The sequence below is a fragment of the Elephas maximus genome, chromosome 10 (assembly GCF_024166365.1).
Source record: "Elephas maximus indicus isolate mEleMax1 chromosome 10, mEleMax1 primary haplotype, whole genome shotgun sequence".
Classification (NCBI taxonomy): Eukaryota; Metazoa; Chordata; class Mammalia; order Proboscidea; family Elephantidae; genus Elephas; species Elephas maximus.
Window position 1 is genome coordinate 18,268,972 of NC_064828.1, and position 144,179 is coordinate 18,413,150.

At 41.2% G+C, this 144,179-nt stretch overlaps 1 protein-coding gene, 1 long non-coding RNA gene and 1 pseudogene across 3 annotated transcripts; 2 read left to right on the forward strand and 1 right to left on the reverse strand.

Annotated features, from left to right (window-relative positions):
* Nucleotides 1-21,325: 21,325 nt before the first annotated feature.
* LOC126084271 (uncharacterized) lies at nucleotides 21,326-83,705 on the forward strand. Of its 2 annotated transcripts, XR_007519010.1 has the most exons (5): nucleotides 30,786-31,038; nucleotides 32,738-32,882; nucleotides 60,678-61,286; nucleotides 62,406-62,591; nucleotides 82,873-83,705. It is a non-coding gene; the product is annotated as an uncharacterized LOC126084271 (long non-coding RNA). The 2 variants fall into 2 exon arrangements; XR_007519011.1 differs by lacking the exons at nucleotides 30,786-31,038; nucleotides 32,738-32,882 and adding an exon at nucleotides 21,326-21,420.
* Nucleotides 83,706-86,146: 2,441 nt separating this feature from the next.
* Nucleotides 86,147-99,773, reverse strand: TMCO5A (transmembrane and coiled-coil domains 5A). The gene is made up of 9 exons (XM_049898995.1): nucleotides 99,624-99,773; nucleotides 99,073-99,196; nucleotides 98,638-98,688; nucleotides 97,899-97,970; nucleotides 93,750-93,806; nucleotides 93,262-93,321; nucleotides 92,104-92,168; nucleotides 90,672-90,785; nucleotides 86,147-86,345 (listed from the first exon to the last, which is right to left on the reverse strand). Exons 1-9 carry the CDS (start codon nucleotides 99,761-99,763, stop codon nucleotides 86,147-86,149), a joined length of 882 nt encoding a protein of 293 aa, XP_049754952.1. The 5' UTR covers nucleotides 99,764-99,773.
* LOC126084270 (mitochondrial pyruvate carrier 1-like) lies at nucleotides 96,232-96,650 on the forward strand (annotated as a pseudogene).
* Nucleotides 99,774-144,179: the final 44,406 nt, after the last annotated feature.

Consider the following 144,179-nt stretch of genomic DNA (forward strand, 5'->3'; position numbering starts at 1 on the left):
TTGAGAAATCAAAAGACGCATTGCATTGGGTAAATCTGCTGCAAAGGACCTCTTTAAAGTGTTGAAGAGCAAAGATGTCATCTTGAAGACTAAGGTGCACCTGACCCAAGCCATGGTATTTTCAATCAGATCAGATGCATGTGAAAGCTGGGCAATGAATAAGGAAGACCGAAGGAGAATTGATGCCTTTGAATTGTGGTGTTGGTGAAGAATATACTGTGGACTGCCAGAAGAATGAATAAATCTGTCTTGGAAGAAGTACAACCAGAATGCTCCTTAGAAGCAAGGATGGCGAGACTGTGTCTTACATACTTTGGACATGTTGTCAGGAGGGATCAATCCCTGAAGAAGGACATCATGCTTGGCAGAGTACAGGGTCACCAGAAAAGAGGAAGACCCTCAATGAGGTGGATTGACACAGTGGCTGTAACAATGAGCTCAAGCATAACAAAGATTGTAAGGATGGCTCAGGACCCAGCAGTGTTTCGTTCTGTTGTGCATAGAGTCGCTATGAGTCAGAACCGACTTGACGGCACCTAAAAACAACAACAACAACAAAGCTTTAGCGTCTAGAGCTCTTGGTTTATGCTTTTATTTTCTTAGGTCTAAATGTAAGTTACGGATCCCTGGCGGTGCAATGGTTAATTGCTCAGCTGCTAACTGAAAGGTCAGCGGTTCAAACCCACAAGCAGCTTCACGGGAGGAAAGACCTGATGATCTGCTTCCATAAAGATTTCAGCCTAGGAAACCCAATGGAGGCAGTTCCATGTCCTGTGGAGTCACTACGAGTTGGAATCAACTCAACAGCACACAGCAACAAATATAAGTGGAGATGGCACAGGCCAGGCAGTGTTTTGTTCTGTTATACATAAGGTTGCCTTGAGTCTGAGACAAGTGCCTACTCAACAGCTACTAACAACAACAAGTGTAAGTTGTCTTCTAAGTTGCTGAAGTCTTAAGGTAAATTGCCCTTTATGCTGAGCAACTAATAAAGCAAGCTGCCTTCCTTTCTATCCAGTGCCCTCCTGTCAGGGAAGGCAGAATAGCAGATTCTTGATCCTGAGATTGCTTGTCCATCAGATATTTTTGGAGTAGAAGTGCTGTGTGTTTCATATCCGGCTATCGAGTGAGTCGGAGGCTAATTATTACCTAAGCCTTTCTTATCCTTGGAGTTTTAATTCCAATGCAAAGGGGCACTGCAACCTGTGTCAAATTGCACTAAATCCCCTGCTGAACCCAGTGACTTCTTTTGACTTCCTGATACTATTCAAAATAGAAGGATAATAGTCGGATAAAATGCCAGACTTTACGGGAAACCTCTAGAGCCTTTACCTGGCATTTGGTGTTTCTACAAAGAGAGAAGGACAAAGAACTCAGAGAGCCTCCCATGTTGGTTTCCTTGTTGCTCAAGAGAAAAAGCAGGCTGTTTTGTTTCCTTTTAAGGCTTGATTGTGAGTTTTCACTGACTTTCCATGTAGTGTCACTGTGTGATTTTAAGAAAAGTACTCAATTGCACACGCAATTGCAACAAGCATCCTTTGGAACACAAAGATTTTTGACTTTGGAAAAATTTTATGTTGCTAATACATGATCACCTTATTCCCTTCTCTGCCTGACAAAGTGCCACTCATTTTCTGAAGTCCACTTAGATACCACCTTCTCTATGAAGTTGTCCCTGACTCAACTCTTCTAGAAATTATTTCATTTCATTGTTCAAATCTGGTATCTTTGTGTGCCCAGGACCTGGCATGGGATTTCTAGCACAAAGCTAGTGTTTAATAAATAGTTAATAAATGAGCTGTTGAATTTTCCCTGAGTCTTTTTACATAAGGAGACCTGGTTGCTCAGTGGTTAAGCACTTGGCTGCAAACTGAAGAGTTGGTGGTTCAAATTCACTGGCTACTCCACAAAAGAAAAGACCTGGCAATCTGCTCCCACAAAGATTACAGCCTAGAACACCCTATGGAGCAGTTCTACTCTGCCACATTGGTTCACCATGGCTGGGAATCAACTCCGCGGCACCTAGCAGCAACCCCACCACCACCACCAACATCCTTTTTGACCCCTGGATCTTTAGCTGTTCTACCACGTTTAGCTTTTCTTTTCCCATTTACTATTACACAGTCCTCTCCTTCCTCCTTGCTTTGCCTCCATTTCTCACCCCTTTTCAAAACCAATTTGATGTGGTCGGCAAACATATACATAAGCACAAATATACATGTATTATTCAGTAGTCTAAAGAATAAATGAGACAATCAGGGAACGTTCACGCATTTTATTTTTCCTTCTCAGATTTAACTTCACTTGCTCTTATACAGAAAAATCACTCAATTTTTAAAAATTTTAACGTGAAATATCTTGATTAGTTTTTCTAAAGTGCTGGCCACTTGCTCTATCCCCTTGTGTTGATATGCTGGCATCCACATCACCTGGGCAAATGATAAAGTATTTTGGACCTGAGATAGCCTTGGTGAACCATTTCTAGCCATCCCAATCCTACCCAGTTGCCAGTTCAGAATTAAGTAGTTTACATGGGGTCAAATTTTTAGGTAATTTACCCATCGGTTGTGTTGTTTCAATCTGTGGTTTTTAAACTATGCTTCTGGAATCTCAGAAGTTCCCATGGAGGTGTGTCAGGACCAACTTGAAGAATAAATTGTGTTCAGACATTTTATGGGGCCTAAGTCTGTGTCTGTTCTGGTGTATTTTTTTTTTTTTTTTAACTCAGAAAGTGATTAGGTTTAGGATCTACCCTACTCTGGTATGATTTCATTAACATAACAATGAAACGCCCTATTTCCAAACAGGGTCATAATTACAGGTACAAGGGTTAGAATTTCAACACATATTTTTGGGGGAGACACAATTCAATCCTTAATAGTAACTTTTCAAATATTTTGCTTAGACCCCAAATACCAGTTTCTCTCCCCTGTGTCTTTTTACTTGACTCTGATGCCTTGCAACCAATATAGCTCCCTAACCTCATGCTAACTTACAATAGACTATAAATAAGCTGTACTATCAGTGGGTGGGTGGCGCAATGGTTAAAAGCTCAGCTGCTAACCAAAATGTCGGCATTTTCGAATCCACCAGCTGCTCCTTGGAAACCCCATGGGGCAGTTCTACTCTGTCCTTTAGGGTCAGTATGAGTCAGACTCAACTCAATGGTAACAGGTTTATCTGTGGGTAGTATACGGTCCCCCATGAGGTTTGAGACAACAGACTTCTGGGCACCCCCGAGAATTTCACAGCAAGATAACATGGAAGCTGTAAGGGAACAATACAGCAATTCCGAAAAACTAGATAGAGGTATGGATTTGTAGCCTGTTTAGATAGCAGGTTTCTGGTTACTTACATAGCTGCAAAATCAGCTGTCGAGGCTTTCTCAAACTTAGGAGTAGGGTGGTGGAAGAATATGTACTTGTGTGTGTGCACGCGTGTGTGGTGGTGGTGGATTTAGAGAGGAGGGAGGCAGAAAATGGCTATAAATTTTAAGAGAGCTATTTTAAAATGGCCTGCAAGTTGATCGGTCCTTAGAGAAGTTTTGATTCAGGGAAAATCTCAGAGAGTGAAATCTGCCCGCTTCACTTTCTTTTTATCTCTTCTAAGACAAAAGCTGGTGCAGGCCATACCTTAGGGAAACTCCCTTTACATTGGCTCAGAGATGTGACATTAGTAAGGGTGTTACAATCCCACCCTAATCCTCTTTAACATACTCTAATCTTGCCTCATTAACCACAGGCAGAGATTAGAATTTACCACACAGAGGAAAATTACAATCACAAAATGGCGGACAACCACCCAATACTGGGAAACATGGCCTGACCAAGTTGACACATATTTTGGGGGGACCTCATACCACCAAGAAAGCAGTGCCGGGAGCACAGCGCTTTCTTTGGCCCCAGGGTTCCTGCATGGAGAAACTCTTAGTCCCGGGGAAGATTGATGACAAGGACCTTCCTCCAGAGCTGGCACCCTGAATTTGGACTTCTAGTCTACTAGGCTGTGAAAGAATAAACTTCTGTTTGTTAAAGCCACCCACTTGTGGTATTTCTGTTACAGCAGCCCTAGATGACTAAGACAGTTATGATTCCCAGTATTGTGTGATTGTCCACCATTTTGTCATCTGATGTGATTTTCCTATGAGTTGTAAATCCTACCTGTATAATGTTAATGAGGCAGGATTAGAGGCAATTATGTTAATGAGGCATGACTCAAATCTATAAGATCAGTTTGTATCTTGAGTCAACCTCTTTTGAGATATAGAAGAGAGAAGGAGCAGAGAGACAGGGGGACCTCATTACCACCAAGCAAGAAGAGACAAGAGCATGCATTCTTTAGACCTTTAGACCTGCGCTCAGATTCTCCTAAGCCCAAGGAAGATTGATGACAAGGACCTTTAACCAGAGCCTACAGAGGGAGAAAGCCTTCCCCTGCAGCTGGTACCCTGAATTTGGACTTCCAGCCTCCTACACTATGAGACAATAAAATTTTGTTTGTTAAAGCCATCCGCTTGTGGTATTTCTGTTATAGCAGCACTAGATGACTGTGTTACAGCAGCACTAAATGACTAAGACAGTTGCTATGAGTTGGAATAGACTTGAGGGCAACGAGTTTGGTTTTCAGACTGAGAATCTTTAAGTATTTGTTTATACTTACTTCACTGGGGTCAGGAAGACACCTAATTTTTTATTTATAATATTGTACATCTCTTTCCATTCAATATAAGGGGCTTATACGTGTTTCAAAAAAAGAAAAAAAGCCATAACATTTAAATGTATTGAGGATTACTTTCATTTCATAGTTTTGTGCTCCTCATAACTGGATTGTGTTTATTATTCATTATGTGAAAAGATTCAATTTATGTGGAAGTAGTTACCAAGTGTGTTTTAATTTCAAATTTTCTCAATGTCAAAAATTTCCCATTTTACAGAAACATTTATTCTCTCTTCAGCTTTCTTTTGTAATTTTCCAAAATAGACATTTTCTTTGGAGACACATTTAATAATTTTCAAATTAGGTAATTAAATAATTTAATTTATCCCTAGTAGATGGCACTAATCATAAATGATTTGTTTTCAGAATTTCAGCTTACTGTGATGGCCCCCATGAGTTTTGTCCTCTGGGTTTATTCTGTGGTTATGTTATATTACAGGGCAAAAGAGATTTTGTTAATGTAGTTAAGGTTATTAGTCAGTTGATATTAAGATAAAGAGATTATCAGATTGGGTTAACCCTATCACATTAACATTTAAAAGCAGAGTTTTGTCCAGCTGGTGACAGAAGAGAAAGTCAGAGATTTGAAGCAAAAGTAGGATGCAATATGTCATTGCTGGCTTTGAAGATGGAGGGGCCACAAGCAAGGACCAGAGACCAGCCTTTAGGAGCTGAAAGCAACCCTTAGCTGACAGCCAACAAGGAAACAGGAACCTCAGTCCTACAACTATAAGGAACTGAATTCCACCAACAATCTGAATGAGCCTGGAAGTGCATTCTTCCCTACAGCCTTCTGATAAGAGCCCAGTCAGCTGGTACCTTGATTCCAGCCTTGGGACCTGAGCAGAAAAACCAGTCAAGATTGCCAGTCTTTGAGTTACAGAACTGTGAGATAATAAATAGGTATTGTTTTAAGCTGCTAAATTTATGGTAATTTGTTATGCAGCAAATGAAAAATAACATAGCTTTTTTCAGGAGTTTTTGTGCAGCCTATAGCTACACTATATAATTTGCAGAGGCACAAGAAAAGCTATAAAAACAGATTAAAAAAAAATTTCCACTTGAGGTTTCTGCCAACCTTGTTGGGAACAGTACTGTGCAGACACTTTTAGTTGAATATCCAAAGATAACACCTGTCCTTCTTCTTTGCTAAAAGAATCCTGATTTTTTTCAGGCAGAGATCCTTTGATTTCATGGAAGGTAAGCCTTTTTTAAGCCTAGCCATGGGTTTAGGGATGAGCAGATCTATAATCCGATGGCAGCCAATGAGATTTAATTAGAAGTTGGCTGGGGACTTTAGGAAGGATTTTATTATTTTTAATTTTACTGTGTTTTAGGTGAAAGTTTACAGTGCAAATTAGTTTTTCATTCATAAATTTATGCACAAATTGTTCTGTGACATTGGTTGTAATCCCCACAACACGTCAGTCCTCTCCCCTTTCCCTTGCCAACCTGATTCTCTATGTCCGTTCTCCCAGTTTTCCTGACCCTTCCTGTCATTTCGTCTTTTCTTTGGGGCAGGAGTTGCCCATTTGGTCTCATATACTTGATTGATCTAAGAAGCATGTGTTATTGTTTGTTTTCTAGGCCTGTCTAATCTTTGACCGAAAGGTTGACTTTGGGAGTGGCTTCAGTTCTGAGTTAGCAGGGTGACCTGGGACCATAGTTTCAGGGTTCCTGTGGTCTCTATCAGATCAGTAAGTCTGGTCTTTTTTTGTGAATTTTAATTTTGTTCTACATTTTTCTCCTTCTTTGACTGGAACCCTCTATTGTTATCTCTGTCAGAGTGGCCAGTGGTGGTAGCCGGGCACCATCTAGTTCTTCTGGGCTCAGGCTAGTGCAGGCTGTTGTTCATGTGGTCCATTAGTCCTTTGGACTAGTGTTTTCCTTGTGTCTTTGTTTTTTTTCCTTCTCCTTTGCTCTGAATGTAATGGGACTAATAGATGTATCCTAGATAGCTGCTCACAAGCTCTTAAGACCCCAGATGCTACTCACCAAAGTAGGAGGTAGAACATTTTCTTTATGAACTATGTTCTGCCAATTGACCTAGATGTACCCAAGATCACGGTCCCCAGCCCTCAGTCCCGGAAACTCAATCCCTCAAGGTGTTTGGATGTGTCTAGGAAGCTTCTATGACTTTGCCTTATTCAGGTTGGGCTGACTTCCCATATATTGTGTGTTGTCTTTCCCTTTACCAAAGTTAACACTTGTGGTGCAGTGGTTAAGAACTCAGCTGCTAACCAAAGTGTCAATAGTTCGAATCCACCAGCTGCTCCTTGGAAATCGTATGGGATAGTTCTACCTCTGTTCTTTAGGGTCACTTTGAGTTGGAATCAACTCAATAACAACGGGTTTGTTTTTTTTTTTGGTTTACTATTTAGTTAATGATTTCTCCCCCTCATCCTTCCCCTCCTTCATAACCATCAAAGATTGTTTTTTTCTGTGTGTAAACCTTTTCTTGGGTTAAGTGCCATAGCACTTAACCATTACACTACCAGGTTTTCCACCTTATGTACAACAGACCTCAATTCCTTTACAAGTTTTGGGTAAAATGCCTTTGATTTCAGGGATGGTAAACTTTTTTTTTTTTAAACTTAGTCATAGGACCTGGTATTGGCATATGATCCAAATTTTGCCAATGAGATTTAAGGAGATATATTCTAGAAGTTTCTGGAGTTAGATGCCAAGGAGAAATACTCTTCCTAACTTACCATATTATTAAGCTGCTAACACTTGAGTCTAAATTTGTTATGTGAGAAAAGAATAAGCCCTCATTTGTCTAAGTCACTATTAGTTATTGTTTGTTTTTACTTCTTGCAGGCAAAGCACTTTCTAAATGATATAATTACGAATTTACATTTTGGTGGTTATCTAAATTAGAAGCCACCAATCTGCAGCACGAGGTTGAAATCCAGGAACACCCCTGTTTTTGCAAATGGTTTTAGTGGATTACAGTCACTTCCATTTATTTATATATTGTCTGTGGCTGCTTTCACACTACAATGGCAAGCCGAATAGTTAAAACAGAGACCATGTGATCTGCAAAGCCTGAACTGTTTCTATCTGACCCATTATAGAAAAAGTTTGCTGACCCCTGATCTAAAGAGTCACGGGTGGAAATCAGAATTAAGTGGGATAAAATATCATGTATTCCAATAATATTTTAGTACTTTTATAACAATTTTTCCAGACTGGCAAAGCATATGAATCGACTGCAACATGATAAACTTACATATTGCAAGGTCTGCCAGGGATGTACTCAATCAGAATCTCTAGTAGAGCTATCTGAGAATCTGCTTTGTTAACAATTTCCTCCATAATTGTTTTGACCCGGCGATTTTGGGCAACACCATATAGACTGATGTCCTGGTCAGCTGCTTGGCTGGTTTGCCACTTACCAACTCCTGAGCTAGTATCTGCCTGTGGAAGTGGTACTACCATGAGATTGAACGACAGTCAGGTCACTGGAAGCCTGTTACAGAATGAAGTACAATGGATTGGAAGATTTCGATGCTGTAAAATGGCACCGGCTCTGAAATGAGAGATCTGGATTCAGGTTCTAAGTCAACCTCTAATTATTTGACCTTGAGTGTATTCCTCTCTAGAACTCAAGATTCTCAACTATATAAACCAGAGTAGGACAGGATTAGCTCGAAAATGCTCGTAATCAATACAACCTTAAAAAAAAAAAAAAGGACTCAACAAATAGGAATAGACCTAACTCATGTTCTATTTGGTAAAAATACTGCTCACCTGGTTTAACCTCTCAGAAAGAGCAGTAACTATGTGTTTACCCAGCTGAATTACTTACCTTCAGTAATGCTTGAATACTCCTTCGTTCTGACCCTTTTATATGCAACTGTAAGTTCTATTTGAAAAGAACTAAAACCCTGCTCTCCAATGAGTCAAATACAGTTGATCAGACTGTAATATCTACATATTTATATCCCATTGCTGTTTAGTCAACTTCGACTCACAGCGACCCTATAACATACCTACACTTACATCCATCTGTATCTATATGAATTGCAAATAAGATAAGGCATGGTCAAAAGTTGGTCTTGTATTTACTAATACCTTTTTATTAGGATTTAATCATCTCATCCACTCATTTGTTCTTTTGTTCATTTATTCAGTTATTGTTCAAATAATTTTAAAGTACCAACTGTGTGCAAGGAACTGCTCTAGACCTTGGGGATACAGCAGTGAACAAGAATCTCTCACCTGTTGAAGCTTACATTCTACTTGGGGCAATTAATACTAAACAAATAACTATTTAAATTAAATTATTAATCTGGCTGAATGGACACAGGAATACAGGGTGGAGAGAAGGAGTGTGCTGTCTCATTAGGGGGAGAGCAACTAGGTGTATATAGCAAGGTGTATGTAAATTTTTGTATGAAAGACTGACTTGATTTGTAAACTTTCACTTAAAGCACAATAAAAATAAACAAATAAAATAAAATAAATGATTGCTGTTTGCTGTCAAGTTGATTCCGAGTCACAGCAACCCCATGTGTGTAGAGTAGAACTGCTCCACAGGGTTTTCAAAGCTTTGAACTTTCGGAAACAGATCACCAGGACTTCTTTAAAAAAAAAAAAAAAAAAAAAATTTTTTTTTTTATTGTGTTTTAAGTGAAAATTTACAGGCTAAGTTAGTTTCTCATACAAAAATTTATATACACATTGTTATGTGAGCCTAGTTGCTCTCCCTATAATGTGACAGCACACCCCTCCTTTCCACCTTGTATTTCCCGTGTCCATTCAACCAGCTCCTGTCCCTTTCTGCCTTCTCATCTCACCTCCAGACAGGAGCTACCCATTTAGTCTCAAGGATCTACTTGAGCTAAGAAGCACACTCTTCACAAGTATCATTTTATGTCTTGTAGTCCATTCTAATCTTTGCCTGAAGAGTTGGCTGTGGGAATGGTTTTAGTTTTGGTCTAATAGAGAGTCCTGGGGCTATGTCTTCTGGGGTCTCTCGAGTCACAGTCAGATCATTAAGTCTGGCCTTTTTACTAGAATTTGAGTTCTGCACCCCACTTTTCTCCTGCTCCTTTGGGGACTCTCTGTTGTATTCCCTGTCAGAAAGGTCACTGATGGTAGCCAGGCAACATCTAGTTCTTCTGGTCTCAGGCTAATGGTTTATGTGGCCCTTTCTGTCGCTTGGGCTCATATTTTCCTTGTGTCTTTGGTGGTCTTCATTCTCTTTTGCTCCAGGTGGGTCGAGACCAATTGATGCATCTCAGATGGTCACTTGATAGGTTTTAAGGCCCCAGACGTGACTCACCAAGATGGAATGCAGAACATTTTCTTAATAAACTTTGTTATGCCAATTGACCTAGATGTCCCCTGAAACATGGTCCCCAGACCCCTGCCCCTGCTACTCTGTCCCCCAAAGTGTTTGGTTGTATTCAGGAAATTTCTTAGTTTTTGGCTTAGTCCAGTTGTGCTGACTTCCCCTGTGTTGTGTGTTGTCCTTCCCTTCACCTAAGATGATTCTTGTCTTTTATCTAGTTAGTGAATACCCATCTCCCTCCCTCCCCACCCTGGTAACCACCAAAAAATGCTTTCTTCTTGAGTTCTTATAATAGTGGTCTCATACAATATTTGTCCTTTTGCGACTGGCTAATTTCACTCAGCATAATGCCTTCCAGATTCATCCATGTTATGAGATGTTCCACAGGTTCATCGTTCTTCTTTATTGTTGTGTAGTATTCTGTTGTGTGAATATACTATAATTTTCTTATCCATTTATCCATTGATGGGCATCTAGGCTGTTTCTGTCTTTTTGCTATTGTGAACAGTGCTGTAGTGAACATGGGTGTGCATATATCTATTCATGTGACGGCTCTTATTTCTCTAGGATATATTCCAAGGAGTGGAATTGCTGGATCGTATGGTACTTCCATGTCCAGTTTTTTAAGGAAGCATCAAATCAATTACAAAAGTGGTTGTACCATTTTATATTCCCACCAGCAGTGCATAAGTGTTACAGTCTCTCCACAATGTCTCCAACATTTATTATTTTGTGTTTTTTGAGCTAATGCTAGCCTTGTTGGGGTGGGATGCTATCTCATTGTGGTTTTGATTGGTATTTTTCTAATGGCTAATGATCGTGAGCCACCTGAATGTCTTCTTTGGTGAAGTGTCTGTTCATACCATTTGCCCATTTTTTAATTGGGTTGTTGGTCTTTTTATTGTTGAAATTTTGCAGTATCTTGTAGATTTTAGAGATTAGATGCTTATCGGATTCGTTGTAGCAAAAAATTTTTTCCCAGTCTGTAGGTTGTCTTTCTACTCTTTTGCTGAAGTCTTTCGATGAGCATAAATGTTTGATTTTTAGGAGATCACAGTTATTTAGTTTCTCTTCTGGGGTTTGTGCATTGTTAGTAATGTTTCGTATTTAGTTTATACTATGTATTTTTTTTTTTTTATGTATTAGGGCTCCTAGCATTGTCCCTATTTTTTCTTCCATGATCTTTATCATTTTAGGCTTTATACTTAGGTCTTTGATCAATTTTGTGTTAGTTTTTGTGCATGGTGTGAGGTATGGGTCTTGTTTCATTTTTTTGCAGACCAATATCCAGTTATGTCAGCACCATTTGTTAAAGAGGCTGTCTTTTCCCCATTTAATGGATTTTGGGCCTTTGTCAAATATCAGCTGCTCATAGATAAATGAATTTATGTCTGGATTCTCAATTCTGTTCCAGTGGTCTATGTACCTGTTCTTATACCAGTAGCAGAGGACTTATTTCTGATGCACCTCTGGGTGGGTTCAAACCACCGACCTTTTGGTCAGCAGCTGAGCACTTAACCACTTCACCACTAGGGCTCCTATTTAAACTATAACCTGTTAAAAAAAAAAAACTGTTGCTTTCAAGTCGATTCTGACTCATAGTGACCGTATAGGACAGAGAAGTGCTCCATAGAGTTTCCAGGGAGCGCCTACTAGGTTTGAACTGCTGACCTTTTTGTTAGCAGCTGTAGCACTTAACCACTATGCTACTAGGGTTTCCTTTATTGAGTGGTGCTAATTGTTAAGAAAGAAAATAAGGCAAGGAAAAGTGTTAAAGGGTGAAAGAAGTTGGAGGGGAGGATTGTTTTATATAAGTAATCAGGGAAGGCTTTTCTCTAAGGTAATATTTTAGCAGAGACCTGAAGAAAGTGAGATAAAAGTCAGGGTGATAACAGAGGAAAGAGCAGTTTAGACAGGAACAGCCAGTACAAAAGTCCTGTTGCAGGAAGGTGCTGGTGTGACCTAAGATTAGCAAGTAGTTACAGTGGCTTGAGTGGATTGACTGAAGGTGGGAGTGTGGGAGATGAAGTCAGGGTGTAGCAGGGCTCTACCATGCAGGGCTTTACACAATTGACAATTGTGTTTAACTGAGATTCAAAGGTGGATTCAGGACTTACGGAGTTTGAAGTTTCACCGTCCTGGAGACCTAAGTAAAGAAATACAGAAGTAGGTGCCAAACCTAAACACTTATTTAGAATGGAAAAAAATTATAATAAATCGTCCATTTTAAAACACTGACAAATACCGTACAACACACACGTACGCACGCACACACACAAACCATACAAATTTTATTAATTAGCTCTCTGAAGTCCGTCTATATTAACTTTTTCCCTCCCATTATTTTTGGCCAAAAACTTTTTGGTTGCCTCTTAAGATCGTTTTCTATTGGAAGAATAGAAAGATGATCCATTCTTGTCCTCTAACTTGTTTGATCAAAATTTGTCTCTCTTTTATTTATTTTTTTTAATATGCTAGCTTTGTTTATTTTCCTTTACATTGTATGTATATATGTGGCTTTTCCCTTACAATAAAGGGATACTCAAGACTCCTCCTTTTGGACCTAATGGAAGTTACTAAGCCTTCTGAAAATAGGTTGCCCTTGTTGATACATGATAAGGTAACTCTAATGCCTTTTGGGCGGATTTGGTTTTGCCCCAGAATTGAGAATGTTTTCCATTCTCTGAAGACAGCTGCCCAACTGCTTGCATATTTTTCTGATTAGCTGAATTGCAAAGGCTGCTGAGATAAGCAGCTGGATTTCAGGTTGTTGACAGGCACAGTGTGGGAACATTATCTGTACCTCTACTGTCCTTTGGAAAAAAATTCCTTCCCATTTGCTGCCTCCTTGTTCTTCTAGGAAAGCTATTAAATTTTACGCTTTTCATATTCATACCCTGGACCTAGTTTTCAGCAACTTCCTTATTTTTCTCCCCAATTTTGTATATATTTAATCAACTTCATTTTAGGTGTGTGTTGATGTGCGTTGGAGATTATCAATCTATCAAAAATGGTGGAAAAGGGCCAATCCCTTGTCATCTGTCATACAAGCCTGTGAGGTGGAAGAGGAATTAGATGGATGCACTCATTTTCATTAGCAGGGACAGTCAGCATCATGCATAGCTACAAACCTAAACCCATTGCTGTGGAGTTGATTTGACTCATAGTGACCCTGTAGGACACAGTAGAACTGCCCCATAGGGTTTCCAAGGCTGTAAATCTTTACTGAAGCAGGCTGCCTCATCTTTCTCCCGTGGAGCAGCTGGTGAATTCAAACTGCCGACCTTTCGGTTAGCAGCCAAGCTCTTTAACCACTTTGCCACCAGGGTTCCCATGTACAGGCAACAGTAGGTAAAAGTTGACTTAGTCTCGTTCCAGTTGGTGGAAATGATTTTGTTGCTTCAAACCATTCCCCCTGTAGTGCCTGGATTTGTCTTAACTATGACATGAGCACTGAGTGAATCCTTCGGGTTAACTGAAGGTCTGTCTTCAAAATGCAACCATCCCTGAGAGGAATTACTGCACCTTAGAGAGCCCTCAGTTTGATTAACTCCTTTGTTTACTTAACTGAGGAGCCCTGGTGGTGCAGTGGTTAAGTGCTCAGCTGCTAACCAAAAGGTCGACAGTTCCAATCCACCAGCTGCTCCTTGGAAACCCTATGGAGCAGTTCTACTCTGTCCTATAGTTTCTCTATGAGTCGGAATCAACTTGAAGGCAACAGGTTTGGTTTAGTTTAGTTTTTTTTTTTTTAATACTTAACTGAAATCAGCTGCAGTGAAGTGAGAAAATCCTGATGAACTCGATGTGGTCAGGCCTAGGGTGGGCTATCACAGGCCTTCAGGAATGTGAAGAGAAGCAGAAGATCAAAGGGGAGAGTTAGGGGGATGGAGGTGATTTGAGGAAATTCTGAGTGGACAGCTTAATGGCATTAAGGTGGAGAATTTACAAAGGGGTGCACATTTGTCCTTTTAACTTCTGAAAGGGGAAAAATTGTAAATGTTAGTAAGGTGATAGAAAGGGCTAGGGTGAGACAAATAGGCTATGTACAATATGAAGTACAAGTTATGGTTTATTTGTCCTCCAAATGCATATAAATGAAAGAAATACAGAGAATACAAAGAAATTTCAGTGGTGCCATCTCATGGAGTGATCTCCCACCAAAAACCAAACCTGTTGCTCTTGAGTTAATTCTGACTCGTGATGACCCCAGGAGTAGAACTGCTCCATAGGATTTTCTTGGTGTATTCTTCAGGGAAGCAGATCGCCAGGCCTTTCTTCCATGGAGCTATTGGGTGGGTTCCAACCACCAACCCCTAGGTTAGTAGTCAGTGCAAACCATTTGGATCATCCAGGGACCTGATTTACCACCACTCTGTCCTAAATCTGTCCTTTCTCCTTTTCTGCTTTCCCAACACAATCAAATACTCTGTGTCTTTGCCTTCATGTTCTAGCCAGAGCTGTCCAATAGAAACAAAATATGTGTCAGCCATACACATATACTTATCTTTTCTAGTGGTCACTCTAAAAAGTGAAAGACAACAGGTGAAATTCATTTTAATATATTTTATTCAACCCAAAATGTCCACAGTATTATTTCAATATTATTTTATTAATAACAAATAAAATATTTTACGTTTCTTTATGCTGTACTAAGTTTTGAAATCAGGGGTATACATTATACTCACAGAACATCTCCATTTGGACTAACCACATTCCAAGTGCTCAATACCCACATTTACCTATGCCAGCTCCGCTGCATAGTGCAGCTCTGGATGGAAAATAGAAATGCAGGCCGTTGTTTCCTAAAATTATTACAGTTGGTTATCAGCTGTAAATACCAAATAACTGATTAACAACGAGGAATCTAGAGACAGGGGAGGTTGCCATGTTTGTTCAGAGGATTCACAAAGTCATCAGGATCGAGGCACTTTACAGCCTTTCACCTCAGGGGTTTTGCTCAGTACATTGGTTTTCCTTTTTTGTGCTTATCACCTCATGGTGATAAGATGCCTATAGCAGCTGCAGATATCGTACCTGGAATGACAAGGGGTAAAAGTCTTTTCCCTTCAAGTCTCTTTTTACCTAAAACCAAAATACCACAAACCCACTGCTTTTAAGTGGATTCCGACTCATATCAACCTCATGGGACAGAGTAGAACTGCCCCATAGAGTTCCTAAGGCTGTAAATATTTACAGAAGCAGACTGCCATATCTTTCTCTTGAGGAGCAGAGCAGCTGGTAGATTCGAATCGCTGACCTTTTGTTTAGCAGCCGAGCGCTTCACCACTGTACCACCAGGGCTCCCATCTTTTCATTCAGGAAGAAAAGTATTTCCTCCAGCAGACATGCCCTGACATCTCCCAGTTGCAGTGGATCTTGGGAAACTAAGAAAAGAATGGTTATGATGGCTTTAGAAAACCAATCCTGATGCAGTAACATGTGGGAAAGCCAGAACCTGTGTAAGGTGGAAACGGTCGGAAGGAAAGCTCAAATATTTTCCACTAATAGAGAGCAATGGAAAAGTGGTTAAGACTGCACCGTGTCAAAGCTTGCAAGACCCGGAAAAACAAGGCAGTCCAGTCTAGTTTCAGCTCTCACAGGTTTCACTGTAACTACTCCCAGTTACAGGGTACTTGGAGCCCTGGTGGCGCAGTGGTTAAGTGTTTGGCTGCTAACCTAAAGGTCGGCAGTTCAAATTCACCAGCCGCTCCTTGGAAACCCTATGGGGCAGTTCTGCTCTGATGTATAGGGTTGCTATGACTTGGAATTGACGACAATGGGTTTTTTTTTTTTCTTTTTCTGTTTTTGGTACAGAGTACTTAGGTGCCATGTGCAAGTGCTCTAATGGATTACCTAATTCGCACACACCAGCTACCTATTGCCGCAGTGGTTGTTGATTGTAAAATCAGGAGCAAGAGTCGTATCTTTTTGTTTTGTGTTTTTTTAAAAGAATTAATTCTTTTTTTATTGTGCTTTAGGTGAAAGTTTACAGAGAAATTAGTTTCTCATTAAACAACTAGTACACATATTGCTTTGTGACATTGGTTGCCAACCATGCAATGTATCAACACTCTCCCCTTGTCGACCTTGGCTTCCCAAGTTCCATTCATCCAGCTTTCCTGTCCCTTCCTGCCTTTTTGTCTTTGCTTTTGGGCTGCTGTGCCCATTTAGTCTCGTATGCATGGTTGGACTAGTGTGCTGTTTGTTTTATAGGTCTGTCTAATCTTTGGCTGAAGGGCAAACCTCATGAGTGGCTTCAGTACTGAGTTAAAAGGGTGTCTGTACTCTCAGGGTTTCTCCAGTCGCTGTCAGACCAGTAAGTCTGGTTTTTTTGGTGAGTTTGAATTTTGTTCTACATTTTTCTCCTGCTCTGTGCAGGACCCTCTATTGTGATCCCTGTCAGAGCAGTTGGTAGTGGTAACCGTGTACCATCTAGTTGTGCTGGACTCAGTCTGTGAAGGCTGTGGTAGTTGTGGTCCATCAGTCCTTTTTGTTTGTTTTGTATCCCACAACACAGTACTCATCAATGTTCATTGAATGAGTAACTCCTTATATTCACTCAGGGCATTTTACATCCCCCATTCAGACATTCTTCTGAACTGTGCCACTTTTTCTCTTCAAAGTCTAGTGTGATTTCCTCTTTAACAATCATTGGTATCACTGTCCACACTCTGTAGCCTTGCCCAAGTCCTGGCCGTCACTGTGAATACCCCTCAGCCTCCTCCATAGGCCTCCGATGTTCCTGTTTGGGAGGGGGTCATGGTCAGAAACCACCATCAATGAATCACTCAGCAACCTTTTCACTGGAGTTTCCTCCCCACCCAGACTTATTTGAAGACATTAAGGAAATAAAGCTAGTTTTCTCCCATACAAAGTTGATGACCTCTGGGCGTATGCCTCATGACCTCCCTTAATCTTCCTTGATGTTTGCTAGGCTGTTTCGGTTGGTATGGAACAGAGATAAACTCAAATTTTCTCAATTATTGGTAGTTTATTTTATGGGAAAAAATGAAAACAAACTTATCTTAACCCCCACCCATCCAGACCATGAGAATGGTCCACATCCCAGAGAATGGGAGTACAGATTAGGACGACAAAATAGTAGCAGCAGTGCTAATAATCCAGTAGTAGCTGGGATGACTCGGGAGCAATTTCATCCCCTCAGAAATGAGCATTCGGTGCTTGACCATTGTGGCAACTCAGCCCTTCTCTACCTTTGTTCCTCTACCACACAGTCTCTCACTCTATTGCCTAACGTATGGCTTCTCTTTCAATTAGCATAGCTTCTACTGCCTCAAGACCTCTGTGCTCTTCTGGCATCTAATGAATTGTTCTGAAGTCCCTCTTTAAATTTCCCCATGAAAGCGGATCTATTTGAGTTGACCAGTTATCTTCTTCGATTGGGAGTCTTTTTGGTTTAGAGCACTATGCCAGGCAGTTTATAAAACCACTAATCAGCATAGGTGCCTGCCTTGTATCAGGGACCTTCCTCTAGTCAATCATTTCTTTTTGGAATGACAGAGTGGTAATCAATGGCATGGCTATGTTTCATTCAAGTGTCTTAAAATTATCTGGCCCTCGGGTTTACCCTAACTCATATGCCCAACTAAAAATATGCCTGAGTCTTCCATCCCAGATGCTTGTGAGTAGTCCAGTCACTTATAACCTTTCCCTCTCCAGTTTTCCTGGTATTATCTAAAGAATACTTTTTAATTCTATGAATCTTTTCTAGTGGTTTCCTGTCAACTTTAGTCAGACCAACTCGTTATTGGCCTCCCTCTTTCTATTTCGTGAAAAGTGGTTGTATTCAGTGGTTTGCCTCTTAGGGACTGGGGAATGTGGCACTGAAAGGAACATGAGGGAACTTTTGGAGTGATGGAAGTTTCGTATATCTTCACTGGGGTACTGGTTACATGGGTGTGTGCATTGTCAATAGTCACAAACTGGACCCTTAAGATTTGTTTTTCTCTGCAGAAATTATTCCTCTCAATACAACTAGTTAACAACAACAATGACCAACTGGTCGTTTCAATCGGGGTCCTAGCAGGAAACAGATAAACTCTCAGTTGGGTAATTTGAAAAGAATTTAATAAAACACCAGTTTCTAAAAAGGTCAGTAGGGTATAGTGTCCCGGGTTGGAAATCTGAGTTACCATTACCACTCCTAGACACAAAGGGCCAAAGGAAGGTAGCAGTTACCAGAATGTGAGACTGAGAATGCTGTATGGAGAAACCATTTGGCCAGGGCTGGAATCTTTGGTCAAGGGATACAGCCAGTCCATAGTAACCCTATGGTGATGGAACTGAGGAAATAAATACCCTAATCTCATAATCTTCTCTTCTTCCCATCTCCCCTTTGGGCAAATTCAACCAAAAGCCTGAGAGCAAGGGGACCTATAGATGTAGTCCATAGATCTCAGCCTCCCAGGGCACAGAGCAAGGTAGAGAAGGCTGGCGAACAGACCTCCAGGGGCAATCAGAAGACATCCAGCAACATGTTTACCATTTTCCCTGAATCCTTCACTCCATGGGTGGACAGGTGCCCCTCCTGTGATTCCATAAAATGTAAGTACGGGAAGACTGTGGCATTTAAAACATTTTAATAAAATCTTGAGGATAAGAGAGAGATTTACAATGAAGATAAAGCATATTTTAAACCTCACAATAGCTATCACAGCTCCTGGAACCCTTTGACCATGCTTTGTGCAGGGTGTTTCTCACTGACTTTCTTTCTCCTCAGCCCCTGGCCCATGCATGTCCAAGGAGCCAGTCTACCTTGTTCTAGCGGGGGTTTTCTTGACCTCTTCTCACCAGTTGAAATCTGCTTCAGTTCTTCCAGTTTTCCAGAGAGAGAGGGGTTCTTCCTCTTCCCTTTATCCTACTTCCTTTCTTACCTAGTATGATCAATAGTGCGATCATCCACTTCCTTTGGGTAAACCGCTATCCTCACCACAGGCAGTGTTCTAGCCAGTACATATTCTTCTAATCAGCTGTGGCCAGAGTGGTAGTGTCATGAGGTCCAAAGTAAGACCTGTCATCAACAGTTTTGAATGCTGAGGAGTCATGTCAGGATTGGGAAGAATGACAGTATGGCAAGGCCAGGCCACGTTTTGGCAGAAGGGAGCATGGGCCAGAACTGTGATGCTACGAGTCTGAAGAAGAGCACTCAGTAGTCCTTAAATCTTGAGTTAGACCTTGAATTAAGTTTTATGTTTGTCACTTGCCAGCTATGTGATCTTGGGCAAGTGACTTAATTTCTCTTAGTTGTAATTTCTACTTCTTTCTTCCTTTTGGCCTTTTTTTTTTTTTAAGCAGGGATGTGAAAATGTACATGAAAATATTTTGCAGAACTCTACAGTTGAAATGAACATAAGCCATTCTTTTCTAGTGACTGTCAATCTCTTTTCCTATTTCCACAACATTCACATGTATAACACACTCCTATTACATCATGCAATAATTTTTAATGGGAATAGTAAGAAGTGGGAGAGAAAATGTATGCCTAGAGGTATATTGTGAGTAGGGGCTTGGTTAGGTGAAAACCACTGCATAGAGACTACCACCCTTCCCACCTCCAACTGGATCACACCTAGTTGAGACTTTCTCCACAGAAGAAGCTTGTGGAGGGTGAAAAGGGCCAAAGACACATGTTTTCAGATTTGTAAAGTTTTTGAATTGTTGTTGTTGTTAGTTGCCATCAAGTCAATTCCGACTCATGGTGTCCCCATGTGTGCAGAGTGGAACTGCTTTAGAAAGTTTTTAAGGCTGTGACCTTTTGGAAGCAGATTGTCAGGCCTTTCTCCTGAGGTGCCACGACCATATGGATAGTTGAGCGCTGAACTGTTTGTGCCACCCAAGGACGCCTGTGTTTGAACTAGGGTGCCAATCTTTTAAAAGAGAGGGAAGGCCCTTAATGACATAGTGGCTGCGACAATGGGCTCAACATACAATGATTGTGAGGATGGCGCAGGACTGGGCAGTGTTTCGTTCTGTTGTACGTGGGGTCATTATGAGTTGGAACTGACTGGATGATATGTAGTAATAATAACAAATTTTAAAATTCAGAGATTTCACACAAAACATCATATTTCTGACTTCTCTTGAAATATAGACTTTCTGGCAAAACCAAGCCTGCATTCTTGAACGCCAAAATTCGACTGGAGCTAAATAGTGGCTGCCCTTTTAGATATAGCATGCATTCTCAAGTTGGTGTCATTTATTTGTGTCACCTGCTCCGTTACCAACTGAGTTTATCATCACTGGTCTAGACTATCATAGAGTCATTGTTACTAGAGCTGAAAGAGACCTCAAAACACCAGTGAGCCCTGGTTTTGCTTTTAGTCAGGTGGTGGCGGGGGGGCATTTGGCTTCCCCATTTAACTGTAAAAGCCTTCTAAATTAAATGACCTTCCCAACCTCACTCAGGCGACACTGATGCAGGAGGCAGTGGAAGAGGCCTACTGGAACTGAGGTCAACTATTGCTTCTTGAAGGAGCCCTGATGGTGCCGTGGTTAAGAGCTTGGCTGCTAACCAAAAGGTTGGCAGTTCAAACCCATGAGCCACTCTGCGGGAGAAGGATGTGGCTATCTGTTTCTGTAAGGATTTAAGCTTTGGAAACTCTGTGGGGCAGTTCTACTTTGTCCTATAAGGTCGTTATGAGTCAGAATCACTCACCGGCAGTGGGTTTGGTTTGAGGTTTGGACCACCTCTCGCATTTCATGTGGGAGACCCAGGTTCTATTTCAGCCAATGCGCCCTCATTATGCATAGCCACCACCTGTCCTTCAGTGGAGCCTTTCATGTTGCTATGATGTTCAACAGGAGCCCTGGTGGCACAGAAGTTAAACAGATGGGCTGCTGACTGGCAGTTCAGACCACCGGCTGCTCCTGGGAGAAAGATGTGGCAGTCTGCTTCTGTAGACATTTACAGCCTTGGAAACCCTACAGGGTCACTATGAGTTGGAACCCACTGGAAGGCAGTGGTTTTTTTTGGGTTATGATGCAATCAGGTTTCCGAAGAGCTTCTGGACTAGGCGGGTTATGAGGAAAGGCCTGGTGATCTATGAAAAATCTGCCAATGAAAACCCTACAACATTCACATCGCATCGTGCATGGGGTCCCCATAAGTCTGGCCAACTTGACAGCAGCTAACAACAACAACTACCTTCCAGAGAAGGGCTTTCTCTGAGCACGTGCATGCTACCTCTCAAATGGTCTATCACAGTTTCTGAAGCCGAGACAGTGGAACTGTTGTGCAGAAAGGCAACACCTTAGACACACCAAGCTTTTCAAGCCTCACTGCAACCCGTCCAACTCCGGAACAGGCAACCTGGAGTGTGGCTGACCTGGCCCGGCCGCCAGCCCCGCCTGGGCAAACCTGAATTTGGAAGCGGGCTGGAAAGACTGTGAGTAGGGACAGCAAGTGTCCTTGACCCCCTGGAGGGGGTCCCACGATAAGAAACCCTCAGGGTTTTTTGGTGTTGCATGGGAAAAGAGGATGAGGGTGGGAAGGTGGGGAGAAAAACATGGATGGAGAGAATTGCTTTTTTCCTTCCTCCAGGAAGAGTTTTTGTGTTTTGGGGGGCACATGGGTTTGCAAGGAGGTTTTCATTTTCTTTCTTCCTGGTTCTGGGATTGGTGTGTTGTGCTATTGCTGAGTGTTTGTTTTGGCTGCGGGAGGAAGTATGGACAGCGGAAGGAGGAGAACAAACATAATTTTTTCAACAGCCGGCCTGAGAGGAACAATAAAGCGGAACAGGAGACAGCATGACTGCGTTGGATTCACGAGCCTGCATCCCTGAAGCCTGTGGCCACGGAGGAGCGGGAATTTGCGGAATTTTAGAGTTGGAGGGGGTTACTGTAATCACTGCAGAGAGCTCCATCGAGCTGTGCTTTGCGATTCTGGTTTATAGGCTTTGGTAGACTTCTTCTCTGGGCATCAGCTTTTCCCCCAGCTCCTCCCACCCTTTCTTGAAAAGCCAAATACTCAGGCAGCAGGCACTTTCCAGTTAGGAGGGAGCTCACCTCAGGAGTGCTTCTTCTTCTTTCTTTAGGTAAAATAATATGAGATGACCCTCATCATTTGAATATTCCAGAAGAATTCGGTTTTATCTTTGGTTATATATTTAGGAATTTTAAAAAACTTAGTAGCATCTGAAGACTTAAAATCTCAAGTGATTCTTTAGTAAAATTCTCAAAGAATACTCTTTTAATTTTCTGTTACTTTCAAGACCAGTTAAGGGGAGGGGGGGAGAGACTACTATGCTACTATGTTGAGGCTTGGTGGGCTTCAGAGATAAGGCAGGAGGGCTCAATTCTGAATGGAAAAAGTACAGATCGCCATCGTGGGTTTATGGTTAGAAAAGCTCCATTTGATGTGGATTTATTAGAAATCATTTAAACACATGTCAGAGGTGGCCGAGGTGCAGTTCTTCCTAGAGATTACAGTCATGCTTGCACAACTATGTGAATATACTAAAATTTTTTCCCTAAAAGGCTGGGAAGAGAGGTGAAATTCCTTTGTTGGGACCACTGCTAAAAAAGCCCTGGAGCCTTGACTTAGGTTCGACCTGTTCCCTGGAGCTCTGGGAATGAATGTTCCTAAAATGGGGTGGTGTTTTCTGAAGGATTTCTTATAGCTTAGAAAAGAGTGTTTTTTTTTTAGCAAAAACTTAGAAAGCCACCTAGATATTAGGTAACAGCTTTGAATTAAAAGCTGTATTGTTATCTTTGAAACCCTAGATTGCTTACAGAGATATAATGTACTTTTATTCTCTCCTGCTTCCATAACTGATAAGGGAAATAATGTGTGTGTGTAGGGGTGTGTGGGGGTGGGTGGGCCAGCATCAGTCAGAACACTTAGAGAGGTTACTAGAAATAACCACTGCTTTGTTAAATGGTAGCACATCTGTATCAGGTAGACATCTCAGATAAAGCCTCGTTTCATTACAGTTCTCAGGGTGGGTCTCCAGGGCAGATGGAAGTGCTAGGTAGGTTGAAGGTAGAGGGAGCTTGTGAATGGCAAGGCAATAAATGTGTGACATACCTGCCCTCATATCTCTAACTGCTATCAGCAGGTGTGTCTGGCTGGCTAAGGTTTCCGGTGCTATGAGTTCTCTGGATCCCTGCTGAAACCATCGCCTTGAAAACTAGCCACTCTTTATGCCTAAAGGTACTGCACGTCGAGCTTAGGTCCTGTTGCTGTGCATAAGGGTGGGTATACCCTTAGTACTGTCTCTTGACCCTTTAATTTTCATGTTCGAACACACAGAGAAATCTCTTTTGGGAAATTACTATTTTTCTTAAACAGTACTGTGTCTATTTAATGTTTGAATTATTGAGGGAAAGTGGAGGAGAGCTTCACCAAGGAAGCTCTTACCTAGTATCTCGGTGGCTTTCTAAGTTTTTGCTGAAAAAAAAAAACAAAACTCTTTTCTAAGCTACAAGAAATCCTTCAGAAAACACCACCCCAATTTAGGAACATTCATTCCCAGAGCTCCAGGGAACAGGTCTCACCAAGGAAAGTGAGAGTGGACTCTGGCACAAGTTCTGGAGAAACTGTGTTGTTTCTGCTGAGCCATTGGGAAAGCCACTTGACAGCTGTGTGCCTGGCTTTCACCTTTCCGTGTCTGCGCTAAGGAAAGATCTTTATTATAGTGTAGATTTTCTGAGATGGTCCTAATTTTGGATATTTATGATCTCTATAAATTAAATACCAGTGAAATGCCAATATTTCAGTATTTTAGTATCTAAATAATATGTCTTAGACTACTTTTTTTTTTTTCCCCCTTCAGGGAAGTCTTCTGCCCCCACCTTAAAAAAAAATATTGAGATATAACTTATATACCTTAATATTCACTCATTTAAGCCACACAGTTTAGTGAATTTTAGTGTATTCACATAGTTGTGCAAGCATCACGGTCATCTAAATTTAGAACATTTTCGTCACTCCAGAAAGAAGTGTTGTACCCATTAACAGTCACTCCCCATTCCTGTATCTCCTCCACTCCTTCCCCACCCCCAGCCTCAGGCAACCACTCACCTACTTTCTGTCTCTACAGATTTGCCTATTCTGGACATTTCATATCAATGGGATCATATAATATGTGGACTTTTGTGACTGGCTTCTTTCACTTGGTATCATATTTTTGAGGTTCATCCATATTGTAGCATGTATCAGTACTTTTTTTTTTTAAAAACATTCCTTCGTAAGGCTATACTACATTGTGTTTATCCATTCATCCATTGATGGACATTTGGGTTGTTTTTGATTTTTGGCTGGTATGAACAATGCTGCTATGCATTCATGTACAAGTTTTTGTATGAACATACTTTTTTTTTTCTCTTGGATGTACACCTAGGAGTGCAATTGCTGGGTCATATGGCAACCCCATTTAGACTACCCCTTGCGTCCAGAATTCGCACAACGCTTTTGTTCAGGATGATTTTGGATTCAGAAAATACAGTCACTGAGAATATAGCTGTCCTCACTTTAGTTCATAGAAGAGTGGGATTGTGATTCCTAGAGAATGCCAGGCCCTGCAGCCTGGGTGACCTCTTCAGTGTTTATGGAGCCCTCGCGGTCAAGACACCATCACAGCAGTTGTGGCAAATGGTCTCTAAGTGATCCTCACCTCCTGGTGTTCAAGCCTTTATGTAATGGCCCCTTAAATTGAGCAAGGCATGTGACTTGCTTCTAACCAGTAGAATATGACAGTGGGCTGTCCATCCTGTGATTATGTTACATTATATAAGACTCCATCTTAGCAGACTAGAGACTCTCCTTCTGGACTTGATGAAATAAGCAGCTGTGCTGGAGAAGCCCATGCAGTTGGCCTTTAAGACCTGAGGACAGTCTCCAGCCAATAGCCAGCCTAAAGCTGAAACCCCAGTCATACAATTGCAGGAGGTGAATCCTACCGAGAATTGGAATTAACTTAAAAGTAGATTCTTCCCCAGTTGAACCTCCAGATGAGAACACAGCCTGGCTGATACCTTGATTGCAGTCTTGTGAGACCCTGAGCAGAGAATTCAATTAAGCCATGGCCAGACTCCTGTGAGGGAAATTGTGAGATAATAAATGTGTGTTGCTTTATGCTGCTACGTGTGTGGTAATTTGTTATACAGCAACAGAAAACGAGTGCAGAAGTCTAGGGTTTGTTCCATTATATTATCTAGGTTTTGTTTTTTATTATCTGGGTTAGGTGCCACTGAATTTACCGGTCAAGGCAGATACCCTGTTTATCAGTATGATTATCATAAAAGAATCAAACTGCCATAGAAGTTTAGGTATGCGCCTGGTGGTTGTGAAGTAACCTGTACCTCTGGGGTGTACAACCTACTCCTCATTTACTGACTATCTTGTTATCCTGTATTTCGCAACCACGACAATAGCAAAAAATCTACTGACTATTTTGAGCATTAACAAGGTGATGGGCATGGTGGCAAAGGCTGCAGAGCTTCCCATCCCTCATAGAGGGTCTCCAGGTGACCTCCAGAAGCTGGGCCCTGCTGTCCTGTGCCCTCTGCTCCCTCCTGCAGGAGGGGTTGCCACACTCAGCTGCCACGCTGGTCAGCCCCCTCTGTGGCCATAGCCTCGGGTGTACACTCAGGCAGCATGGAGCCAGTGGGAGCCTATTCTGGGTTCCCAGCTTTGTCTCCTCTGAGCCTCCTTCTCTGCAGAAGAATAATCTATAACTGGACTCGTCACAGTAATGAGCATATCAGTAAGTCTTAGCTGTTATTTTTCTATGATCATGTTTTCCAAATTGAAAAAAATCATTTGACAAAACAGTTAAATGGGGAAAAGACAGTCTTTTTAACAAATGGTGCTGGCATAACTGGATATCCATCTGCAAAAAATGAAACAAGACCCATACCTCACTCCATGCACAAACACTAACTCAAAATGGATCAAAGACCTAAATATAAAATCTAAAATGATAAAGATCATGGAAGAAAAAATAGGGACAGCGTTAGGAGCCCTAATACATGGCATAAACAGTATAGAAAACATTATAAAGAATGTAGAAGAAAAAAACTAGATAACTGGGATCTCCTAAAAATCAAGCACCTATGCTCATCCAAAGACTTCACCAAAAGAGTAAAAAGACTACCTACAGTTTGGGGAAAAGTGTTTAGCTATGACATTTCTGATCAGCACCTGATCTCTTAAATCCGCATGATATTGCAAAAACTCAACTGCAAAAAGACAAATAACCCAATTAAAAAAAATGGGCAAAAGATATGAATAGACACTTCACTGACGAAGACATTCAGGTGGCTAACAGATATATGAGGAAATGTTCATGATCATTAGGCATTAGAAAAATGCAGATCAAAACTACAATGAGATTTCATCTCATTCCAAAAAGGCTGGCATTAATCCAAAAAACACAAAATAATAAATGTTGGAGAGGCTGTGGAGAGATTGAAACACTTATACACTGCTGGTGGGAATGTCAAATGGTACAACCACTTTGGAAATCGATTTGGCACTGCCTTAAAAAGCTAGAAATAGAACTACCATACGATCCAGCAATCCCACTCCTTGGAATATATCCTAGAGAAATAAGAGTCTTTACATGAACAGATATATGCACACCCATGTTTATTGCAGCACTGTTTACAATAACAAAAAGATGGAAGCAACCAAGGTGTCCATCAACGGATGAATGGATAAATAAATTATGGTATATTCACACAATGGAATACTACGCATCAATAAAGAACAGTGAGGAATCTGTGAAACATTTCATAACATGGAGGAACCAGGAAGGCATTATGCTGAGTGAAATTAGTCAGCTGCAAAAGGACAAATATTGTGTAAGACCACTATTATAAGAACTTGAGAAATAGTTTAAACTGAGAAGAAAACATTCTTTAGTGGAATGAGAGGGGGGAGGAAGGGAGGGTGGAAGAGGGGCATTCACCAATTAGATTAAAAAAAAAATTAGATAGTAGATAAGAACTACTTTAGGGGAGGTCAGCACAATTGGACTAAACCAAAAGCAAAGAAGTTTCCTGAATAAACTGAATGCTTCGAAAGCCAGCGTGGCAGGGGTCTGGGGACCATGGTTTCAGGGGACATCTAAGTCAACTGGCATAATAAAATCTATTAAGAAAACATTCTGCAACCCACTTTGAAGAGTGGTGTCTGGGGTCTTAAACGCTAGCAAGCAGCCATCTAAGATGCATCAATTGGTCTCAACCCACCTGGATCAAAGGAGAAGGAAGAACACCAAGGACACAAGGCGATTATGAACCCAAGAGACAGAGGGCCACATGAACCAGAGACTACATCATCCTGAGACCAGAAGAACTAGATGGTGCCCGGCTACAACCAATGACTGCCCTGACAGGGAACACAACAGAGAACCCCTGAGGGAGCAGGAGAGCAGTGGGATGCAGACCCCAAATTCTCGTAAAGACACCAGACTTAGTGGTCTGACTGAGACTAGAAGAACCCTGGTGGTCATGGCCCCCAGACCTTCTGTTGGCCCAGAACAGGAACTATTCCCAAAGCCAACTCTTCAGAGGTGGATTGGTCTGGACAATGGGTTGGAGAGGGATGCTGGTAAGGAGTGAGCTTCTTGGATCAGGTGGACACTTGAAACTATGTTGGTATCTCCTGCCTGGAGGGGAAATGGGAGGGTGGAGGGGGTTAGAAGCTGGGGAAATGGACATGAAAAGAGAGAGTGGAGGGAGAGAGCGGGCTGTCTCATTAGGGGGAAAGTAATTGGGAGTGTGTAGCAGGGTGTATATGGGTTTTTGTGTGAGACTGACTTGATTTGTAAACTTTCACTTAAAGCACAATAAAAATTATAAAAAAAAACAAACAAAAACAAATGGATGGCCTGAAAACAGGAAAAAAAATTATTTTTGCATAATGCTGATTTTCACATAAGGAAATTCCTGGTCTTTGGAACCCAGCTGAGTAGGTCACTGAGGAGTGGGTGTAACGCCTAAAGTGGGAAAAGATGAACGGCAGAGGGGAGAAACTGAGTTCTGCCTGGCTGCTTGACTCATAAGGGGCACATGCATCTCTAGAAGCCCTATCCCAATAAAAGTCACCAATCAGATTTACAGAAGAAGAACAACCAATATAATGAGTGCTGCTATTTATTAGGGGAGTCCCTGGGTGGTGGAGATGGTTAAGTGCTTGACTACTACTGAAAGATTGGTAGTTTGAACCCACCCAGGCAATCTGCTTCAGAAGGGTCACAGCTTTGAAAACCCTATGGGACAGGTCTACCCCACACACGTGCAGTCACCATGAATTGACTAGCTATCAACTAACAACGATATCAACACTATTTATTAGAGGGCATTGGTGGGTAAGTGGCAGAGCTCTCACCTTCCATGCAGGAGACTTGGGTTCCATTCCTGAACAGTGTACCTAAAGTGTAGCTCCCACCTGTCTGCTAGTGGTGGCTTGCATGTTCCTATGACACTGAAGAGATTTCAGCATAGCTTCCAGACTAACAAAAACTAGGAAGAAAGGCCTGGCGATCTACTGAAAATCAGCCAAGGAAAATACCATACATAACAACACTTAGATTGTGCAAGAGGTCGCCGTGAGTTGGGGGCGACTTGAGGCAGGTAACAACAACTATTTATTAGGTACTGTGGAGGTGGGACACATGCACGAAGCTGAGGTCCCGCTCTGATAGAGTTTATAGAATAGCTGTAATTATTCCAGGCAACTGTGCAGGGATAAGCTTGAGCTTGCACTTATTTAGCCACATAATAACCAAACAACCCCTGCCTGGTGAACACTGGCTCTATGTTTAGAACCCACCTAGGAAGACGCCATCTTTCTTAGTCATCTACTTATATAGTTAACAGTACTTACTCTCCGAAATTTTAACTTACTACCTACTTAAATCCCTTGTTCTTTAGCTAAAGCCTGTGTTCTTCTCTACCTGCCTCAAAACAGATGGGGACAGCTGTTGAGGTGAATTCCACGGCCTGTCTTGGCATACCGTTTTGTTTTGTTTTGTTACATTTAATTCCTGACTGATTTAAGCGAGGACAGTAAACTGGATTTTGTCCTGTGGCATAGAAACACATGTGGAATGCATCTTTACTTCCTCGGTGATCTGTCTTCGATTTCATACACTGTAAAGATGACTCAATGTGCAATAACTGGTATGAAAAGTCATGCTGCTTATAACATTCAGCTGAGTATCTAACCAGCCTCACCTCAGATGACTTGTAAGTTTCCTAGTTAGGGGAATGAAGCAGCTGAAACCGATGGGAAATGAATGCCTGATACCCAGAAAAGAGTGGAAGATTGGAGTGACTGAAATTTCTATCTTCCCATATCTTACACCAGTAGTCTAATGAAAAAGCAAAACGTTGTTTGGTAGAGATGGAATCAACTGTGCTTCTCTTTATATTCACAACAACGCTACATTTTAGTCATAGGGAGAAGAGAGAAAATGAATGGAGCCATTTTTTAGGTGATGTACACAATAGAACTCCTTAGAAGCAAGGATGGCGAGACTACGTCTCACATACTTTGGACATGTTATCAGGAGGGATCGGTCCCTGGAGAAGGACATCATGCTTGGTAAGGTAGAGTGTCAGCAAAAAAGAGGAAGGACCTCAGTGAGATGGATTGACACAGTGGCTGCAAAAATGGGCTCAAGCATAGCAAGGATTGTAAGGATGGCGCAGGACTGGGCAGTGTTTCGTTCTGTTATATGTAGGGTCACTATGAGTTGGAACTGACTTGAGGGCACCTAACAACAACAACATAATAGAACAAGTTCTGTAGGAAACAAGCAAAAATTCCTTGGACACAGTATGGGTAGCTCCTTCCATGAATAGGTTTTAATCGGTTTTCTTTGTTTTTATTTTCTATGTTGACTAAAAAAAGTGTGCTTATACTCTTTCAGAGCAAATAAGACAGTGAGAGATGTTTATATCTATGGAGCTGATTTCATTTACTTTTGACAATTATTTTCATTTACTGTTGTCAATGGAGTATTTTTACCTCTCTGGGATGCTGGGACGTTGTGTTATAATGTTGCCCTGCTTCCCTGTTTCACTGCCCACATCTCTCTTTCTATAATAGAAGCCCTTGATACTCCACTTGTTGGTCTGCACTTACTGTTCGCGGCTGCTGGTGGGAATTTCTTCCACGGCAAGTACTATCTTGGCTGCTCTATCCAGGGCCTGGGTCCTTGGTCTGCTTGAGTTGGGAATGTTATTCTGCTAACCCTAGGTTCTGCCGTAGTAATTCCAAGTATTTCACAGATACTTTGCATAAAAGCATATACGTGTTAGTTTGGACCCAAACAGAAATGAGCTAATTTGACAGTATAGTTATAAAGTCAGATGTTCTGTGGAGTAAGTAAGTGTAAGGTGCAGGCACTGTCGTGAGGACTAAATTGAGACCAAGGTGATTCTAAGCATTTTGCTGTTTTTCTCTCCTTCCTAACTATAGGATTCTCTAGATAATTTTTGCAGCATTAGCCCTGCCTATTCCAGTTCATTCTGTGCTATTACTTGTTGTTCATGTATTAAATGCCACATTAACACCTCCTTGCTGCGTCCACAAGAAATGTCAGTGACTTACCTAATTTTTTTTAGCTAATTTTCAACCTAATTCACCTCTGAGCTTTGTTCAGCTCTCTGTTTACTTTCTGAATTCCCCTTGTAAGCGTCTCTGTTCAAGTGACTCTTAAACTAGAGGCATGCAAGGAAGTACATGCCCCAGTTGTTCTTGTTTTACTCAGAGTTGCTCATTCTTGCGTTCATTGAACAATCACGCCACTGCGTGCTTGCTTGTTTTGCACCAATCACTGCGCTAGGTTCTGAGAATACAAAGGTTAATAAAACATTAGTCGGCAACCTGAAAGAACTTCCGAGGATGGAGATAGGCATGCAAGCACATACTTATAACATGATACAAGTGCTTCAGCAGTCTAGGAGCACTGAAGGAGCCTGGAGGGGTCAGACAAGGTGGCATTTTGGCTTGGTTCTGACAAATGCAAAGGGATTTGTCACATATGTAGGTATGAGGGGGTGGTAGCTGACAACAGTGTAGAGGCATGAAAAGGTCATGGTTGGTTTGGAGAATAGTGAGAAGTTGGGTGTGGCTGGAGTGTAGGGTGTGCGTGTATCTGTGTGTGTAATAGATTCTAGAAGGTGAGCTGGGGGTGAGGGAAGTTTGGAAACAGAGTGAGAAGGATGTTGTAGTTTAAGTGTGGAATTCTGACTTCATCCTGTAGTAATGTGGGGTGGGGGACAGCGGAGGTCCTACAACAGACTCCTAAGCCTGATTAAAAAAACAAAACAAAACAAAACAAAACTGTAGCCATCGAGTCAATTGCGACTCATAGCGACCTTATAGGACGGAGGAGAACTGCCCCACAGGGTTTCTGAGGAGCAGCTGGAGAAGTTGAACTGCCAACCTTTTGGCTCTTAATCACTGCACCACCAGGGCTCCTAAACTTGATAGGGGGATAGTGTTCATAGAGGTGTTTAGATGAGACTAGAGTTAGGAGACTAGAAGGGGCCCTGGTGGTGCAATGGTTAAACGCTCAGCTGCCAACCGAAAAGTTGGCGCTTTAGGCACTAGCACTGTGGGATAAAAGACCTGGCGATCTGCTCCTGTTAGGATTGCAGCCTTGGGAGCCCTATGGGGCAGTTCTACTCTGTCCTGTAGGGTTGCTGTGGGTCAGAATCAACTCGATGGCACACAACAACAGCAGGGTTGGGAGAGATAGGTCAGAGGAACGTTGTATGAAAAGTCATCTAATGCTGCCTAGAGCAGGCGGCTGCTGTAGAATCCTTCAAAGTAGAGATGGTATGAGGCGCTTGCAATTGGGCTGGAAGTTAAACTAAGTCAAGGGGAGGGAAACGCAGAGGAAAGGCTCAAGCTAACTGATGTTTCAGGGGGAGAATGGTCAAGAGTTTGTGACAAATGGTGTGTGAAGGACGAGGGAGGGGCAGTGAGGGCGGCTCCTGGACTCTGTTCTTGGGAGACTCATTGGCTACTGCCATTATTAATTAAAATAGAAGTTTTGTTTGGGGAGGTGGAGGAAGGTGGTATAGGAAGTGTATCTAAAGCCCCAGTTGCTATCCTCTTGGTGTTCCCTCTGTTTTTGACTATGACTGGAGTAGGCTGTTACAGGCTGGTTTCAGTTCACTTCATGCTGAGAGCATTTTTCCTGATGGAAGTGCCCTGAGTCTTCGCTTTCTGCCCTGGGGCTCACAGGTGCTAAAACGTGAGAGGGAGTTAACACCCCTAGGACAATCTCAACCAATGTGCAGGATCCAAAGGATAAATATTCCCAGTTCCATCCTTTGGGTGGCTGATCCCAACAGCCATTCTGTACTTTTCCAGGAGTGCCTGGCAGAATCACCAGAAAACCAAAGCCAAACCTGTTGCTGTCGAGTCAATTCCAACTCATAGCGACCCGATAGAGCAGAGTATAACTGCCCCATAGGGTTTCCAAGAAGCGGCTAGTGGATTCAAACTGCCGACCTTTTGGTTAGCAGCCATAGCTCTTTTTTAAAAAAATTTTTATTGTGCTTTAAGTGAAAGTTTATAAATCAAGTCAGTCTTTCACACAAGAACTTACATACACCTTGCTACATACTCCCAATTGCTCTCCCCCTAATGAGACAACCGGTCCCTCCCTCCACTCTCTCTTTTCGTGTCCATTTGGCCAGCTTCTAACCCCCTCTACCTTCTCATCTCCCCTCCAGAGAGAAGATGCCAACATAGTCTCAAGTGTCCACCTGATCCAAGAAGCTGACTCCTCACCAGGATCCCTCTCCAACCCATTGTCCAGTCCAATCCCTGTCTGAAGAGTTGACTTTGGGAATGGTTCCTATCCTGGGCCAACGGAAGGTCTGGGGGCCATTACCACCGGGGTCCTTCTAGTCTCAGTCAGACCATTAACTCTGGTGTTTTTATGAGAATTTGGGGTCTGCATCCCACTGCTCTCCTGCTCCCTCAGGGGTTCTCTGTTGTGTTCCCTGTCAGGGCAGCCATCAGTTGTAGCCGGGCACCATCTGGTTTTTCTGGTCTCAGGCTGATGTAGTCTCTGGTTTATGTGGCCCTTTCTAGCAGCCATAGCTCTTAACCACTGCACCACCAGAGCTCTGGCAGAATCACATTGGAACCTTAATAACACACTTTCTTGTTGGTTCTTCTTCTCTTGTCTCACTCTGTCTACCTCCATACTTCTGCTCCCCAGGATCATTTCTCAAGTAGACTACCTGCATGTATATTCTTGTTTCAGGCTCTCCTTTTGAAGTAACCCAAGCTAAGACAGGTGAGCTGTTTGGTTTTGATGTGTTATGTCTGTGGTGTTGCCTAGGCCCTCTGCTTGCATTTTGGGGGCCTGGTGCAGGCGTATAAATGGTGGCTCACATCCTGTATGCCTAAATATTAAATATGACAAATCAAGATAACGCATTGTTAAATAGAATGTTGTATTCTCTCACTTTGTAAAAATGCCTGCAAATGTTTAAATGTAGAATTCTTAGAATTCTGCGCCAGAATGTGGCTGTGTGAAAGAGCCGGCCTACAGTCCTTTTTGTCTGGGCCCAGGTCCATGGCTCACCCCCTTCCCTTTCTACCTCTGTCTCCATCACATATTAGGTGTGGACACACCAGCCTGCGTATCTGAGCTCTGTGCACATCCCCAACAAAGAACTTCCCTGAAACCTACCGATGTGTACAACAGCAGTACAGTTTGCCCTCAGGAGAACCAGCCTGGGAAAGAGGGCTGTATAGGCTTTGGAAGTGGGCTCAGGGCCACTTTAGTTGGAAATTCCAGGGTCCTGGCCTGGAGCACTGGTGACCCAGTGGTTGGCAATTTGAATCTACCAGCTGCTCCTTGGAAACCCTATGGGACAGTTCTGCTTTGTCCTATGGGGTCGCTATGAGTTGGGATTGACTCAATGGCAATGGGTTTTTTGGGGAACATGGTCTAGAAGTAGGGTCATGGTCTCTAGGTGGCAGGTGCCATTGGCCCCACAGAGTCCTCACTTTGTGGAGATGGTTGCAGCCAGAGGAGAGCCACGGTGAGGCCCTGTCGGTGGTGGTATGGGTGGTGTGGCCATGGGGCATCCTAGTGGAGCGGTTTAGGAGGTGGTTGGTAACATAGATCTGGGGCTTGGAGAAGCTGGGACTTGATATAAATATTTAGAAGTTGGTAGCATATGGATTGTCACTACAGTGGGAGTAGATGGGCTCAACCAGGGTGGTGAGGTAGCGTGAGCCGAGAAGAAGGTCTAAGAACAGAACCCAGGGGGTGGCTGGGGAGGTGGAGCCAGGGAAGGAGGCTAAGGAGGAACAGCCTCTAGGAGTGACTCAGAATGTTTCATCTCGACATTTTAAAGGATTTTTATTCTTCTAAGCTAAAAAGGCAAACATAAATTAACGTCTAAAGCCCCTCAGTGTCCTATGTATGTAGCCTCTTATATCACTGGTCACATTACGTGGGGACTACTCATCAGGCTGTCTGACTTTGAGGACAAGGATTTATTTTATGATTCTGATATTCAACGTTCGCATGAAACAGAGTCTTGCCTGGGGAGAAGTATAGTGCCTTTTTGAAGTACCAATGTGACATTTGGAGCCCTGGTGGCACACTGGTTAAGAGATTGGCTGCTAACCCAAAGGTTGGTGGTTTGAATCCACCAGCTGCACCTTGGAAACCCTATGGGGCAGTTCTACTCTGTCCCTTAGGGTCGCTATGATTTTGAATCAACTCGATGGCAACGGGTTTGGTTTTTGTTTTTTTTTTAATGTGATGCTTAGACAAAGGATATTATGTGATCGAGGGGGAAATCCCTCAAAAACCTCAAACCCTCATGTTTCTAGGTAGTCATTTCCTTAACTGTAATATGGAATTATTAATATCATCATTGGTTTATTGTGAGAGTCAAATGAAACAATAGATAGGGAAGCACTTTGACAAAAATTAAAGATTCTATACTCGTTTGGGTTGGGATACAAACGTAGTGTGGTGGGCTGATTCTGATACTTTCTTTTTGAAGAATCTCAAATAGAAATTCAGTGCTCTGGAAGGGCTTTGTTGTTAGCTGATATGCAATCAGCCCGTGACTCATGGTGACCCTGTGCACAATAGAACAAAATGTTGTCCGATCCAGTGCCAGCCCCATGATCGATTGGGGGTCAGACCATGGTGATCCATGGGGTTTTCATTGGCCAATTTGTAGAAGCAGATTGCCAGGCCTTTGTTCCTAGTTCATCTTAATCTGGCAGCTCTACAGAAACCTGTTCCGCATCATAGCAACATGCAGGCCTTCGCTGACAGATGGGTGGTGGCAGAGCGTGAGGTGTGTTGCCTCAGGTAATGGAACCTGGATCTCCTGCATGAAAGGCAGGAAGTCTACTACTGAGCTACCAGTGAATGTCCTGGAAGGCTTTAGTGATCAGCTTATCTGACTCATTGCTCAGATAAAGAAAAAGAGGGTGCAGAAAGGGAAAGGGACTTGCCCCAATTTTTGCAGCTATCTAGTGTCAAAACGGGGCCATACCAAGGCCTTTTGACTTACTCTACTTCTACTATTGTAGCACTTTATTCACACCATTGTGTGAGAGGGAAAGAAAAGGGAGGTAAGCATATGAAAGGTGTGACAAAATCATCTGTCAGGAAAGCAACAGAGAATGAGTTTTGTGACATTGTGGTTTAACAACAGTTCTACTCTCAGTGTGCTGCGCTGCCCTCTGGTGATTACGGCCACTATCCCTGTCATAACCAGGCTCTTAATGAATGATGGAAGACTAGACATTGGGACAGTTGGAGGAGGGGGAGTTGAGGCATAGTTCCCATGGGATTTTATGATATTGGGAAAGAAAGAATTAATATGTAATTATAAATTATCAGGTATACGTAATTAAGTAAATGATTAAGTGTGAATAATTAAGTGAAGAATTACTCTAGACTACCTTTATGAGGACAGGGCAACACCTGGTTTTCACCTTACATAGCACAGTATTTGGCCAATAGTTGGCACTCCACAGATAGTTACTGAGTGAAATAATAGACGTAAAAATGGCTAAGAAGGAAAAATGCTTGTTGCGCTGCAGCTGGTTGGGTGGAGACGGTCTAACCTGGTCTAGGGGCACAGGCAAAGTTCCTGAGGAGATGCTGTTTAAGCTGATATGTAAATCAGTTGACCTGCTGAAGAAAGGCAGCAGGACAGTATGTGAGCCGGCTCATAGACAAGGGGGAGCCTGGTTCTGAAACTGAGAGAAGTCTAGCAAGGGCAGTGGCCTGTGGTGGGCCTAGAGTGGCACCTCAGTTTTCTGTTGCTGTATAGCAAATTATTCTAAAACTTTGTGGCCTAAAACATGAAATATTTGTTATCTGAGAGTTTCTATGGGTCAGGTATCTAGGAGTGGCTTAGCTGGGTGATTCTATCTCAGGGCCTCTCATGGGATTATGTTCAAAGTATCCATAGGGTCTGCAGTCATCTGAAAGATTGACTGGGAGTAGAGGATCTGCTTCCAAGAAGGCTCACTTATGTGGCTGTTGACTGGAGGCCTCAGTTCCTCATCCCATGATTCTCTCCATAGAGCGGATCGCACATGGAAGCTGACATTCCCCAGAGTGAGCAATTCGAGAGAGAGAGAAAGAAACAGAGAAAGGCAGAAGCCATGATTCCTTTTATAACCTAGCCTTGAGCAAGGATATGAGGTAAGGGTCTAGCCTTGAGCAAGGATATGAGGTAGGGGTCATTGGGGGCCATCTTGGATGCTAGATACCAAAAATGGTAATGAAACAGGGGCCAGATGGTATAGGATTTTTAGACTATGTTAAGGCTTTTAGACTTTATTCTAAGGACAGTCAAAATATTTGCAAGGGTTTAAGCTATGAGTCGGAGTCGACTTGATGGCAGTGGGTTTTTTTTAGTGATTTTAAGTAGGGTCCAGCCACAGGATTAGAGATTTTGGGACAAGTCAATTATCCCTGAAGTGTGCAAGGGAAAGTCGCAAGATGGAGACATGACCCCATTGGTAGGGCCTGGTCGTTCATTAGTTCATTCAGCCAGTATTTACTGAGGAGTTTGGATGTACCAGGAAATGTGCCAGGTATGGGAATACAGAGGTGGACAAGACCTACTCATAACCTGATCTCCTGGGACTACAGTCTAAGGCTGGATAGAGGTAAGCAAGCAGATAATTACTCTGCTGTGTACTCACTTCTATAATGAAGCAAAGTATGGGGTGCCCCGAGAGCACTTAGCACATAACACATTTTTGGGGAGCCAGAAAAGGATTCCTTGAAGAAGTGCCATCTAAGTAGGGCCATGAAAGATCAGAAGGCAAAGGAAAATGTTCCAGGCATTAACACAATCTGGGAAGTAAAAAACAGAACGGTTAATTTGGGGAACTGAAAGTACTTCAGTATGTCTGGACCCTAGATTAGAGGTGGGTGTGGGTGGAGGGATGAGCAATACAAAGTCGGTGTGGTAACTGGGGTCACGGCAGGATGAGCCCTTTATTCTTGTTAAGGAGTTTGATTTTTGGGGGGGAGCAAGAGGAAGTTACTAAAGTGTGTTAAGAAGAGGATAGACACAGTGTGTTAAGAATAGGATAGAAACTTTAGAATAACTACTGTGATTGCAACATGGACTGTAATTTGAGACCAATACAGGTGCGAATCCATGGTGATCAAAACTGGGAGTAGTGAGAATTGGATTAAAGAGAATTTTAGGAGATGAAGTAATAGGATTTGATGATTATTCATTTGGGTGGTGAGGAAGAGGAAGTCTAGGGTAACGCCTAGGATTATGGTTTAATCGTCTGAATTCTGGACAGTGACCAGGACTGGCACTAAAGAAGGCAGAGAGAGGCACAATTATTGGAACTGAGATACAAGGTGTGGGCTGTGTTTATTTGATCCAGTTATTGAAATTCGGCCACAGGAGTAGAAGGAGACCATCCCTGAGATGGTTTTATTCTCAGCCTTCTGAAAGCTAAAAAATATGTTTCAGACTCTGTGGAGAGGAGCAAAAAAAAAAAAAAAAAATGTTTCAGACTCTGTGGAGAGGAGCGGGGAGCCTATAAATGTGAAATAATTTCTTCTCACCGTGGACTTTGGAGGGCAGAGAATGAAACAGTTCCTAACAGCTACAAACATTTTCTGCAATTCAAGAGAAAACCAGTGATGAAATCTCAAACATCCTGGAAGGCAATAGAGTGAATCCCGTGAGGTTTTATACGGTCGTGAAGGGAAAGTCAATTATTATTTAAAATATTTTACCAAAAACATTCTAAATGACAAATCGGCCTCCAAAGAGAAACTAAACTACTTACTGGTCTAAATGTCTCCTGTTTATAAATGCATGTCATTTGTCCTATACTTATCAAGTTTCTCAGGGGAGAGTTGAATTAGTGATGTAATCCATTTAAAAATCCCGATTTCCTGGATAATATTTCTTGGAATAATGACCCAGCAGCCGCAGACAACCACTGCGCTTGCGTGGATATCATAACATGATGGCAGGCCTGACTTATACAGGAGGTCAAGAGTTAGAATTATGTCAAATAGAGAGCTGAACAACTTTCTGATTGCTTCCCTCTTCACTCCACTTTATTCCAGATCGTACCTACTCCCACTGGTCCTTTTATACGCCAAGCTAGTCTGATTGATCTGCTTCTCTTTCGTCCTTGGCTCCTACAGAAACCGCTAAAATGATTTCCTATGAAGTTATAACTGTATTTCTCTAGAATCCCAAGCTCCACCTTTAGGTTCTGTTGAATATAGGCTTAGAGTTAAGTCTTATTTTGGATAATTTTTTTTTTTTTTAAACTTTCTTATTTTTCTTTCTTGTTTGTGTCAAGCAAGTCCTTGTCTGTGGTCCATTATGTGATTTTATAGAAGACATTTTTAGAGACTGGTAGGGTCTTTCGTGGTCCTGTTTAGATGGCACTTCTTCAAGGAATCCTTTCCTGACTCCCCAAAAGTGGTTTTCTTGAGCTTTCCCCACCTCTTATGCTGCTCTCCAGACTCGGTCTCCCCTTGATTGCTAATGCTTGACTCTCTGCCTTTTAGGAGGAGACCCTGTATGCAGTCACAATTATCTTGACTGTGTTTTGTTTTCAAAAAATGACTCTGCAAACAGACCTTGCGCTATAATCCCTTCTAAAATATTTGTGCTTGAGACATTTTGTAGAGAAGCTAATCTTTGGACAAAAGTGAGTTTTTGCAGATAGTTGCAATTACTGAGAATTATTGGATGGAACGCAAGCACCTCCTGAGCCAGTTGCCCATGTTAAGAAGCTTGTCCCGTGGGGCAGCTGCCCTATAACCAACCTTGAATCAGGCTCACTTAATGTGGAGCTAGTAACTCACTTGTGAACTTGCTCCACCTATGAAACTGGTCATTTGAGCTGTCTTTAACAAACGCACAGATAAAAACAATTCTATTAAACACCATTTGGTCATAACCACCACCAACCTCAAATATCTTTTTTTTTTTTTAATAACTTTTATTAAGCTTCAACTGAACGTTTACAAATCCAATCAGTCTGTCACATATAAGTTTACATACATCTCACTCCCTACTCCCACTTACTCTCCCCCTCTTGAGTCAGCCCTTTCAGTCTCTCCTTTCTTGACAATCTTGCCAGCTTCCCTCTCTCTCTATCCTCCCATCCCCCCTCCAGACAAGAGTTGCCAACACAGTCTCAAGTGTCCACCTGATATAATTAGCTCACTCCTCATCAGCGTCTCTCTCCCACCCGCTGACCAGTCCCTTTCATTTCTGATGAGTTGTCTTCGGGGATGATTCCTGTGTCAACAGAAGGTCTGGGGACCATGGCCGCCGGGATTCCTCCAGTCTCAGTCAGACCATTAAGTTTGGTCTTTTTATGAGAATTTGGGGTCTGTATCCCACTGATCTCCTGCTCCCTCAGGGGTCCTCTGCTGTGCTCCCTGTCAGGGCAGTCATCGGTTGTGGCCGGGCACCAACTAGTTCTTCTGGTCTCAGGATGATGCAGGTCTCTGGTTCATGTGGCCCTTTCTGTCTCTTGGGCTCTTAGTTGTCGTGTGGCCTTGGTGTTCTTCATTTTCCTTTGCTCCAGGTGGGTTGAGACCAATTGCTGCATCTTAGATGGCCGCTTGTTAGCATTTAAGACCCCAGACGCCACATCTCAAAGTGGGATGCAGAATGATTTCATAATAGAATTATTTTGCCAATTGACCTAGAAGTCCCCGCAAACCATGTTCCCCAGACCCCCGCGCCTGCTCCGCTGACCTTTGAAGCATTCATTTTATCCCGGAAACTTCTCCGCTTTTGGTCCAGTCCAACTGAGCTGACCTTCCATGTATTGAGTGTTGTCTTTCCCTTCACCTAAAGCAGTTCTTATCTACTGATTAATCAATAAAAAACCCTCTCCCACCCTCCCTCCCTCCCCCCCTCGCAACCACAAAAGTATGTGTTCTTCTCAGGTTTACTATTTCTCAAGATCTTATAATAGTGGTTTTATACAATATTTGTCCTTTTGCCTCTGACTCATTTTGCTCAGCATAATGCCTTCCAGGTTCCTCCATGTTATGAAATGTTTCACAGATTCGTCACTGTTCTTTATCGATGCGTAGTATTCCATTGTGTGAATATACCACAATTTATTTACCCATTCATCCGTTGATGGACACCTTGGTTGCTTCCAACTTTTTGCTATTGTAAACAGAGCTGCAATAAACATGGGTGTGCATGTATCTGTTTGTATGAAGGCTCTTGTATCTCTAGGGTATATTCCTAGGAGTGGGATTTCTGGGTTGTATGGTAGTTCTATTTCTAACTGTTTAAGATAACGCCAGATAGATTTCCAAAGTGGTTGTACCATTTTACATTCCCACCAGCAGTGTATGAGAGTTCCAATCTCTCCGCAGCCTCTCCAACATTTATTATTTTGTGTTTTTTGGATTAATGCCAGCCTTGCTGGTGTGAGATGGAATCTCATTGTAGTTTTAATTTGCATTTCTCTAATGGCTAATGATCGAGAGCATTTTCTCATGTATCTGTTGGCTGCCTGAATATGTTCTTTAGTGAAATGTGTGTTCATATCCTTTGCCCACTTCTTGATTGGGTTGTTTGTCTTTTTGTGGTTGAGTTTTGACAGAATCATGTAGATTTTAGAGATCAGGCGCTGGTCGCAGTTGTCATAGCTGAAAATTCTTTCCCAGTCTGTAGGTGGTCTTTTTACTCTTTTGGTGAAGTCTTTAGATGAGCATAGGTGTTTGATTTTTAGGAGCTCCCAGTTATCGGGTTTCTCTTCATCATTTTTGGTAATGTTTTGTATTCTGTTTATGCCTTGTATTAGGGCTCCTAGGGTTGTCCCAATTTTTTCTTCCATGATCTTTATCGTTTTAGTCTTTATGTTTAGGTCTTTGATCCACTTGGAGTTAGTTTTAGTGCATGGTGTGAGGTATGGGTCCTGTTTCATTTTTTTGCAAATGGATATCCAGTTATGCCAGCACCATTTGTTAAAAAGGCTATCTTTTCCCCAGTTAATTGACACTGGTCCTTTGTCAAATATCAGCTGCTCATACGTGGATGGATCTATGTCTGGGTTCTCAATTCTGTTCCATTGGTCTATGTGTCTGTTGTTGTACCAATACCAGGCGGTTTTGACTACTGTGGCTGTATAATAGGTTCTGAAGTCAGGTAAGGTGAGGCCTCCCACTTTCTTCTTCTTTTTCAGTAGTGCTTTGCTTATCCGGGGCTTCTTTCCCTTCCATATGAAATTGGTGATTTGTTTCTCTATCCCCTTAAAATATGACATTGGAATTTGGATCGGAAGTGCGTTAAATGTATAGATGGCTTTGGGTAGAATAGACATTTTTACTATGTTAAGTCTTCCTATCCATGAGCAGGGTATGTTTTTCCACTTAAGTATGTCCTTTTGAATTTCTTGTAGTAGAGCTTTGTAGTTTTCTTTGTATAGGTCTTTTACATCCTTGGTAAGATTTATTCCTAAGTATTTTATCTTCTTGGGGGCTACTGTGAATGGTATTGATTTGGTTATTTCCTCTTCGGTGTTCTTTTTGTTGATGTAGAGGAATCCAAGTGATTTTTGTATGTTTATTTTATAACCTGAGACTCTGCCAAACTCTTCTATTAGTTTCAGTAGTTTTCTGGAGGATTCCTTAGGGTTTTCTGTGTATATAATCATGTCATCTGCAAATAGGGATAACTTACTTCTTCCTTGCCAATCCGGATACCTTTTATTTCTTTGTCTAGCCTAATTGCCCTGGCTAAGACTTCCAACACGATGTTGAATAAGAGCGGTGATAAAGGGCATCCTTGTCTGGTTCCCGTTCTCAAGGGAAATGCTTTCAGGTTCTCTCCATTTAGAGTGATATTGGCTGTTGGCTTTGCATAGATGCCCTTTATTATGTTGAGGAATTTTCCTTCAATTCCTATTTTGGTAAGAGTTTTTATCATGAATGGGTGTTGGACTTTGTCAAATGCCTTTTCTGCATCAATTGATAAGATCATGTGGTTTTTGTCTTTTGTTTTATTTATGTGATGGATTACATTAATGGTTTTTCTGATATTAAACCAGCCTTGCATACCTGGTATAAATCCCACTTGATCAGGGTGAATTATTTTTTTGATGTGTTGTTGGATTCTATTGGCTAGAATTTTGTTGAGGATTTTTGCATCAATGTTCATGAGGGATATAGGTCTATAATTTTCTTTTTTTGTGATGTCTTTACCTGGTTTTGGTATCAGGGAGATGGCGGCTTCATAGAATGAGTTGGGTAGTATTCCATCATTTTCTATGCTTTGAAATACCTTTAGTAGTAGTGGTGTTAACTCTTCTCTGAAAGTTTGGTAGAACTATGCAGTGAAGCCGTCCGGGCCAGGGTTTTTTTGTTGGGAGTTTTTTGATTACCGTTTCAATCTCTTTTTTTGTTATGGGTCTATTTAGTTGTTCTACTTCTGAATGTGTTAGTTTAGGTAGGTAGTGTTTTTCCAGGAATTCATCCATTTCTTCTAGGTTTTCAAATTTGTTAGAGTACAATTTTTCATAATAATCTGAAATGATTCTTTTAATTTCATTTGGTTATGTTGTGATGTGGTCCTTCTCATTTCTTATTTGGGTTATTTGTTTCCTTTCCTGTATTTCTTTAGTCAGTCTAGCCAATGGTTTATCAATTTTGTTCATTTTTTCAAAGAACCAGCTTTTGGCTTTGTTAATTCTTTCAATTGTTTTTCTGTTCTCTAATTCATTTAGTTCAGCTCTAATTTTTATTATTTGTTTTCTTCTGGTACCTGATGGATTCTTTTGTTGCTCACTTTCTATTTGTTCAAGTTGTAGGGACAGTTCTCTGATTTTGGCTCTTTCTTCTTTTTGTATGTGTGCATTTATTGATATAAATTGGCCTCTGAGCACTGCTTTTGCTGTGTCCCAGAGGTTTTGATAGGAAGTATTTTCATTCTCGTTGCATTCTATGAATTTCCTTATTCCCTCCTTGATGTCTTCTATAACCCAGTCTTTTTTCAGGAGGGTATTGTTCATTTTCCAAGTATTTGATTTCTTTTCCCTAGTTTTTCTGTTATTGATCTCTAGTTTTATTGCCTTGTGGTCTGAGAAGATGCTTTGTTAATATTTCGATGTTTTGGACTCTGCAAAGGTTTGTTTTATGACCTAATATGTGGTCTATTCTAGAGAATGTTCCATGTGCGCTAGAAAAAAAAGTATATCTTGCAGCAGTTGGGTGGAGAGTTCTGTATAAGTCAATGAGGTCAAGTTGGTTGATTGTTGTAATTAGATCTTCCGTGTCTCTGTTGAGCTTCTTACTGGATGTCCTGTCCTTCTCCGAAAGTGGTGTGTTGAAGTCTCCTACTATAATTGTGGAGGTATCTATCTCGCTTTTCAATTCTGTTAAAATTTGATTTATGTATCTTGCAGCCCTGTCATTGGGTGCGTAAATATTTAATATGGTTATGTCTTCCTGATCAATTGTCCCTTTTATCATTATGTAGTGTCCTTCTTTATCCTTTGTGGTGGATTTAAGTCTAAAGTCTATTTTGTCAGAAATTAATATTGCTACTCCTCTTCTTTTTTGCTTATTGTTTGCTTGATATACTTTTTTCCATCCTTTGAGTTTTAGTTTGTTTGTGTCTCTAAGTCTAAGGTGTGTCTCTTGTAGGCAGCATATAGATGGATCGTGTTTCTTTATCCAGTCTGTGACTCTCTGTCTCTTTATTGGTGCATTTGGTCCATTTACATTCAGGGTAATTATAGATAAATAAGTTTTTAGTGCTGTCATTTTGATGCCTTTTTATGTGTGTTGTTGACAATTTCATTTTTCCACATACTTTTTTGTGCTGAGGCGTTTTTCTTAGTAAATTGTGAGATCCTCATTTTCATAGTGCTTGACTTTATGTTAGTTGAGTTGTTACGTTTTTCTTGGTTTTTATCTTGAGTTATAGAGTTGTTATACCTTTTTGTGGTTACCTTATTATTTATCCCTATTTTTCTATGTAAAAACCTAACTTGTATTGTTCTATATCGCCTTGTATCACTCTCCATATGGCAGTTCAACGCCTCCTGTATTTAGTCCCTCTTTTTGATTATTGTGATCTTTTACCTATTGACTTCCATGATTTCCTGTTATGTGTATTTTTTTTTTTAATTAATCTTAATTTGTTTGTTTTTGTGATTTCCCTATTTGAGTTGATATCAGGACGTTCTGTTTTGTGACCTTGTGTTGTGCTGATATCTGATATTATTGGTTCTCTGACCAAACAATATCCTTTAGTATTTCTTGTAGCTTTGGTTTGGTTTTTGCAAATTCTCTAAACTTGTGTTTGTCTGTAAATATCTTAATTTCGCCTTCATATTTCAGAGAGAGTTTTGCTGGATATATGATCCTTGGCTGGCAGTTTTTCTCCTTCAGTGTTCTGTATATGTCGTCCCATTCCCTTCTTGCCTGCATGGTTTCTGCTGAGTAGTCAGAACATATTCTTATTGATTGTCCCTTGAAGGAAACCTTTCTTTTCTCCCTGGCTGCTTTTAAAATTTTCTGTTTATCTTCGGTTTTGGTGAGTTTGATGATAATATGTCTTGGTGTTTTTCTTTTTGTATCAATCTTAAATGGGGTTCGATGAGCATCTTGGATAGCTATCCTTTCGTCTTTCATGATGTCAGGGAAGTTTTCTGTCAGGAGTTCTTCAACTATTTTCTCTGTGTTTTCTGTCCCCCCTCCCTGTTCTGGGACTCCAATCACCCGCAGGTTATCCTTCTTGATAGAGTCCCACATAATTCGTAGGGTTTCTTCATTTTTTTTAATTCTGATTTTTTTTCAGCTATGTTGGTGTTGATTCCCTGGTCCTCCAGATGTCCCAGTCTGCATTCTAATTGCTCAAGTCTGCTCCTCTGACTTCCTAGTGCGTTGTCTAATTCTGTTATTTTATTGTTAATCTTTTGGATTTCTACATGTTGTCTCTCTATGGATTCTTGCAACTTATTAATTTTTCCACTATGTTCTTGAATAATCTTTTTGAGTTCTTCAACAGTTTTATCAGTGTGTTCCTTGGCTTTTTCTGCAGTTATCCTAATTTCATTTGTGATATCATTAAGCATTCTGTAAATTAGTTTTTTATATTCTGTATCTGATAATTCCAAGATTGTATCTTCATTTGGGAAAGGTTTTGATTCTTTTGTTTGGGGGATTGGAGAAGCTGTCATGGTCTGCTTCTTTAAGTGGTTTGATATGGATTGTTGTCTCCGAGCCATCACTGGGAAACTAGTTTTTCCAGAAAATCCGCTAAAAAAAAAATGCAGTCAGATCCCTATCAGAGTTCTCCCTCTGGCTCAGGCTATTCAGATGTTAATGAAGCCGCCTGGGGAGGGTGGGGGAGGGAACAGAGAGATAGGAGAGTAGCACCTCAGAATATAGCCAGAGTTGCTTGTCTTGCTTGGAATGACTATTATATCTGAGATTCCCGCGGGCGCGTCACCTATGTGTGCTGGCTGTGTGGAGATTGCCCCCGGGGGGTCTGGCCCGCTGGAGTCACGGTCAGAACCCCCGCTTCCAGCCCCACGCCCAGCGTCAAGGCTCCCCTACTGGGACGGTGCACTCTCGACTCCAAAATCAGTCGCTGCCTCCCGGGGACTTCTCGTCCCTCCAGCCGCGTGGCCGTGCCGCCTCCGAGAACCAGTTCGGCCTCCTCCCGGGGTTAGTTCAGATGGGTGGAGCAGCTCCCCATGCTTGTGCCGTGACCGAGTGTCCCGGCTGGGACGCTGTTTTCCCCGCTCCAATACCAGTCGCTGCCTCCCGGGGACTTCTCCTACCGGCTGCGTCCCACGCCGCCCGCGAGACCTGGCTGGTCCCCTTCCCGGGGTTAGTTCAGGGGGGTGGAGCAACTCTCCGTGTTTATGGCATACCTGCGTCCAGTCCAAATCCCTGCGGGACGGTTCCCCGGCTCGGATGCTGCTCTTTCTGCTCCAAGACCAGTCACTGCCTCCCGGGGACTTCTCCTACCGGCTGCGTCCCACGCCGCCCGTGGAACCGGCTGGTCCCCCTCCCAGGGTTAGTTCAGGGGGGTGGAGCAGGTCTCTGTGCTTGTGCCGTACCTGACTGGTACGCTGGCTCCAGGCTCTGGAAACAATCGCTGCTTCCCCGTATTAGTTCGTTCTCCGTCTCTAAATCTGTGTTTGTTGTTCAGGGTTCGTAGATTGTTATGTATGTGGTCAATTCACTTGTTTTTCCGTGTCTTTGTTGTAAGAGGGATCCGAGGTAGCGTCTGCCTAGTCCGCCATCTTGGCTCCGCCTCCCTCAAATATCTTTTAAGATGTCTAAGTACTTGGCTGCTAACCAAAAGATTGATGGTTCAATCTCACCAGCTGCACTGTGGGAGCAAAGACCTGGCAGTGTGCTCCCATAAAGATTAAGCCTAGGAATCCTTATGGGGCAGTTCTACTCAGTCATATAGAGTCGCTATGAGTTGGAATCAACTTGATGGCACACAACAACAAAAACAACATTTTACTGATGAAGAAAGTAAAAAGTAGAGAGGCCAACTGATCTGAACTAGCTACCACTGTGTTGCACTGAGTAAGGAGCTGAGCTAGATGGAGAAAGCAGTTTTCTTAATTTGTGGTTTAATATTGCGTCCTCTCAAAAATTCTAATTTTTTTTTTTTTGAGATTTTTGAAATTTTGTAATCTAGGTAAAAGCTTACAGAGTGAATTAATTTCTCATTAAACAGTTAATACACAAATTGTTTTGTGATATTGGTTGCCAACCCTGCAATGTGTCAACACTCCCCCCTTCTTCACCCCAGGTTCCCTGTTTCCATTCATCCAGTTTTCCTGTCCCTTCCTGCCTTCTCATTGTTGCTTTTGGGCTGGTGTACCTTTAGTCTCATATATATGATTGAACTATGATACATGTCCCTCACGAGTGTTATTGTTGGCCCTATAGACTTGTCTAATCTTTGGCTGAAAGGTGAACCTCAGGAGTGACTTCAGTACTGAGTTAAAAGAGTGCCCAGGGGCCATACTTTTGGGTTTCTCCAGGCTGTCAGGCCAGCAAGCCAGGTTTTTTTTTTTTTTTTTGTGAATTTGAATTTTGTTCTACATTTTTCTCCAGCTCTGTCCGGGCACTTCTATTGTGATCTCTGCCAGAGCAGGCAGTGGTCATAACTGGGCACCATCTAGTTCTTCTGGGCTCAGTCTGGTGGAGGTTGTGGTAGTTGTGGTCCGTTAGTCCTTTGGACTAATCTTTCCCTTGTGTCTTTGGTCTTCATTTTCCTTTGCTCCAGCTGGGATGGGGCAAGTAGATATATCTTAGATGGCTGCTCACAGGCTTTTAAGACCCCAGTTGCTACTCACCACAGTAGGATGTAGAACATGTTCTTTATAGGCTATGTTATGATGATTGAGCTAGATGTCCCCTCAGACCATGGTCCCCAACCCTCAGCCCAGTAGCTCTGTCTCTCAGGGTGTTTGGATGGTCTGTGAAGCTTCCGTGACTTTTCCCTGGTCAAGTTGTGCTGACTTCCCCAGTATTGTGTGCTGTCCTACACAAAATCAGACTTACCTACTATCTAGTTAGTGTTTTTCCCTTCCCACCCTTCCCCTTCCTCATAACCATCAGATTGTTTCTCTCTGTGTGGGAACATTTTCATTTGTTTTTATAGTAGTGGTCTCATACAGTATTTGTCCTTTTTTGATTGATTTATTTCACTCAACGTAATGCCTTCTAAACTTATCCATATTGTGAGATGTTTCACAGATTCATCATTGTTCTTGATCATTTTGTAATATTGTATGTACCATATGTACCATAGTTTGTTTATTCATTCATCTGTTGATGGGCACTTAGGTTGTGTCCATCTTTTTTGCCGTCGTGAATAATGCTGCAATGAATATGAGTGTGCATGTATATTTGAGTGACAGCTTTTATTTCTGTAGGATATATTCCTAGGAGTGGGATAGCTGGATCATATGATATTTCTATTTCTCGCTTTTTGAGGATAAGTATTGTTTTCCAAAATGGTTGTACCATTTTGCATTCCCACCAGCAGTGCATGATAGTTCCAATCTCCCTGCAACCTCTCCAACATTTGTTATATTCTGTTTTTTTGATTAGTGCCAGTAGTGTCAGGGTGAGATGGTATCTCATTGTAGTTTTGATTTGCATTTCTCTAATGGCTAGTGATCAGGAGCGTTTCCTCATGTGTCTCTTAGCCACCTGAATGTCTTCTTTGGCGAAGTGTCTGTTCATATCCTTGGCCTATTTTTGATTGGATTATTTGTCTTTTTATTGTAGAGGTGTTAGATTTTCCAGTAGATTTTAGCGATTAGATCTTCGTTGGCTATGTCATAGCCCCAAATTTTTTCTGAGCCTGTAGGTTCTTTTTTCACTCTTTTGGTGAAGTCTAATGAGCATAAGTGTCTAATTTTTAGAAGATCCCAGTTTTCTAGCTTATCTTCTGGTGTTTGTGTATTGTTAATTATGGTTTGTATGCTTTTTTTTTTTTATGCTGTTTATTATGTTAAGGAATTTCCCTTCTATTCCTACGTTATTCAGAGTTTTTATCAGGAATGGGTGTTGGACTTGGTCAAATACCTTTTCTTCATCGATTGAAATATCACGTGATTCTTTTATTTATGTGGTAGATTACATTGATTGATTTTCTAATGTTGAACCATCCTTGCATACCTGGTATGAATCCGACTTGGTTGTGGTGTATTGTATTTTCTTTTTTAATATGGTGCTGAATTCTATTGGCTAGAATTTTGTTGAGAATTTTTTGCATCTCTGTTCATGAGAGATATCGGTCTGTAATTTTCCTTTTTTGTGGTGTCTTTGCCTGGTTTTCATATCAGAATTATGCTGGCTTCATAGAATGAATTTGGAAGTATCCCTTCCTTTTCTTTGTTCTGAAATAGTTTGAGTGATACTGATGCAAGCTCTTCTCTGAATGTTTAGTAGAATTCTCTAGTAAAGCCACCTGAGCCAGGACTTCTTTGTTGGAAGTTTTTTGGTTTTTTTTTTCCTTTTCGATCTCTTCTCTCGTTATGGCTCTGTTCAGATTTTTGACATCAGTTTGTGTTCGTTGGGGTAGGTAATGTATTTGTAGACATTTTCCCATTTCCTCTAGGTTTTCAAATTTGCTTGAGTACAATTTTCCATAGTACTTTCTTATGATCATTTATATTTCAGTTGAGTCTATTTTAATGTCCCCTGTTCATTTCTTATTTGGGTTATTTGCTTCCTCTCCTGTTTTTCTTTTGTCTATTTGTCCAGTGGTTTGTTGATTTTGTTGATCTTTTCAAAGAACCAACTTTTGGTTTTGTTGATTCTTTCTATTGTTTTTCTGTTCTCTATTTCATTTATTTCTCCTTTTATCTTTATTATTTCCTTTCTTATAGTACCTGTGGGTTTCTTTTGCTGTTCTGTTTCTATTTGTTCGAGTTGTAGGACTAATGTTTTGATTTTGTCCCTTTCTTCTTTTTTATTGGTGTGCCTATTGCTATAAATTAATCTCAGTACTGCCTTGGCTGTGTTCCATAGGTTTTGGTATGATGTATTTTCATTCTCATTTGACTCTAGAAATTTTTCAATTCCATATTTGATTTCTTCTATTACCCAGTTTTTAAGCAAGGTGTTATTTAGTTTCCAGGTATATGATATATTTTCCCTTGCTTTTCCTGTTATTAGTTTCTACTTTTATGACATTGTGATCGGAGAGATGCTTTGTATTATCTCAGCATTTTGGATTTTGTAGAAGGTTGCTTTGTGGCCTAAGATGTGGTCTGTTCTGGAGAATGCTACGTGTGCATTGGAAAAGAATGTATACTTTGCTGATATTGGGTGGAGTGTTCTGTATATGTCTATGAAGTCAAGATGGTTGATTGTGGGCTTAAGATCTTCAGTATCTTTGCTGGGTTTCTTTTCAAATGTTCTGTCCTTTACCAAGAGTCCTTTACCAAGTTCAGTCCTTTACCAAGTGTCCTTTACCATTATTGATGAACTGTCAGTTTCTCTCTTCAGTGCCGTTAGAGTTTGTTTTATATATCTTGGAGCCCTGTTGCTGGGTGTACAGAGATTTATTATGGTTTTGTCACTATGGTAGAATGTCCCTTTAATCATTATATAATGTCCTTCCTTATCTTTTACGGTGGATTTTGCCTTAAAGTCTATTTTTTTCTGAGATTAGTATTGCCTCTCCTGTTCTTTTTTGAAAGTTGCTGTTTGCTTGGTACGTTTTTTTCATTCTGTGGTTTTTAATATATTTATGTCTTTGTGTCTAAGGTATGTCTGTTTTAGACAACATATTGAATGGATCATGTTTTTTTTGTCCATTCTGTTACTCTCTGACTCTTCGTGCATGCATTTAAACCATTTATGTTCAGTGTAATTATCAATAGGTGTGAGTTTATTGCTGTCATTTTGTATTGCTTTTTTTGGGTGTTGACGTTTTCTTTGTTCCTCTTACTCTATTGTGCTGACTTCCTTTTATTTATGAAATATCTTTCCTTTTCCTTCCTTATTGTAAATTTTGAAAACACTCCAAATTTTAATTTTTCTTCAACAACCAATATCTGTTGAGTACCTAATATATGTAAGGCAGTGTGCAGTGTGTGAAGGACAAAAAGACATGGCTCCTGCTTGCATGGAGCTTATGGATTTGGAAACCCTGTGGATAATGATATATTTAAAAAAAAAAAAAGAAATATGTCAAAGATGGTTACTGTTTAAAAATGCTGTGGAAAATTATGTCCAGGAGGTTAGAGAGAGGAGTCTAGAAAAGATGGAGATAAAACAAGGATAAGATCTTTCTACTCATGCCATTCTCTGGACTAGTGGGAGGGTTCTGGAAGTAAGATGATCATTTTGATTGAAGAAAGGACTTATATAGGATAGTTGGTGGGAGATTGGTTTCTAGAGGTAAGTGGGCCTGATTACAGTCTTCAATTCAATAACAAACTGAATGTGAACATTCCTGTGAAAGTTCTAGTAAGCTCCTCAAGATTTTTGAATAGGAAAATGATAGCTATTCAACAAATTTATTTATTGATCACCAGTTACATAGCAGACACTATTCTAGGTACTGGGAACTCAACATCAAATAAGATAATGTCTGCACTGTTCACAAACTTTTAGTTTAGTGGGGCAGACAGATAGACAGGCATTTACAAAACAGTATAATTCTGAATTCAGAATAGGTGATCTTAGAACACATAGAGGATGGGACCCTAACCCAGGCTTGAGGGACTAGGAAAGACTTTGGAACAATTTATGTTTGAACCAAGTCTTTCAAAAAAACTTCTTTTACTTTCTCTAATTTCAAAAATAATACATATTTTTAAAATTATGCAGTGACTAGGAAGATGGAGTAGTTGTACTTTCCCCTATTCCTCATGCTAAGTACAACTGGAAACCATGGGTATTACATATAAACAAACATAAAAAGACTGTGAAAAGTGGAGAGAAGAAGGCAGATTGACTAGAGATCCAAGAAGGAACAGGGTGGTGAGTTCTCTGGGTTATCTTTATGTTCCTTTCTGGAGCTGAAGAAACCAGCAACCTAGAAATGCCAATGGGTACTGACAAAAAAGACCCAACAAAAATTTGCTCTTTCTAGCCAAAGGGCATGGATATAGATGCAAAATAAGTATGATGCAAAACATTTGACAAATATAGATGCAAAAAATCAATGTATTAGTAATATATTAACAAATATAATTCAGCAATATATAAAAATAATTGAACATCATGATCAAGTGGGATTTTTTCCAGTGATGCAAAGCTAATTCAGTATTCAAAAGTCAATATAATCCGCCTATAAATAAGGTAAAGAAGAAAAATCACACTATCATATCAATCAGTATAAAAAAAAAGTCCTTGACAAAATTCAACTCCTACTCAGCATAAAAACTTTCAGAAAAATATGAGTAGGGTGCAACTTCCTCAATTTGATAAACAGCATCTACAAAGTACCTATATAAAAAAAAAAAGTACCTATAGCTAACATTATACTTAATGGTCAAAGATTGAATATTTTTTCCCCCAAGATCAAGAACAAGGCAAGGATGTCTGCTCCCACCACTTTTATTAAATGTAGTACTGGAAGTTCTAGCCAGTGTAATCAGGCAAGACAAAAAAAAAAAAAAAGGGCATCCAGATTAGAAAGGAAAAAATAAAACTATTCTTATTGCCAGTGACATGATTTTCTATGTAGAAAATTTCAAGAAATCTACAAAAACAAAACCAAAAAGCTCCTAGGACTGTTATGTAAATTCAGCAAGATCACAGGATACAAGATCAAAATACAAAAATCAACTGTACTTCTGTATACTAACAATGAAGCCCTGGTGGCGGAGTGGTTAAGAGCTCAGCTGCTAACCAAAAGGTCAGCAGTTCAAATCCACCAGCTGCTCCTTGGAAACGCTATGGGGCAGTTCTACTCTGTCCTGTAGGGTTGCTGTGAGCTGAAATTGACTCAACGACAATGAGCACAAGGACACACGGACACAAAAATTAAAAATACTACACTATATGGAGTCATTGAAAAAAAGAAAAATAAACACTGAAGTGTAAATCTCACAAAATATATACAGGACTTGTGTGCTAAAAACTACAAAATGCGGATGAAAGAAATCAAAGAACATCTAAATAGATGGAGTGACATACCATCTTTATAGATTGGAAGACTTAACAAGGTAAGGATGCTGTTCTTCTCTAAATAGATACATAAGTTTAATGCACTTCTTATGAAAATCCTGGCAAGATGCTTTTCTAGATAAATAGATAAAATCATTCTAAACTTTATATGGAAAGGAAAAGGAGCAAGAATAGCTAAAACCATTTTGAAAAAGAAAAAAATGGGAGTAATCAATCAGTCAATTTGATTCCGAGACTTATTCTATAGCTACAGTAATTAAGACTGTGTGGTGCTGGTGGAGGGATGAATTAATGGAATAGAATAGAGAGCCCAGACATAGATACATACAAATATGCCCAACTTATTTTTGACAAAGGTGAGGAAAGATAGCCTTTTCAACAAATAGTGCTGGAACAATTACACATCCTTAGGCAAACAAATGAACTTTGACCTAAGTCTCCTGCCTATATAAAAATTAACTCAGAATGGATCTTGGAGTTAAATGTAAAACTGTAGAACTTTTAGGAAAAAAAAAAGAAAATCTTTGGGTTTAGGGCTATGCAAAGAACTCTTGCTTAGATTTGACACCAAAAGCATGTTCCATAAAAGGATAATTCGATAAACTAGAATTTATCAAAATTAAAAACTTTTTTTTTTTTTTACCATGGAAGACCCAGTTAACAGGATAAAAAGGCAGACTGAGAGAAAATATTTGTAAAGCACATATCAAACAGAGGACTAGTATTGAGAATATATAAAGAACTCTCAAAACTCAACAGTAAAACAAAAAATCCAGTAAGAAAATATATGAAGAGACGTATCACTGAAGAGGCTATACAAATGTTCAACATCATGAGACGTTAATGTAATGGTTTTTGTGAGATATCAGCACATATTTATAGAATGGCTAAAATAAATAATAACAGTGCCAAATTCTGGCAAGGATGTAGAAAAACTGTCATCACTCATGCATTGCTGGTGGGAATGTAAACAGCCCATCACTCTGGAAAAACAAAGTGACAGTTTCTTAAAAAACTAAATATGCCCAGATCATATGATCCAGGAATCGGACTCTTGGACATTTATCCCAGAAAAATGAAAACTTAACGTTCATGCAAAAGCCATCGCGGAAATGTTTATAGCAGCTTTATTTACAATAGGAAAAAATCAGAAACAAAAAAACTGTAAACAACCCAGATGTCATTTACTGAGTGAATGGGTAAACAAACTGGTACATCCATAGCATGCAATAGAAAAGAATTATTGATACATGTAACAACCTGGATGATACTCCAGGAAATTATATTGAGTGAAAAAAGCCAATCCCAAAAGAGTATATACTATATCATTACAAATATTCTTTAAATGACAAAGTTATAGAAATGGAGAACAGAATAATGGTTGCCACATTAAAAAAAAAAAAAAATTTTTTTTTTTTTTTTTTTTTTTTACGGGTTAAGGAGGGCCTAGGAGTGGGAAGGAAGAGGGTTTGATTATAAAAGGGCAACATGAGGGATCCTTGTGGTGATGAAACTGTTCTGTCTCAGTGTCAGTCCTGGTTCTGAGATCATAATACAGTTTTGAAGGATGTTACCATTGTAGGAAATTGGGTAAAGGGTAAAGGGATCTCCACCTGATTTCTTAGAACTGCATGTGCATCTACAAGTATCTTAAAATAAAAAGTTTGACAACAACAAAAAAACTTATCTAGGTCGAGTTAATCAAGATGAGGTAGGAAAGAAGGACATTGCATGTAGCTAGATGGGTGGAATGGAAACTAGTTCAGCAAAGCTTGAGTGCAGGGTGTGTGCTGGGCTGGGGAATGAGGCTGGAATGGTCAGTCAAAGGCAAATTATGAAAGACTTTGCTTAAGGAATTTGAAATTTCTAAAAATTATGAAGAGCTTTTGAAGAATTTTAAGCAGGAAAGTTACACAATCAGATTTCTGTTTTATAAAGATCATTGGAGGGTGACTAGAAGCAGGAGGTCTAATCAAGAGATTTGATAGGTGGGGCAGACAGACTGGGGGAAGTGAGGGATTAAAAGTTTGGAGGTATTGATGAGGCATAAGAATAGAGATAGTAAGAGTAAGGAATAAGAAGACTGTCAAGTGTATATCAGGGCTTACATTTAAGAGACAGAATGGTTCTACGAAATGTTAAAGAACTAGATTTGAACATAGAAGTAAATTGTTGAAATAAACTGGAAATCCAAGGAACTGTGATATCAGATGAATTGTCCACACAGATATCAGATTTACCTAGAATGATGACAAAACTAGAGAAGAAAGAAAGATAGTAAGTGTCTTAGGCTGGGTTCTCTAGAAAAACAAAAAATATATATATAGAGATTTATCTTGGAAATGTCTCATGTGGTTGTGGAGGCTGGCAAGTTCCAAGTCTATGGGTCAGGCGTCAGGCTGGAGGCTTTTCCTGACTCATGTAGCTGCAGAGGCTGATGAACCCAAGATAGGCAGATCAAATGGCAGGCTACTGGCTCATGGGCTGCAGAGGCTGGTGAATTCAGAATTGGCAGGTAAGATGGCAGGCCACTGGCTCACAGGCTATGGAGGCTGATGAATCCCAAGATCGGCAGGCAATTCAGCAGGCTGCTAGCTCAAGTCCCAAGAACCAGAGGTCAGGTGCAGGATCCAGAGCAAGAGAATGGCTTTTCCAGAACATCCATATGTAATAGATGCAGGCCACACCCCCAAGCAAACTCCCTTTTCAACTAATTGACTGTTCACATCAAGTCACAAAATGGAGGATGATTACATCTGATCACAAAATGGAAGATGATTATATTATTACACAATGGCCAGATTGCATCATTACATCACTGCCAAACCACTGGTAATCATGGTACAGCCACGCTGACATATAACCTTAACCATTAAGTATGAGCCAGTTGCCCAAATATGTAATAAGTACAGGTAGTAAATAGGAAGTAATAGTTGCAATGACAAGGAAAAGAGTGGGAGCTACAGACAGCTGGTGTAACACTCAATGAAGGTGTTTTTATAGAAAGGTGAAGGGGTAGTAATCTGAAGGCAGCAGTATAGACAAAGATGTGATGTGTGTCCCTCCCCTTATTATATGAGCAGTGAAACAATGAGCTACCAACCTAATTGGGAGGTAGAAACAAGTAGGTAGGGGGAGTATTCTGGGAAAAAGTGGAAAATCAGGGAAAGTTGACAAAAAATGGGTATGCGCCTGGGAACCATGACAAAGGTTGATGTGTTTGTCATTGGTGGATCTGGGGGGAAGACTCACAGTATAAAAGTGGAGTCAGAGTAGAAGAAAGGACATATGGCCATAAGCTTTGGATAGTAGCAAAGAATGACAGTAAAAGGCATTGTTGAATTAACTGGCCTCAAGATTTTGGCTGGAATTCAGCCATCAAATGGCTTTTAGACTGGCAAAGGCATTGGCCTCTTGTGGTATCTGAGACAGGATGACATTTGTTATTTGTGTTCTTGTCAGTGGTCTGTAGCCTTCACAAAACAGTTGTTTTCTGTTTCAGTAAAGCCCAATTCAAAGGAAGGGAAGTGCAGTTAGGTCAACATGAGGTTGGAAGAGATTTCCAGCATTGGGAAAACTCTTTGGTAGAGAAGGCTGATGCAATTATGTTCAGGCAGGCCTGCCCCCAGTATTTGTGGGAGCCAGCCTGTGGTTTACTCCCCTTCCCTTCCCACTCCTGGCTTTGCTTTGGATCAGGAAGAGTCTTGTGGAATCCCCAGCCCACACAACCGTGCTTTGTCCACTAAATCCTGACAGCTGCCTCTTGGCTGCCCCTCAGGCCCAAGAGAGAGGACATTGTTGACCCATTCTTTGCTCCAGGGTACTGTCCTGGGAAAAAGACTTAGGCAGGCCCTGGAAATGAGCTTGGGACTACTGGGCAGGGAATTCTGAAGTTCTGGGTATCTGGACTGTGGTCTAGAAGGAGGCGATGGATATGAAAGAGTATATGAAGTTTTTTTTTTTTTTTTTTGGTAAATTGAGAATTTTTAAGAGAGTAGTCTAGACAAATACGCAGTTGCTTTTCTCTGAGAAAGGTGTTTCTCTCACTCAAACCAAGTGAGGACCCCTACCCTCCCTGTGCCCATGTACCTTCAGGAAAATAAAGTACGGTGTTTTGAAGAGGTGCCTGTTCCTGGGACTGCTTGACCAATATCCCATGAAATTTTGGTGGCAGAGAAATTGGGTGTATTACTCTTGCGGGGAAAAATCTATCTGCCTGCAAAGGCGGAGGAAAAAAGATGACTTCACTTTCTGAGTTTGGCTAGGCCAGGCCATGTGGACTCCTGTGGAAAGAGTCAGTGTGGAGCCTGTTGAGGAAGCAGGAGTGGAGAAATAGTTGTGAGATCAGTCCCTGCCAGGTTATATTACAATGTTGGAGATGCCATGAAAACATCTTACAAAAGACAGATCCAGCATTTGGTCATTTGCTGTGATGGGGAGAACATCAGGTAAGACCTATCTCCTCTTCCCTCTTCTCCCCCTGGAGAATCCCAGTGGCGGTATAGTAAGTGACAGAAGGAGCGGAAGGGCAAGGAAAGGAATACTGAAACAGCAGACTGGGGTGCCTCCTGTCCTGGTGATCAGGCCCAAGCCAGGAAAGGACAGCTGTACATTGGATGGGAGATTGAAGTTTTGATTTAGATAGGATTGAATTGTTTAATGCCTGAACTGTCCAAATGTCTGAAAATTATGTGAAAAGCTCCAAGATCTTCCTGAGACAGTATCCAGAAGTGGGAATGGTAATGTGGCAGAGCAGTTTCGAAGAGTAGTGATTTAAGGAAAAAGAGCTATTTCACTATTTTGTATTACCAAGTCTAGTCCTTTCAACATACCACATGCATATAAAACCTTTTTCTTTTAAATCTTTTATTGGTTTACTTCTTTCTTTTCATATTGTTAACGTACATAATAGCTATATTTGTGTATGGTGTGAGGTAATGATTCTTTTATCCTTCCTTTTTTTTCCCCTCAATTGCCTATCCAGTTGTCCTGTTGCATTCCCTTATGTGGTAAATTAAAGATGACCCACTTCCTTTGCTATTCCTCCCACTGAGAAGTGTGGTCTGGTTCCCCTTTTGTTGAATTTGACTAGCCTTAGTGATCTGCTTGACCAAAAGAAGGTGGTAGAAGTGATGTAATGGAATTTCTGAGGTGAAGTCATGAGAAGCCTGTAGCTTCAGTCCAGGCCTCTTAGAATGCTCACTTTTGGAACACTCACCCTTGGAGCTCTGAGGCACCACGTAAAAAGTCCAACTACTCTGAGGTTCCCGTGCTGGAGAGAGCACGTGAGAGACCACATAGAGAGATCTTGAGACTACCTGAGGAAAGGGAGATTTGACCAGCCCCAGCTCTTCCAGCCCCCAGACCACCTGGAACAGAGATTACTGCATTTTTATGTAAATAATGCATGCCTTCTACTTTTGTTTTTCAACTACACCCTTCCTTACTCCTCCCCTCCCCCCAGGTATTCTCCTAAACCCAGCTATGCCAATTTTTTTTTTTTAACATGTTGCTGTAAAGAAAGATTATCATAGCACAGCTATGAAATTACCCGGGGGGCGGGGGAGGGCGTGGTTGGCAAACAAAACTAGGAGGTGTGCATTATTTGCATAAAAATGCGGTAGTCACCCCCGGGGTGTTAGCAGGCTAGCAGAGCTAAGACTATAAAAGAGACTATAGCACGTGTCTTATCACTGATGAAGAGAGTGTGCCAGTTATTGATTTATTGCCTCAGCTCCAAATCCACAGTTTATTGCTGTGCTTGATAGCGGAATCTGGTAAATAATTCTTTACCAGCTGGTACCACGTTAAATTTTGTCAATAGAGGACAATACAGGAATCCTGCAAGGGGAAGAGACTTTTCTTACTGGCTCCGATGTGCTTTTTCCTTCTCTACTTGTTCCTGCTGTGCTTGGCTGGTCTGTTCCAGGATACCTAGTAGAGTTACCCCAGCAAGTGGTACAACCTACAGGCAGCTTCCTGGCAAGCTCTGCAGGAGCCCCAGCTGGCTTACCAGTGAGCTTAACAGCATCCCCTGTAGGCAGCTTCCTGGTGAGTTCTGTGGGCACCTCAGAGAGCTTCCCAGTGAATTCAACAGCAGCCCCTGCTGGCAGCTTCCTAGCGAGTTTCCTTGGCAACCTAGTGGTGGTTCCCTGCCCACCAGCCTTGGCCCAATGTTGTTGGACCTGCTGTGGTGGAGGGCAACCTAAAGACTTCTCTGCCATCCAACAAGGACTGACTCCCAGCATTGGGAAGGGGGGGGCTCTTTACAATTTTTTACTTCCTAGGGTTCTTTCACTTACACCTAAAGTAGTCTTTAAAGTTCTCTTTTATCCCCTCTTGGTAGCTAATCACTCCCTGTGAATAGTTAATAATTCTTTATATTAAAACTTTCCTGTTCAAATTACTGTGTGGTTTCTGTTTTCTGACTAGACCTTGACTGATACCAGGACAAGAAGCCAAGCAAAGATTTAGTGCTCAGTTGTGGCTAAGTTCAAACACGAACCTCATTTCCATCAGAATTTTATGTTTTGGAAATTATTTAGGTTCTAGCATGGATTCGATGTTGTTTACAAACATTTCTGAGTACCTTTTGTGTACTTGAGAACTAATTAGTATACAAAAGCAGTGGCATAATGAGCGACACACACACACATACACACTTCATTGGGAATGGAGAAAGTAGGCTCTGCTCTTAACTCTGACTCTAATTAGCACCGAAAATATCAGGGGATGTCAGAGAGAAATCTGAGTTTTTCTGTCAAAGGATTCGATGAGATAAATTTAATACTTTTCAGCTCAAAGATTCTATGATCTTTGATCTCAGTGGTGTGAACAGTCAAACAGCAAATTGTTAATGAAGCTAAAGGACAGTTTTGAAGTCTACCGTTGATTCTGGGGCTGGGGAGAGACATGTGTGATAGACACAGGGAGTGCTCCTTGAGATCTAACAGAGATGTTCTGGGCTGGAAGTTGCTCTCCTTTTGCCAAATGCAAGGAAATCTAGAAGAATTCTCACCATAGTAGTAGCAGGTAGAATAAGTCATTCCCAGGCAACTACTTAGCACACTTTTTTTTAAAGAATTGGAGGAGTTACACAGGAACACATGGAAACAGATGTAAAACTATAGAAATACGGTTGATAATTTCTTTTTAAAGTCTGAGCTTGGAGCATTTGCAGATTGAAAGACTGAGGATTTTTTTTTTTTTTTTTTAGCATTCCTGCAGTGCACAATACCTAGACCAATGTAAATTTGATCAGTTTAATATTTAAAAAAAGGATCAACAGGTGATGAAGAGCCAGGACAGCCATCAAAAAACATGATTCTGACTGTGCAGATAATTACACTGGGTAGCGAATGGTCTTGGACCCGATGACTCACTTTTAACAAAGAGAATACTGCAGAAGTAATGGGATATCACTTCTGAGATTAGGTTAAATAGATGTTGACTTCTGTCTCTTCTCTCTTTCTTGATCTCTCTCTTGCTCCCTTTGATGACGCCAGCTGCCATGTTGTGAGCTGCCCTATGGAGAGGCCCACGTGGCAAGGAAATGAGGGCAGCCTCTGGCCAACAGCCAGTGAAGATCTGAAGCCTTCCGTCTAGCAACTGGTGAAGAAATGAATCCTGCCAGCAACCACGTGAGTGAGCGTGGCTCTTCCTCATTCAATCCTTCAGATGAGACAACAGCCCCAGCCGTCACCTTGATTGCAGCCTTGTGAGAGGCAGTGAGGCAGAGGCACGTAGCTAAGCTATACCTGTATTCCTGACCTACAGAAACTGTGAGATAATCTTTGTAGTTTTAAGCCACTAAGTTTTGCTATGCAGCAAAAGATAGTCAATACAAATATATAACAATAATGCATTCATTTTCCGTGGCGGCTGTAATGGATTACCACAAATTTCATGGCTTCAAAGAAGAAACATACATCATCTGTTGGTTTCGGAAGCTGAGAAATCTGAAATCAGTATCAATGGGCAAAAAACTGAGGTGTTCTCAGCATCATACTTCCTCTGGAAACTCTGGGGGGTGGATCCATCCGTTCCTTGCCTCTTCCAGCTTCTGGTGACTGCTGGCATTCCTGGGCTTGTGGACACATCATTTCAGTCTTCAGGTTAGCAACTTCAAATCTCTCTCTGCTCCGTTTTTGTATTGCCTTCTCTGCTGTGTGTGGCAATCTCCCCCTGCCTCCTTCTTATCAAGATACATGTGATTGTGTTTAGGCCCCCCCCACCCATAATCCAGATAACCTTTCCATCTCAAGATGTTTAATTACATTTGCGAAGATGTTCATCTCCTATAAGTTAACATTTTCAGGATCCAGGGAAATAGGGCATGATAATTTGGAGGGGGACAATTTTTCAGCCAATCACAGTAGCTAACATTTTTAAGCTCTTATTATGTTCCAGATACTATGGCAAATACTTTTCATGTAATTACATGCATTTCCATTTACCTGCATTTCATTTACTTTATATATGAAGGCACTGAGTTTCCTAGAGCTTATGTGATTTGGTCAAGGTCACACAGCTGGTACATGGTGCAGCTAGGTGAACCCTGGCGGTTTGACCTCAGGGCTCGTACCGCTGTGCCATATTGCTTCTCTGTAGGTTTATCTACTTAACGAATTAGAAAAGGCTAAGTATATGTCACTGCATATAATGTATTCAGTGAGTTCTCACTAACAGTGTGTCTTTTGGTATCTTTATAATCCCCAAGTTAAAAGAAATCTTTCAGTTATTTTTAAGGCAAGGCTCATGAGGGTCTAAAGAACTGGTACAGTCAAGCTGTACACTCTCATTCAAGGGTCTCTAGGAGAAGTGATTGCTTTGAGCAGTTGCTACGGGCACTTCTCCATAATTAGTTTTGGATGGATTTGTTTTCGCTTTCCTGGAAAAAGAGGGTCTGGATGTGAAATCTGAATGAGGGTAGAGAAGAAGTAATTCTTGGATCGATCAGGCTTCAAAATGAAAATATACATAATGCATTCCAGATTAGGTTCTGTTTAGCATTTGCTACGCTATTCTCTTAACAATTTGCTGATTTTCTACGTATGACCTGGTAGTCTAAAAATTCAGATCACAGAGAAACTTCAGTCCTGTGTAGATCTAAGCTTTAGGTTATCAATCTCTTCTCCATATGTTTCTTCATGGAGGCAGATTCCCAATATAAGGAAGTAATAGTTTCAGAGGCCCCAGAGCTGTTTCTTGAGCTTTTGTTTTTATTGCCACAGCATTAATGATGGCGTAGGCATGCCTTCCCTAGTGTGACATGCCTGAGCAGGTGTGCAGATGGTTAAAGGAAGCTGGAGATGGCACCGGATGGCAGATGGCGACTCCTTGTAATGGTTCCAACAACACATTGAACATTCTGTCCCTCCTCTGACATGCATCACTTCAGATGGCAACCTCTTTTGGAGGTAAATTGCTCTTTGCTTTTTTTTTTCATGTTTGTGTTGACCTCATGCCTGGCACCATGTGAAATGTAGTGCCCTAGTTTCTACCCCAGACATGACAGGAGCTTATTGGTGTATATTCTGATCTTTTCTATTGTGATTGTAGAAAATAAAGCCTGAAGAGATCTAATGTTACCAAGATTGCAAATAACTGGCATTGTGTCATTTGTAATAGCATTGCCCCAGAGACAAAGGCTTCATAGATAAAGGAGTTTCAGAGTCACATAAGCAGCCCTGGTGGTGCAGTGGCTAAGTGCTCGGCTGTGAACCAAAAGGTTGGTGGTTCGCACCCACCAGCTGCTCCATGGCAGAAAGATCAGCAGCCTGCTTCTGTAAAGATTACAGCCTTGGAAACCCTGTGGGCCAGTTCTACTCTGTTTTATAGGGTCATGATGAGTGGGAATCGACGGCAATGGGGTTTTGGTTTAGAGTCACATCTGCTGGGAGACTCCATGGAAGAAAGTGATTTGAGGCCAGAAAGTGTTTTGAGTTTAAAAAATGTTGACCCCTCTTCCCTCCTTCCTCCACATACACCAGAAAACCAAACCCATTGCCACCGAATCAATTCCAACTCATGGCGACCCTAAAGGACAGTAGAACTGCCCCATAAAGTTTCCAAGGAGCGTCTGGTGGTTATCAGCCATATAGCACTTACCCACTACACCACCAGGGTTTCCCACATACCTATACACTGCAGCTAATGGGTTGCTCCCTACACATCATCTCTGCAGCTCATCTCTGAATTCAGCTGTGGTAGATGTTTCTGGCTTGTTGATAGCTTTCCACCTTAAACTGCTCTTTCTTTGCCTGAGGGCTTTCTTCAGCACCTTGGAAGTTCTGGGCTGCCTGCAGGTGTTACCCGGAAGTATGACAGAGTTCACACCCTCAGGGTAACCTTCAACCATTGGGAGACACAGGCCTCCCCACCATCAGTGGGCCAATTTGGAAGCCACTTCCTAGTAGTTTTTCAGTTGGTTACAGCAGGACCAAGCCCTGGTCAACCATAGCAGTAACTTGTTCAGTAACATAGCTACGTAGCCATTTTTCACTTCCTTATCTCAGTTTTCCCACCCTCATTTGTGATTCCTGTAATCACCTCCAACATGAACTGTCTCCATCTAGGTCCTTGTCTGAGATACTGCTTCCTGAGGGAGTCCACCACTTGGATATTCCTACTAAACTAATACGCAGTGGAGTATTAGTGGTGGTGCAGTTGATAAGAGATTGGCTGCTAACCAAAAGGTTCCAGTTCAAATCCACCAGCTGCTCCTTGGAAACCTTGTGAGGCAGTTCTATGGGGCTGCTATGAGTTGGAATCTACTCAGCGGCAGTGGGGTTTTTTTTGGGGGAGGGGGGCAGATACACATTAGATTTGGGAAGTCACGCAGTAAAGAAATACATTTAACATTGTTTCCTAAATTTATCCTACCACGCATCTCATTTTACTTTAACCTTCTGAGTATCTAATGCTCTTCAGAATAGCGTTTCGGAATCACTTTGGTTTCTGAAGATATCTGAAATCGAGGTATTTCCTAACAGTGTCCCACGACAGAAAGCCTACAGATTTCCGTTCACAGCTCATTTCGATGTTTGAGTACCCTTGAAAAACCTCAAAGTCACAGGGCTGCAAGGGACCGTACAGTCTAGTTACCTCATTATATCAATGGAGAAACTAAGAGCTCACTTGAAAAGTAAACTGTCATCTGGTCCAGTCATCTGGGATTGCATAAAAAGCGTGCATGCAGACACATTCTTTTTTAATTTTTATTGTGCTTTAAGTGAAAGTTTACAAATCAAGTCAGTCATATAAAAATTTATGTACACCTTGCTATATACTCCTAGTTGCTCTCCTCCTAGTGAGACAGCACCCTCCTTCTCTCCATCCTCTATTTCTGTGTCCATTCAGCTAGCTTCGGCCCCCCTCTGGTTTCTCACCTCCTTTCCGGACAGGAGCTGCCCACATAGTCTCATGCATCTACTTGATTCAAGAAGCTTACTCCTCACCAGTACCATTTTCTATCCTATAAAAAAAAAAACTATAGCCCGGTCCAATCCCTGTCTGGAGAGTTGGCTTTGGGAATGGTTCCTGTCTTGTGCTAACAGAAGGTCTGGGGACCATGACCTCCAGGGTCCTTCTAGTCTCACCACTGAGTCTGGTCTTTTTAAGAGAATTTGGGGTCTGCATCCCACTGCTCTCCTGCTCCTTCAGGGGTTCTCTGTTGTGTTCCCTGTCAGGGCAGTCATCAGTTGTAGCCAGGTACCAACTAGTTCTTCTGGTCTCAGGCTGATGTAGTCTCTGATTTATGTGGCCCTTTCTGTCTCTTAGGCTTGTAATTACCTTGTGTCTTTGGTGTTCTTCACTCTCCTTTGCTCCAGGTGGATTGAGACCAATTGATGCATTGTAGATGGCCGCTTGCTAGTGTTTAAGACCACAGATGCCACTCCCCAAAATGGAATGCAGAATGTTTTCCTTTATAGATTTTGTTATGCCAGTTGACCTAAATGTCCCCTGAAACCATGGTCCCCAAAGCCGTGCCCCTGCTACACTGGCCTTTGAAGCATTCAGTTTATTCAGGAAACTTCTTTGCTTTTGGTTTAGTCCAGCTGTACTGACCTTGCCTGTATTGTGTGATGTCTTTCCCTTCACCTAAAATAGTTCTTGTCTACTATCTAATTAGTGAATACCCCTCTCACTCCCCGCTCTCGTAACTGTCAAAGAATATGTTCTTCTCTGTTTAAACTTTCTTGAGTTCATTTAATAGTGGTCGCATAAAAAATTTGCCCTTTTGCAACTGACTAATTTCACTCAGCATAATGCCTTCCAGATTCCTCCATGTTATGAAACGTTTCACGGATTCATCACTGTTTTTGGAATGTGTAGTATTCATTGTCTGAATATACCATAATTGATTTATCCGTTCATCTGTTGATGGGCACCTTGGTTGCTTCCATCTTTTTGCTATTATAAACAGTGCTGTAGTGAACATGGGTGTGCATATGTCTGTTCGTGTAAAGGCTCTTGTTTCTCTAGGATATATTCTAAGGAGTGGGATTACTGGATCGTATGGTAGTTCTATTTCTAGCTTTTGAAGGAAGCGCCAAATCGATTTTAAAAGTGGTTGTACCATTTTACATTCCTACCAGCAGTGTATAAGTGTTCCAGTCTCTCTACAAACTCTCCAACATTCATTATTTTGTGTTTTTTGGATTAATGCCAGCCTTGTTGGAGTGGGAAACCCTGGTGGCATAGTGGTTAAGTGCTACGGCTGCTAACCAAAAGGTCAGCAGTTCTAATCTGCCAGGCGCTCCTTGGAAACTCTATGGGCCAGTTCTACTCCGTCGTATAGGGTCACTGTGAGTCGGAATTGACTCGATGGCAGTGGATTTGGCTTTTTGGTTTTTTTTGTTGGAGTGAGATGGAATCTCATTTTAGTTTTGATTTGTGTTTCTCTAATGGCTTTTTTTTAATGGCTAATGATTGTGAGCATTTCTTCGTGTATCTGTTAGCTACCTGAAGGTCATCTTTTGTGAAGTGCATGTTCATATCTTTTGCCCATTTTTTAAATTGGGTTATTTGTCTTTTTGTTGTTGAGTTTTTGCAGTATCATGTAGATTTTAGAGATCAGGCGCTGATCAGAAATGTCATAGCTAAAAACTTTTTCCCAGTCTGTAGGTAGTCTTTTTACCCTTTTGTGAAGCCTCGGGATGAGCATAGGTGTTTGATTTTTAGGAGCTCCCAGTTATCTGGTTTCTCTTCTGGTGTTTGTGCATTGTTAGGGATGTTTTGTATACTGTTTATGCCATGTATTAGGGCTCCTAGTGTTGTCCCTCTTTTTTCTTCCATGATCTTTATTGTTTTAGATTTTATATTTAGGTCTTTGATCCATTTTGAGATTTTTTTGCGCATGGAGTGAGGTATGGGTCTTGTTTCTTTTTTTTGGCAGATATGCCAGCACCTTGCCAGTTATGCCAGCACCTTGCCAGTTATGCCAGCACCATTTTTTAAAAAGACTGTCTTTTCCCCACTGAACTGACTTTGGGCCTTTGTCAAATATCACCTGCTCATAATTGGATGGATTTATGTCTGGATTCTCAGTTCTGTTCCATTGGTCTATGTATCTGTTGTTATACCAGTACCAGGCTGTTTTGACTACTGTGGCAGTATAATAGGTTCTAAAATCAGGTAGTGTGAGGCCTCCTACATTGTTCTTCTTTTTCAGTAATGCTTTACTTATCCAGAGCCTCTTTCCCTTCCATATGAAGTTAGTGATTTGTTTCTCCATCTCATTAAAAAGCGTCATTGGAATTTGGGTCAGAATTGCATTGTATATATAGATCACTTTTGGTAGAATAGTCATTTTGACAATGTTAAGTCTTCCTATCCATGAGCAAGGTATGTTTTTCCACTTATGTAGGTCTAGGTCTCTTTTGGTTTCTTGCAGTAGTGTCTTACAGTTTTCTTTGTATAGGTCTTTTACATCTCTGGTAAGATTTATTCCTAAGTATTTTATCTTCTTGGGGGCTACTGTAAATGGTATTGATTTGGTGATTTCCTCTTTCATGTTCTTTTTGTTGGTGTAGAGGAATCCAACTGATTTTTGTATGTTTATCTTGTATCCTGATACTCTGCTGAACTCTTCTATTAGTTTCAGTAGTTTTCTTGAGGATTCTTTAGGGTTTTCTGTGTATAAGATCATGTCATCTGCAAATAGAGATACTTCTACTTCTTCCTTACCAATCTGGATGCCTTTATTTCTTTATCTAGCTTAATTGCTTTGGCTAGGACCTCCAGCACAATGTTGAATAAGAATGGTGATAAAGGGCATCCTTTTCTTGTTCCTGTTCTCAAGGGGAATGCTTTCAGGTTCTCTCCATTTAGGATGATGTTGGCTGTTAGCTTTGTATAAATGCCCTTTATTATGCTGAGGAATTTTCCTTCTGTTTCTATTTTGCTGAGACTTTTTATGATGAATGGGTGTTGAACTGTGTCAAATGCATTTTCTGGATCAGTTGATAAGATCATGTGATTCTTGTCTTTTGTTTATATGATAAAAAAATTAGGTTAATTGTTTTTCTAATGTTGAACCATTCCGGTATACCTGGTATGAATCCCACTTGGTCATGGTGAATTATTTTTCTGATGTGTTGTTGAATTCTATTGGCTAGAATTTTGTTGAGGATTTTCGCATCTAAGTTCATGAGGAATCTAGGTCTGTAAATTTCTTTTCTTGTGGTGTCTTTACCTGGTTTTGGTATCAAGGCTATGGTGGCTTCATAGAATGAGTTTGGGAGTATTCCGTCCTTTTCTATGCTCTGAAATACCTTTAGTAGTAGTGTTGTTAATTCTTCTCTGTAAGTTTGGTAGAACGCTGCAGTGAAGTCATCCAGGCCAGGGCTTTTTTTTGTTGTTGGGAGTTTTTAAATTGCCTTTTTAATTTCTTCTTTTGTTGTGGGTTTATTTAGTTGTTCTACCTCTGTTTGTGTTAGTTTAAGTAGGTAGTGTGTTTCTAGAAATTCATCCATTTCTTCTAGGTTTTCAAATTTGTTACAGTATGATTTTTCATAGTAGTCTGATATGATTCTTTTAATTTCAGTTGGGTCTTTTGCGATATCGCCCATCTCATTTCTTATTCAGGTGATTAGCTTCTTTTCCTGTTTTTCTTTTGTCATTTTGGCCAGTGGTTTATCAATTTTGTTATTTTTTTCAAAGAATCAGCTCTTGGCCTTGTTAACTCATTGAATTGTTTTTCTGTTCTCTATTTTATTTAATTCTGCTCTAATCCTTATTATTTGCTTTCTTCTGGTGTCTAAGGGTTTCTTTTGTTGCTTTCTATTTGTTCAAGTTGTAGGGATAATTCTTTGATTTTGGCCCTTTCTTCTTTTTGTATGTGTGCATTTATTGATATAGAATTGACCTCTGAGCACTGCTTTCACTGTGTCCCAAAGGTTCTGATAAGAAGTATTTTCATTCTCATAGGATTCTATGAATTTCTTTTTTCCATCCATAATGTCTTCTGTAACCCAGTCATTTTTGAGCAGGGTATTATATTGTTCAGTTTCCAAGTGTTTGATTTCTTTTCCCTGCTTTTCCTGTTATTCATTTCTACCTTTATGACCTTATGGTCAGAGAAGATGCTTTGTAATATTTCAATGTTTTGGGTTCTGTTTAGGTCTGGTTTATAAGCTAATATGTGGTCTATTCTAGAGAATGTTCCATGTGCACTGGAAAAGATAGTATACTTGGCTGTTGTTGGGTGGAGGTTTTGTATATGTTTATGAGGTCAAGTTGGTTGATTGTGTCATTTAGATCTTCCATGTGTTTACTGAGCTTCTTTCTGGATGTTCTTTCCATCACTGAAAGTGGTGTGTTGAAGTCTCCTACTATAATTGTGAAGCTGTCTGTCTCACTTTTCAGTGCTGTTTGTGTTTGCTTTATGTATCTTGCAGCCCTGTCATTGGGTGCACAAATATTTAATACGGTTATGTCCTCCTGGTATTTTGTCCCTTTAATCATTACGTAGTGTTCCTCCTTGTCCTTTGTGGTAGATTTAACTTGAAAGTCTATTTTGTCAGAAATTAATATTACCACTCCTGCTCTTTTTTGATTGTAGTTTACTTGATATATTTTTTCCATCCTTTGAGTTTTAGTTTGTGTCTCTAAGTCTAAGGTGTGTCTCTTGTAGGTGGCATATAGATGGATCCTGTTTTTTTAATCCATTCTGCCACTCTCTGTCTTTTTATTGGTGCATTTAGTCCATTTACATTCAGCATAATTATAGGTATATATATATTTATGAGTATAGTGCTGTCTTTTTGATGTTTTTTTTGGTGTGTTGTTGACAGTTTCTTTTTCCCACTTAATTTTTTGTGCTGAGTAGTTTACATATTGCCTTTTCATCTCATTCGTTGTTGTTTTTTGCTGAGTCTTTATTTTTTTCTTGTATTTTATTTTGATGAGTAGATTTGTTAGTCTCCTTTTTGGTTACCTTAATATTTACCTCTATTTTTCTTAGCTTAAACCTAATTTTTATTTGTTTTTATTGCCTTGTCTTCTTCTCCGTATGAAAGATCTATGACTACATTTCTTAGTCCCTCTTTATTGCTTTAATGTTGTCTGTTACATAATGACATTGCTGTTTCCCTGTTTTGAGCATTTTTTTAATTTTGATTTATTTTTGTGATTTCCCTCTCTGGGTTGACCTCTGGTTTCTCTGTCCTGTGTTCTTGTCTTGGGTTGATATCTAATATTATTGATTTTCTAACCGGAGAACTCCCTTTAGTATTTCTTGTAGTTTTGGTTTGATTTTTACGAATTCCCTAAACTTCTTTTTATCTGAAAGTGTCCTAATTTCACCTTCATATTTGAGAGACAGTTTTGCTGGATATATGATTATTGGCTGGCAATTATTTTCCTTCAGTGCTTTACAGAAGTCATCCCATTGCCTTCTTACCTGCATGGTTCCTGCCCAGTAGTCTGAGCTTATTCTTGTTGACTCTTCTTTGTAGGTGACTTTTCATTTATCCCTAGCTGCTCTTAAAATTCTCTCTTTATCTTTGGTTTTGGCAAGTTTGATTATGTCTTGGTGACTTTCTTTTGAGTTCTACCTTATGTGGAGTCCAATGGGCACCTTGGATAGATATTATCTCATCTTTCACTATAGCAGGGAAGTTTTTTGCCAACAAATCTTCAACAATTCTCTCTGTATTTTCTGTTATCCCTCCCTGTTCTCATATTCCAATCATGCCTTGGTTATTTCTCTTGATAGAGTCCCACATGATTCTTAGGGTTTCTTCATTTTTTAAAATTCTTTTATCTGATTTTTCTTCAAATATATTTGTGTCGAGTGTTTTATCCTCAGTCTCTCTAATTCTGCCTTCCACTTCCTCAATTCTTCTCCTCTGACTTTCTTTTGTGATGTCTAATTCTGTAAGTTTTTTGTTAGTCTTCTTAATTTCTGATTGCTGTTTCTCTATGGATTCTTGCAGCTTATTAAATTTTTCATTATGTTCTTGAATAACCTTTTTAATTTCTTCAGTTGTTTTATCAGTGCGTTCCTTGGCTTGTTCTGCATTTTGCCTGATCTCCTTCCTGATGTCTTGAAGGGTTATATTAAACTTTTATTATATATATATTAATATATAAATATATAATTATAAGATATTAATCTTTTGTACTCTGCATCTGGTAATTCTAGGAATACACGTTCATCTGGAAGATCTGTTGATTCTTTGTTTTGAGAGCTTGTTGAAGTGGATTATGGCCTGCTTCTTTATGTGATTTGATGTTGGCTGTTGTCTCCGAGCCATCTATAAGTTATTGTATTATTTTATTTTATGTTTGTGTACTGTATCCTAGCTTCTGGCTTTATTTTGTTTTGATATGCTCAAATAGGCTGCTTGAGTGAGCTACCTTGATTATTTTCGCCTTTGAAGCTGTAGCATCTTGTCACCAAATGGCTAGAACTGTTACCATGTATATGAGCCTAGGAGTCCATTCACTTTTCTTGTATGGATTTAGCTCAGGTGTCCAGGTAGTTGGTCATCAAGTGTGTGGTACAGGCTTTGTCCTACAGTCTTAGAGGGGAAGGGTGATTGGTGTAGGTACAGGTATGTGGTTGCAACAGGGGGTCATGCTCTGAACAAGGCACGAGGCTGACAACCATCCCCCAAATGTCTGTGAGGAAAGCACATCCCTATTCCCTAGAACAGGGTGGGCGTGTTCTGCAGACAGACCATGGGCACCCAGTGCTTTTGGTTGTGAGGACTGGGAGGTACCACTTATCCTTGGACTCCTGTTGCTGGTGGCTATGTGATGTGGGTGGAGCCACAAGTCCTTAGGCCCCTGATGTGGGTAGGTGAGGACCCTGTTTAATAGGCAAAGTGGTGTCAAACATCAAACACCCACCTGTCCATTACACAGCTGAAACAGTTGCAGTCTGCCAACAAGGGCCTATTCTCCTGAATTGGGCCCACACAGGTCCATGCAGAGATGACAGGTATTCAAAGTCCGTGGACCGTTTGTGCCTGGACAGGAGTCACTTTGGTTCTGAGCACTCCGGCTTAGTGGAGTTGACAGATTATCTTTTCCCCCAGTTGTGAATTTTTTCCTTTCTCCAAGGCTGGGAGAATGGTTTAGGGTGTGCAGCAGGGCCTATCTCAGGCCCAGGGAAGTTGACAGCCATTGAAGCCGGTTTCAGGGCTGGGGGCATGGTAAAATAAACGCAAGTACTTAGCTTTTGCTGAGAGCGCCATTTTTTCTGGTTCTGGAGGTGTGAATAGGCTGTGTGGCTCGCTGTCTCTCCCTGAGGAAATTGCGTCTGGAATGTTACTGCCGGCCCCGCTGCGGTAGCTCCAGGGAATAGTACCTGAGGGTTCCTGGTGATTCAGGTCCAGCAACTCTTTGCCACTTCTGAACCGTCTCTCCTTCTCGCTGCCAGTCAGCCCGTTTTTTAACTTTGCCTTTGATGTTCAAGGCTCCTAGCTTGTCATAAATATAATTGTTTCACTTGTTTTTTTTGGTCTTTGTTGTAAGAGGGGTCACTGCAAGCATCTCACTACTCTGCTGTCTTGGCCCCACCTCCAGACACATTCTTTAGAACAAGGGTCAGAAAACTGCAGTTTGGAGGCAAAATATGACCTACTGCCTGTTTTGTACAGCCTGCAAACTAAGAATAGTTTTTACGTTTTTAAATGATTGGAAAAAAAATTAAAAGAAGAATACTGTTTTGTGATACGAGAAAACTCTATGAAATTCCGATGTCAGTGTCTATAAATATTTATTGGAACACAGCTCTGCACGCTAATATTCTCTATGGCTGGTTTCGCTTTATAATAGCAGAGCTGAGTAGTAGTGACAGAGAATGTATTACCCTCAAAGCCTAAGGTATTTAGTTTCTGGCTCTTTACAGAAAATGTTTGCCAACTCCTGCTTTAGATTCTCAAGACTTGAAGCAGAGAATTGCAACATTTTCATAGTCAATATAGTGTAGCAGAAAGATCAGAGTTGGGAGTTGTTAGGCGCAATCGAGTTGGTTCCAGTTCATAGCGACCCTATGTACAACAGAAGGAAATGCTACCCAGTCCTGCGCCATTCTCACAATCGTTGTTATGCTTAAGCCCATTGTTGCAGCCACTGTGTCAGTTCATTTCTTTGAGGGTCTTCCTGTTTTTCGCTGACTGTGTACTTTACCATGCATGATGTCTTTTTCCAGGGACTCATCTCTCCTGATAACGTGCCAGGTATGTGAGACGCAATCTCACCATCCTTGCTTCTAAGGAGCATTCTTTTGTACTTCTTCCAAGACAGATTTATTCATCCTTGTTGGGATTAGGGCACAGAAATTCTATTCCTTGCGTTGTTGCTAACAAGCTTCATGATTTTAGATGAATGACTTTAAATATCAAATTTCCTTTAAATGTCAAATTTTGTCATTTATATAATGAGGGGTTGGGACCAAAGGTATCTTATAGTCCTTTATGTACAAATAATTTATAAATCTGTGTAATTATCTCAGAGTGCAACGTATATAATTTTAGCAGGCAATTTGTTTCTGATGTTCAGCTAAGCCAAACTTCCCTTACTGCAGCTCTTTTCTATCACTCCTCCTCCATTGGTGAGGAGAAAGCAAGCGCACAGGACTGTGTCCCAGCTGCAGAGGGAGTCTTTGCTGATTTCTGACATTCACATGACTTGTTAGAGAGTCTTGTGGTTTGCCTCCTCATAAAAGCTAAGATTCAGGAAAACTTTCTCATCATATGCTTTTTCAGTTGTCTCTTTTCCTCCAGCTGTTCCAAATCCCTAGAACCCCTTGTGTTTTCCCCTCAGCCCAGTGTGAGTTATGCTATATTAAACTTTCTCTAGGTGTTTCCTTTGGTTTTGTCAGGTATGACAGTATTCTCGGAGACAGTTATCTGCCTTTTGGTAGCTCCTCATAGTATAGGCACAGTCACCTTTCTTTTAAGAGTTCTCTCTGTAGGTGCTTGTCTTAGTTACCTAATGCTGCTGTAACACGAAAACCACAAGTTGGGGAGGGGGGCTTTAAAGAACAGAAATTTGTTTTCTTACAATTCTGGAGGCTGGAAGTCCAGATCAAGGTTTTACTTGTGTGGATTCCTTCCTTGTTGGTAGGTAGCCCCAGGAATTCTTTGGTTCCTTGGCATTTGGTTTGAAGACAGTCTTCACAGGGCTTCTGTCTTACCCAGTGTGTGTGTATGTGTGTCTATTCTGGTGTTTTTATATCTCAGAATTGTTTAGGTTTAGGATCCACCCTACTCGGTATGGGCTCATTAACATAACAAAAGAAAACCCTTATTTCCAAACAGGATCACATCCAGGCATACAAGGGTCTGGAATTCAACACATATTTTGGGGGGACACAATTCAACCCATGAGAGCCTCTTCAGGAATTAAGGAAGATTAGGGCCTATAGGGGCCACTTGTTGACATAGATGAGTCACATAGAGCAGGTACAGTACAATAAGAGTGATGAGGTCTTAGCTGTTAACTTGGTTTGGATCAATTGTTGTCACATGGGAATTCTGTCCTCTGTTGACACAATTTTTCATTTTTTTTTTAAAGAGAGGCCCCAAGTCTAGACTGTTAGATAACCTTCAGAAGTTTAAGTATTTGCAACAAATGTGAACTTTCAAGAATCACTGTGTGAGCCAAGCAAAAGGCATCTATGGATTTGATTGAGCCTGTGAGCAATCCCTTTGCTATATCTGATCGGTGGTAAATAAAAAAATCCATCTGGATTCATTCTCATTTGTACCCCGAGTCATTCCTTGGTCCCAGAACTTGTGACTGCTAAACTCTTTGGTCTTTGGTGACATCCTGTTGTCCCATATCCTGCTCCTTGCTATTCTGAGCATAAATTAGCCAATCTAATGAACTCATTCATTCTAATGGGAACTTCTCCGTGGATGTATCCTTTCCTAGTTAAGATGTATATTTTAAGTATGAAGTTAAAGGGTTAACATTCTTAGGTGCTCTTGTCTAAATTCGGGGATTTTAAACATGTAGAAAGGCTAAAAGTCCATGGCAAACTAGAAGGGGACATTTGGGTGGGAGGGTAAGTGACACCTTGTACTATCTCTGAAATCACAGCTGTCACCAAGCTGCCAGGCCTGGAAACTCTTTGGACCTGTGGTATCACGTGCTCCTGGTTATCCCTGTTATCAGTACTGGCGTCAGGTAAGGGCTGACTTATAGAGAACCATGAGAGAACTTTTGTTGGATTCTTCCTTTCTAAAGAGTGCTTTTTGGTGTTGATAGGTGCCATGTTCTGAAAAATTTGTTTATACTCCTGGTAATTGGTTCTACTTGGCATCTTCTATGTTGCTTGAGCACTATTTAGCATACTTAATGAGATTCCCCTGAGCTTTGAAAACATTTAAGGGATTAGATTCCACAAAAAGAAGAGGCAGCTGGTGAGACTTGGTCATGTGACAAGTGGAGCGCCGTTTGTGTGGCTTAGTAGCCAGAAACAGACTTTGTGCCTTCCTCTGCCCGTGGGGCTGGAAGGCACCCTCATTTTTTTCAGTGGTACCAGTGAAATGCCTGCTGCTTCTACCTTCTTTGACTCCCAGAAGCTCTTAGGAATACCCAGGGGAGAACCTGAAAAGGCTAGTTTCCAAGCCCTCCCCAAGGCCGCCCAGCTCCCTCTCAGGCATAATAAGGTTCCACAATAAGGTTCCGTGCCAGGATCTGGTACACCCACCAGCCCAGCACGAGTCACACTTTTGCCCCAGGGTTGGTAAAGATGGAATCCACGATTTGAAAAGAATGAACATTTCGTTCCTTTTATTCCTGCTGGGGAGTGGGGTGAGAGGAGTCGGACTAACCCATCTATTTTAGGTGCTTACTTGCAGGGTTATTGTATACTCCCCCTGGACAAGTGATGGCTTGAACACAGTGCACAGCTCTGCATTAATGAAAGGGAAGTGAACTGTCTGCATTTCCTTCCTGGAAGAGTGGGAAAAGGGCATTTTTTTTTTTTTTTTTTTGAGGCTAGCACCACCATGTGGATAAAGAGGAGACATAGGCTTTTCTTTGGATTGCGTAACAGGCCAGCGGTACAGCTCTGGGAATGCAGTTTTGGTATCTTCTCATCTATTTCTTCTATCTGTTCTGAGTCATCCCAGAGCAGCCTAGTGATAAAAATAATTTTTGCGGTGGTGTCATCACATTGCTGGGCTCCTGAGGGCCTTGAGCTTCTACAAAACGACCGACTGAAGTGGAGGAGGAATCGGGCAGGAAAATGACAATGGAAGAGTCACAGGCAGTTTTGTGTTGGGTGGAGCATACATCAGACCTTGTGGGATTAGCTACTGGGCTCTCCAGGGGCAATTACTGCTTTGGACTCTGTGAGCAATGCCATTGCCTGTTACTGAGGCAGCTTTCTGACCTTTATTACCCAAGGGATGCAGGCTAAAGCAGAGAAAGGGAAGAAAAGGGGGCAAAAGAATTTTGCAAAATCACATGGGGTGGGAAAGTGGGTTTTTCTAACTCTCTTGGGAGAATGAAGGGGAAAGAAAGAATGATAAGAAGCTCTGTCGACTGTGTCTTTAAGCTCTGTTAGCATGGTGAGGGAGGAACCTGGTGGTGCTGTGGTTAAGAGCTCTAGGCTGCTAACCAAAAGTTGGCTAGTTCGAATCCACCAACTGCTCCTTGGAAACCCTGTGGAGCAGTTCTACTCTGTCCTATAGGTTTGGTAGCAGTCGGGATTGAATTGATGGCTTTTTTTTTTTTTTTTTTTTGGCATGTTGAGGGATGTCTGACAAAGATCGGATAAAGATTTTTACCTCCATGGTGGCCTTTCTTGTGTAGCTGGCACCAGAATTCCTGGAGCGGGTCAGCCCTACTTCTCTTTTGTGACGTTGGTTTCTGATTTCCAAATTGACTGGAACATAGGTGTTGGGGTGGGCTCTCATAAGTGGAGGTAGGGAGAGCAGTGCTTATAAAGGTCTAGCGCCATTCAACACCTAATAGGCGAATCTTCCTGCCACTCATAGGCGAATCTTCCTGCCACTCGTTACTTTGCATAGTCCCCCAGTCCCAAAGAGAAATATTCGACTAGCACTTAAAATAGGGTGCTACGATGATAGAAATTTGGCAAAGTAAAAAAAAAAAACAAAAAAACAAAACTCATGTGCTAATGTTTTCTCTTTGATGACCTATTAAAGTGATAGGAAAATGTATAGAGCAATCCCTACCACCCCGTCACTCATTATTGCCTTTGTAAAATCAAAAACCAAACCAGTTGTCATTGAACTCATGATAACCCCACGTGTGCAGAGTAGAACTGCACTCCATAGGATTTTCAAGGCTGTGAACTTTGAGAAGCAATCACCAGACCTGTCTTCCAAGGCGCCTCTGGGTAGATTCGAACTGCCAACTTCTTGGGTAGTAGTTGAGTACTTAACTGGTTATGCCACCTAGGAGCTCTATTATATATTCCCTTTACTCCTTCCCAGTTACTGGCTCCTACAGCAGTATACATTAGCATATCTAGAATTTCAGATATAAGAGCTGAGGTGGACATGAAGTTGAATATGGGCTGATCTCAGCCTGGAAGGAATTTTTTAAGGACATTTTGTGGAGCTCTTCTCTGGAGAAGGCCATTTATTGAACTTAAGTGTGACAGGAAGCAGGGTGGACCAACTGACAGGTAAAGTCCAGATTTAGGATCCTAAAAGATTCTCAAGCAGCGAGAACAAGAAGTTTAATCAAACAAAATGCAATTAATTACGATGACTATCAAGTCCTATGGAAACCTTGGTGGTGTAGTGGTTAAGAGCTATGGCTGCTAACCAAAAGGTTGGCAGTTCGAATCTACCAGGCCCTCCGTGGAAACCCTATGGGGCAGTTCTACTCTGTCCTAGAGGGTCGCTGAGTCAGAATCTACTCAATGGCAATGGTTTTTTTTTAAATCAAGCACTGTATTTAATATCCTCTTTGCATCAGCCTTTTTAACTGTCCCCTACATCCCTAGCTGAGGGTGGGGACACCATGTAGAAAGCCATGGAAATACCAGCAGTCAAGCTCGGGAGAAATCCTATGGGCCTGGTCTGCACTAGCCACTGGGAAATCTTGTCATGCTTCTGTACCCCTAGTTCTTGACTCTCTAGCTGGCTCTTGCATTGCCCTTTTTATTGTACCCTGCTTTAATTTGGAAACCTGGCTCCTGTCTGTCAACGGAAGCCTGGGGACCTCTGGAGCCCTTGCGCTGGGATCACTCCTCTTTGACTCCAGCTTCCCTCTCTGTCACTGTGTTACTTCCCCGCCTTCGCTAGGTTGGTCGGTGTGTACATTTCTACATTCCTTTAATACCTATTTCTTGAGCGTCTGCTTTGTGCAAAACTCTGTTTAAAAGGGTGTTTGAGAGGTTGAACTAACTGTCCTTCAAAATCTTTTATAACCTAAAAGATTTATTCTATATTCTCTGAGTTCTGCCTTCCGGTACTTGTTATCTGTGTAAGGTGAGGTAAGTCACTTAACTTTTCTGGAATTCCGTTTTCTTGGTTGGTTGTTTTCTCCCCTAGCTCCAAAATTCTACAAATTTTGTGATCTGAAGGATGATAAAGCATATAACTTCCTCAACTGGACAGTTGATTCTTGAGTAGAAAAGGCTCCAACCAAGATATTTTAACTCTACAGAGGATATGGTAAAATTTGGATTAGTTTAGGGAAGGTTACTATGAATTACTGAAAAAATTGAATTTCAGGATAATTTAAAAATAAACGCAATTCAAGAACATAAATTGGTTTTAGTGACGATAACAGGGCAGCCAGGTAGAGGCCATGTTACAACAGATAAGAATTAAAAAGGCAAAACTTTAGTCTACTCACATCTGAATGAACATGGATTCCGAATCAAAGGGACACAGGGTTAAAATGGTCACTATTCTGCCTTGAATTTGTTTTCATGATTCTCTGAGATGTTTTGATAAGTGAGGAAGTCAGCTTACCTGATTATTTTCTTAAAAGTGGAATGAAATTGGACTTTCAAGTTTTTTTGATATTTCCTCAGCATGGTAGAGTACTTTTCTCATAGTTAGCCACAAAACATTTAAAAATATACAATGTACTGGCAGAACACCAACAGAAACTTAGGTTATTATATACTCTGTGTGAAAGAAGACAGCAAAAAATTATCTTACACAGTGGTGCGAGGAAATTATACAGTATAGGCTCATTTGCATTAAAAATATTTCACAAAAGGGCAGAAAACCCAATAATAAAAAACAGGGAAAATCATTCTAATCACAGAGAAAAATTAACCTGGCCCTCCTCCACCCTCACAATTGAAATCGGATGGAATTCTTCAATAATCTAGGTGTCAGCATTAGCCACCCTACTCTTGGATATCAGCGAAAATTGGCTTGTCCTCCTCCCATGCCTTGGTTTGATTTTTTCCTTAAGAGGTCTGCAAAACTTTTCTCCTAGTTCCTTTTTCATTCTGTAATTTCTGACTATTCCTTTATCTCTGATCCAGTATTGACCCAGACTTGGGACAATAATCCCTTTTCTCCCAGAATTGACCTGTAAGAGGCAACTGTGTGTGGGGGGGGGGGGGCTTACCGTGAGAGGATAGGTTGCAGCGCCATTTAGAAAACATTCTGAAATTGAATATTAGCTTGCTGGTCCTTTGATAGAACCTTGGCCACTTGCACAAACTTGGATTTTAGAGTCTCACCACCTTGCTTAGCTTTCTTCACTGCTCCTTCTTGCAGTACCTCCCAGATGTGTCAGAAATTCTGTTTTATTATGAAGAGCATTTCAGCTCTACCACTTACCACCTGCCCCAGAATTCCCACTTGACATAACCCAAGATTTATTAATGTGCTCTAAATAAGGTTCATGAATTCCAAGTGTCAGCCCTTCTTCTCTCCCCTACCTAGTTTCTACGGGGACAGGGAGAGAAATGGAGGTTTATTTCCCTCAGGTAGGAATTAGGCCTTTTACCTTAAAGACATAAGAGAGTCTGGTTAATTTTGGCCCTAAATATCAATGGCAATAAAATCTCTATTACAGTGCCCCGCTGTAAAGAGTTGGAAATTGCTAGTTTAATAGAAAGGTCAAAACAAACTCAGGAGATGGGGTTTTTATCTTGGTTTTTTAGTTGTATCATCTTGGGAAAATACCCAAGTAACCAGTCAACCACTTGCCTCCCGGGCCTGAAATGAGGAATCTCTAAATTCTCTGCCAATTCTCGGTCTTTGATTTATCTGGGCATCTCTCCAGGGCTGATTTCCCCTTTCACAGTTGGGTGAATGTTCCACCACCCTGGGCTGTGCCCCGATCTATCCCCCACCCACACTGCCTCCCCTTCCCCTGCGGCCTTCCTGCCAACGCCTGTTCTCACAAACAACAGAGGTTTTAGGGACCAAGCTTTGGGGCCAGACACAGGCACAGATCCTGATACTTTCAACCCTGAACCTTTAGTGGGTTCTTTGCTCTTAGAGCCTTGCTTCCTTATTTGTTTATTGGGTATAAAAATACCTACTTTAGAAAATTGTGAGTAATTAAATAATGCACGTGAAGCACTTACTAAAATACTTTCCGCATTGTAAGTGCTCGATAAACGGAAGTTATTTCTGTTAGGAGGAGGTGCTGGGTGAGTACCATGGCAATACATGCTCTTCCTGCGTGCACGGAGACACCTTAGTGTACGTGGCAGAATGAGCTCAGGTTGCTGGTAGGTTACTCCCGAGCTTTGTTTTGCTGAGTGGAGCATATGTGAGAGGGAGAGCTGAATAGTGTGGACAGTAGTTTATTTTTGTTTTTGAGGCTGTGTGGAGGAAGGGGAAAGTAGCTCGATTAAAGAGGTGAGAGAAGAGAGGACTTTGAGGAGGAAGAATAAATGCGATGAAAGAGGAATTTGATTTGATTTTTGTAGTATGGTGAACAACATGCATCTACGAAGCTTTTATAGATATAGGTATATCGATATGTTGATGTTAGTTGTCATCAGGCCGATTCTGACTCCTGGCAACCCCATGTGTGCAGAGTAGAACTGTGCTCTGTAGGGTTTTCACGGCTGTGACCTTTCAGAAGCAGATTGCCAAGACTTACTTCTGAGGTGCCTCTAGGACTCTCCTTTTATCTATCTATACACACACACACACATATACAATGATATATTAATTAACATATATAATAGGAGCCCTGGTGGTGCAATGATTAAGCACTTGGCTACTAACTGAAAGGTCGGTGGTTTGAACCTAACAACCACTCCAATGGCAATGAGTTTGGTTTTGGTTTTTATTATATATATATCTATATGCCAAAAAAATCATTGCTGTTGAGTCGATTCCGACTCATAGCAACCCATAGGGTTTCCAAGAAGCAGCTCAGCTGGTGGATTCGAATTGCTGACGTTTTGGTTAGCAGTCAAGCTCTTTAACCTTTGCACCACCAGGGATAAATATATACGGTGTATTTTTACACAAATAATGTGCATCTTCTACTTTTGATTGGCAACCGTGCCTTCCTCCTGTGAGGCATTATAAGCGCCACTATGGCAATTTGGTTTTTACATGTTGCTACAAAAAAATTAGCATAGCACACTTATGAAAATACCTTGTAGGGGGAGGGTGTGGTTGGCAAATGAAGGTAGAAGGCATGTGTTATTTGTGTAAAAATTGTGTATATATGTGTGTGTGTATATATATATATATCCATTGAGTCACAGTGACCACATAGGACAGAGTAGAGCTGCCCCATAGGTGTAAATCTTTATAGAAGCAGACTGCCACATCTTTCTACAGTAGACCAGCTGGTGAGTTTGAATCACCCCCCTTTTGGTTAGCACCTGAGTGCTTAACCACTGTGACACCAGGGCTCCATATATCTATATAGATATCTCTCTCTCTCTCTCTCTCTCTCACACACGCATTTATGTATGTATGTGTAGTTTAACATATGTATATATATATATATTGATATCACTGTGGAAGTAGACCTATTTTTGGGATTTATCAAAGTGTGGAGTCTTGCTTCAAGGAACACACAGGTATGAGAACAGAGGCTGTCTAAAGAAATCCTTACATTCATACACATTTGGAAGATTTTAGGGATAATGGTAGTAACTCAGCCTTGGGATACTCATAATTTATCATTTATGTTCTTGATGTTCAAACTCAGCTGTGGTCTACAAACCTGTGAAAAATAGTACAGGTCTGTCATGATCATGGACCTTCTTCCATCTCTTCTGCCAAGAAACCAAGTTAAACTGATTGCCTTAGACTTGATTCCAACCAATAGCTGAATGAAATTGTCTTGTTTAAAGTACTGGCTTCTAGAAGAACCTGCATATGGCGTGGCACAGAGCCCTCTATTGGTCGTGAGGGAATCATGCAGCCATGACCAAATCATAAGGGAAGTGTACCGCCCCAGTAGCCAAAGTAAGCTGTTCGGTTGTCTGCAGTGACCCAGACACTGTTTGGAAGGCCAGACACTGCACCTCTGGCTGCTCAGCTGCAGCTATTCAGCAGGGGAAGTAAGACAGCCAGCAGCAGCAGCTTACTGCTCCTACACTGGTTTCTAGGCAGGTCTGATCCCAAACTGTGTGAATGTTCCCTTCCCAGAGTTTTCAGCGCAAATAGAAAAGCTGCTATCAGCTTTGCTCTGTATCAAAAAGAGTTTCCAAAACAGTAATTTTAATCATTGAACCTTGTCTTTAAATGATCTGTTTCTCAGTACTATATAAAAAAAAAAATTAAACTACTTTTAGGAAACAGTTATAGCTGTGATGAAATAAAAAAGAAATGAAACTGCAGTTCTTTGTCAACGGTTTACACGGGGAAGGAATCAACATATTTTTCATTTTTCTTTAAAATAAAATCATCTAAAACACCACAGAGCCCCCTTCTACAGTGGTAATGTTATATGATGAGAGCTGTTTTTGCTGGCTCTTGCTACCTTCTGAGCAGCTGTCTGTCGTCTGTAGTCTCACCCTCAGCTATTATATTCTGGGTCTGACCCCCAACAATACAGTCCACATTTACCTACAAAACAGATTACTTTAAACAACAAAAGGAGAAGTTCTGTGAATTTGAGGGATTCGATCCCTCTATAATAAAAATAATTTTTGATCTGTTTCTCAGCATTGTTCTAACCTAACAGCTACATCAGCTACAGCAGAGAAAATATGGTGATGAATAATGAAATTTTTTTAAAAATAAATGACTATAAAACCACAATGTGTGAAAGTGCTTTTTCCCCATGATTTCTGCTTTTCAGATTCACGAGTTCAGAGTGTGTAGACGGAGTTCTTACTCAGTCATGTTGCTGGTAAAAGGGGAGCCCACCACACCTGAAGTGTCCCTTCTGCCAAAAATGAAGTCCAGTTGTAGACAGCACAGGCTGTGCAGTGGGAGCAAATTGTGCCCAGTTCCACTGAATCCCAGAATTCCACTGCTATTTGGTGTGGGAAGAAAAGGTGCATAAGATGCGGATCTTTATGGGAAGCCCTCAGGTCGTGACATGGTGGCGGTATTGCCATTTAGTGTGCTGGTAAGTAACTCAGAGTTGTTTGTATGGCCACACTACATGTTTTCATGCATCACTCTGGTGATTGCCAGGAGAACAGGGCTTGGTTTTCTCTGAAGCCTGGGGTTAAGAAAGAACTTACCAATTCTAAGTTGCTCAGTTTTTTAGTGCATTAGTTACCTTTAGGGTTGCTATGAGTCAGAATCGACTGGACAGCAATGAGTTTAGTTACCGCTACTTAAAACATTCTTCTCGAGTGGACGATGCTTTTAGTCCATTAGTAAAGAATGGCTTTGCTGATACATGGTCAGCTCATTTAGCGCTTGGCATGTCATTCTCCCGCTCAGCGTAGCATAATCCTTGGATCTGACAGCACCTCCAAATGGACTTAGGCATGGGGAATCACCCCTCCTCTATTTTTCTATTTTAAGGTTCATCTTGTATGCACTTATTTGTCTCTTCTTCCCACCCTCTCAAGGACAAAGATTGTCTCCTTTGTTTTTAGTCCCCAGCACTAGCATAGTCCTAGAGATTGAACAAATTTCCCTTTTCCCTTCTCTTCTTGAATCATGATCGCTATGAACTCCTCGTTATGAGCAATAATTATTTTGAACTGTAGCTATATAGAGACACTGACTAAACAGACCAGCTGATACCTGATCAGAAAACCCAGCTTGACTGTAGGAAAGAATAACAGCTCCAATACTGCCTTATAGTAAACATCTTTCTCTTCTTCAGAGCAGAAGTGTCAGAAAATGCCTGGGAAGTACCTGGAAGGGCAGATGTAACCCTCGGAGCCCCTGGGAGCAGCCTCCCTTGGCGGTATGGGTAGTAGCTAAGATTATCATCAGGCACTTTGTGTTTTGAGGGTTGAATCTTCAGAACAGAAGACTCCTGGCCTCTGAGGGGTGGGTCTCCCAGGAGTAGGCTGACTCTCTGGGACTGAAGGGTTTCCCGGGAAGGCGAGAGTGAGGGCTGTAGAAACTGGAATCAATCTTGATCCTCCAGGAACGTGACTGTGGAGCAGAGGGCTGCAAGTGCAAATTAAAGGAGCTGCATACCTTGAGCTCTGGTGCTGGGACCCCAAGCATGGGTCAACCTTTGCTGAGCTTAAAGCAGAAGAACGGTATCCACTTGCCTCAGGAAGACACACAGTGTCAACGGGATCTTGAACTGTATGTAAATAAACGTACTTCCTGGTTTGCTGAAACAGTCCTGTTTGAGTTCTTTTGCCTTGGCATAATTCTTGATAAACCAAAGACCAGACCCGTTGCCGTTGAGACGATTTCGACTCATAGCAACCCTTTTTACTATCAAGTGTATCTCAGTTTGGATGATAATTTGACCATCCTGTGCAGGAGCAGTTTTCAGCAGTGACACCTTGTGGCCTTGAGAAGCAACGGCAGTGGACCAATGACAAGTTCTTTCCCTACTGGTGTGGAAGCCAGAATAACCCCCTCCTTTTTTTTTTTTTTCCCTCCCTGTTCTTAGACTTCAGAGCTGCCAGGGCTCCTGACAACTTAGGAGGGAGAGAAAACTTTAAGAGGGAGTTCCAAATAATAAGGCATGTGACTGCTTCAGCAATTAAGTGGAAAAATAAGAGGTATGACCACATATAGGTTACCTTCAGTTTGCAAAGAAGTTTATACCAGTCATATGCTATTTGTTTTACAACTCTTGCTTACTTTAGTCTTAAAAAACAAAAAACGAAAACAAATTTGTTGCTGTCGAGTCTATTCCAACTCATAGCAACCCTGTAGGAGACAGTAGGCTGCCCTAGAGGGTTTCCTAGCCTGAAATCTTTACAGAAGCAGACTTCCACACCTTCCTTCCATGGAGCAGCTGGTGGGTTCGAACCGTTGACGTTTTTGGTTGGCAGCTGAGCACTTGACCACTGTGCCACCAGGGCTCCTTACTTAAGCCTTAGAGACCTAATTATTTTCGTGGTTCTTATACTGAGCTCTTTGCAATAGTTTTCCAGTATCTCAATCTATGATCCTGAGAAGTTATTGCTGGTAGGAAGACCCATGACGTGAGCTACGGCTTGGAGAGTTTGTTTAATTGACAGAGTTGTACGTTTTTGTGGAAGGCTGAAATTAGTAATTAAGGGGACATCTGCTTTTGCCTTCCCGGTGCCATTTTCTCCCTCTCTGGGAGCTAAATCCCTCTATCCTTTGGGAAATATATTCTATATGTATGTTTAGATAGAGGTGACTCCGTTATCTCTTTCTGCCATGGCCACTTTCCTATCCCTCACAAGGGCTTAGACACATGACTCATGCTTGACCAAGATGCCCCATCCCTGTGACCATACTTATTGTGAAACAGTCAGTTGACCTCAGATAGACCACTTTGTATCTGTCTCTGGACTTACTGCTGGAGCTATTGGAAAAGACTGTTTCATACTGCTGAGGTTACTAATCTGATATGATGAAACTCTTAGGCTGTTGGCAGCCATCATGCCTCTACGGGAAGAATGCCTATCCAGAGAGAGGAGCAGGAAAGATGAAGCCCTGATGACATTGTTTGAGGCATCTGGATCCAGCCATGCCTGAAGCCCCAGATTTATTCATGGAATTTTTAGTTCCATGAAACAATCCTGTTTTTACTTTTGGCTACGAGTTGGCTTAAGCTAAGTTTACTTGGAACCAGAGCTCTAACTAATATAAAGCAGTGAATAATCTTCTGCATTGCAGGGATCCAGTCCCTTGTATTTTGAGATTCTCTAGAAGAACTTCTCAACCTTAAGTTTCATCTGTGACATTCTAGAAAGGCTCATGGCTTCCTTTGTTTACTGTCTGGCACTGTTTGGGTTATAGATATAGCCACAGGAACCTATTGACAGAGGTCTTTACTGGACAAGGTCAATTTGGAAAGACAACATGGAGAGGGAAGATAATCAAGTAAGTAAACCTTAAGGGAAAAATTCTGAAGAAAACCTCTTCCCTCCGCATGCTCCACTGTCTCCTAGTCCACAGGCTCGGGTACCACTCGTTTTTTGTTGTTCCAGGATATTTCTTAAGGATCAGTGAGGTAACATGTCCTCTGTTTCCAGCGTGAGAGATGGAAAGAGGAAGCTTCTTAGCTTCCACAAGATGCCCCTGTTCAATATCCTGGGTAGTATGTTGATAAGGAGATCTGGATTTATATAACTTATGTGGAAAAACATGTAGCCCAGAAGTCTGACGAAAAATAGGATGGTAAAAAAGAGACATCGAGAAACCCTGAAAAGATAAAGCCAAGAAACTGTTAATCAGAGGTTAGGAATCTTGAGGATAAAACGAATAATACTAAAATGAATGTCTGGCTCGTTCCTGACATTCAAACGTATCTCATTAACTTGTTGTCTCCTTTTCCGACAACCCCTTTATAAAGGGCAGACCCTTCCCACACACTGGCTGGACAGTTACACTCTCTCTCATCACTACGTTTTATTTCCTTTTAGTATTTATCACTCTCTGTGGCCTTTTATCTTTTTTTTTTTTTAAGCTTCAAAATATGTCTCCATTATTTCTTCAAATATTTCTTCCTTTCCAATTTTCTTTCTTTCCTGAATTCCTATTATGTGGATGCCATGCTTATATTCCTGTATTCCATATCTTTTAGTTTCTCTTTCATTATTTATTCTCTTTCTTTTTTATTTCTTAATTCTGGGAGGTATCACCAATATAGTCTTCTGATTTGCTAGTTTTTTCTTCGGCTGTATCCATTCTGCTGCTTATATGCCATTTTGTTATTTAAATCAACTGTTATGTGTTTCATACTTAATATTAGTGCTTGGTTATTTTTAATATTTCCTTGTTTTAGTTTCATACCACTAATATCTTTCACTGTTTTTTATGAGAGAAACGTTACATTTTTTTAAATCCTCCTTTTTTTGAAATGCAGTCCAGTTTGTTGTATTACTCTTGAAATGATTGTGTGCTTTTCAAATGTCTTGTTTTTGGCTTATATACTCATTTACCCTAAAGGTATTGGTTACTCAATTATATAATCCAGACACCAATTCATGTAAGCCTCAGTGAACTCAGGGGGTGGGAACTGAATGAGCCTAGACATCAGAAAACCACATTCAATCAATCCTCACTCAGAAAACAGCTTCCTAAGTCAGACACTTATAATTCGTTCCCCAGAAAGAAATGACATTAGGAAGTTGACATTCTTTAGCCTAGATAATAATTCCTTAATCATGAGTGGGAGAGGCATTGAAGCAATTGCTTGAAGTTATTTAGTCCTTACCTATTTTTCTTGGTTTCTCACAAGCACCTGGCCTTTGAACTGCCCAGTAATCCTGAGGATAACTGGATCAGGGGAAGGAGGTAGGCTTCATTTATCTCAAGGTGATGAACTTGGTGGTGATGTTGAGGTGATTGGAGCAGGGGGCATGAGCAGACCTCTACCATTTCCTCTCTTCTGTTACCCTTACCCAGCTGTGCCAGATTGCCTGTGCCCCAGGATAAATTCACTTCCCACTTTCACTTACCAGTCAAAAACAGCCTCTCCCCTCACATTTTTCTCGAATTTTCCTTGAGTGCTGATCTTGGTGACATGAGCCATAATTCATTCTAGTTCAGATTCTTGATAAGAATTGGAATCAAAAGTCCTTTACAAACCTCTTCTCACCACTCTCTCTGAAGCTAGATACAATGTCCATGAGAAGACTCCGAGGTAGGATAATATTACCAGAGAAAACCCTAGGACTAGTCCAACTTTCTTATCTCGTGAGTCACTACCCAGTACACCAGTGCCCCACAAGATGATGCCGCAGAACAAGGTGTAGTTAGACATGATGACCTAGACTTGCAGGATGTGTTTTCTCAGGTTCTTTTCAGGATAACAACTCTCTTGAAGGAAGAAAATTCTTATCCTGGGGAGTCTAGACCAGCAGTTCATGCTGGGCACTGGTGTTAAAGTATAAGAAGGCAGCCTAGGAGTTATGGGGGAAATTCTGCTAGTTGTTTTAGGAACATTGTATTGAGGGATATCGAAATATGTAATACTTCATTTATCTGGTATGAAGGAATATTCTCCTTAGGCAAATTTTCCAGACAATTGGAGCTGACCTTTAAGCACCAATAATTTTATGTTAACCATTTTGATGAAATGCTTTATAAATCATATTTCATACCATTTTGAATATGTTTCTCTATGCCTTCTTAAACAGATTATATTGAACATAATTTGACCTTTTCTTGAAAATGTAGGGGCTTCTTGAATACTAATTTTACTTTGCTTTCACACTGATTCTCTCAGGACTAATATCCACTAAGGCATTTGAATGCTAAGTTCTTATTTGATTCAACAAGTAGTTTTGAGCAATTATTATGTGCTAGACGCTGTTAAGAGCCATCTCCTTTTCTCAATCATTTTCTCTTTCTGTCTGTGGTTAGGCAGTGGTGTACTTGCATCTGACAGCTCTTTCCCCATTTCCAATCTACTGATCCTACTGGGAAACCAGATATCGAGCTAATTCAGGTGGTAAATGGGCCAAAGGGAGGGCTGTGAGAAAAGAGAGTAAGTATGAGCTTTGCCACATTTCTTTTCAGTCATCAGATTCCTGTTTCTGGTTACTACTAGCTTCTCGGCTTTTTTAATAATGGGAAGTTGGGATTACTAATTGTCTTTGGACAAATAAACTATATACATGAGAACTGAGAAATGTAGTGTTGCTGGTGACACTGGTTTGCTGAGTTGACTCTGTTTGTGTGTATACAAGGTTCTCCTCTTTAAGACTTCACTATCTGCCAGGATGGCTGAGTAGAATTCCCAGTTTCCCAGGAACTTTACTCAAAGATATTTTACTTACCTTTTACAGAATAGTATTGCTTTCCTTTGGATAGAATTATCCTGGGAGAGGAAGAAAACACATTGATAAATAAGTAACTTCGGGAAGCTAGCATCACTGTCAAATAATATCCAATGAACCGTGAGTTAACTTATATTTTGACAATACAAATTCCTTTCGTATGCATAAGCAGATGTAATTTTCAAAGTCAAAAGTTTATCATGTATATATTATTACCGTTTTACATATTGATACGAATATACTAAGGCACACAGTGGTTAAGTATGTTGCCCATGGTCACATAGTGAGTGAGTGACAGGACCAGGCCTGGAACCGCGGTCCTCTGACTCCACATTTTGGGCTCTCTCAAACTATCCCTTTACACATTCTTCTCAGCCAGTGACCCTGAGTGAAGCTTACAGGCTGTCAAAGTCACACAGACTATCCTAACAGAGTTTTTACAAAGCTATAAAAAGCTGCAAATGAGGCTATATCCTGGATTTCTGTGATAGCTCTCTTTCAAAATATTTTTTCAGTTATTTCATTTTCCTCTTAACTTCCTGTGAGATAAAAAGGCAGAGGAATTACTACCATACTTTATAGCTGTGGAAATGAGGCTCAGAGAATTGGAATTAGAGAGAAAATTTCTGGTTTAAAAATTTGGCTTTATAGCTTGAGCCAGACTAGGTGGTATGTCAGCTGCTCAGTTATTCAGGTAGCCGTTTATAAAAGATTTCTAAAGCATCACTAGTCTCTTAAACCATCACGGGAATTGTAACGAGATGAATAAAAAAATTTTCTTTTCCTCTGATACGTGGTTGGAAGGGACACTTTGATTAGCCACTGGTGTTAGATAGTGAGATACGTCAGGGAGTATGCCAAGCTTCCTTCTAGAGAGGTGGGGTCCAGTTAATTTCAGGGTTTTGTCTTGCTGAGTGGAGTACACAAGTTTGGGACCAGCACGACTTGCTCAGGACAGTGGGACCTTACTCACCATGGACGTGGTCTATTATATCTCAAAACATCTGGATAAGCCCAGGACCATGGTCAATTGTTCATATTTTTTTTAAGGAAGAGATGACTTCTCTTTTCTAGGATGATTATGACTATTTTTTTTAACCACATAAAATTTCTGGTGAATGCCAACCTTGGCTCTAAAGCCAATATAAATGACAAAATTACAGTCCAGCAAATGTTTATATTTTAGCCCTGTGTGCTTGCTACCACAAGGTGCCTAGGCAAACCAAGAGGTCTTATGCTTTACCTCCAATTGTTTTCTTTCCTTCAGGCCTTTGCACATATGTTGGTGATAACATAATGTTAAATATGAACAGACACGGAAGTTGTGTCATAAAGAAGCAATGGCTTCCTATGTTTGAATTCATGCATCAGCTCTGATTAGATAGTGATAGATGCCTGGTGCTCTGTGTTGTGACATTTGGGACCATGTCTGGGATCATCAGGAAAGGGTGCTAGGATTATGGGAAATGGGAGGTGTGTATGTCATGCATTGACCTCCTTTCCATAGAGCGTCCCCCCAGTTAACGTCCCTTCTTGCTTCCAGTCTGAATTCTCTTAGGTCTTAGGCTAGATTCTTTGAGAACATGTTATTTGCATGGCTGTAAGAAAGGGAAGCCAGTTTGTTCCTTAGCATGCTTTTTGTTTGTTTAGGGTTGGACTGCTTTGGAATTATAGCTGGTACTCTTCTTCGAAAATGTACATGGGAAGAGGGAATATATGTTTGGTGGGTCATAGTTTTTGGAACCTCCCCTTGAAAGGCAGTGACACTAAGAGAAGCTGAAGATGAAGTGGAATACTTGCCTCATTACTTTGACTGTTATACTTTTTTCTTGCAGTGTTCATGCTCAAGACTTTTGATCTAGGGGGAGAAGTACCAAGACAAGGATTGAATAAAATACACTAAAATGCTCATACCTATATGATGGTTATTTAAAAACTGCTTTATCTTATAAAGCTATGGTATCTGCTATGGTGGTCACTGGCTACATGTAGCTATTTACATTTAAATTAATTAATATAAAAACCCCAGTTCCTCTGCCACACTAAAAATCAAACCAGTTGCCATCAAGTTGTTTCTGACTCATGGCAACCCCATGTGTGTCAGAGTGGAACTCTGCTCGATAGGGTTTTCATGGCTGCCACACCTTTCTTCTGCAGTGCCTCTGGGTGGGTTTGAACTGCCAACTTTTCAGTTAGTAGCCAAGCGCTTAACCATTTGTACCACCCAGGGACTCCACGTCAGTCACACTAACCACATTTTAATAGTCACATATACATATTCACTATCATATTACACAGCACAGAAAGCTCTATTGGAAAACCCTGTTCTAGAATCTCAGCTTAACGGTCAGGCCATATCTGAATGCTCAGCAAGGATGTTGGGAGACTTGAAGTTGTACTTCAGGTAGGAGGGCCTCCAGGTCCAGACCCCTGGTCCTCAGGCCACAGTATGCTCATCTTTAAAGCTAAATGCGGTTTTGGTTTCTTGCTCATGATCCAGAGATTCAGAATATTTAATAAATAGAAATTACTTGTTGTCTGAGCTAAGATTTAAATGAGAAACAGGGTCAAGAAATGAAAGTGAGGCTTTTGGTTTTGGTTTCTCATCATTGAGACTCATTTGACAAACTCGGGGAATATTTTTCTTTGTGCTTTTCCTTATATCTAATTTTTATTGTTCCTAGTTCAAAACAGTGCACAGTTCTGAGTCTTATAATATGGTGGCCATCGTGTGTGTCTAGGGATTATTTTCATGCCTATCCCATATGGGATAGGCATATATTCCCCCCCATCTGGGGGAAGTGAGGACAATACTAGTTTTAAGGCCTTCACTGTGAAACATAAAGAATGCCCTAGTTATCAAGATGACTGACTACCAACTCTTCAATGCACAGGTTTCTGCTCTTCATATAAACCCAAATAATTGATAATGTGATAAAATTATGAGGGAGATGTATTTCTGCTGTCCTTTAAGAAGGATGGGAGAAGGACCTGAATGGTAAAGTTGGTCTCTTCTAGCTGGGGTCGACCAGATCACTCACAGAGGGAACTAGACATGTGGCACTGGGGCTCACTCAATTCCAGGTAGGAACTGGTGTGAGAACTGTTTGCTCTGACTCAGGCTGAGGTGGAGGTACCACTAAAACCAGGATGTTCCTTTCTTTGCTAAAGCTCACACTTCTCTCTCAAGGAACCGGGTCTCTAGTTCTTCTTCTATTTTCCTCAAAGTTTCTTGGTACTTCTTCAAAGAGAAATAAAGAAAAACATAGTTACTAACTAGAAGTTTTATGTTTTTTCTAATCATAATAAAAAAAAATCATAATAAGCACTTATTATTACATTCTGATAGGAATATTTGGTATTCCCACTGCCGCTTTCTCTCCTTTCATTGTTCCCTGTCCACCACTCCTACTGATCTCTCACTACGTTTCACCGCTGGGTAGGTTCCTGGGGGTTATAAGTATGTGAAGAAGCAGTTACCCATTATTAATTTGAGAGCATAGAGGCTGGGAGCCCAGAGGGGTAATTATCAGTGAGTCAAAGAATAGAGTGATCCTGGGGGTGGGTGTTGTTATGGATTGAATTGTGTTCCCCCACAAAATTTGTTGAAACTCTAACTTCTGGTACCTTCAAATATGACTTTGTTTGGAAATAGGGTCTTTGAAGATGTTATCAGTTAGGATTACATGAGGTCATACTGGAGTAGGGTGTATCCTAATCCTATATGACTGGTGTCCTTATAAAAGAAGAGAAGATATACCTGGACAGGAGAGACAGAGGAAGGATGCCAAGTGGCACTGTGTCTGCAAGCCAAGGAATGCTTGGAGCTACTAGAGTCCAGGAGAAAGGCATGGAACAGTTTCTCCCTTACAGCCCTCAGAAGGAATCAGTATGGCTGATACCCTGATCTTGGACTCCCAAACTACGAGGCAATACATTTCTGTTCTTATAAGCCACTCAGTTAGAGATACAGTAGAACCTGCGAAAGCTGGAGCATGTGTAAGGTGGGAACCTATCAGAGAAGGAAAACTAAAATATTTCCCACTAAAATGAGCTATAGAAAAGTGGTACGACTGCATCTTGTCAAAAGCGGAAAATTTGTGAGACCCGGAGAAACAAGGTAATTCCATCGAGTATCAGCTCCCACAAGTTGCACTGTATTTTGTTATGGCAGCCCCAGAAAACCAATACATGTTTTGATGGCCTTAAAGTCCCTTCATAGTGGTACCTTTAAGGGTGAAAATTATTCAAGGTAGCATTCTTAGAAAAACCTGGTTGCATTTCATTTTGTATCTTAACAGACCATTTGCTATCCCTTTACTGAGAAGCTGTACCTTTATGCAGAGGGCCTGATCCTCACAGAGCTGAATCACAAATGCATAGTCCTCCATTACCTGGGAAGCCAAAATTTGGACTTAGATTTCTTTCCTCCTATGTCCTAGACCCTAACCGTGGTTTTAAAATGGTCGTAAATGCATTTTGCTGTTCATATAAACTCATTTTCTTTTTTGAGGATAAACAAACCATATCATATTTAAAGTCCAAATGTGAATTATCTGGGGGAGGTTGGGAGAAGAATGGGCACTAATATGTAGAAGAGTACAGGCTATAGAATGTATCCTGTAAAAAATGTTGAAAAGAAGGTGATCTAGGGGCCGGCATTCATCTTCCTTTTCGGCATCCACTCCTCAGCCCCATAGTGTTCCTGGAGCTGGCCCCTTTTATAACATGTCATTTTAGGAAAGTATTAAGTTGACTGCCCAAGCATCAGATTTCCCCCTTTTTTGGGAGAAGTAACATTCGAAGAAGTTATTGTTGTTACCTTGGCCAGCTCCATCTCTTGGTCTGCACATGATGCTTCCAACTGTTGTAACCTAACCTATAGAAAGGCAAGGAGACAGGTAACCCAGGAAAGTAAAAACTGTGCAGAATCCCATTCTGCAGTATCTCAAAGGTCATCTCAGAGGTTGTTGAAATGCACCAATGCCATGATTTCAGATATCTTTGTGATGGAGGAGTCAAACCATCCAGCTTCCTTCTTTGAAGCTGCTTGGTGAGCCTGCTCTTCTACATCCAGTGTCCCTAGTATCATCAGGTCCTACATCTACCCTGAAACTTCTCTTCTCAGCTTCCTTCTCTTACTTAGCTATTTCTTTTGGCAATGACATTAGTCTTGAAAAACGTCACTCTTCCTTTCCCTTTCATATATTCAGTTAGAATCCAAGATTTTTGCTACTCCTCCCTCCCACTTTCTTTCCCTCCCTCTCTTCCTTAAATATTTGTCGAAAGCCTGTTTGATGTTGGTCACTGTGCTGGGTACTGGGAATATAGAGGTGAACAGGACTGACAGGCTCTCTGCCCTCACAGAGCTGACATTTTAGTTGGGGGACATAATAAATTAGTCGACATGACTGATAGGGATAAGTGCTATGAAGGAAGTAGAAGTAGGATAATGCGATGGAGAGTGAGTGATGGTGGTGGTTGTGTGAGGGCTCACGTAGGTGGCTTGGGGAAGGTCTCTTTGAAGAGATGATACTTGAGTTGTAATCTAAATGAGAAATACTAGCCTAGTGAATACCTGGAAGAAATGTGTTCCAAACAGAGGTGAGAGCAAGGGTGATGACTGGGAGGCAAGAGAGATTTGGTGTCTGAAGAAATGGTATGGCTGGAGCACAGGCAGGACTGGTAGGCAGGACATGAGGTGGGATAGGTAGGGCCTTTTACCTTCTAAGGAGCCCTGCTGGTGCAGTGGTTAAGCACTTTGCTGCTAACTTAAAGATCAGCCGTTTGAACCCACCAGCCGCTCTGTGAGAGACAGATGTGGCAGTCTGCTTTGGTAAAGATTACAGCCTTGGAAACCCTATGAGACAGTTCTGCTCTGTATAAAAGGGTCGCTGTGAGTCAGAATCGACTTGATAGCAAGAGGCTTGTACCTTCTAGTAGAGCTTGTTTTTTTTTTTTAATTCTGATTGCGGTGGGAAGTTGAGGGAGGGCCTCAAGTAGTAGAGGCACAGTGTGATTTGTATTCCTAAAAAATCTTCTTTATGTGTGGAAAACTAGATTGCTGGGGTGGAAGAGTTGAAGCAAGGAGACTAGTCAGGAGGTTACTGCAGTTGCCCAGCTGAGAGGTTATGGTGGTTTGGAAGAGGCGGTAGTAATAGTGCAGTAGATACAGATGAACGCAGTAGGGGTGTATCTGGAGGTAGAGTTGACATGTCTGCCTCCTTACTTCCCTTTTCAGTTCTATTGTACCTACTTTCATCTAGTTCCCATTTTTTCACGTCTGGACTCGTCTAACAGTTTCTTTTCTCTCTAGTTAATTGCCATCAGGGCCAGCCAGCCAAGTGTGCCAAGGACCATAGTTTCAAGCCAGTGGTCTTAGTCACAAGAAGTTGAAGCAGACACCCCATTAAGTTGCTGAATTGATCACCAGCATGTCAGAGGAACAGAAGCAGAAGAGATGATGTGTATTTCGTAGGTTTAGAGATACCACGGGGAATTCTATAAACACATGGGCAAGAGGTAGTGGCTCAGAGGGTTAATACTACCCAAGAACTCTTTAGGGCTGGGCTGACTGCTGCTAGGACAATGAAGAGCAGCCATTGCTTTGACAAATGCCTGAGACTGTCAGCTCAGCTCCCTTGACCTAGCCAGCACAGCTGGAAGGAAAGAGTCACCCTAGATTCCGACTGGGTTTACTGTCAGGAAAAGCTGTTCTGGGCAGGAGAAGGGATCCTGAAAGAAAATCAGTCTTCTGACTGCTGAAGTTGTATGGCAGAGGTAGTGACAGAGTCTTCATAAGCCTTCTTAGTCTTAGCTCCAGTTTATTCCCAGTGTGCACTCAGGCTCCAGATTTCTTTTTTTCCAGATAAATTTTCAAGGTGGCCATGGTCAAGCAACCTCACTTGGTGGCTTTAAGCTTCACCAATTTTTGTGACCACCAACCCTAACTTGGCCAGCAGAAAACAGGGGAGCAGTTCTCTATCGTTTCATTTTCTGTTTCTATTTCCAGTGTGCCTGTATCCTCAGAGGGTTAATACAGGAAAGTGTGGGCTCTAGAATGCAAAGAGAAATTAGACAAGACGAGGACAAAGGTGGATTCTACAGAAAGTGTCCAGTAAGAATGTTATCCAGGTCAGGCGTGGCAGCTGTCGTGGGGGCCCTGGGTGGCTCCCATCACCGCGGCCGGTCGCCGGGTGCCACCAGGCTCCGAGGAGCGATGAGACCAGCACGGCCATGGTGGTGGTGGTGGGGGGGGCGTGCTGCTGCGGAAGTCCGCATGAGGACTTCCGGGACTACGTCTTTAGTACGTTCTTCTGGGGACCGGTAGCCAACTGGGGTCTCCCCATTGCTGCCACCAATGACATGAAGAAATCCCTAGAGATTATCAGTGGTCGCGTGGCGTTTGTTCTCTGCTGTTATTCTCTAACATTCTTGTGATTGGCGTAAAAGCTCCAGCCTCGGAAGTGATTTCTGTTTGTCTGCCTGTGACCAACGAGGTGGCCCAGCTCATCCAAGGAGGTCGGCCCATCAGACACGAGATGAATAAAAAGGCATCCACGTAGCCATGGACAGTGAGGCCAGCTCTCTGGAGGGACGGCATTGCTGCCACCGCTGCTGAGTCACGGATCCCACGTCATGAATAGTCTCACCGAGGAAAAATAGGCTGTTTGCTATTTCTACTAACCAGGCTGTTTTTCTAGAAATAGCTGAGATTACCTAAACCAGCTGTCTGCTGCCTTGCAAGCGGTGAATGTTTTACTTCTCTTCATAATGAGTGATTCAAAATATGCAAGCAATTTAAAATTGCCAGTGATGGTTTTAGCGCAGTAATATGTGTGTTTTCTGTTAGGATTTACTTAATGAAAACTGAAGAGAATGAAATTTGTCACAACTAGCACTTAGAATTTTTTACGTTTTCTTTAATGATCATGAGACAACCAATAGCTTGCCACATACCGAAAATCTTATTCCCAGCGTTGGAAAAAGTTATCTGTGTATTTCCATGCAGTGTGTATATCGAAATGCTGTAACTGAATGACAATAAATGATTTAAATATTTGCTTAAAAAAAAATTACCCTCTGAATGAAAAAATACGTTTCAATTCTGAATTTGCTTCTTTGATCAGATGGGCTGTTGGGCCTCAGGTTCTTAAAGAAATGCTATGCATTGTATGACGTACTTAGCAGGTTCCTGGGTGCTGTTGAGTCGATTTTCAGCTGATAGTGACCCAGTGTGACAGAGTAGAACTCCCCATAGGGTTTTCTAGGCTGTAATCTTTATGGAAGCAGGTCTCCAGGTATTTCACCTGAGGAGTTGCTAGCCGAACTGCCAACCTTTCAGTTAGCAATCAAGTGCTTAACCGTTGCACTGCCAGGGCTTCTTGCTTGGCAGACAGAGATCACTAAGTACTTGACTGACTAATTGAATGAAACATTTTCTGGTTTGGAATCAGTAACAGGGTGTGTAAATTGCCTAGCACACATTAGGCTTACAAATCCTAGTTCTGCCTCTATGAACTCTTATGTATACCTCAACCAGACTTTTAAGAGATCACTTTAAAATTATGTGGCCTTTCGAGATTTCAGCCATCCGGAAAAGAACATTCTACATATACACCTCATATATAATGCTCAAACTGAAGCTGCGAAAGACTGGTAAAATTGTCTAACTTTACGTATCAAGTGCTGGAGGAAGAATTTAAACTGGGGACTTAACTGCCTTTAGTGCTGTATATGCTTTTGTGCCCCACTCGTATGACGGAGGAGAGAACAAACAATATGGCTTCAGAGTGAAATTCCTTACTAAGGACAGGAGAATCTAACACTCAGGGGTCAGGCTTAACCTTGACATGAGTTAGAACTATAGAGAATTTATTCCAACTTTGGCACTTGTTTCCAACTTGAAGACTTATGTCCTAATTTCATAGTCACATAGCCCATACCCGTTCAAGACTGCTTTTTCATTTACCTTTGGCTCTTCTGGGGTTTCGTCTAGGTTGCCTTGCTCACACCTGGTTGTTTTATGTATTCTTCTTGTAAGCTACAGTTTCAAATAAAAAAATCAGTTAAATAAAAATATTTAGAAGATATTGATATTTTCTAGTATGTGGGGGCCAGTATCTATGGCCTTGAAAAGCACTGTGAGGAGATAGTCCCTTGGTGGCTACTTGGTACCCTGTGCAAACACTTGTCTTGGCCACCAAGTTAAAGTCAGTTCAAGGCAAGGGTGCTTCCTTGAGCCCCTAATTAATGCTGCGTTACTTAGGGCTTCAGGCCATGGGCTAATGAGTAGGGTAATCATGGGAAGTTCACTGTATTATGAAGAGAGATTGAAGTAGAGGCAATGCCTAGACAAGGAGAAGGGTTCCTAGGGAATTAAGTATTTTTTAAGTTTCTGGTTACAAATGAAATTGACCTCTTACCAAAAAGGTGAAGATGAAGTCAATTACTTCAATAGTGTCTGTTGGAATCCGTTTTCTTGTGATATAATGAAGAACCCATGGGACCACTAAATACCCATTCATTCCTTTCACCTCACACTGGGTGAGAAAACCTATGGCATTTAGGTAAAGAGTGTGGTGTAGGAGTTGTGTGGTACCCACTCCAAGCTCTTTGACATGGATTCTTCTGTAATCACTTTCCCTTTCTTGCCTCTGATAAATGGGGCTGATATGGGGACCCTCAGGGATACAAGAACCTTGCCCTACCTTTCTTTTAAGTTCTGTTATACTCTGGACCAGTGTTTCATTCTTCCTTTCCTGTGAAGAGGAACAGAGTCTCCTGCACACTTTAGTCCTCTTTATTCAGCCATTGCTCTCCATCTCACCCCAGTGATATTTTCCTAGCAGTTAACTCTACCTTACTTGCATATTGTCAGGTGAGGTACCAGTGGTCTGGTCTCAATATATAAACATCAGCTTATCAGGAATTGAGACAGCTACCTGCTCAGCTTCCCAGTATTGAATATCACCAAAGAAACCCTGCCCTCCACATGTCCCCTTCCATGCATTGGCATTCTGTCATGACTTTGGAGTTGACTATTCTTTGTATTTAGAAAGGGAAGACCTGCTTATTTGACAGTTGATGAGGGGCAGGATGAGGAATGAAATCTATCAAATGGCCCCTCCCAGCTTCCCCCTTACAAGTCTGGCTGTTTCTTCTTCTAGCTCCTGCAAGGCTCTTTCCCTTTCAATGGTGGCACAGTGCTCCTTCTCCCACTCCTCATCCTCTGCCAGGTCTCCTGTCTGGGTGAGCTCACTTTCCAACCTGGATGGCACAAAGACACTCACATGAGAACCCGTGATGGGCAATTTCAGAACCGATAAAACACATACCAGTTTTGAGGGTACATTAGTGACAATAAACACAAATCTCAAGTTGGAAACCCTCCTTCCCCAAATTCATAGAATCAGAATCACATAGCGGTAAGGAAAGTAAGAGCTACCTGGTTTCTAAGCCAAACTTCTCAGTGTTTTCAACTCAGGAAACTATAACCTAGTCTTCCAGAAAATACATTTCAAACTCACTGTATTTCAGTGTCTGAGCCACATGTAAATGCCAAAGAATAAAGAAGAAACCTTCTGCTATACAAGACATAAGTCTCTACAGCAAGCAAGAAATTCAGTTTTTGTCTTTTCTCCTCCACCCCTTTCTTTTGGATTGGGAACCTCCCTCATGAAACCCCAAGGCTTACCTCTGAATCTCCTCTTCTTTCTCTTGGATTTTGAGAAAAAGATCCTGATTTGCGTCATCTATTTTCTGCATATCCCTTTCAAGATCCATGTTCAAACTGTTAATATTTCTCTTTGATTGTTCCAATCTTAAGATTTCCATTTTCTCCGACCTATATACTCAGCCCCCAAAATGAACATGGGCCAGTTATCTTAAGATCAATAACCATTGGGCCAAGGGGGTTTCTAGAAGACATGTAATTCATTAACCTGGGTCTTTCTGGGAGCATATCATTTCTTTCTCATTTTCGGGAAATTATATTCCTTAGAAAGAGTCTACAGTTTGTTTCAAAAATTCTCAATTCTGTCAGCAAGGGAGGCCTTTCCAAGGTGTCTCCTGCAAAATGCTCAAAATAATAGTGCACCCCTACTACTGTGTTTCCATGGGAAGCTTTCGCCTTCTTCGGTTGGAGAGAATGGTTTCCCTTGGCAATCTTTTCTCAAGCGAAATGTTCATGAAACTTGCTCAGGCAATATACTTCTCCCCCGCCCCCACCAGTACTTTTATCTAGGCACCTGGCACCTCCCTTATGGTTGGGCCTGGCTTTGTACAGAGTCACAGAGGTTTACAGCTGCATAGTAGGGCTTCAGTCTTTCCCTCCTCCCACCTCAAAATTGCTCACTTGCCTGCCACAAAGTTTGAGATTCTTCAATGAGAATCATCCGGTCGAACACATACAGGAATGCTCCAGGCATTTACTTTCAAGAATCCAGACATCTTTTTTATGAAGTAAGTTTGAATGAAATAATGGTATAGAGAGCCTAAAAATGGTACCCAGCACATGGTAGACTTTTTTTTTCTTGTTTGTGTGAATAAAATCATTGGTTTGTCTTTGAAATAATTAACCAGGAGTAGAGTAGAGTTTTTTTTTTTTAGAGTAGAGTAGAGAGGCAAAGGGACTTTTGTTGTGGGTAGGAATGAGGGATGATCTTGGAAAATAAAGTCTTACCTTGGAAGAGCTGGCCTGGTTAGAGGATTTACAATAGTTACCACTTCAAGAGGGCATGGGGTACTCTGGGTGGGATGCAGTGGGGGAGGGATGGATAAGCGTGGAAGCGGAGAGGGAGACTGGAAGATGTGGGAAGGTATCAGTAGCAGATATCACCTGCTTCACCTCTTGGTCCCTGGATGTGGCTTTACATAATCACGATTACTTACTCATAATCTACTTGCTCTTCCTTGTGTTCTTCCATTGTACATTACCTAAAATGCCAGCAGAGTTATATCTAATGAATTGGGGAAATGAGTCCATTCATGAAGTATAGATTAAGTTAGCCGAGAGTCCAAAAGTAGGAACCAAATCAGGTAACTGGTTCCCTCCTGACAACCCCTAAATTCTGGCCATGACGAACCCAGGTCTCTGATTCTTTTGCCCACACTCTGATTGTCTCAGTAGGCTACAGAGATAATGCTGGAAAATTCAGCACATTTCCTGCAGGCAGATATATTCAAAGATTGTTCACCACGCAAAGGCCTTTGGAAATTTATACAAGAAAATAGGAAGAAATAGAGGCTATCAGTTGTTCTGAGGTCCTTGTTTTGTCCTAGCCTAGTTACTTTCCTTAAGGCCCTGTGGGCATAGAGGGAAGTGCATAAATGCCTTGAGAAGTGATCTCTCTGCTCTCTAGCCTGGCCTCTCCAAGAAACTCCAGGTATTAACATCTTCAGTATTAAATGGCCAAAAACCAGACCAGCTCGGACTCAGGGCAATCCCGTGTGTGTCAGAGTAGAACTGTGCTCCACAGGCTTTTTGGTGGCTGACTTTTTGGAAGTAGATTGCCAGGCCTTTCTCTCGAGACACTTTTGGGTAGACTCGAACCTCCAACCTTTCAGTTAGCTGAGCATGTTAACTCTTCACACCCAGATACTCCCTGGTATTAAATAGGGCTCAGAAAAACCAAGCAGAAGTAAATTATTTGGCTCTCTATGCCCCTTAGTTTCCTCTTTTTCTCCATTTCTTCAACAAACTCTACTTCCCTTCTGATGTGTGTGGTCTTCCTGATCCTGTCCCAGTCAGTTTCTGAAGAGTCTAATCTCTCCCCGGGGGAACCATTCAATGGAATCTCAGAACCTTCCGAGGGATCATGACCCTGCTGTTGACATCGGATGGGCGGGGCAACATGTCACAGTAGGGTGGGCGGCAACAGTTTCTCATCATTTGTGCAGAGTCAGAACCTAAATGGGTGTGTGGGTTCATGGCTAAGTCTGCCCTTGGGCAGCAGGAGGTTCACGGACCTGATTTCTGGACAGCATGTGGGCTGGTAGAGGGTCCCTCTCCTTTATTTCTCTGGGCTCCCTTTCTGCCCAAGCATGACTAACATGGGAACGTTGGACCCTGTGGCCAGCAGTCTGATCCCATCACATAGCCAGTTACCTGCTCATATTCGGTGAACACTGATAGAACACCTACCTGTGCCAGACACTCTTCTAAGACTATGGAGTAGGAGTGAGCAAAACAGCCAGAAGCACCTGCCCTCATGGAGTTTACATTCTAGTGGGGGGTGGGTAACAAAATAAAAAAAAAAAAAAAAGGAAATTAACTTTTATTTGGTATGATAAAAAAGGGGAATGCTGTTGTCATGGATTGAATTGTGTCCCCCCAAAATATGTGTCAAGTTGTTTAGTCCTTGATTCAGTATTGTGTGGTTGTCCTTCATTTTGTGATTGTAATTTTATATTAAAGAGGATTAGGGTGGGATATAACACCTCACTAAGGTCGCATCCCTGATCCAGCATAAAGGGAGTTTCCCGGGGGTGTGGCCTGTACAACGTTTTATCTTACAAGAGATAAAGGGAAGCAAGCAGAGAGTTGGGGACCTCAGACCACCAAGAAAGCAGTGTTGGGAGCAGAGCGCATCCTTTGGTCCTGGGTCCCTGCATGGAGAAGCTCCTGGTCCAGGGTAAGACTGATGAGAAGGCCGACAGAGAGAGAAAGCCTTCCCCTGGAGCTAACACCCTGCATTTAGACTTTTAGCCTATTTTACTGTGAAGAAATAAATTTCTCTTTGTTCCATCCACTTGTGGTATTTCTGTTATAGCAGCACTAGGTGACTGAGATAGCTATGAAGAAAAATAAACAAATGAAAGGGGAGGAATGCAGTTGTGCGTGTGTGGTGGGGGAGATTATTGCAGCTTTAAATGGGGTGTTGCAGAGGAAGCCACAGAGCATTCCCAGACCCCAAAGTGGAGATGTGTTAAGAAGCCTAATGAACAAGAAAAGACGTTGGGTCATGTTGAAGAGCCAGGGTCTATGGTTCTTATAACCAGCGGAATAGCAAGGCCCCTCCAGCAGGGACCAGTGTGCAGCCTGAAAGACCAGGCAGGAGTGGCCATGCATCAGTGAACACCTTCAGGGCAAGCCCAGGCCGGGGCGGGCCAGGATGCACGTCGTGGATACGGGAGCACCAAGGTGTAGGTGGGCCCCCGTGTCCCTCCTGCAGTACCTCGAGGATACACAGCCTTTCCACGCACCTGCCGTCATCCTGGAAAAGAGAGCTCTTCAGAAGGAGCAAATCCCTGAAAGACTGAGCAACAACCTGAAAGAGATTTTTAAATTGGAAAAGGCCATGGTATCTGGAATCGGCTCCTTCTGCCCACTTTAGGAATTAGCGGGTAGAGGGGAAGATAAGAGTAAGACAAGAGTACCTGCAGAACATAAAGAATATGTATTTGCATACTCGAGTATGTAAATTTTGACCAGATGCTGCGTGCTTTGTAACTTTTTGTGTGTCTGCGAGCCACAGAAACCTGTGAAGTTAGGGATCTCAACTAATAAGAACCACATTGAGTTGATTTGTGGGCCAGAGTGACTTGGTAACATACTGTAGTTTCTAACAAACTATTTGTAAAATTAATGGCCTGTGATGACCCCCATTACCATCTCCTTTCTTCCTGAAAGAAGGCATTTCATTGCTTTATGAAGCTGTACACAGAAGGGTAATTAAGTAACAATTCAGGCCAATGGCCTCTCCCAGGAATTAATAGTTGGGAGAGTTCATTAACCCCAGCTGGTTACAGCTTCTACAGGAAATGCCCTGGACCAAGGTTATCTTAGCTATTAATGGATTGGATAGGGACTTTAACTGGGATAAAAATAAAGCTCTGTCTGCTTCCTGGGGAGCTTTTCTCCTTGAGGGGCTACCAAAGGCAAGCTGGTAGAAGGACAGATCTACAAGCTTGGGGCCTTCCAAGGGATGAGAACAACAGATTGCTGTCGGTGGGAATTGCTAAATCAAGGTAAAAACAGGGCCTTGGGGGCAAGTTAAGGCCCTTGATATAAGCCTTCCTGCTGTCCTGGAGACGGCTTGATTAATGCCCAGCACCGTTTTACAGCAGCTGTTTCCCTTGCTAACTTTTGTTCGCCCTGCCCTGCCCCGTGCACAAGAGTCTTTTCACATTTTGCTCCATTTCTTTGAGGAATACTGCTGCTTGTGTGAAGGCTGGTGGGAAAACTGTTGCTCTTTTTCCGGTCAGTCAGACAATGTATTGGCTAGGCCTTTGCCACTTTTCTGCGTGGGGACTGGCCCTGAGCCCTGAATAGGAGCTGCTGGGCGCTCTGGCCCTTTCAGAGGCCTCAGAGGGACAGAGAGTTATTGCTTCTACTCACTTCCCTCTTCCTCACTTCCTTTAGCAAGTGCTTCTGGGATATTTTATAAATGAGTCTAGTTTCAAGGCTCATGGCCAGGCCAGGCTCTAGAACCTCGTTTTTGGTAATGGTTCTGTAGGTGCAGAATCAAGTATGCTATTTTCCTTACCAATTCTTTGTGACTATTTCTTTACAAACTTTACGGTCCTTTGAATTTCTTTTTTTTGAGTTTTTTTAAAAAAACTTTATTGTGCTTTAAGTGAAAGTTTACAAATCAAGTCAGTCTCTCGTACAAAAACTTATATATACCTTGCTACATAATCTAAATTGCTCTCCCCCTGCTGAGACAGCCCGCTCCTTCCCTCCACTCTCTCTTTTTGTGTGCATTTTGCCAGCTGCTTCCTTTGAATTTCTTTTCAGAATATTTCTACTCCCCCTCCCCAATCCACAGTTTTCTCAAAAGCAAAAAGTGAAAGTGTGAAGGAAAAAAATAAAAAAGAATACTCATTAATTAATATTGTCATTTGACCTAAGTACTAATTTTTTTTGCTTAAACACATATCGAATCAAAAAATTGGTTTGAATAAAATTTAATATCCAAGAAACTGGTACTTTGAATTGGCACAAAGTTTATGTATTTTCTTTAAAACCAAATGTTTTAAAATTTATTGTATCATTGCTGTTGTAACAACATTAAAGAATTAAAAAAATGGGAGTTCAAGGATCTCACCTCCTAGCAAAACCATCTTTGTAATTTAACATTTTTTCTTTTGTCTTTTGTTAACAAGCTATTTATTAAAGTTATTATAATAGACTAAATACATTGTTGTGTTTTGCTTTTTGGCCTAGTGTTTTTTATAAATGGTGTCTCGGGCTGCTACATAATCTCCAAAATTTTGTTGAGTTGGCAATATTCACAATTCATTTCACCATACTCCTCTTACAGTATTATCTGTTTATACACCTGTCTCCCCAGGTAGAGCAGAAGCTTCTTGAGGGTCAGAAGATGCCCAGGTCTTCCCTTTCCCTTCCCTGCAGTGCCTGGGACACATTAGGCACTTGAAGAATGTTTCACTGTGGCTGAACCTACAGGCATTCAGGTTGTTTACTTTTTTCCCTTCCCTAATAAAAGCACTCTGGTGAATGTATTTGTGTAGTCACTATGTTTTTCAGGTCTAACTAGAATGTCAAACAATACACGCTTATATTTTTATTATTTTCGAATGTCTACTTATTAGCATATCAGTCAACCGGCTTTTAAATCACAGATGAGGAAAATGAGCACAAGACAGAAAAAATGTTTCTGAGTAAAAAAGCTGGTCTTTATGTAGCCAATTCCTACAGCCTTCTGTCCCCCACACCTGTGATGCGCACTCGCAACATTTTCCAGTTCATTCTCTGAGCCAGGGAAATGCAACGGGAAAAGGGCGTTTTCTTGATTATAATATGGAGTTGGAACTATGAAGCATTCATTCAGAAACTTCTGAAATTAGTCAGTGTACCTCACGTATCTGACATAATATTTGTTTTCAGTGAGTGCATTTCTTCTGAAGTAACCGGTGCTTATCTCTGTTTTAATCACATTTGCTTCTCTGGCCTTAATTTTTAAAATTCGCAACTAGAAAGTGATCATTAAAGGAAGATCCCTAAAGAGAAAAACTAGAGCCTTTGCATGCAAAATAATTACACTGAAATTTGGGGCAACTTTATTTTTCCTTCTTGATTTTTCTAGTTCTTGTGTAACCTCTCTTCCTATGTGGGAACCACAGTCATTTAAATTTATGTATTAGTCTCATCTAATAATTATAGAGAAGTCTTCCATATTGTAAGTTTTAGATGTCTTTTTGTTTTATAGAAGTGATACAATGCGGAAATATTCACACTGAGTATAAACCATGGCTGTATATTCCATCATTTTTATGTATTTAACATTTTTTTGAGCAGCCAATATGTACTGATCTATGTAATGGAATAATCAAAGACGAATAAGTCAAGGTCCCTGACCACTCAGTTTTATAAGGAAGACAGATGTATAGTGGAGGCAGGCAGTAGAAGGTGGTTGGGAACACAGAGGAGGAACATCTGACTTTAAGTTATTTAGGGAAGCTTTTTTTTTTTCTGAGTGGGGGTGATTTTTGAGTTGAGTCTTAAAGGAAGAGGATAGCTTTATCAGATAAAGAAAATGGGCAGTCCTGGAGGAAGACCCATGGGTTTAAAAAGGCTCAATATGTTCAGTGGAGACCCTGGGTAGTGCAAAAGTTTAATGTGCTTGGCTGCTAACCGAAAGCTTGATGGTTCAAGTCCACCCAGAGGTGCTTTGGAAAAAAGGCCTAGAGATCTATGGTACTTCTGAAAAACCAGCCATTGAAAACCCTGTGGAGCATACTTCCACTCTGACACACATGAGGTCACCATGAGTGGGAGTCTGTCTACTTGATGACAACTGGTTGTGCTTATGCTCAATGTACAGTAAAAATTTCAGCATAGTTTCTAGCTAGAGTAGTATATCCCAATGTTTGTTACGTGTTTGTATGCAACAAATATGTTATTGCATGGTGTAACAAATGGCTTTAGGTGGGGCACAGAGGTAAAATTTTTAATTAAAAAAATTTATTAGTTTTAACAGTGAAGTACTTAGTAAAAATGTAAGCAGTACATTAAAACTTGATTTAAAGACATAGCTTTAAATTAGGATAAATTTAAGTAAAAATAGTTACTTAATTTAAGGAAAAATATTAAAGGAGATAACTATCGTGTGAGGACTGTATGTAGCAAACGCCCTGAAGGTGGTATGTGAGTGACAGAAGTTTGGGCGTCATGGCTCTCAGAGCATAGGGAGGATGGTGGGAGAAGGGCCAGCTAGACCTGTTAGGGCCAGCTGACGAGCATCAGGTACTGTGCTCAAGACTCTGGGTTTCATCTTGAAAGCACTTGAGGAGGCATCAGAGACTTTTAGTCCATTGGTCATTATATTTGAGAGAAAAAGAATTCTAGGGGAATGAGGGGGGATGGGAGGAAGAAGTCCCAGTGCTGGTTCACACTATGCATTAAGATCAGGTATCTCAGGGGGTGACCTTATGTTTCCATTTGGAATGGAGGCTCAATTGTTATCATGCATTTTTTCCTATTGGAAATTGTCTACTGTAGGTTTACAGTGGCAGTTATATTGATGAGATATACAAGATCATACAGTGTCTTAAGCCAATCTCTTTGAGATATATAAGAGAGAAGCGAGCAGAGGGACAGGGGGACCTCAAACCACCAAAATACGGCAGTGCCAGGAGCAGAGTGTGTCCTTTGGACCCGAGGTTTCTGGGCTGAGATGCTCCCAGACCAAGGGAAGACTGATGACAAGAACCCTCCTCCAGAGACAACAGAGAGAAAAGCCTTCCCCTGGAGCCAGCACCCTGAATTCGGGCTTCTAGCCTACTGGACTGTGAGAGAATAAATTTCTCTTTGTTAAAGCCATCCACTTGTGGTATTTCTGTTATAGCAGCTCTAGATGACCAAGACACTGTTTAAGGTGGGTTCTTTTTCTTGTGGATGCTTTTTGAACTCTTGGGAGGTTGCCTCCCAATCACTACCATGACAGAATTGGGATCTTTAGCCCTGAACTGGACAACCGCCTGTTGAGTGTAGCTGTTCACTTGTTTTTTCCTCCGCCCCTAAGACTGTTGTCATTCTGCCAGGTTTTTTTTTTTTTTGGCTGGTCTCGTTGCCCTTCCAGATGGCTAGGATCTGCTAGAAAATTTGTGAGACCAGGTGAAAAATAAAAATGCAGGGCTCCTGGATCAAAAATTATTAAGAATTTCAAGATGGCAATAGCAGAGCAGAAACCATACACGAGGCCCTTCTGAATGCAGGCCCCTGTGTGAATGCCCATGAAGCCAGCTCTGCAGATGGCTCTCATGAATAAGACCCAAGACAATCCTATGCAGGCATGAAGCACTCACATATTTTCCACTAAACAGGCTCTGGAGCACAGACCAATTCTCACTTTCCTATTCTACTATCACAGCAGTTAGCTAACCCTTATCATGCCCTTAGATTATCCAGAGGAGTCCCTTGTGTTTACTAAGCTTTAGAGGACATATAGTAAGATCTCCATGTGGGCTCTCTAAAGCCCTTCTCTCTCTTTTTTTTTCATAATTTTTATTGAGCTTTAAGTGAACGTTTACAAATCAAGTCAGTCTGTCACATATAAGCTTATATACACCTTACTCCATACTCCCACTTACTCTCCCCCTAATGAGTCAGCCCTTCCAGTCTCTCCTTTCATGACAATTTTGCCAGTTTCTAACCCTCTCTACCCTCCTATCTCCCCTCCAGACAGGAGATGCCAACACAGTCTCAAGTGTCCACCTGATACAAGTAGCTCACTCTTCATCAGCATCTCTGTCCTACCCACTGTCCAGTCCCTTTCATGTCTGATGAGTTGTCTTCAGGAATGGTTCCTGTCCTGGGCCAACAGAAGGTTTGGGGACCATGACCGCCGGGATTCCTCTAGTCTCAGTCAGACCATTAAGTCTGGTCTTTTTATGAGAATTTGGGGTCTGCATCCCATTGATCTCCTGCTCCCTCAGGGGTTCTCTGTTGTGCTCCCTGTCAGGGCAGTCATCAGTTATGACCGGGCACCAACTAGTTCTTCTGGTCTCAGGATGATGTAGGTCTCTGGTTCATGTGGCCCTTTCTGTCTCTTGGGCTCATAGTTATGGTGTGGCCTTGGTGTTCTTCATTCTCCTTTGATCCAGGTAGGTTGAGACCAATTGATGCATCTTAGATGGCCGCTTGTTAGCATTTAAGACTCCAGTAAAGCCCTTCTCTTGTCACTTTTTTTTTTTTTCTGCTCTAACAAATTACCAAAATTTAGTGGCTTAACACATCACAAATTTATTATCTTCCAGTTCTTAAGCCAGAAACCTGAAACGGCCCTCCTTGTCTAAAATCAGGTGCTGGCAGAGGTGTGTTCCTTCTGGAGGCTCTAGGGGAGAATACTTTTCCTTGCTTTTTCCAGTTTCTAGAGGCTACCGGCATTTCTCGGCTCATGGCCTTCTTCCATCTTCAAAGTTAGCAGCATAGCATCTTCAAATCTCTCTGATTCTCTGACCCCTGCTTCTGTCTTCACATCGCCTTCTCTCACTCTGCCTCTCGGGCCTCTCTCTTTCCCTTATAAGGGAAACTCAGCATCATCTCCCCAGCTCAAGATCCTTAACTTTATCACATCTGCAAAGACTCTTTTGCCGTGTAAGGTAATATATTCATAGGTTGTGGGGGTTAGGACGTGATTATCTTTGTGAGGGACTCATGATTCTGTCTACCACTCTTGTCTTGAGGCAAAGGGAGAAGCAGCGTTCCCAGCCAAACTTCTTGGTACACATCTCAGTAGGCTTGGAAGGGGGAGCACCCCCACCCTGCCCTTTTGGGGATGTAGACTCATGGCACATCCCTCTGAAGAGCTCTTCTCTCCAATCTTGCTTCAGTCTTTATTCTCAGAGTAGACGAGGGGTTTAAGAATCATCTAAACAGTTCTCCAGATAGACTACTTATACTCAAGTCCTTGTCTCAGGGTCTGTTTCTAATTTATCTTTTGTATTATGCTTTCCTGATTTCAGTTAGAATATTCTAGTAGCAATTGGCGTGTGAACTTTGGTACTTGAAGAAAGTGTTATAGTAGCAGACAAATAGGATAATATAATGCATTGTTTTATTTTCTGAGAGTTCAATGATTCTCTTCTTTCTGATGAAGAGTTTATTTTGAGAATGCTGAGGGGTTATTATTTTCTTCTACTCCCTGCTTGGAGTCCCCATACCTTGCAGTTTTTACATTTATATACCTAGAGTAAAATTTTCAAATGTGCTTATTTGAAAGAAAACATTTTTTTTTTTTCCTTTTGAAAATGGAGTCTTAGAGTGGCTAGCTATGTGTGATCTGTTTGATTTTCTGCTCCCCAGCCCTGCAGCCCAAGATTCAGCTCTGAGATCACTCCATTAGTGATCATGGGGACTCTGACTCAGGTAGAATACAGTCAGCCTACCTCCCTGTTTTCTTTGACCCTGTGCTCCAGGTCTGTATCTAAGCTCACGCCTTGTTCCTGTGACTGATGTCCCACCTTATTCTTCAGCTTCAGAGTCTATTTGCCAGAAATCTACCTGGGAATGCAGGCTAATGCATGACTAATTCTATAGTTAGACTCTGTTGTTGTCAGAAGTTCCATACATGGGTCTTTGACCCTCAAACCTTGCCTGAAGCTGGGGCCCATTCATGGCTTCCACATCTCTCCAAGACCCTCCCTGCCCCAAGTACTTCTGTTTGTATGGACTGCCTGTTTGCTGGAGAATACTCTTGTTACCATTTGTTGGATTTTCTTTGTTCTAAACACATGCCCCAGACCCCTCCTTTGCCTACACTAGCTCTTTAGTTTTCAGACGCTTCCTGCCCAAACATCCTTCCCTTTGCTGCTGAATCAGAATCTTAATATCTGCCCCTTCCAGAAGTTATATTTCACCCATGTCTCAGCCCCTCCTCATATAGAATAGTGTGTTGTTCATGGAATGCTTGTTGAGATAATATTAATGTATACATTGGAGTATTTCTTATGAAAGTGAAAAAAGATAGGGAGTTTAGAATTAGGATATATTTTGCAAATTGTATGCATGGGATGTAATCTGATGACATTTAAGCACATAAATCATTTTGGGGAACTATTTTCACAAGTAACTTTGTGTTTGCAAAGGCTGGGCTGTGCTACCGTTCAGGAGAAAGGGTGCTCACCTTTAACACTGACCGTTTTCTGCCAATATTAATTGATTTTTTTGAGGGGGTCATTGTAACATTTAATAGACCTCTTTCCTGAGAAAATGTAAATAAAAAAACAAAAATAAAGATGAATGTTTTCTTAAGCCAATTTTAGTTCTGAACAAAACATCTCTGAGAGGTCATACTCAAGATAATTTTGAAATTCTAAACAGGTCTTATAACCTCTATTGGCAAGAGATCTGTATTTGCAGAATCCATAAAGCTTTTAAGGTATAGTTGATATTGAAACAATAATGACCCTGGAACAGGATATTTCCTGGAGATTAATGACCAGCTGGGAGGAGTTGATGGCCTGAGGTGTAGTTGAGGGCCATTAACCTCAGACAGTCATTAAAGTCCAGGAAATGTCCTATGTCTAGGTCGTTATTGTTATTATAAATTGAAAATGGAAAAAAGAAACAGGCATACAGATTACCTGAAGGGCGACTCCATTGCCAATGGTTTGAATGGGGAGTGTTCTGGGAGAATTTATTCCCTCGTCCATTAGCCAACCAGTCTCCCTGAATCTGCTGTCACATTGCCCTTCACCTGATGGGTCTTTGTGCTGGAAATCCCTGGATTCCCCAGATGCTGGAGTAGAAAGTGTGGTTCCCTCACTGCAGCTACCTTTGCTTAGAGTGACTGGATTAAACAAATACTAATGTTGAAAGACTTTGCCACTGCTCTTAATTGCCTTCCATATTACCATCTAGTTGTTTCCCCTGGGATCAGCTGTTTTCTTCTCTATTTATCTGCAGTATGTTTCCCACAGCTAAATTTTAAGCCCTTGAAAGTTTTGTTTGTGCTTATTTCCCAGGTCCTTAGGGGTGAAAGTGCACATTATTCTCTTTGCAGTTGTGCTGTCTCTAGTCAAGCTAGATATGGCATTATAGTCCAATTTCTTGTTCACTTCCAAAGAAGGACTATAACTCAGAGGTATTTTGAGTTCCCAACTAATGTGCATGTCTTAGTTTTGAATACAATGAGTTCCATTTTTTTTAGTTCTACAGCAGTGAGTTCACCTTCCTTTCATTCTCTTTCTCTCTTTTCTTCAAGCAATGCAGAATCAAAATGGAGAAGTTATCACTTTACGGTTTCCCATATCACTTTAGGTCTTCAAAACAAATAGTTAGATATGAGATATTCAGCTGAAATACTCAGAACTTACTGAGTTTATTTTATTCATAGGCTATAGGAAGTTTTGTGGAGCCCTGGTGGTGCGATGGTTAAGCGTTTGGCTACTAATCAAAAGGTCAGCAGTTCGAATCCACCAGCTGCTCCTTGAAAACCTTATGGGGCAGTTCTACTCTGTCTTACACGGTTGCTATGAGTTGGAATCAACTCAGCAGCAACGGCATTGGTTTTTGGCATAGGAAATTTTATGCCAGACTTTAAAACAATCATGATAGCATGACATAAGAATTACCTAGCTATGGCTCTGTGAGGCTACCATTTCATTAATTCAGTGATCACAAGGAGGTTTGAGCAATATGGGTAGGCAATATAGATGGATCAGCTCAAATACAGCACTAGTGAATGTAAGGATAAAAGAAAAACTCAAAACATTCGCCTTGATAGCCTTAGTCAGAAACGTCAGCTTTGTAGAAAAATACTATATTAATGGCTCCAATGTATAGTTACTTGGCTGTGAATATTGTAGGACTTGAAGAGCAATAAAAATGCCCAGTCCATGAGTTACAGGGCCGGAAGGATAAGGAACATAGTCTTGGGGGACATCTAGGTCAATTGGTGTAACGTAGTCCATAAAGACAACTTTCTACATCCTGCTTTTGGTGGGTAGTATCTGGGGTCTTAAAAGCTTGCGAGTTGTCATCTAAGATACAGCTACTGGCCTTTTTCTGTCCGGAGTAAAGGAGAGTGAAGAAAACCTAAGACTCAAGGAAGCAATTAGTCCAAAGGACTAATGGACCACAGGAACCAGAGCCTCCAGTAGCCTGAGAGCAGAAGAATTAGATAGTGCCCAGCTATCACTGCCGACCACTCTGACTGGAATCACAATAGAAGATCCTGGTTAGAGTGGGAAAAAAATATAGAACAAAATTCAAATTCTTAAAAAAGATCCAATTTACTGGTCTGAGAGAGACTGGAGGAACCTCTAAGACTATCGCCCTTAGATACCCTCTAACATGGAATTGGAAACCCTGATGGCGTAGCGGTTAAGGGTTTGGCTGGTAACCAAAAGGTTAGCAGTTCAAATTCACCAGGCGCTCCTTGGAAACCTATGGGGCAGTTCTCTGTCCTGGGGGGTCACTATGAGTCAGAATTGACTTGATTTAACCTCTTTTTTTTTTTTTTTTTTTATTTAACCTGATATTGAAGCCATTGCAGGAGATCACCTTTCAGCCAAATGTCTATAAACAAACAATAACACACGTGAGGAAAGTGCTCCTTAGAACAATCATCTACATGAGACCAAAAGGACAACATCTGCCCAAAAGCAAAGATGAGAAGGCAAGAAGGGACAGGAAAACCAAACGAATGGAAATGGGGAACTCAGGGTTGTAATGGGGAGAAAAAAAAAAATTTTTTTTTTTTTGGGGGGGAGAGTGCTGACATATTCCAAGGATTACAACCAATGTCATGGAACAATTTATGTATAATATATTACTAATTTGCTCTGTAAACCTTCATCTAAAGCACACACACACGCGCGCACGCGCGCGCGCACACACACACACACACAAAATACCCAGTTCAGCCTCAAAAGGCTCCTCTTCTCCCTGTAGTGGTGCCTGAAATTCTTATGTTACTTATGACTTTGGCCTAAGATATCGAAAAGCCCAATTAAAATATAAATACTAAGTTTTCAACCATTAATACCTTAAATTTAATTTCTTAACTCCTGTGGGCCATAATTAATCTGGAGATTCAATGTAACTAAAGCGGCAGGATTAACAAATAATAAAGAATTATGAAAGTACTCTTTTCTCAAATCCCTATCCGTGTAATATACAAACCCTTTTTCATAGAGGGTCTGTAGAGTAGTTCACATTCTGTTTGATGGTCATAGAGTCTTCCTCTTACTCAACTTCATTCTCATTTTTAACAAATATTTATTTAACACCTCTTTTGTGCCATTCTGTTCTGTCTGGCCCTCCAGCACCTCTTCTTTAGGTTGACAGCCCTGATGATGTGGGCTAACTTCCAGTTAGGCTGCAGAATTTTTGCTACCTTGTGATGATACAACTTAAAAAAAAAAAATTTATTGTATTTTGTTGTTGAGAATATACACAGAATTCAACAATTTCTGCATGTATAATTCAACAATTTCTGCATGTATAAATTCAGTGTTATTGATTACCACTCTCACCCTCCTTTTCTGAATTGGTCCACCCCTACTAACATCAACTTACTGCCCTCTAAGTTTTCTATCTACTCTTTTGAGTTCCTGTTGTCAGTTTAATCCCATATAGATAATTCTTTAAAAGTACACAATGCTCAAGGCAGACATTCTTCACTAATTAAGCTAAACTATTGTTTGATTTAAAGAAAATTTTAGGGGATTTTTTGCTTTAAGGTTTAAAGATTATTTTAGGGCAATAATTTCGAGTTCACCCAGCCTCAATGGTTACAGAAAGTCTGGATTCCATGAGAACTTCAAATTCTCTTTAGTATTTTCCCATTTTGACCAAAGATTCTTCTACAGAATCTTTGATCGAAATGTTCAGTAATGGTAGCCAAGCACCATCCATTTCTCGTAGTCTCATGGCAAAGGAGGCAGTTGCTAATGGAGGCAGTTAGGTAGTATATATATATATATATATATATATATATATATATATATATATGTACACATAACTTTAGACGAAGGTTTACAGAACAAACTAGTTTCTCATCAAACAGTACACACATTGTTGTATGACATTTGCTAACAACCCCACGACATGTCAGCACTCTCCCTTCTCAACCCTGGGTTCCCTATTACCAGCTTTCCTGTTCCCTCCTGCCTTCCAGCCCTGGCCCCAGGGCTGGTGCACCCCTTCAGTCCTGTTTTGTTCCATGGGCCTGTTCAATCTTGGCTGAAGGGTGAACCTCAGGAGTGGGCTCATTACTGAACTGAAAGGGTGTCCGGGGGCCATACTCTCAGGGTTTCTCCAGTCTTTGTCAGGCCAGCAAGTCTGGTCTTTCTTTTCGAGTTAGAGTTTTGTTCTACATCTTTCACCAGCTCTGTCCAGGACCCTCTGGTGTGATCCCTGTCAGAGTAGTCCGTGGTGGTAGCTGGGCACCATCTAGTTGTACCAGACTCAGTCTGGTGGAGACCATGGTAGATGTGGTCCATTAGTCCTTTGGGCTAATCTTTCCCTTGTGTCTTTAGTTTTCTTCATTCTTCTTTGCTCCTGAAGGGGTGAGACCAGTGGAATATCCTAGATGGCCACTCACAAGCTTTTAAGACCCCAGACGCTACTTACCAAAGTGGAACGTAGAACATTTTCTTTATAAACTTTGTTATGCCAACTGAGCTAGATGTTCCCCAAGACCATGGTCCCCACAGCCCCCAGCCCAGCAGTTTGGTCCCTCAGGGAGTTTGGATGAGTCTATGGAGCTACCGTGGCCTTGCCTTGTACAGGTTGTGCTGGCTTCCCCAGAATTGTGTACTGTCTTACCTTTCACCAAAGTTACTGCTTATCTTTTGTCTATTAAGTGTTTTTCCATCCCCACTCCTCCCCTCCCTCGCAACCATCAAATATTGTTTCTTTTTGTATGTAAACCTTTTCATGAGTTTTTCAGTAGTAGTCTCATGCAATATTTGTCCTTTTGTGATTGACTTCTTTCACTCAGCATAATGTCCTCCAGATGCATCCCTGTTATGAGATACTTCACAGATCCATTGTTGTTCTTTATTGCTGAGTTTATTGCTAGCATTTTGCAGTGTTTTTTTTTTTTTTTTTTTGTGTTGCTGATGTTTTCTTTGTTCCTCTTAATCTCCTGTGCTGAGTTCCTTTTGTTTGTGGATTTCTTCTGTTTTTGTAGATTTTGTTTTTATTGAGACTTTATATGTTTTTCTCCTTTATTTTGATGAGCAGGGTTGTTAACTTTCTTGGTTACCTTGAAATTTACCCTTATCTGTTCCTATTATTATCTGGTGTCACCTTGCCTTCCTCTCCATGAGAGAGTTCTATACCTATACCATTTGTTCCCTCTTTTATTGTTCTGACATTGTTGTCATTTATAGATTAACCTCTCTGGTTTCCTGTTGCAGTTGTTTTGGTTTTGAATAATCCTTGAGAGTTCATTTCCTAGGTTGGTATCTGGCTGGTACAGTCTTGCATCCTAGATTCAGGCTGTGGTCTGATGTTTGTTCTCAGACCGAAGGACTCCCTTTAATAATTCTTGTAAGTTTGGTTGGTTTTTACATATTCCCTTAATTTCTGTTTATCTGAAAATGTCCTAATATCACCATCACATTTGAATGAAAGTTTTGCAGGATATATTATTCTTGGTTGGCAGTTTTTTCTTTCAAGTTTTTATATATGTCATTCCATTGCCTTCTTGCCTGCATGGTTTCTGCCAAATAATCAGAGATTAGTCTGATTGTTTCTCCTCTGTATGTGGCTTTTTGTTTTTCTCAAGCTGCTTGCAGGATTTTTAATCTTTCTTTGGTTGTAGTGAGTGTGATTAAGATATGCCTTGGTGTTTTTCTTTTGGAGTCTATCCTATATGGGGTTAGTTGAGCTTCTCAGATGGTCAGCTTTTGATCATTCATTATATTAGGGAGGTTTTCTGCCAGCAATTCTTCAATGATCCTCTCTGTGTTTTCCATTTTCTCTCCCTGTTCTGGAACTCCGATCACCCACAAATTTTTGCTTTTCATTGTATCCCACATAATTCTCAGGGCTTCTTCAATCTTTTTTCTGATTTTTCCTCAAACAGAGTTGTATCCAAGTGTTTGTCTTCAATTTCACTGATTCTGTCTTCCATCGTTTCCAACCTGTTCCTCAGCCTTTCCATGACACTGTCCATTTCTGAAATCTTCTTGTTTCTCTTTTGGATTTCTAATTGTTGTTTTTGTGTGATTTCTAGTTGTGAATTTATTTTGGCATTTTGTTCCTGTATTACTTTCCTGCATTGTTCTATTTTTTTGGGGGGGGGAGGGTCTGTATTTTCCATGAATTTGTCTGCCTTTTCCAAAAACTTGTCTGTTTTTTCCTAATTTTTGTCTGCTTTTTGCTTCAACTCTTGGATTGCTCTGAATATTAGAGATTTGAATTCCCTGTCAGGTAGTTGTAGTGCCTTTTCTTCTACTGGAAAGTCATCTGGTGTTTTATTTTGGATGCCTACTAGGCCCATCCTGTCTTTTTTTTTTAGTATGTTTTGATATTGTCTGCTGTCTTTGGGACATTCAGTAGTTATTTTCATTGTTTCTTCATTGTAGATTTGTTTGTTTCATCCTGCTTTTTTGCTTTATTTGGTTATGTCTGAGCAGGTGGGCTGTGTGTTCTTTGTTGTTTGCTCGTATGTAGTCATAATTTTCATTTCCTTGTCCAATGGGCAGGGCCAGTCATTCAGCTATGGTGCAGCAGGGCAGGTCCAGCTGAAGGGTAGGGGCTGGGATGGGTCGTTTATGGCACATACTAGGCCTGACAGGGCGGGCCAGGAATCAGCGCTGGGCAGGTTCCAGTAGGCTGTGCCTGTGCTGCTCGGAGGTGTGATATTCAGTGCACAGAACAGGTAGACAGGAAAGAGACGGGAGGTTGTGATGTGTGGAGGTAACGGGTATGGGAAAGAGGAGAGAGAGGAGAGAAAAACAGAAGCTGAGAACAAACAAGCAAACAAAGAAAGAGAAAAAAAAAGAGCGCTAAGGGAGCTTACTGTTGGAGTGGAGAGTGGAGAAACCAAGAAATGGAGAAAAGAAGAAAAAAAGAAAGAAAGAAAAAGGGAAAAAGAAAAAAAAATAACTAGATAAAAATTTGGAAAAGAAAAAAAGAAAAGCCCCCAGGAGTTCCAGAGTCCCACTGGTGGGGCTGCTAAGACTGGAGAAGTGGCTCCCAGGCTGACCAGTATAGCCTGGCTAGAGGGGGTATAGATGTCACACAGCACCTGGTATTCGGGAGACAGGAAACGAAGGTAAGCGTAGAGAGACAAGAACTGAGAAATGAAGACAGACAGAAAGGGAAAAAAAGAGAGAAAAGAAAAAAAAAAAAAAAAAGAAGGAAAAAAAGAAATGCTCCCAGGGATCCCACCTATGTGGCTGTGCAGATTGGGGGAGTGGCTCCTAAGCCATGCAGTGCAGCCCGGCGAGAAGGGGCCCCCAAGCTGCAAAAAGAAAAAGAAAACAAACAAACAGAACAAATCAAAACAAGGAAAAAAAGCCCCAGGGATCCCACCAACACGGTGTCGCAGACCAGGGGTGTGGTTCCCCAGTCCAGCATGGCTTCACAGCCTTTCAAGAAGAAGCAAAAATGGCACACGGAGCCAGGTGTTCCAGAGAAGGGAGGGGTAGGTGGTAGGAGGCACAGAAGAAACCACAAGAGACGGACAGAAGCAGTATCACCTCAGGGGCCCGGCCAGTGTGGGCAGGGCAAATCCAAGCAGCCTGAGGCCAAAGCAGTTGCCTCCTAGCCAAGAGGCTGCAGCTAGCGGGAAGCGAGGGTCGGGGGGTGGGAGAGAAGGGGGGCTAGGAAAGCGTGTATCACTCATTACTGGGTGCTCTGTCTCCTGCTGGAAATTTCGTGAAGCTGCTTTCCTGTACTCCCTGTCTGCTGACTGATGTGGGTGGCATGGACGGTGAACTTTCTGTCCGGCGGAGCCACCACAGCCAGGTAGGATGCTCGGAGGTAGAGCAGCAGGGAGAGAACAGGGTGTGGGAAAGTGTGTATCCTGGTTACCGGGTGCTCTGTCGCCTGCTGGGAGTTCTGCGAAGCTGCTTTACCGTGCTCCCTATCTGCTGATCCCTGACAGGAGTCCAAGATGGCGGATCTGTGCTGTGTTAGCTGATGGGGCCTTCCGCACGTATCTCCCCTTGCTCTCCGTCCTTTGTCAGTTTCTTATTCCATTCGGTGCTTGGCTGAGTTCTCTATCTCTTCAGGTTCCAGGAATAATGTTTGTCTGTGTTTTAGTTAGTTTTTTGGGTCTTTGCTGTGGAGGGATGATGTGGGGCTTCTGTCTATGGCATCACGTTGGCCAGAAGTCTCTTCTGTATTTTTAATTGTTTTTTTTTCTTTATTGTTTTTTTTTTTTAATTTTTATTAAGCTTCAAGTGAACATTTACCATTCCAATCAGTCTGTCACATGTAGGTTTACATACATCTTACTCCCTTCTCCCACTTGCTCTCCCCCTATTGAGTCAGCCCTTACAGTCTCTCGTTTCGTGCCAATTTTGCCATCTTCCCTCTCTCTCTATCTTCCCATCCCCCCTCCAGTCAAGAGTTGCCAACACATTCTCCCGTGTCCACCTGATTTAATTAGCTCGCTCTTCATCAGCATCTCTCTCCCCCCCACTGACCAGTCCTTTTCATGCCTGATGATTTGTCTTCGGGGATGGTTCCTGTCCTGTGCCATCAGAAGTTCTGGGGAGCATTGTCTCTGAGATTCCTCTAGTCGCAATCATACCATTAGGTGTGGTCTTTTAATGAGAATTTGGGGTCTGTATCCCATTGGTCTCCTGCTCCCTCAGGAGTTGTCTGTTGTGCTCCCTGACAGGACAGACATTGATTGTGGCCGGGCACCAACTAGTTCTTCTGGTCTCAGGATAATGTAGGTCTCTGGTTCATGTGGCCCTTTCTGTCTCTTGGGTTCTTAGTTGTCGTGTGACCTTGGTGTTCTTCCTTTGCCTTTGCTCCAGGTGGGCTGAGACCAATTAATGTATTTTAGATGGCCGCTTGTTGGCATTTAGGACCCCAGGCGCCACAATTCAAAGTGGGATGCAGAGTGTTTTCATAATAGAATTGTTTTGCCCATTGACTTAGAAGTCCCCTCAAACCAAGTTCCCCAGACCCCAGCCCCTGCTTCGCTGACCTTTGAAGCTTTCATTTTATCCCGGAAACCTCTTTACTTTTAATCCAGTCCAATTAGGCTGACCTTCCTTGTATTGAGTGTTGTCTTTCCCTTCACCCAAAGCAGTTCTTATCTACAGATTGATCAATAAAAAGCCCTCTCCCTCCCTCCCTCCCTCCCCGCTTTGTAACCACATAAGTCTGTGTTCTTCTCCATTTTTTCTATTTCTCAAGATCTTATAATAGTGGTCTTATACAATATTTGTCCTTTTGCAACTGACTCATTTCGCTCAGCATAATGCCTTCCAGATTCCTCCATGTTATGAAATGTTTCAGAGATTCGTCACTGTTCTTTATCGATGCGTAGTATTCCATTGTGTGAATATACCACAATTTATTTACCCATTCGTCCGTTGATGGACATCTTGGTTGCTTCCAGCTTTTTGCTATTGTAAACAGAGCTGCAATAAACATGGGTGTGCATATATCTGTTTGTGTGAAGGCTCTTGTATCTTTAGGGTATATTCCGAGGAGTGGGATTTCTGGGTTGTATGGTAGTTCTATTTCTAACTGTTTAAGATAACGCCAGATGGATTTCCAAAGTGGTTGTACCATTTTACAATCCCACCAGCAGTGTATGAGAGTTCCAATCTCTCTGCAGCCTCTCCAACATTTATTATTTTGTGTTTTTTGAATTAATGCCAGTCTAGTTGGTGTGAGATGGAATCTCATCGTAGTTTTAATTTGCATTTCTCTAATGGCTAATGATCGAGTTTTAATTGGTTTTAATACATCCCGCCCCCATCCCTTTAATTCCCTCTTTCCCCTTCTAGTGGAATTTGGCGCAAGTTATTATGGGATGTGCTAGGAGACATTCCAAGTGATGTTGCCCATGGTAAGGTATAATGTCATTTTTCCACCGTTCTGTGGAAGCGGGTGTCTTGAATCTTCCATCTGGATGAATTCTCTCCACATTTCAAACTACCAAAGAGTCCCCAGGCGCCCTCTTTGAATGTTTACATTATCACATCTCTGCCCCATCTAGTCATTGCTCCTCACCGAAGGCCCTGCAATCATTCCTGGGAGTCTACACAGAAGCCTCTGGCATGCCTGAATTTCTATATTGTATAGGATTTTTTTTTTTTTATATAGGTGGAGTATGGACCCTTTAAGGACTCTCACTTCAGATTACTCTTTCAAGTCATTTTTATTGTGCTGTTGTAGGGGATACCAAAGCCACAAGTATCCTGAGTGTACAGTCACAAATAATCCAGACAAGGGAGAAAGGCAGAGAATATCACATAATGCTAATATGGCTGTCTTCATTCTGAAAGAAGACAGAAGCTTGGGAAGACATAACTAAATGTGTTTGCTGAAGAGTTTTAACTCATTTGGGTATAAAATTTCAATTACTGTTCTCTCTCATTGTGCTATGATACAACTAAATATCAGTACCTAAAATTGATAACAAATACTTTAATAATATGTTGACAAGATTCCAGAGGGTTCCAGCCAATTATTAGAATAGCCTTGTATTGCTGTTTCAAAATTTTAACTTTAAATTCAAAGCTCTTTTCCTCCATCCTACAAAGACTTCCTCCTTCCTCTTCCAGCCATGAGTTTTTCTAACATGTTCCGGTAGGTAGAGGGAGAGGGGAAGGAAGAAATGCTTCCTTATTTCACCTCTTGTGGTGAGGTTGGGATTATCTGCTTGGTTAGTTGTTCTCCCTTTTTTGCCTTAAGCTAATTGTAAAAGCCTCCATGTGACAAGCATATATTCACTGGTTCTCCCATGTGTGGGTTCTTTTGAGGGTCTCTAAAGTCCTTCCTTTCTTAGTACATAGCTCTTGATAAGCGAAATTTGAGTCTACTCTCTAGGACCCTCCAAAAGCTGTTCACCCGAAATCTGAGACCTCCTTTCCTTATGGTCTTCCCTCTTGGATGAAGTATGGGAAATCAGCTAGAGTTCATCAACCTTCCTCAGTATCTCCCGATGCTTTATTAGGAGAGTCATGTATCCTGGCCATGTCAAATGATTGCAGATAGCTTCATTGCTGCCTCCTCTCTCAGCCTCACTATGCTCTCTTTTCCTTGGCTCCGGTAGCTCAGCTATGCTGGTCTGACACATTCCACCTAGAAAATGAAGTGTCTAGCTCCTCTTCATGTAGTCACCCCTATTTTTTTAAAATGGATTCTCTTGGAACCCTTGTCTTTAGGTAGCAAAATAACTCCTTTCCTTCCCCCTCATGGAAAAGCCTGTCTTCAAAAGGCCATCCTTCTCACTCTTCTCTATGGTCTCTTCTTTCAATGCATAGGGAGGGGTCCTAGTGGTTGGTAGTAAGTCTTGTTCTGAACTGATGCCTCTTGGTAAGCCCTGTAGGTACATTCTGTCTTTGAAACTGTGGGTGTATCTTCAGCTTTAACCTTAGCCGCAGTTATGGGGAAACAGGAAAATTCCCTCTTGATATCCTGCAGCATTCCAGAGGAAAAAGAAAAGGGAGAGACTATTAAATAAAATTACTGGAGCTTGTTTTTATCCTAAAAGAATGAAATCAAGGTCAAATAGCCAAAGATGAATGAGCAAAAACCAATATGAACGCCTTTGGGAAAATTTCTGACTCAGAGGAACGGCGGTTTGCCAGAAATCCAAAGAAGAATTTAAAGGGATAGGAACCACTGTACAAGGGCACCTGGTGCAATATTAACAGTTAAAAGAGAGAAAAAAAAAAAAAAGTCACGTTTTGCTCCCATTAGCTTTGAGTACCTGATCTCCTTACTGGGAAGAGTAGAACTGAAAATATGAAGATAGAATTGAATTGGAAGACAGTGGGTACAACAGAGCACACTGATCTGCCTTAAGTGTGTTCAGATCTTCATACCCTGATGTATCAGGCCCCAGTGTGTAAACCCGTTGCCTTCATGTTGATTTTGACTATAGAGACCCTATACGACAGAGTAGAACTGCCCTATAGGGTTTCTAAGGGGCCGCTAGTGGATTTGAACTGCTGACGTTTTTGGTTAGCAGCCGTAGCTTGTTATAGCTCTTAACTGCACCACCAGGGATCCCAGCATGTAAAGAGCCAACAAATACAATTACTGATTATCTTTTGGTCATTACAAAGAGATCTTTTCAGTTGCCTTTTTTTTCTTGAAGGTTCTTTGAGAGGTTACAAGGAGCCTCCCCCAAAATCAAATGAGGAACAAAGAAATAGAAAAAAATTTCAAAAACGATCCTGTAGTACTTTTGATGTCTAGTCTAAGTATAATTCTGGACTGAAATGTTAAGTAGATTGTTTATGAACAGTTAAAAGAGGAAGGGTAGTCACTGAGAGCAACATAGTATCTAGAAGAACACTGGCTGGGCTAATCAGCTCTCTTGTTCTTCTAGTAGACTGGTAAATAATGGTAAAGCTGAAATACCTGGATTACACAGAGCATCACATGTTCTTTCTAGCATTCTCAAAGATATGATGGGGAAATGTGGGCCGATTATTGTTTGATTAGGTGAATTCACAGCTTGTTGAAAAACAAATTATTCATTCAGCAAACACTTTTGAATTCATGTTGTAGTCTAGGCAACATGCCTAGCCCTTGGGATAAAAGAACATTTAATATATGTCTGCTGTGTACCATGTTGGGTGCTTTGCACATGGAATCTTTTTTAATTGTATAAGAGATGGGTGTTGCTTTGGTCTGGGTTCTCTAGAGGATCAAAACCAGGGAAGTGTATATGTAAATATATAGAGATTTACTTCAAGGAAATGGCACACACAGTTGTGGGGCTTGGCAAGTCCCAAATCTGTGCAGCAGGCTGAAGACTTCTGCTAGCTCATGTGGTTGCAGGAGCTGAAAGCCCAAAATCTGCAGGTCATGCAGCAGGCTGGAGGTGATTACATTATATTACATCATAGAGGTGATTATATTATATTACATGGCAGAAAAGCAATCAGTCCAGCATCTCCCAAACCACTGAGAATCATAGCCTAGCCAAGTTGACACGTAACATTAACATCACAGTCTACTGCATGTCAACTTGGTACCTATACACATCTCCCTAAACCATACATAATCTCCAAATAAAGACAACTATAAAGTCGTACTTGCCCCTAACATGATACAGCTAACATGCGTATGATCGAAAACACACTAGCCCTTTTTACATCTTGTATTTTATAGTAAGCAGTGGGATAAGGGAGGGAAAAAACAAAACAAAACAAAACAAAGATATTGGGTCTCAAATGGTGGAGCCATAGCCTCCTGTGTTTCAAAGGGTGAACCCATACGTTCTGGATTTCAAAGGTGGAACCATGACCTCCTAGGTTTCAAAGAGTCAGGTTTCTACCAACTTGGTTCTGGAGTGTGAGGCTGCCGTTCAGGTGGGCCAAGAGGATGAGGCTGCTGCCTAAAGCTGAAGGGGTGGTTGCTCTGTTCAGGGGCCAGGAGAATGGGGCCTGCCGGGGACAAGGGTGTGGAGCTGCCACTCAGATGGTTTAGGAGAACGGGACTACCCAAAGCTGAGGGAGAAACGTTGTTGTCCCACTGGGCCTGGAAAACAGGGCTGAAGCTCAGGGCCAAGGGACCTTCACCCAGAATCCAGAGAAGTATGACTAACACCAAGTCTGGACAGCAGGGCCATTGTCCAGATGGTCCAGGAGAACGGGATTATTTTCAAGCTTTGAGAGCTAATGTAATTTGTTCTGCTGGGTTTTGGATTTGCTTAGTGCCTGCTATCCCTTTTTCCTTCCAATTTCCCCTATATGTAATGGAAATACCTACCTTGTGCCTGTACCACCATTATACTTAGAAGCAGATAACCTGTATTGTAGATTTCACATGTTCACAGAAGAAGAGGAATTTTGTCCCAGGATGGAATATGCATAAAGTCCCACCCGTATTTGATTTAGATGTTTAAGAAGATGAGAATTTGGACTTGGAGTTAAGATTTTTGGAATGATGTGATGGGCGAATGTGTTTTGCATGTGGGAAGGACATGAAATTTGGGGGGCCAAAGGGTGGAATATTATGGATTGAATTGTGCCCCCCTATTAAAATATATACTGTAAATCCTAACCCCTATGAGTTGGAATTGACTCGACGGCAATGGATTTTTTTTTTTTTTTTAAATACACAAATGGTTATAGTCTCATTTGGGAATAGGATTTTTCTTTGTTATATTAATACAGCAGTATTAGTGTAGGGTGTGTCTTAAGTCAATTTCTTTTGAGATATAAAAGAGCAGATTAAGCAAGCAAGCCAAATGGAGAGGAAGATACATGTCACTTGATCACCAAGGACCTTGGGAATAGAAGCTGAAAAGAGACAAGGGCTATTCCTCAGAGCAGACAGAGAGAGCAAGAACCTTATCTAGACTTCTAGCCTCCTAAACTATGAGAAAATAGATTTCTGTTTGTTAAAGCCACCCATTTGTGTCATCTCTGTTATAGCAGCACTAGATAACTAAGTATTGTTATTTCCACTTTACAAATGAGGAAACTGAGGTTCAGAGTTGTTGCTCAAGGTTATAAAACTCGTAAGTGGAGTAGCTGAAATTCAGACATTAATCTACCTGATAAAGCCATGATCTTTTGATGATATCACTGTCATACTTTATTGTTCCAGAAAGTAGAACTAGAATCAATGATTTGAAGTTATCAAGAGGTGAGCCAACATAAGTAAATTCAGCATAAGGTGCCAAGTCAATATGAGGAGGAACTTTCTATCAGAGCTATAAGCCCTCTTGCATATGGATGAGCCCTGTGCCTTTCACCTCCCACTGTCACTGCAAGTCTTCAAATAAAGAGCGAACCACTGTCTGTCAGATGCTGTGGATGTGATAGCTGTGTTAGGAGCAAGGTTGATCCATATCACCTTCGAAATCCCTTCCAATTATGGCATCCTTTGAGTCAGTTACATTTTCTATGCCCTCAAGGAGTCCAGACACTTCTGAGAAAATGGGGTAAGGGGATGAGTAAAAAAGGAGCTCTGGTAGCACAGTGGTTAAAGCTCTCGGCTGCTAACTGAGAGGCTGATGGTTCAAACCCACCAGCTGCTCCATCAGAGAAAGATGTAACAGTCTGCTTCCATAAAGATTACAGCCTTGGAAACCCTATGGGACAGTTCTACTTTGTTCTGTAGGGTCAGTATGAGTTGGAATCGACTTGATGGCAACAGATTATCAAGATTATGTTCATTAGAGGTGGGGCCAAGACGGTGGAGTAGTCAGACACTTCTTACAACAGAGATCCCCAAAAAACAACTGAATTGATTATATATGACAACCTAGGAGCCCTGAACATCAAAGGCAAAGTTGAGGAGTTGGGCTGAGTGGCAGGGGGAGGGAGAGATGGTTCAGAAGCAATGAGGAGCTGCCAGACCTGACCTGGCAGGAACTGTCACCTCACAGGCCAGAGCCGCTGGCTTAGGCATGGTGAGACAAGCAGTGGTGTTTGGGGTGTGTTCTCCACATCAGGAGAGACTAAGTGGTGGAGAGTTCGCTCACACCTCCAGAATCAGTGAAAAACAGCACTCTAGGCATGAGATAAGTAGTTGTGTCTAATCTGACCAAAAACACCCCTTTGGAAAAAACTCTCTCCCATTTAACTGACCCCTCCCCACTGTGCACTGGGTCCCGAGTTGGCTTCAGTGATAGCTACTTTCCCTGGGCTGGAAGTAGGACTTGTTGTATGCCCAGAGCCATCCTCCTGGCTTTGGAGAAGGAGCAAATTAACAAACAGGGAAAAAATAATCTGCCAGCTCCCCTAAGCTGGAAATTCAGGGCAGAAACAACTCCTTACCTAGGCTCAGTCATAAGCAGTCCATGGACTTTAAATGCCTTTCACCCCAGCATAGACCTGTGTGGGCCCATTTCAACAGCGTAGGCCTTCATTAGCACAGTACGACAGGGTATATACCTGAAGTCTAACTTCGACTGTTTCAGCTATATGGTGGAGAGGCAGGTTCCTGGTGTTTGACACCGCTCTGCCTGTTAAACGGGGTCGTCACCTACCTACATCAGGGGCCTGAGGACTGGTGGCTTCACCCATGGTACCTAGCCACCCTTGACAGGGATCCAAGGATAAGCAGTACCTCCCAGTCCTTACAGCCAACAGCATTGGGTGCTGATAGTCTGACTGCAACACCCACCCACCTAGGCGCTCTAGGGAACAGGGCACACTTTCCTCACAGGGGCGGTTGTCAGTCCCATGCCTTACTCAGCACATGACTCTTTAGTGTAGCCAGATATCTGTACCTACTCCAATCACCCCTACTTGTCTAAGACTGTAAGTGAGAGCCTGTACCACACACTTGGTGACCAACTACCTGGACACCTAAGCTGAATCTATGCAAGAAAAGTAAACAGACTCCTGGGCTCATATACCTAGTGACAACTCTAACCACCTGGTGACAGGATGTTAGCACTTCAAAGGAGCCAGTTATCAAATTAGCTCATTCAAGCAGCTTATTGGGCATATCAAAACAACAACAATAAAAACCAAGAAGCTAGGACACAGTAAGCAAACATAAATAAATATAACTTATTGATGGCTCAGAGACAACAGTCAATATCAAATGATATAAAGAGGCAGACCATGATGGCTTCAACAAGCTCCCAAAACAAAGAATCAAGAAATCGTCCAGATGAAGAAAACTTCCTGGAACTACCAGAGGTAGAATAAAAAAGATTAATATACAGAACTCTTCAAGAGACCAGGAAGGAGATCAGGCAAAACACAGAACAAGCCAAGGAATGAACAGACCTAGCATTAGAGGAACTTATATTACAGAAGAGAATAATGAGTAATTTAATAGGCTGCAAGAATCCATAGAGAGACAGCAAACAGAAATTCAGAAGATTAACAATAAAATTTCAGAATTAGACAACTCAATAGAAAGTCACAGGCGCAGGATTGAGGAACTGGAAGTCAGAATTAGTCAGACTGAAGATAAAGCACTTGACACGAACATATTTGTGGAAAAACCAGATAAAAGAGTTGAAAAAAGAATGAAGAAACCCTAAGAATTATGTGGGACTCTATAAAGAGAAATAACCTACTAGTAATTGGAGTGCCAGGACAGGGGGATAACAGAAAATAAAGAAATAATTTTGAAGATTTGTTGGCAGAAAACTTCCTTGATATCATGAAAAATGAGAAGATCGCTACCCAGGATGCTCATCGAACCCTACACAAGGTAGATCCCAAAAGAAAGTCACCAAGACATAATCAAATTTACCAAAACCAAAGATAAAGAGAATTTTAAGAGTGAGGAGGGATAAATGAAAAGTGGCCTACAAAGAAGAGTCAATGTAATGGATTGAATTGTGTTCCCCCAAAATATTTGTCAACTTGATAAGGCCATGTGTGGTTGTCCTCCATTTTGTGATTTTCGTATGTGTTATAAATCATAGTCTCTGCCTGTGGTTAAAAAGATCGGGGTGGGATATAACACTCTTGTTCAGGTCACCTTGCTGATCCAATGTTAAGGGATTTTCGCTGGGGTGTGGCCTGCACCACCTTTTACCTCTCAAGAGATGAAAGGGAAGCAAGTAGAGAGTTGGGGACCTCATACCACCAAGAAAGCCGCACCAGGAGCAGAGAGCATCCTTTGGACCTGGGGTCCCTGTGCCTGTGGAGCTCCTCGGCCAGGGAAAGATTGATGACAAGGAATCTTCCTCCAGAGCTGACAGAGAAATCCTTCCCCTGGACCTGATGCCCAGAGACAGAAAGCCTTCCACTGGAGCTGGTGCCCTGAATTCAGACTTCTAGCCTACTGGACTGCGAGAGAATAAACTTTTCTTTGTTAAAGCCGTCCACTTGTGGTAGTTCTGTTATAGCAGCACTAGTTTACTAAGACAGTCAATAAGACTAAGTTCAGACTACTCAGTAGAAACCATGCAGCCAAGAAGGCAATGGGATGACATATATGAATCATTGAAGGAAAAAAATTGCCACCCAAGACTTATATATCCAGCAAAACTGTCTTTCAAATATGAAGGTGAAATTAGAACATTTCCAGATAAACAGAAGTTTAGGGAATTTGCAAAAACCAAATCAAAATTACAAGAAATACTAAAGGGAGTCCTCTGATTAGAAAATCAATAACATCAGATAACAACCCAAGACTAGAACACAGGACAGAGCAACCAGCTATCAACCCAGATAGGGAAATCTCAAAAATAAAAAGCTAAAATGCTCAAACAGGGAAACAGAGATATTATGCAAAAGATGAAAACGTTAAATCAAAAAAGAGGGACTAAAAAAATGTAGTCAGATCTTTTGTATGGAGAGGAAGTCAAGGTGATATAAAAAAATAAAAGTTTGGTTTAAACTTAGAAAAATAGCGGTAAATATTAAGGTAACGCAAAGGAAACTAACTCCTACACATCAAAATAACAGATGAGAAAAACATAAAGATGCAGCAAATACAAAAGCAAAAACAATGAAAAAGAGGAAAAGACAATATGTAAAGAAAAGCTACTTAGCACAGAAAATTAAATGGAAAAAGAAACTGTAGACAACATACACACAAAAAAAGACATAGAAATGACAGCACTAAACTCATACCTATGAATAATTATGCTGAACGTAAATGGACTAAATGCACCAATAAAGAGACGGAGAGTAGCAAATGGATAAAAAAACATGATTCGTCCATATCCTGCCTACAAGAAACACACCTTATACTTAAAGACACAAACCAACTAAAACTCAAAGGAGGGGAAAAAAATATACCAAGCAAACAACAATCAAAGAGCAGTAGTGGCAATATTAATTTCTGACAAAACAGACTTTAAAGTTAAATCTACCACAAAGGATAAGGAAGGACACTATATAGTGACTGAAGGGTCAATATCCGAGGAGGATATAATCATAATAAATATTTGCACACCCAATGACAGGGCTCTAAAATACATAAAACAAACTCTAACAGCATTGAAAACAGAGATAGGCAGCTCCACAATAATAGTAGGAGGCTTCCACACACCACTTTTGGTGAAGGGCAGAGCATCCAGAAAGAGGCTCAATAAAGACATGGAAGATCTAAAAGCCACAATCAACCAGCTTGACCTTATAGACGTACACAGAACACTCCACCCAACAGCAGCCAAGTATACTTCTTTTCCAAGGTGCATGGAACAGTCTCCAGAATAGACCACATATTAGGTCATAAAGCAAACCTTAACAGCATCCAAAACATCGAACTATTACAAAGCATCTTTTCTGACCATAAAGCCATACGAGTAGAAATCAATAACAGAAAAAGCAAGGAAAAAAAAAAAAAAATCAAACACATGGAAACTGAACAACACTTTGCTCAAAGACTACTGGGTTATAGAAGAAATTAAGGATGGAATAAAGAAATTCATAGAATCAAATGAGAAGGAAAACACTTTGTACTAGAACCTTTGGGACACAGCAAAAGCAGTGCTCAGAGGTCAATTTATAGCAGTAAATGCACACATCCAAAAAGAAGAAAAGGCCAAAATCAAGGAATTATTCCTACCACCTGAACAAATAGAAACAGAGCAGCAAAAGAAGCCCTTGGGCACCAGAAGAAAGGAAATGATTAAAATTAGAGCAGAATTAAGTGAAATAGAGAACAGAAAAACAATTGAAAGAGTTAGCGAGGCCAAAAGCTGTTTCTTTGAAGAGATCAGCAACATTGATAAATCATTGGCCAAACTGACAAAAGGAAAACAGGTGAGGAAGCAAATAACCCAAATAAGAAATGAGATGGGAGCTATCACAACAGACCCAACTGAAATGAAAAGGATCATGACAGAATACTATGAAAAATTGTACTCTAACAAATTTGAAAAGCTAGAGGAAATGGGCAAATTTCTAGAAACACACTACCTACCTAAACTAACACAAACAGAGATAGAACAACGAAATAAACCTATAACAAAAGAAGAGATTGAAAAGGTAATTAAAAAATTCCCAACAAAAAAAAAAGCCCTGGCCCTGATGGCTTCACTGGAGAATTCTACCAAACTTTTTAATGGAAGAGTTAGCACCGCTACTACTAAAGGTTTTTTAGAGCATAGAAAAGGATGGAATACTTCCAAACTCATTCTATGAAGCCAGCATATCCCTGATCCTAAAACCAGGTAAAGACACCACAAAAAAAGAAAATTACTGACCAATATCCCTCATGAACTTAGACACAAAAATCCTCAACAAAATTCTAGGCAATAGAATTCAACAACATGTCAAAAAAAAAAAAAATTCACCATGACCAAGTGGAATTCATACCGGGTGTTTTTTTTATGCAGGGATGGTTCAACATTAGAAAAACAATTAATGTAATCCATCATATAAATAAAACAAAAGAGAAGAACCACATGACATTATGAATTGATGCAGAAAAGGCATTTGACAAAGTACAACACCCATTCATGATAAAAACTCTCAGCAACATAGGAATAGAAGGGAAATTCCTCAACATAATAAAGGGCATTTATACAAAGCCAACAGCCAACGTCATCCTAAATGGAGTCTGAAAGCATTCCCCTTGAGAATGGGAACCAGACAAGTATGCCGAACCAGACAAGTATGCCCTTTATTACCGCTCTTATTCAACATTGGGCTGGAGGTACTAGCCAGAGCAGTTAGGCTAGAAAAAGAAATAAAGGGCATCCAAATTGGTAAGGAAGAAGTAAAAGTATTTCTATTTGCAGATGATATGATCTTATACACAGGAAACCCTAAAGGATCCATAAGAATACTACTGGAACTAATAGAAGATTTCAGCAAAATATCAGGATACAAGATAAACTACAACAATCAGTTGGATTCCTCTACACCAACAAAGAGAATATTGAAGAGGAAATCACCAAATCAGTACCATTTACAATAGCCCCCAAAAGGATAAAAAACTTAGGAATAAAACTAACCAGAGATGCAAAAGACCTATACAAAGAAAACTACAAGACACTACTGCAAGAAACCAAAAGAAACCTACATAAGTGGAAGAACATACCTTGCTAATGGATAGGAAGACTACTGAAAGTGATCTATAGATACAATGCAATTCCAATCCATATTCCAATGGTATTTTTTAATGAGATGGACAAACAAATCACCAACTTCAGATGGAAAGGGAAGAGGCCCTGGATAAGTAAAGCATTACTGAAAAGGAAGAACAGAGTGGGAGGCCTTACACTGCCTGATTTTAGAACCTATTATACTGCCATGGTAGTCAAAACAGCCTGGTACTGGTACAACAACAGATACATAGACCAATGGAACAGAATTGAGAATCCAGACATAAATCCATCCACATATGAACAGCTGATATTTGACAAAGACCCAAAGTCTATTAACTGGGGAAAAGATAGTCTCTAACAAATGATGTTGGCATAACTGGATATCCATTTGCAAAAAAATGAAACAAGACTGATACACCATGCACAAAAACTAAATCAAAATAGATCAAAGACCTAAATATAAAATCTAAAATGATAAAGATCATGGAAGAAAAAATAGGGACAATGCTAGGAACCTTAATGCATGACATAAACAGTATGCAAAACATTGCTATCAGTACACAAACACCAGAAGAGAAACTAGATAACTGGGAGCTCCTAAAAATCAAACACTTATGCTCATCCAAAGACTTCACCAAAAGAGCAAAGAGACAACCTACAGACTGGAAAAAAATTTTTGGCTACGACAAATTTGATCGGTGTCTAATATGTAAAATCTTTAAGATGCTGCAAAACCTCAATAACAAAAGGACAAATAACCCAATTAAAAAATGAACAAAGGATATGAACAGACACTTCAACAAAGACGACATTCAGGCAACTAACAGATACATGAGGAAATGCTAATGATCATTAGCCATTAAAGAAATGCGAATCAAAACTACAATGAGATACCATCTCACCCCAGCAAGGCCACCATTAATCCAATAAACACAAAATAATAAATGTTGGAAAGGTTGTGGAAAGACTGGAACACTTATATACTGCTGGTCAGAATGTAAAATGGTTCAGCCACTTTGGAAGTCAATTTGGCACTTCCTTAAAAAGCTAGAAATAGAACTACCATGGGATCCAGCAATCCCACTCATTGGAATATATCCTAGAGAAATAAAAGCCCTCACATGAATAGATCTATGCATACCCATGTTCATTGCCACACTGTTTACAATAGTAAAAAGGTGGAAACAACCAAGGTGCCCATCAATGGATGAATAGATAAACAAAATATGGTATATCCACACAACGGAATACTACTAATCGATAAAGAACAATGATGAATTTGTGAAATGTCTCGTAACATGGAGAAATCTGGAAGGCATTATGCTGAGTGAAATTAGACATTTGCAAAACGATGTATATTATATGAGACCACTATTATAAGAACTCAAGAAAAGGTTTAAACACAGCGGAAAACATTCTTTGATGGTTACGAGGGTAGGGAGGGGGAGAGTGGGGTATTTACTAATTAGGTAGTAGACAAGCATTATCTTAGATGAAGGGGAGGACAACACACAATTCAGGGGAAGTCAGCACAAATGGACTAAACCAAAAGCTAACGAGTTTCCTGAATACAACCAAACACTTCGAGAGACAGAGTAGCAGGGTCAGGGGTCTGCAGACCACGGTTTCAGGGGACATCTAGGTCAGTTGGCATAACAAAGTGTATTAAGAAAACATTCTGCATCCCACTTTGGTAACTGGCATCTGAGGTCTTAAAAGCTAGCAAGCGGCCATTTAAGATGCATCAATTGGTCTCAACCCACGTGGAGCAAAGGAGAATGAAGAACACCAAAGACACAAGGAAAATATAAGCCCAAGAGATAGAAAGAGCTGCATATACCAGACACTGCATCAGCCTGAGACCAGAAGAACTAGATGGTACCCAGCTACCACCAATGACTGCCCTGACAGGGAACACAACAGAGAATCCCTGATGGAGTGGGAGAAAAGTGGGATGCAGACTTCAAATTCCAGCAGAAAGACCAGACTTAATGGTCTGACTGAGACTTGAGGAACCCCAGAAGTCATGGCCCCTGGACTCTCTGTTAGCCCAAAACTAAAACCATTCCCGAAGCCAACTCTTCAGACAAAGATTAGACTGGACTATAAGACATAAAATATTGGTGAGGAGTGTGCTTCTTAGCTCAAGTAGACACATAAGACTATGTGGACAGCTCCTGCCTGGAGGAGAGGTGAGAAGGCAGAGCGGGACAGGAGCTGGTTGAATGGTCACAGGAAATACTAGGTGGAGAGGCGGAGTGTGTTGTCACATTGTAGGGAGAGCAACCAGGGTCGCATAACAATGTGTGTATAAGTTTTTATATGAGAAACTGACTTGAACTGTAAACTTTCACTTAGAGCACAAGGAAAAAAGATTATGCTCATTATAAGCAATTTGGAAAATTCAGAAGTGAATTAAGGAGAAAATAAATATTACCCAACCACACAGTGGTGACTGCTATGAACATTTGGCATATTTTCTTTCATTTTCCTTTATGCTTACATATGTTTTTAAGTAGTCATAATCATATTATAAATACAAGTTTGTTCACTGCCATTTTCTCTTAAGGATATAATGAAAATATTTTACCATGCTTTTAAAAAATTATTTGTAAATGTCATTTTAGATGTCAATATGTTTAGAAACTCCTTTTATGATATTTTAGATTGTTTGACTAGGGTAGGCTCCTAAAAATGGAATTACTGTTACAAATTGTAGAAACCTGTGTCTGTGCATATATTGTCCAGTGGTTCTCTAAAAAATATTTGTTCAGATTTATACCTCCACAAGCTGTGCTTGAGAGTATTGTCTTACCTCAGCTTTGCTCCCATTTTGAAGGACTTTTACAATTTTTTTGTAAATAAACTTTATAGGTGAAAATGGTGTCTAAATTACGCTTTAATTGTATTTCTTTGATTATTCATATCATGGATTTTTATTTTCTTATGTTTACTACATTTATCCTCTCACATTGTTCAAACTCTTTGCACATTTTTCTAGGAGTTAAAATATTTTCTTATCAATTTATATGAGTATATATTCAGAAAATTACCACCCTTATGTAATGTTTTTTTCACCCTAATCTTGAGTTTTCTCCTTTTTTGGTTGTAACAGAAAGCTGCTTCAAACTAGCTTAACAGCTAAGGGAACTTAACTTACTGGCTCATGTCACTGAAGCTTCCAGAAAACTCCTGTTGGGTCGAGCTGAGTTTAGAGACATAAATAACACCATCCAGACTCAGAATCTGTCCATCTCCCCATTCGGATTTTCTCTGTATTGACCTAATTCAGGCAGACCTTTTCTGTCCGGAAGCAAAATGATCAAGCATAGATCCAGCCCTCTCAGCTGCCCCAGTGTAAGGGGCTTCTCTTTCCTGGTGTAGTACAACCTCTTGAGTTGAGTCTTACCAGGTAGACACGGACCAAGTGCCCATTCCTGAAATGACCATTCTGCCTAGGGCTATAAAATGTAGGATCGGTCCTACTTACCTCACTCATTGATTTTTGCTCCAAAAAGGAGCACTTTGCCCAAAAGAATATCAAATTACTTTTAATTACTTTAAATTTAAATTAGATATGTCTTACATTTTTAATTGTGTTTGAGGTGTTTTCTGATATAAAGGCTTAAAGTTTTATGTTGTCAAATCCAACATTCCTCTGCAACTACTTATCTAACTTTAAAGTTTAAAAAGTTAGAGAACTGATAAAATTACTTGTTATTTTCTTCTCTTTTTATGGTTTAGATTTTTTGCACTTGTCTTTTACATAAATTGAAGCCCTGGTGGTGCAGTGGTTGAGAGCTCAGCTACTAAGCAAAAGACTGGTGGTTCGAATCTACCATCCACACCCCCCTCCTCCCACCGGAAACCCTACAGGACAGTTCTACTCTGTCCTATAGGGTCACTAGGAGTAGAAACTAGATTTTAAAACTAAATAGTTAACTAAATATTTCAGTTAACTATTTATTGCTGAAATTGATTTGGGTTATCACATTTATAATATATAAATTTTAATAAACACTGCTGTCTAGTCTTACGCCAGTGTCACGCGATTATAGTTGTTACAGCTATCTATGGAACATGCTTTGATTTTGATAGGAAAAATTAAAGGCAGGTAACTTGAATGAGAGGGGATAGAATTACCTGGAGCTAGGCTGACCTAACGCAAGGATGTATTTTCACCCAGGCCACCTGTACACATGGGTTCACCTGGAGCTGATGTTGAAGGAGCAATTGAAAGGAAGGAGAGGGTAAGAGAGAGGGCATACAAGGCCAGAGCCCAAACGTTATCTACGATTTTGAAATATGGCTGTGCCTGTGTATTACAAAAGATGGAGTCTTCTCTATTTGAGGGCCAAGGCCAATTGTTAAGTAAGCACTTTCTTTTTAGCACATGCCTCTTTTTTCCGTATTTATACTTGCTTTTGACAGTTTCTTCAAATCAGGCCTTTCATGTCTGTCTTAGTTATCTAGTACTGCTATAACAGAAATACCGCAGGCGGTTGGCTGTAACAAAGAGAAATCCATTTTCTCACAGTTTAGGAGGCTAGAAGTCTGAATTCAGAATGCCAGCTCCAGGGGAAGGCTTTCTCTCTCTGTTGGTTCTGGGGAAAAGGTCTAGGAGCTTCTCAGCACAGGGACCCTGGGTCCAAAAGACACGCTCTGTTTCCTGAATCTTCTTGCTTGGTGGTTGTCTTGGTCATCTAATGCTGCTATGACAGAAATACCACAAGTGGATGGCTTTAACAAAGAGAAGTTTATTAGGCTAGAAGTCCAAATTCAGAGGTCAGCTCCAGGGATAGGCTTTCTCTCTCTGTCAGCTATGGAGGAAGTGCCTTCTTGTCAATCTTCCCCTGGAGTAGGAGCTCCTTGTGCAGGAACCCCGGGTCTAAAGGACAAGCTCTGTTCCCAGTGCTTCTTTCTCGGTGGTATGAGGTCCTCAACTCTGTGCTCACTTTCCTTTCCTTTTATCTCTTGTAAGATAAAAGGTGGTGCAGGTCACACCCCAGGGAAACTCCCTTTACATTGGATCAGGGATGTGACCTTAGTAAGGGTGTTATAATCCCACTCTAATCCTCTTTAACATAAAATTACAATCACCAAATGGGGGACAGCCACACAATTTGGCCCCACCAAATTGATATACACATTTTTTGACAGACATAATTCAATCCATGACAGTGGTAATGAGGTCCCCCTGTCTGTCTGCTTGCTTCTGTCTTTGATATCTCAAAAGAGATTGACTCAAAATACAACCTAATCTTATAGATTGTGTTCTGCCTCATTAACATAACTGCCTCTAATCTCGCCTCATTAACATCATAGAGTTATCACCTACAATACATAGAAAAATCACATCACATGACAAAATGGTGGACACACAGTACTGGGAATTGTGGCCTAGCCAAGTTGACATGCATTTTGGGGGGACACAATTCAATCCATAGCAATGTCACTCCTGCTTTGGAGAGTAACATCAGTTAGATGTTAGTACTTTGTGAGCTTGCAGCTTCCAGGGCCGTTTACCAAGGACAGCAGTGATGTTTAACACTGAGGAATGACCCTCTAATTGTTACATATAAACCTGCCTCAAGGGCTGGTAGAGAAGTTCAGAGAAAGAGGAGACCCTGCACTCCTCAGAGAATATCACCTAAGCGATGCCATTTTGTCTGTGTGTAAGGCTGATTCTGTCTTTACTGAAGTTCACAGCGTCTTAGAATAGGCATTCTGCCTGTTCACCAAATGCTTAACAAGCTTTTAGTATATGTGAGGCACTGTGCTTGGTACTGGGGATTCTAATATATGTGTATATATAGTATTATCCCAGTCCTTAAGAAGTTTACTGTCAGATTCAAGCACTTAGTTCTTTGCTCTTGCTCCCAGTATGAAGGCCTGAGGCACTTGACATTGTCCCCAAAGTATTCCATTCAGAGGTCAGAATAAATTATCTTCCACATTTAAACAGATTCTGTAGCCTTTAGGTTTCTGCCCAGGCCCACTCAGTGGCAGGAACCCCAAGCCACATCTCAGGCATGGCGTTGTTTGTAGTGTGTAACTTCAGAATGTTTATTTCTACTCGCCTTAGGATGCTTGGCTTAGTTTTTCAAATTCAGTATGCCCTTTTTGCCAGTGTTGATGTGACAAGATCTACCCTAGAATTTTATGTCTGGGCTCTTCAAAGTCTGGATGTTAACTTATCAGTAACCAACCAGTTGCCGTCAGTCGATTCTGATTCTTGGTGACCCTATGTGTGTCAGAGTAGAACTGCTCTCCATAGGGTTTTTGGAGGTAGCTCACCAGGCTTTTCTTCTGAGTTGCCTCTCAGTGGACTCCAATGGCCAAGTTATCAGTTAGCAGCCAAGTGCATTAACCATTTGCACGAAAAAAGAATTCCCAGACTTTAACTTACATAGCCCTATTGTTGCATTCTCAGGGTGGTTGGTATTTAATAGTTACATTTTATTCTATTCCTATAAAATTTTATTTCTAACGAGGGCCTTCTGGTGGGCTAGAAGGTGAACTTCTAGCTGTCTCAAAACTACCTCACTCTCAGCACCGCAGGTAAAGCTGCCCTGGGGGTTTCTCAACGGCAAGGGAGGTGCTTCTTTCCTCATTGACCCTGTTAAGTGACAAGATTCTGGACATCTGTCTTTTGGGGTGATTATATGCTCTAATCTGTCATGCAGTGGTCATACCAGCTCTGTCGCCTTCTTGCATTCTGTGAGCCGGGCTGAGCTGAGAGGTAAGGCTATTACCTTCCCAGGAAGGCACTGACTTGCTCATCACGGGGAGGCTGCTTCCTGCCCGGATTGCTGTGTCTCCCTAGAAGTCTTCCAACGGGGACATGCATCGTTTACAGATTGATTTGCACTGCCGTGGCCAGCATTTATTTCCAACTTGAATTCCTTCTCCTGAAGACCTTCTATAAAATACCAGGCTGTTTCCTCTGGTTTCGCCTCCCTTGTAGACTGATGTTTCTTTTCAGTTTTATTTATTTATTTAGTGACTCTGACACAATTTACATACACCAAGCTTACTTATCCTTCAAGGTCCTATCCATTTTCCAGCTCTTCCAGGAAGCCTACCTGAACTAAATGACTTCAGAGTCATACTGTCTATTTATATGCTGCTTATTTGGTACTTAATTATTTAACCGCTTGGATCACAGCATAGTGGTTAAGGTCACAGGCCTGAGTCAGGCTCTGTGGGTTTTTGAGCTTCATGGCCTAAATTTTTTCTTCTGTAAAATGGCGCTGGGATTCGCATTTCTTGGCATCACTACAGAATCTGTGTTACATACATAGTAAATGCGGGAAGATGGAGGACTCGCTGCAGCACCTTTTTGCCAGTGATAGGTTTACTTTAGAAAATATTTCCCTGATCCTTTAGGGCATAGTTTCTTATTCAGACTGGTCTATAAGCAGAATCTTGTTGGATTTAATTATTTAATAAAATTAAATTAAGTAAATTTAATTAAATATTTAATTTAATTATTATGAATTAATAGATTATGATCACGAAGTTTCTAAATTAGCAGTACAACGTGTGAATAACTCAGTCTAACTACAGCTGAAATCGGGGTAATAACAATTGTCATGTACTTACTTGACTGATGGCAAAAGAATGAAAGCGCATGGACAAAAGGATGTGGCTATAAGTAAGTTATATTAGTTACTGAAACATTCACAGTGACTGACTTTTCTCATAAATAATAACTGAAATGAATGTAAAGACTTTCAGGAAGTTTACTTTCTGGTTTCTTTTAGATTTTCCCAGTAATGTTCTTTTATTTTTTTAATTTTTATTGTGCTTTAAGTGAAAGTTTACAAATCAAGTCAGTCTCTCAGACAAAAACCCATATACACCTTGCTACCCACTTCCAATTACTCTCCCCCTAATGAGACAGCCCGCTCCCTCCCTCCACTCTCTCTTTCCGTGTCCATTTCGTCAGCTTCTAACCACCTCCACCCTCTCATCTCCCCTCCAGGTGGGAGATGCCAACATAGTCTCAAGTGTCCACCTAATCCAAGAAGCTCACTCCTCACCAGCATCCCTCTCCAACCCATTGTCCAGTCCAGTCCATGTCTGAAGAGTTGGCTTCAGGAATGGTTCCTGTCCTGGGCTGACAGAAGGTCTGGGGGGCATGACCACCGGGGTCCTTCTAGTCTCAGTCAGACCATTACCAATAATGTTCTTGGTGGCGTTTAATACTAGACGTATCAATGAGAATTGATTTAGTAGCAGAGATGTTTCCAGAGAACTTGTTTTATGTTGTTTCAGGAGTTACCGACTGGTCCTAATTTGACTTATCCCTTGGGTCAAAGGATTCCATTTCACACTCTACCATTCTCCCTTTCATGAAGTCCCCCACTTTGCTCCTAAGTTCTAGTTTGAGTTCTGTCATGAATAAGCTATGGCCCTAGGACCAGGTTTCTTACTTTTTTAAACAAAGGGATGAACTAGATGACTCCTAACAATTCTGAAAGTTGGCCTATTTCCTCTAACGTCACCAGTAATTTTTTTTTTTTGGTTGTGGGAGAAACAATGCATTAAGTATACCAGTACCAGTCAGTTACGGCTCATGGCAGCCCCATCGTGTCAGAATAGAACTGTACTCCATAAGGTTTTCAGTGGCTAATTTTTCAGAAGGAGATCACCAGGCCTTTCCTCTGAGGCATTTCTGGTTAGACTTGAACCTCTAACCTTTCAGTTAGCAGCTAAGCACGTTAACCATTTGCATCACTCAGGGGTTCCATATTAATTATAAACCAAAACCCATTGCCGTCGAGTCGATTCCGACTCATAGCGACCCTGTAGAACCGAGTAGGACTGCCCCATAGAGTTTCTAAGGAGCACCTGGTGGATTTGAACTACAGACCTTTTGGTTAGCAGCCATAGGACTTAACCACACGCCACCAGGGTTTCCATGTTAATTATACATAGGTTTTACGTATAATGTTTTTATAGTGCATGATGCATATAATTTCATGCTATGTCCTTGTCTATCACAGCCAAAATTTTCATCAAATCTTTTACCGTCCAGCCCTCAAAGATTCTCAGTCACTGACCTTTATGAATGGCATGGTAGTGCACCGTTCCCCTTGCTTATAATCCTGTTCTCTTTAGGATTTAGAGAACGATCTTGTCAAGAGTTTCAGGGTTTTGTTTGCATTTCCTTTTTGTTTAAATTCATATATAAGTCAATCAGAAGTTTTTTCAGGTAGATATTCCAGCTTGTGGGACAAGTCTCCATGACACACATGCTCATCACGCCAACCTCTACTAAACACAAACATTTTATGATTCTGTCATGGATCGAATTGTATACCCCCAAAATATGTGTCAAGTTGGTTAGGCCATGATTCCCAGTATTGTGTGGTTGTCCTCCATTTTGTGGTTGTAATTTTATGTTAGAGAAGATTAGGGTGGGATTGTAACACCCTTACTAAGGTCACATCCCTGATCCAACTTAAAGGGAGTTTCTCTGTGGTATGGCCTGCACCACCTTTTATCTTAAAAGAGATAAAGGGAAGCAGACTGAGTTGGGAACCTCATACCACCAAGAAAGCAACTTCGGGAGCAGAGCCTGTCCTTTGGACCCAGGGTTCCTGCGCAGAGAAGCTCCTAGTCCAGGGGAAGACTGATAATAAGGACCTCCCTTCAGAGCTGACAGAGAGAAAGCCTTCCCCTGGAACTAATGCCCTCAATTTGGACTTGTAGCCTACTAGACTGTGAGAGAATAAATTTCTCTTTGTTAAAATCATTCATTTGTGGTATTTCTGTTATAGCAGCACTAGATGACTAAGACAGATCCCTTCTGTGTGATTCATCAATTTCTTTTGCTTCCAGTTACATTGCATGCAATGAAATAGTCAAATTTTTGTAAAACGAACAACTTTCTAAACATTTAATGCTATATCACAGTGTAATCTTTTGAAGATATTTTATCCCCAAAATTGGAATCCAAATTTAAGTTAAAAATAAAATGGTATTGATTCCACCAATAGAAATAACTGAGGTAGCTGGCCAGATGGTCACCTTTTAGGCAGGGTCCAGTCTGCACATGCACAGGCAGTGAGGACTTTTGGCCCTTCACAGCCCGGAAGTTGTGAGATATTTTTTAGTCATCCTACATTTCGGAAACCCTGGTGGTGTAGTGGTTAAGTATTAGGGCTGCTAACCAAGAGGTCGGCAGTTCGAATCCGCCATGTGCTCCTTGGAAACTCTGTGGGGCAGTTCTACTCTGTCCTATGGGGTCGCTATGAGTCGGAATTGACTTGATGGCAGTGGGTTTGGTTTTGGCTGGATTATATACATTTCGATTTTAGAAATGTTACAATGGGACAATTATGTCTTAGAAACAAGAAGCCATAGGATGTGCTTTTGTTATCTTGTGTAATTTACTGCCCCTTGCAACCATGCTCCAAGGCTTGGTAATATTACTTTATATATGTTTAGCACACATATGGTCCTTAAAAGATTTAATGGTTTTAAAGCCATGAATACTGATGATGTTGGATGCTACTGAAATAAAGCCCACCAAATTGGTTGAAAAGCTTTGTGAGGGCTTTGGTATCTCTCTGTAATCTTGCAGTTAGGGTGTCAGAAGCTTTCCCTGTGCCTCCAGAAGTCCCTTGTCCTGCCCAGGGAGTGAACTTCAGTTGGGAAGGCCCTTTACAGACCTGTCTTGTTCCTCCACGAAAGACAAGGGAAAGTCCAATGCCTGACAGTCAGAGAGCTTGAGCCCTTGAATGAAAAATTGCCATGAATTTGAATGAAGATAAGGGAGAAGGGGACAGTGAAAGATGTTCCAGCCGTGAGCAGTCACCGGTGCTGGCGGCTGCCCATCCCTCTTATCTCACCTAATGGTGGGTGCCTGCCAATGTTTATTTGGCCATTGCCATTCACCAGCTGCTTCTCTACCATGTTGTTTTTCTTCCCAGATGGCAACACGATGTTCCACGATAAAACTGACACAGAAAACAATGCAAAATTTGTCTAAGAGAGGTTCAGCAAGCATGAAAAAAACATCTGATATCTCTCAGAGCCCGCCAAGTCCGCAGCTTACAGTGCCAGGGTAATTATGGGATGATTTGAGCAGAGGCAATGCCTGGGGAAGCCACTTCCAAATGTATCAGGTAGGTTTCCAGAGGAGGCGAAATGTGCGGCTCTCTCGTTCTTGGCGCCCTGACAGAATCAATGAGTGCAGTTGGTGGCTCCCAGAAGCCTCATACATTACTGAATCCTGTGCTTTACCCCATGCCGCCTAATGAATGGCTCACTATTTTGAAAACTCTTTTATTCAATTAGACTCCACTTCCAATAAGATAAACACTCCTGCTATCAAAATCCTGGGAAACCAGCATTCATAGGCTGCCTTCTCGCCAAAGCATCTGCTTCTCCGTTGCATGGTCCCTTGTTCTGCCCAGCCGCCATTTGGCTGTTTAGTTTTGTGAAAATGGACTGCTATTTTGGGGACTACTATGAAAAGAGAAGTTGTCCCAGCCATCTTGTTATTTCCCCCTTAGCCTCTATACAGACCATTTTAATAGTATCATATAATAATAATATAATATAATAATTATTAATATTATATAATATTAATATATTATTACTAATAATATATTAATATTATTGATTACAAATAGTCACAGATATTATTTAAAATGGGGCATTGATTGGGTCTCAAATTTATTACTGTTATTCAAAAAACTGTCTTTTATGTTGATTACCATTGCTTCCAGAAGAAGGGCCTGGTGATCTACTTCCGAAAAATCAGCCATTGAAAACCCTAGCTCTACTCTGACGTACGTGGAGTCATCCTGAGTCAGAATTGAGTCGATGGCAACTGGTAAAGCCATTATTACATTCTCTGTCAGGTCAGATTTTTAGGTGAACTCCCTAGAGAGTTCTTTCTTCTTTAATTAGCCTCACGCTTTTTCCCTTGACTGAGAATCGGCTCCTAGTGATTATTGCCTTCATATCTGTTTGGTTAGATTTTTTTTAAATCACTTTGACAGTTTGTTTGACTCAGTGTAATGACAGTACTAGAAAAAGTTTTTTTGAAAACTCTATAGGCGCCCTGGGGCAAAGGTTAAGAGCTCAGCTGCTAACCAAAAGGTCGGCAGTTCAAATCCACTAGCTGCTCCTTGGAAACCCTGTGGGGACAGTTCTATAGGGTTGCTATGAGTCAG

Coding starts and splice junctions, on each gene's coding strand:
- TMCO5A (XM_049898995.1), bottom strand. CDS start 99,763: ATGGAAATCTTAAGATTGGAACAATCAAAGAGAAATATTAACAGTTTG. Junction 92,169..93,261: donor ATCAGGCCCTCTGCATAAAG/GTACAGCTTCTC, acceptor TTCTCTTTGAAG/AAGTACCAAGAAACTTTGAG. Junction 86,346..90,671: donor TCACTGCCTTTCAAGGGGAG/GTTCCAAAAACT, acceptor TTATCTTTTCAG/GGTTTCTCGATGTCTCTTTT.